Below are 144,179 nucleotides of genomic sequence, written 5' to 3'. Positions count from 1 at the left end.
CTCATACCTGTATAACCTGGTGTTCCAAGTAGACAGTTGCCTTGCCAAGAAAGAGAGAGAAATGGGATCTGGTAGCATGGATGCAAGAACAGGTAGGCCTTGTAATGGAATAGTTTAATCTGGCTGGTATGAGGTACTGAGAAAGAACCTATTTTTTCCTAGTGTGTTCATCCATTTTCACTATTCAGCACACTGACAAAGTGCAAGCTGAAGGCAAATAACTCTCAGCAGGACAATAAAATCAATTATAAGGAAAGCAATTTTGATTTAGCTTTTCTGCTTGGTCATTTAATGCATTTATACCAGACAGATGAGATCTATGACAGTTCTTTACTAAATAAAACCTTTACTAATAAAAGCAACATTAAAATCACTTGGATTTCACTGCTATGAGAGTTTTTAACGTGGTACTGAAAACTCTGCAACTTCTAATCTGTAAGAAAAAAAAAACCATTCCCTTCCTCTGCGACTGCTAGCACTAATCTGGATGTAAAAGGAAATCTAGGTGATAGGCACAGATCTCTCCTGAGGGAGTGGTTTAATAATTCCTGAAACCCAGTAGAATATACTCTTTCTCATATTTAAATTATATGTCTTTGAACCTATATTTTATTGTCTCTTAAAATATCTCAACATCTGTGCAGTGAAAATGTTCTCTTTGCCCTCATTAGAAACATAAATGAGGATGCACCTTCAGATTCATAATGAAGACAAAGTGTCCGTGTCTATACTAGTACACCAGACATGCCCAGAAGTATTCTGTGCCCAGGGGCGAGCTGTCAGGTACTGGCACACATCTAGGCCAGCAAGCCTTTTTTCACCGCTGTGCTGCACACCAAGATGATTTGGGGGCTGATCCCTGAAATAGGCACGGTACCACATTGTTTGGCAGACTACGAACTGGCATGGGCCAAAAGCAGCCCAGGGACCATTCTGACAGTATAGATCATTTATAGTGCCCAGGAAGGCCCTCAGGCACTGTTTAATTTACCACTGTATCCATAGCCAGCTTGGCCCAGACATAAAGATGGACGTAGGAATTTTGTTCACATCCAAAGCAACACTTGGCAGAAAAGTTTCAGACAGCTTTGAGGCAAAATCAAAAGTTTCATATCAGAAAATCCATACCATAGCCTTTGACATGCAAAAGTAACAAGTCATTTTGGACAGGTGGTTCTGAGATTCACTGTTCTTTGCCAGATTTTTTAGTCCTTGGTCACCAACATTGCCATTGTCATGAAAAGTTCCCAGCTCCTGCCAAGGTTTTGCAAAGCTGGGCTCTTTGGCCAGACATTGAAATTAGTCTTTTAACAGCACGCCCATTTAAAAATCTAAGAAACTGAGTCTATTAAATATAACAGAAATGTCGGGCTGAGAAGTCAAGTCAAGAAGTCAGCTTCATCTATCACCTTACTTCTAAGGAAGGGTAAATATTTCTATACAAATTCTGACACATACTTGATATACTTTTAAAACTTCTAAGGAAATTATTTCTGCCACCTGTCTCAAAAGTGTCAGTAGGTAAGTAGCATTACCAGAAAGTTTTTCTCTAATAGCTAATCCAAGTATTTTGGCATTTAAAGAATAAAAAAATTACTTGTTCTGCCCCAAATGAAGTGTAAGCAACCATTCACATGCTGGAAAAATATGGATTATATGTCCATTCAATCTTCATTTCCTGAAAACTGATTTGTTAAGCCTCTTATCTACCTTGTCGAATGACTGCTCGTTCACTTGCTTTCTCTCGCTCTCTCTTGGTCTTTCCAATTTGTCCCTCATGCATCCCAATAGTAAAAAAAACTGAGCCTTCATCAGTGTTGAAAAATGCAATGTAACTGCTTACATACAACATTCTTACTAACGTACTTCTAAATGTCACAGGCAATGCTGCAAAGAGGCTGTACCATTGACTCACACTCAGTTTAGCCTTCTCCGTATTCCCCAGATCCTTCTCTGGAGTGTTATCACCCACCTAATAACTATTCATTGTATATTTATGCACCTGTTTCTTTTCCTTCCTAAATTTATTTTGCTTGTGTTTGTTTTTATTGAACTTCCCTGTGCTATTTTGCTCCCTTTCTCCAATTTGTCAAGATCATTCTGAATCCTAATCCTAAAATCTTTCACCCCCTGCCCCCACTGTGGCATCACACTCAAATGTTTTAGTGTTCTGTTTAAATAAGCCCTGAGAATACTGTGTGGAGCAGAACTCATATATGGCTCTTTAGACAGTAATGAAATGTCCTGAATCAAACATTTGCAATGAAAGATATTGGATGGGCCATCAGATTGATGACATTTCCTAATGCTGTCCCACTGCAAGACTTTTTATCTTAATTTAATTTCTAAAACTTGTCGCCAACTACTGTTTTTCTTCATTCATTATGAATTCTTCCTGCAGTGATTTCTCATGAACAAATTTTTCCCCCTCCCTAAAACCGTAAGAATTAAATGCAGTGACGTAATGTAGACTAGAGATGTAACGTAGATGAGAGCTTCTGATAACACAGCAGGAAACAAGGAATGCCCCCAATGGGTAAGTCAAGAACATAATTTATTTCATCCCCTATCTTGTGCAGATGTTCTTGCAAAATTCTTCTTAACATCTTAGCTCCCTATTCATTTGCCCTTTCTTTGGGAAAGGCCTAATGAGAAATCTCATCACAGAGACAAAAAAAGTAACAGCCCGAGGAGATGAATTACCTTTTCACTCATAGCTGACTTGATACAGTGTTTGCAACTCTGCTGTTTCAAGCTGGAAGTTGAATTAACTGACTTCCAAAAATCCTGATCAGCAAACATTTCCATGATTCTGTGAAGTGAGTACTTGCTACCAGTGGAAAGAGTTTTTCAAAATTTTTCATGTCAACTTTTTTTTTTTAAATTAAGGTCTTTCAAATCAGAAAATTTCCCTGAAGATTAAACTGGTTTACTCCAATGCTAGGTATTTGTAAACTTTTCAGTAATGTTTGTTTTTACTTAAGAATTACATAAAATTGTTGCTTATCAACCCCCCCCCATGTATCATACTAAATACTGAAGGGTTTTAGTGAAAAAGGGGGGGTTACCAAAAAAAAAAGTTTTTTATTACAAACCTTTTTTTTACTTTTTAACTAAAAAGGGGGTTTTAGTAAAAATGCTGATCACCAAAACTGTATCAGAAACAATTAAAAAGCAGCATGAAAAAACCTCAAGCAATGTAAAATGTGTATTTACCGAACTTTGAAAAAGTAAAAAAATCCTCAGCATTCTTGATTTTTTATTTTACAATATCATTTTCTCATTTTTCATTGGTGATCTTATATTTTGTGAAATCTCATTAATTTAAGGCACTTGTATCCATAAGCATTAAAGATTCCTCCTTAGCCTGCATGATCCCGAGCTCTGGTGCATCTCCTCCTCAAGATCCAGGGGGCAGTTTAACAAAGGCTATTCCTAGGTTTTGCCCAGGCTTTGTGCTTAGCCTAAATACAGTCTATCACTTCTATCTCCCTGACACGTCATGAAGTGAAACAAGCCAGCTTCTCCTAGCAGAGTTTCTCTATAAGATTCTTTTTATCTTACTCTGCACAGACTGTTCGAAGCCCTGCCTCTGTCCTGCATGTGTTTTCCAGATTATTTTTTTACTCTTTTGTTGCACAGCTATGTGAATCAGCTCAGATTAAGTTAAAAAAATAATGCCACATACAGGGTTTATGTTGTGGCAAGGAGCAGGGAAACTTTTTTAGGCAGTTGGGGAGAGCAGGGAAGTTTAGACATTTGCCATTCATTAAAACTGCTCTTCCTAGTGCTGCCGAGACTATAGCTCATGCTCTGTGTGTTTTTCTAAAAGAAATGCAAGCACCTTTATGCTTAGCTGCAAATTGCTAGCGATTTACTTTGCTAGCTCAGTGACAAACTATATCCTATTCAAGATATAGAACTGAGAAGTGTCCTGTAGCTTTATGTTACTTCTTTGTGAATTTTCAGAAATATTGTTACTACCCTAGTTTTGTTTTTTACAACCAAAAGTACCTTTGTATTTAAGAATGGAAAGCTTCAGAGGTAATAGAACATCTTACTTCTAACCCACAATAGTAAAGTACAGGCACAGAGGAGAGGGGCAAAATGTCATTTTCCATGGTGAAAACGAAAATGTTAACTTCTTTGGTGTTCCAAACAAAAACTCGTGGGAAGTAGAAATGCACTTGGAACAAATGTTGGCAAAATGTATGCTTATGGGTTAAAGATGCAAACGTTTTAATGGAGTGCAAGAAAACTTGCAGGTCAAAAAGCAAAGGATTCCCTTCCCCCCTGCTCTGCTCGAATATTTCTTCCAGGGATTTGAGAACTGCAGGATGACGTGGAAGGGGGTAATAAAACACAGCCTGGCCTCGCTCACAGCAGCTCTAGACACTTAAAATTAAAAGTCCCAGGGAGTGAGTGAGTCATCTTGCCTCCCAGCTTCTCCCCTCTCAGAAGGGGCAGGCAAAAGAGGCTGAAGATTTCCCTTGCAAATGTCTCGATCTTGCAAGCTTTAGTCAAATCATAACAGCAATTTTTTTTATGCTACTGAGGAACTGCAACAAAACAAACAAAACTCAGATCCTGCTAGCAATTCTCAGTCTCAGTGTATCAGGCTGTGCCACTGCCAAACTTTTCTGTGGAAAGAAAAAAAAAAAAAAAAGAAAAAAAAAATCTTTGCTTTTATTCCAGACTCCTCACTTTTACCCTTTTTTTTTGTGCTGTGTGGCTCTTAGTTTGGAATTGTTGACCCTCTTCTTGTCCTGACCATCACAAGGGACATACAGCATGCATAACGTATAATTGGGAAGCGGTTCAGGAAGCTGCCACGTCTGTAGGGCTGCAGCACACAAAAGGAGGCGGAGGTAACAGGAATACCTTCTACTTGACAAACTTGGAAATTCTGGTGCCACATCAGCAGGAGCATATCCCAGAACAGCGCTCTTCAGTCACTGCAGAAGTGAAATGCACCACAAAAGTAATTCAAGGCACAAAGCTCTTCCCAAATGCCTGCTAATTTCTGCCCTTCTGCCCCTCACATCTCAGTCAGACTTGATTGATAGGTGATACTACACGCTTCAATCCTCACTGTTTAAAAAAAAGTACCTAATTCCATTTAGGAAACTAGGAACTTACTACCTCTGTATCCAAAAGTCTCGCAATCCACTTCTCTGTGAATTAGGGAAGAACTGAGGCACAGCGAGACTGAGGGTATATCACCACCATGTAGTACAATTCCACGTACAAATACCTGAGCTAACTCGGGAGTCAAAGCCTGACACAGCCACCCAATGTTGTTCCTACCCTAATGTGGAGCCTCAGGTTTCCACGACTTCTGGTACTAGAATTAATTCAGGCATGTCTGGATGATGTTGCAACTCCCATGTAGACATAAATGTCATTCTTACCTAGCTTTGGTATCACTATGCTCACATTCTGAACACCCACCATATACAAAAATTTCAAGCTTTTTTTACCTAGAGATTTGGAGGGGGACTTTGAGCCACATGTATGAGATACCTTACCTGGGTTCAGGTACACTGGGTAGGAGTGTGTCTAAACCCCTTCATTTATAAACACTTATACATATTTGCAATTCTATGAACTATGAAGAGCTGTTCCAGGAACAATTCATCACTGCATTAGCAAGGCCAAACAGTGACTACCTGTATGGATGCTCTCCCTGTAGGTATAATAGCACAAACACCAGGACCCAATTTGTTTGCTCAGTCCCTAAAAGTAGCAACATATTAATTAGAGAAAACCTTTTCTTCATGAGCCTTTTTACACCCGTTTAACTGTATACCTGGAGTTAAATTGGTGCAGTGCTCTAATTTAACTGTACTGTAATAAACACCTGTGGTTTAGATTATTTTATACATACTTAAAGCCATACAATATTTTCTTCTAATACACCCTGTGTTTGGCACACAGTTTGGCCAAACACTAACCATTAGGACTGATATTAAGGCAGCCGTGTGCCTGCCTCAGAAGCCTTTCTGGAAGAGTTTAGTTAACATTGTTCAATTGTTCCTTAGAGCCCAGCATGCCAGTTCTGAGCATTTTGCTGCAGGTGCTCTCAGAAAATAAAAGAGTGGGTGTTCACTCAGCCATGGCTCTATCTGAGACACGATGGGTCTGAGGACAGAAGAGCCTGCTGAAGTGCCTGCTGTAAAAACCATCCTTTGAATTATCAGAGCTGGCATCACATGCTGATTATTAAGAATTATTAAGATCCATACTTGCTTTGAGATGTCAAAACATGCAGAAAAGAACAAGGACATACAGAGACTTGAAAGTGATCATAAAAAGCTTATGTTGGGAGTAATACGGAGAAACAAAGACCAGAATTCAGAGAAAAATAAAAGGAATAAGTGACTTTTTCCCAAAAGTCATGTTTTATGTAGACAGGAGCAAGTTGATATGGGTGCTTAAAGGTGAACATTAAGGTATCCAAGTACTATTTTTCAAATATTTTGGAAAAGCTCAAAGAGATCATAAAGACAACCACAGAGATGAGTGTTGGATCATCTAGAAAATATATGCAATTATGGACCTTCCTCAGCTGGTGACTGACGTTCAGTCATCTCTTTTGCCTGTCCTTAATGCCCTATTGAATCACCTGAACATAAGCTCCTGGTGTAGGCAACAGAGACAGTATCCCATTTTCCAGAATGGAGAGAACTGAATAATTTACACATTATTTACTATATAAATTCTGTGATTGTGTGAAATCTGAAGTGAAATGTGTGCACAAGTCCCTCTCATGTCTAATCACTCTGTACAGACATCCCTGGGTATGTGCTGAACACTGATATGAACTTAACACCTGTACCTCTAATGTCTATTTTAGTGTAAAAATCAAAAAGTGGCATGAAGTGGCTGAAGTGTCATGGCAGGATAGCAGCTGGCTGCCATCCAACTCTGTTACATTAATACCCCTCCTCTGAAAGAGAGCTGCAAGACTTACTTAGATGCCAGGCTGGAGGAAGTATTTATTTTTCTGAAACAACATCTGGCTCTTTAATGAACTCCACAGGTAGCTATGTTGGTGGTTTCTGGTCTCTTATGTGGTTAGAGGTCTGTGTGGATAGCTTAAAAAGCCCATCATGTCAATGACTGGTTCATTCAGCCTGAACTATTTTTGTTGGACTTAGTGATACTGTGGGATCTGTATAACCTCACTAAAGCCTCTCCTGAAGTAGGTGCTTAAAAACATCTACAGTTCAGACCGGAAAAAGGGATGGTATGTTTGTGTGCATAAAGTTTAGCACAGGCAAGCTACCATCTAATCAGTCTTTCTGAAACAGTTTATCCAAATTATAATATTTTTGTCCTTAATAAGGAAATAAAACATATATACACTTAAATTAAAAGACTATTTTAAGGCTACAAAGTCAAGCACCCAAATACAAAAAATCAGGAGAATTAAAACTGTCTGTGGGGAAAATGTTCAGAGTCAAACAAACTGGTAAAAATTATACCGTATTCTTTTCTTATCAGAAATGCTTTCGGATACTTAACACAACTCTCAGCCAGATTGTTTTAGACTGGCTGTAATTTTCTGTAGAATACTGAAATATTGATTCACTAACGCAATATTGCCTCAGACCATTTTTAGTGCTCCCCTTATTATAGCCCATTGTTAGCAATGCATTTGTTCACACTTCCCGATTTTCCCCACTGGAGATTTAAAAATGTTTGGATACTTCTTACTGCTTTCCAGCTTTTTACCTACGCAGTGAGGAAGATAAAGAGCATTAATAACTACACTGAGATAGCAGAGATCAAAGAACCAGGTTTTTGCTCCATCTCTGGTTCAATTTGGGCCAGTCAAATTGGTCAAAAAGTTCAGAGAGGCAGCTACTGGGAGATTTCATGCCAATAGAGAACCCCTGTGAGGTGTAAGTTATGGAGCTGGTTTAAACCTATGCCAGATCCTGGCCTCCTACGAAGAGCCTTAACTTGCAGTTTAGTTGCTTTAAAAAAAAAAAGAGAGAGAGAGACAGAAATGAGAAGAAAAACCAAACAGCTTCATGAGCAGCAGAAGAAATGAAGCCTGGTTTCCTCTGCCTCTGCTAAATTACCTGGTGTCTAATAACATGACTGTGCTCTCAAGTGTCGCTTTCCCAGAGCAGGGTGTAGAAGCTCTAACTCAGGTCTCTCTCTTCCACTCAGCATCCCGTTTCCATGAAATTTGTAATAGCATAATACCTCCAAGGCCTCTAACCCTCTCTCACGTGTAGTTAAAAACAATCAGAAAGTTAAAATATCATTAGGATGGGAACAGAAAGGCACTACAATTGTTTAAGCCTTGTTAGTTTAAGAAATTGGATCAAAGAATTAAAGTGTCAAAGAGGCACCCTGCACCACATCTACCTTCTAGGTACTCTGACATGTTAGTGTAGGGAGAAATTTTTACATAAGCAGAAAAGCCTTTTTCTCTCCCTTCTGCTGATGCTCAGGGAAGTTACTCTCCAGCCCCACACAGCGTTAATAGACGGGTGTCCAACTGGAAGAGGCTATACTCAGCTATATTCAGAGTAAACAACTGGCTTCAGGATTTCAACCCAGAAACTTTAGAATGGGCATGTAATGGAGTCCATGGAGTCCTCAGACTCCACAACTGAATGGAGATCAAAATGCCACGTTACCTCTGAAGTGATCTCTCAAAGACAAGGTTAAAATGTATCATGAGTTTCACGGAAATTGTTCATACCCTGAAGAGACTTGTGAGGAACAGTGGAGCGAACTCTGATACCTTCAGTCTTGAATGACAGCACTGAGTAATTCTCTGTAAGATATTTAAATTCCTTTAGTCATAGCTTGCCACCAAATCTAGGGTTTGACTTTTAGCTGTAGTGCTTAACTTTATTTCACTTGAGGAACCTGCTGTTATTAGCAGGGAGCAAACCCAAGTGATGTATTTATTTAAGTTGGTCCTGCAAAGGCATACTGTTTATTAACTACCATGGAAGATATTCATCCACCCATACTTAATATGTAGTGTGTATCCAACAGACAAGGACACACTTTGATGCCTTTCCCTGTCTGTTGTTTCTTTCTGCTTCCATACAAAATAATTCCTCATTTCCAGTTTCAACAGAACTTTTACTCAACCAATATACTGACTCATGTGCATATTTTGGACTTTATTGCACAGTTTACATGTAGATTACCAGCCTGAAATACTACATCAACTAGATTTAGAGCTATATGTTCCATTAAGCATAAGAATTACTAATGTATTAGAATAGCTTCTGACGTTCTGAAGAACGTATCTTGCAGCATGACACACAATAGAAATGTGGTGATGATCTGTGCCTGTAATGAATACAAATGTAATGGAAATTAGTATGAGGCAGGTTTAACTTATGATAAGGGGTACATTCATGTACACTTCTGATCTGTTATATGAAATCCTGAAAGTTCCTTGGGTGTAGGGATGTTGTTTTGGAGTGTTTCTGTCTCTTTGGGCCCAAATTATCATCCTTTTTCACTAGGGCAGTGCTGTACCCAGACTTTTGAATACTCAGTGCCAAATCAGATAGACTAGATCAGATAGACTAGGCTCAAGCCATGTCCCAGCACCAGCTGAAGGCAATGACTGCCCATCTCTGCAGTCCTCTGGAGCTGGGATTCCTTCTGCTGGGGAGTGACATATGGAAGAAGTATGTGCAGTCTTTGAGTCTGAAAATGATGGAGAAAAGCCCCAGACCTGGAATGGGTTGGGCTGGTGGAGCTGACGAGGATCGTTAGCCTCCAGATGCAGAGTGCGAGATGTTACATCAGGATGTTTCTGCACAGCTGTGAATCCTCCCTGTCCTTTTCTTCCCCAGTCCAATGGGGCTGCAAGCCCATCCGCACTTGCATATAGCAAGTGGCTTTCTAATGTTGCAGTAGGGAAAGAAAATGAAGGGTGGACATCTGGTTTCTGAATCATGGCTCTGATTAACAACAACTGTCCAGATTGAACGACCTTCTAAGAATAAACCATGAACATAGAAACCAACTCTTCTGGAAGGTGAGTTTTCTTCTGAGAGGAAAAAAAACAGAGGAAAGCTTTAAGTCTCCCACCTCACGAGAACGTGCTTCGCATACTGACGTGTTGGATGAAGGATACCAATTCCTTGTGTGCACTATATTCTGGCAGTTTTGTGAACCTATCTCTTCATTCACTCACATCTTTGGTTTTAGTATCTTGAAATAAAATGTTTTGTTCTCTAATGAAAGAAGTACTTTTTTGCAACTTAAATGTTTCAATTCTTTTCATGAATTCATGAGGAAATGCAAACACATTGTACATAAGGTGTTGATAGAAATTATGTTTTAATTATTTACTTGAAAAATGTAAAAAGCAATTGTTTACCTTTCCATTCATTCTAATTAATATGTACCAGGTGCTGTACAGGCCTCCTAAGTAGCCTTCATCATCTGGATTTTCCTTACACTTTAATTTCTGATTGTGTGACTTTAATACAATTCCTTAGCCTAATTTTTGCAGTGTGTTTTATGTATTATTAAATGCTGTAACTAAAGCTTCTACACTATACACACAGGATTTTCATGCCTTTGTTTCTATTGTAGACCAGACAGTGTCCAAACAAAATTATTTTACTGGCTTTCTGACAAAGTAGTCATCTGTCTTTAAAAAAAGAAGACATTTTCAGCTCAACAGTAAAGATGAATTCACACACTAAAATTTCTCTGTCTTTTCACCCATTTATTTCACCTGCTCCCAAGTACCAAAAACTTCTTCAAGATATTATTTCTATAACAATCAAAGAATGTCAGGAAATCAGGTTTCACATTAGGCAAATATCCAATTTTTAGCTTAAGTTTGAAACTAAACTAACTGCTTAACAATACAGCAGGTTTCCTAATTACTTTACAGCTGGTCATATAAAGCACAGTTGCAGTCTACAAACACAACAGAAATATTTTATTCAACCACATTGTAAATTTTTATCACAGGTTCTTGTGACAGGAGTTCTAGATAGGACTGTATTTAATAAATTATGACAGTACTGTAGATATTTCACAATTACGTGCCTAAATCACTAGGTACTTTGGCTAATTGGGGGACACATGGGATGAAATGCAGAGAGGAGGAATGCAGCTATGGTTCCTACTTGATACAGTGAATATCACCTGGCCTAACAGGGGTTTGGCAGCAGCCATGATCCTACAGCATGCCTCCAGCAGCAGGTAGTTTGATTCCAGCCTTATCCTTTGAAGACCCATTTTTGCTATAAGGAGCCTATGACCATTCCAATGAAACCAATGGACTTGAAAATCCAAACCCTTAGAGCTACCAATCAGATAGTTCATCAGTTCCAAGAGGTCAGCTACTGAATACCATACTTAATTTGGAGGAGAAAATGCTGGATCTCTGTCCTGATAAAGGTTTAGAATCTTTTTGGAGATTCGAGGATATACAAAGCGGGATGCATCCTACCCTAAATGACTATAGGTTGGGTTTAGTAATGTGTGATACAGTTCTGATACGATTCACACTGCTTTTTGGATAAAGGCTTGTATAGTGGGTTTATCACCTGGTGATTTCAGTAAATGAATTCTAAAACAAAAGCCCACAGAGTCTCCTGTGAGATCCATAGGGTTTAATTTCTCTGCCATATGTCAGACCTATGCTGCATTCTGCCTGCAGGAGAAGGGGAAGGCGTTTTCCAGACAAAGGGCTGGAGTCAGGTGTAAAAGCCTTCTAGACCTGAAATACCATTTCAATAAACATCCACCTTTTGGAATTGTGCAGCTGAGAAAAACCTTGGACAGCTTCAGCTTCCATGCTTGCCATCTGAGCTAAACACAGCTGTCTGTCAAGGAATCCAGTATATTGCAACCTCTTCCTGCAAAGAAAGACACATAGGCAGATTTCAGGAAAAATTCACAGTGGGCCAGCCCCTGAAAGCTCTTACTCTGTCCGAATAAAAGCCATCAATATATGCCTGCTTTTTTAAGTGTAAAATCTGCTTCAGTCCCTATTAATTCAGACCTGTCTGGCCCAGCTCCTGGCCATAGGGTCAAGAGCCCCGTTGTCCTCTCAGCACCTTCTCCTCTGGGCACAGTCCCAGTCGGCCGAGGGGAGAGGTCCCTGCACTCTGTTTGCACTGCTGGTGCCAGGGTCATTACTGGAGCAGGAGCTGCAGGGCTGGGGCTCACTGATTTTCACGTTTGCCAAAAAAGCAAGCCCTAGACTGGAGACAAAATATGCTCAGAGCCCTTGGAGGGTGGCAGAGTGGTCGCACTTGCTCTGCTTTCCTGCAGACACAGTTTATCTAAGGAGGCCTGAACTTGGCTACCGCTGATACCATAGTTCACCCTTAAGTTGCCAGGCTAAAATGTTTTCCTACAGTTCCTACCTCGGTCTTTTCCCTCTAGTGCAAACTAGTAATAACAACAATAAAAGCAGCTTAAATATTTTTCTTTCTCTCCCTCTAAGGTAGAGAAGATAAAAGCAGCATGAGGACTTGCAAAAGAAAATGAAATCTTTTTCTTTAAAAAAAACCCCCACTTTGAGAAAGCAAGCTAAACTAGAGGCAGACTGCAACAGGGTCATTCTTTCCATAGGGTTTTGTTTATACATTGAAGCCTATCTCTCAGGCTGTGGCATTCAGTTGGCTACAATTTCTAGGTTAATGAGAAAGGCCTTGCACAAATTCCAGTTCTAACATGTGACTGCTGCTTTTATGGCTACGAAATGGAGGTGAAGGGGGTCCCACGTTTATATTTACTTTTCTCAGCTGGAGGCTGTACAATGCCATTAATTCATAAGGTGAAGCTGCTTGTGACTGGGGAGCCAAGTGTACTGTGAAGCATCATGAATTTTTATTTCTGTGTGGGTGGAGATTTGCCTGGAGTGAGCCCTCACCAATGTAGAGGATTCTTCATTCCAGAGTCTTTAGTTTTGCTCTGAAGGTGGAGTGCCTTGGAGGCTGTGAAGGGCTCAGTTGATATAGCTGTACGTAGCTGCCAGCATTGAATTAGACTACCTGAGGGCTTGTCACTTCAATTCTAGTGGCACAGGCTTAATGACTTTTCATGCCCGCTTCCTCTTGTCATCTAGACATGCTGATGTCTTCAGTGATCAGCTGCAGGTTGGTAAGGAAAATTAACGCAACCAAACACCATTTTCTTTAACTTATTTTTCATGTCAGTTTTAGCACAAATGATGACCAGCCAGAATGCCTGCTGAGAAAACAGATCAGTAACCATTTTCACTGTCAAAAAAAATTACTTCTTGCATTTCTGATTTTTTCCAATGATTTTAAAACAGTCTAGTAATTAGCAGGATAATAAATAGGTGTAATGACATTCTTCTAAAGTACTTGGCTTCTTTAGGACTTTCTGTACTTCTCACTGAAGTAGGACACTGAAGTTAACTGCACAAAACACAGGGTTATGTGTAATGGGATGACACAGGCTCCATAACGAGCAGAAGTACAGTGTAATTTAACTAATGAGAATACAGTTGCACAGTGCTGAATTTCACCAGAACACAAAGGATGGTTTCTTTCCAATGCAGAGTACCACAGGAGTCTCTAGCGTGTGTGTGTTCATTTCTAGATCCCACCTGAGATGGGGTACCTCAGCAAATGAATTTTTCTTTCCCTAAATAAGTTATGACCAATTTTTCCACTTACAGAAACCTCCTCTCTCCCGTAGCCAACTAAAGTAAAATATTTTGAGATATCACAGTAGGATAACTGTCCTGGGCTCAAGCCTGGAACCTCCCACAAACCTGCCACTCTGGCTTGTTTTACTTTTTTTCTTCCACATTCAAATATAAATTAGAAATGTTTTAAAGCTTGTCTAATAACAGTTTCCAGAAAGGTAGGAGTGGATGACTGCAACACAGCAGGCAGAGCCAGGTGCTGGTAACTGGGTCCATCAAGAGTCGGAGACTCAGCATGCATGGAATCAGGTCCAGGGTCCTTCTGGGGAGTCCAGTCATAAGCAGTAGGACACAGGCCAGAGACCCGGAGACAAGGCTATGTTGTGGGTCCAAAGTCCATGCGAGACGCAAGTTACCTACTGCATAGGGCCCAAGTCCATCCAGGAGGCAGGGCCAGAAACCGGGCTGGAGACAGGACACCTACAACATAACTCAAGGAGGGACTGATGGTCCCGGGCTGAGCTGAAATGGGGCTCCTGGACCCATGGGTCAGGTTGGAGGCTCCAGGGTGATGTTGGTCACCAGTATGGCCTATTAGTGGCCTCAAAGTCCTGACAAATACCTTCTTTATGGGTGGTATCTTCTGAATTGGGGAGAATAGCACAGAGAATGCTACTATTCAATACTTTTTCCATTTAAAAGTCATATTCTAGACATCTCCAGGTGCATAACAGTATAGAGTGCTTCTCCTCGCTTTATCTGCAAAGGTCCATTGCCTGATATAATTTTCATCATTTTGATGAATTACACATTCCTGCTACTGAGGTGCAGTAGGGCATTTTTTGAGGGGAAGATACCCAAGAATCTTACTAGCTATTGCTTTGAATGGTCCAACAAGAATTGGGAATACAGAAATATCTCAGCCTTCCCACAACACACTCTCTACATGTCACCTCTGCAGAATGGTACATTCTTCAGGTGATTTTTCTGAAACTAGGAGGCATTCCCTTTTTCTTTTGCAATAAACATGGAGAGATGAATGCTCTTTTCTGATGCAAAACCAGTCTGCAAACTGCCAGTGACACTGTTACACTCCCACAAGCACAGGGAGCCAACGCAACTTCTTCACATTCCTATGATCCACAGAGAGATGGGACATACGTGGCAAGATGGCCTTGTGCTGGTGCCCTGCCCAGGAAGCGAATTTCAACTTAAAAGATCAGTCGGTAACTTCAGAGGCTGGAAATCTTGGTCACAAGCTTAGTCCATTTGACATCCCCTGCAGAACTGTTCTGTCATAGTGAGGAGAAATGGAATAACGAACAAGCTGACAGATATGCTTCTCAAGATTTTAGTATTAAAGCTGCAGAAGCCACTGTGGACTGTGAGGACTTACTCAGCAGGAAATGCAGCCATGGAAATTCTTGCATTGGGAAAACTGGACTCTCTTTCTCCACCTTCATTTCAGACTGCACAAACATCACAGGAAAAAAAAATGAGGACCTCTGAATCTTCCTAAACATTATTCTCACTCCTGCAGTTCAAGGGGTAAATGCAACTGCACCCTTTCTTATTAAAGAAAGGTTCGTTCTTTTGAAAAAACACAGGAAATCTGATAGTACTTTAATAAACAAGCTAAACACCTAATCAGGTCACAGAGTTAAGGCAAGACAATGTACAATGAACTAGCCTTGATTTGTAAGTGAACAAGAATGAACCATCGATAAAAAAGAATTAAATCACATCCAAAGGCAGCCATTATTTTAGCTTTGGAGTAGCCTATTTTTTGCACAACCAATGCATCCCCAGCAATCTGTTTATTCCTATTGTGTTTTTTGTTTGATGTTAAGACAAAGTTCCTGGGGTAGGAGGCTGGGAAAGAAAATACAGTCTCTTGCTACAAACTGTTAACAGACTCTTGCTTTGCTTTGCTCACTTTAAGTATTTTGCTTAGTTTGGCCCATAACTCTGTTTTTTCTGGAAACCTCTCGTTTTTCTTTTGGTCTGCCTTCCAAAACCACAGTACACTGAAAAAGAATTTTTACTATGGCGCGTCTCTGCTTCAAGGAATGCTCACTTTATACATTCCTGTATATCTGCACCCTACATTTTCAGCACCGTATTTATACAAATTAAAAATATTTATCCCACTGTGTTTTTATTTTTTGAGAAGCAAAGGACAGGAGTTTCAGCTAGTTAACAGGGGACGATCCAGCTGGCATCTCTAATGGAAATGATTACCGCAGAAACATTTGCAATCACTTAAGCGTGGGCTCCCATGATGCTTAGCAGAAAAGGCTGAAAACAATTCAAAATAAATGTAGTGCGATCTAAACAGGGAAGGCAGAAATGAAAGATAATTAGCAACAAACAAAGGAGAAGCCTTTCTCGCCATTCAGGGTCCATTAGCTACAAGATTTTAAAGTTATTTCAGCAACCCTGTTACAAATACATGGAAAATTAACACGTATGGAGCCTATATATATATTCTGCAGCTCAGCTACAGTCATCCACATCTGTTTCTGGTTTAAGTTATACCTCGCTCTGGCAGGGATTCAAAGAGCAGCAGTGGAAGTGAGTCTGGGTCTGGGACTTGACTGGGGTAAATGGATGCAGCTCCACTGAGAGAACTGCAGCTAAATCAGCTAATAATGTGGTGCTACATTTCTAGAGACATGTATTTCTAGAGTTTTCCTCCCTTGCTCTCCCTCTGTGTCCAATCAACTCTTCTGCACAGGAAACGTAGAGTCCATACCTTAGCCATAGGCTTTAGTCTTGTAACTGTATGTGACCTTTGTAATGTCAAAAAAGAGAGATTAAACATTATTATATTTGGAGAACAGCTCAAGTTGCTACCAGATTGCTTTAATTTTTTGCATTTAAGAAGATTATTCATAAATTTATAAGTAGATAAGCTGAGGACAACATGTGATATGTATGTGTGTGTATGCGTGTGTGTTTACACATACATATATGTGCATGGTATATATGTGAGAAAAGCATTTCATATAAAAATAACTCAATTAGCAGCAAATTCCCTAGTAAACAATTTACTGTACCAGTACACTTTCCCAGTTAAGTAGGTAACTTCTCATGCTACATCATGAATAAACTGAAAGTGGAGAACAATCATCTCTTAGGTTGCTTCAGCATTTTATCTCATAAGACCAAAGTGGTTTTGTAGCTTTTTTACCCCCATTCCTTGGGTTTTAGTGATGCATTGCCTCCATTTCACATAATTTTATTTAGAGTTAAACTATACATTTTTTTAATTTTAAAACATTTTTGCGGGACCTAGGACTTTCTGTGAGAAGGATTTTTCAAACAGTAAAAATTTATGGAAAGAAGGCCAACACAAGTATTCTTTTATAGCCTAAATATATAGCCTAACTTTTGCATATTTCCATGTTTTATATAGCTTGAAATATGCAAAACAGCTGCCTTCTGGTATCTGCTTCAGCAATTGCTCATGTATTTTGCATGCAAGAATGATGAAATGATAGTAAAGATGACTAAAATGCTGTCATATATGGAGCAGTTTTGGCCTAGAAATCCCAGTTTCACACTGGATCCTAATGAAAGCAGAATAGGATATGCTTACTTCTAGAAAAGAGGCAAGATTTGGGTCATATTCCTATGTTTCCTACTAGTTGTCTGTAGTAACATGTAGACTAGTAGATGTAATGAGCAACGTCTATTGTCTGGGCCTGTGGGCAAGAGGCACAGCAATGCTCATACCCATATGGCTAAGCTCTCCACACCTGAACTGAAACTAAGTCCTTCCTTTATTATTTGGGACAGACAGCATGGGGTGAAGTGAAAGCCCACTGCAACTCAGCCCAGCGGCACCTGGCTCTTATATAGAAGAGCTGTAGCTTCTCCCAGCAATACAAATGAAATAAGTGTAGGTCACAGGAGCTCAGGTATTTGGGGCTGTACACCTAGTCAAGAAGTCCGTAGCAATTCCAGAATATGACCCACATCTCACTGGCTCCCTATAGGACAATCCTTCCTCTTCTTATATTTGTTACCTAAATGACTAATCAAAGCAGATTGGGGACTATTTAGAAAAATATAACAGAATTGTTTCTGCTGGAATTCTGCCAGCTTTTGCAGCTGACTTCTTAGACAAATGTGTGAAAGGAGCATTTCCTTAACCCAAAGAGGGTGGGATTTATCTGAGCAAATGAAGACCTAATTTAGCTGAGCTTACCATTCCCACAGTGACCGCCCTATGACATTCCCTTTACAGTCAAGAACAAAAAGGCGTACTTTCATACTTTTCATCTCATCCAAAAGTAAGAGTCTAAAGTAGGTAGGATGAGTTTGTTACAACCTTAGATCACCAGTTTTCTCTATCTAAAGGGAGCTTGTAGGACTACTTCTAATGTAGATATCTATACTGCAGATTTTTAAAGCCGGGCAGTGTGAATCTCAGACTTGGTGCTTGCCTTATATCCTCAGCAGGATGGATACCTGCAACTATACAAAGTATAGTCCTATCTAGTAGAGTATGTGATGCAATTCACATAGATACCTAATTGCATAAGGAGTTCAGGGAAGTTTTGAAACAAGAGTTGAGCTATACTGTAAATGCAGAGTTCTATTTAATCAGCATAGTCTGAAGGCTTTCTATATCTATTTGCCAGCATCCCTGCTTAATCTGGCATCATATATATCTCACAGTACAACCACTGAAGAATAACAGGCCAAAGAGGAGGACAGATGTACTACTGATAAAACGATCAATCAGGATTCATACCTGAAATACAATCAGTAATTCGCTGTTCCAGCACTGGTTATTTTGCTATTTGGCAGTCATGTCATTTTGCAGCAAATAATGGATGAGCCAGCTGCATCAAATGAGTTCAGGGACAGCCTAGTCCCTGAACAGTAGGAGCCCAGGCACAGAAGGGTGTTTTGGCTTACTTCTGTGCTTCCATTTTTACCTTCACCATCAACTAAGCTGAAGGTGCAAACAGTGAAAATCAGACCTATCGCAATCTCCTTAGGGAACACTTAGACAAGATTCATTTTAAGTGAAGTCCAACACAGCATAATGTATTTCATTGGCTAATTTGGGATCTTCTCTTTGGTTTTTGTTTCTTTGTTTGCAGCTGGCTTTCTATGTGTCTAGGAAGAAGTCAAAAGAAGACTGAAAACTAGTGAATACTGAGCAAGAGAAATTTTTAGATTACCTAGAAAGAATGGGGGAGAGATACTATGTTTGGAGAGAATGGAAAGGAAAAGTTGTCAATAACATAATTTTTTTTTAAATATAAGACCTTAATATAGGTTAGCTTTGGTTAATTTTAATATAACGGAAGTAGCAAAGGGATAGGAAGGTGATAGTAGTAGATTTTGGATATGTAAAATAAAATGGGGAAAGTTTGTAAGTAAATAGTGAATCTAGTAAGAAATCCCAGAATATGATTTAATAATTTGTTAGTCCGATTTTTGTAAATGCAAATTAGGCAATGTGAAAAGGATTAATATTTACATGGTGAACTGATGAAGCTGAGAGCTTACAGCTTGAAAGGGGCAGTTTTGCAGTCCAAAGTTTGTCTGACTACTTTGTGAGGCAATTCAGCTTACTAAACTGCCAGAAAACAAGTACGAAAATAAAAATCAGTGGTTTTCAGCTGCTTTAGTGAACAGAGCTGGTTCACCAAAGAGTTAGATGAGAGCTCAACCTGGCAAAAGAGGGACTGAGAAGCCAGGACCGCATGGGAATGGAACCACCTTTTTCGGGAGCTGTTGGGATGTCAGACCACCTCAGTCCATCTGATGCAACTGTACCTAAGTAGGAACAGCACTGGGTCCTTCAAATAACTTGTCTTTAAAATCCACTAAACTTATCATACTTCACACTGTAAATACACTGATACAGATACCACATGAAAAGGAGCAGGATCACATAAAGAGAATAATATATAGGTACTACAGAAACAGTAAGGCACTCCTTTTGTAGCCCAAGGTTGTAATTTATTTGAACTGTTTCACCCATCCTCATAACAGAGAAAGTCTGTAAAGACTAGCTCACTAAAAGCAGTAAAGCTCATATCACTTACATAGGTAGCTTTTATGGGCACCTACAGGTGAAAATAGTAACATGTTGTGTCAATTATTCCTGGCATCATCTGTAAATCAAACTAGACATTTTGGAAAAATCACAAAAAATCCTTTTTCTTTTTTAAAAATTAAGTGAATAAACTTTAGATCGTAGTTTGTTTCATAACTTAAGATTTTAAATTTGGTTATCTGTAAAGACTTTCTCTAGTGTATTTTTGCCTTTTCTCAGAATCGTATTGTTGTGCGGAAGCAGCTAAGTACAAAGCAAACACAGGCGCATGAGTCATTAATGAACTAAATTTTAAATATTCACTAGAATGAGAAGAATAATAGATTGTTTTTCACTTCAGTCCTGCCAGTCAAAAGGATTTGCAGAGAAAAATTTTTTGTTCCTCCCTTTTGAAAAAAAATCTTAGGAAGAGATGATTGCTCTACATGTCACCGTTATATGAACAATGAGCTCCTGCACATTTATGATACAGCTAGTTCAGTATGCATTCATTTAAAGGTTTTTACCTAACTATAGTATACACAGAAACAATACATTTTTCACAGGTGTATTGTTTGTGTTTAGTTCATCTTTCATATACACAGATTAAAACATGGCCTTGCTTGTATGCGTGTATGACACATGATAAAACATAGGCTGGCCCTTGTCAGGCATCAGCACTGTCCCAGGAATAAGCAGGAATGGCTAGGGTCAATCTGCACATCCATCAGCAACTCCCATGTCAGAAAAGGACAAGTCAACTACTCTATCCCAAGAAGACAGGCATAGCAGGTTAAGTCCAGGATGTGATTTCAGTCCATGAATCCTACCACCACATGGGAGAGAAAAAAAAAAAAAAACAGGCAAGCTTTTCTCCAGCTTTTTCCCTATTAGCCAGAGCAGGAAACCCCCATGCATAGTGTTGTAAACAGTGAACCCTCCCGAGAACCCAGCTCTCCCCAGGCCCTGAGGGAATTTCACTTCCCAGGTCAAACACACCCACAGAGCTGGCTATGTGCCGTCTAGGTATTGCATACACAGCATCATAGCACTTACAGCCCATTATGGGGATAGGCAGAGACTCCTTCGTGCTTAATTTAATGCAACAGCCTTCTGCCTGCTCAATGGGAACTGTGTGGCTACTGCAAATATTTCATGTTCAGACTACAGGGCGGGAGGGCAGAAGGAGGCTTTTCTCCTTTTTGTCTGAGACTTCATCATTTTAAGCATAGATTCTGAGAGCTGAACTGCCCGTGGAGCCCAAGAGAAGAAACGTAATGATGAAGGAATCCTATTGCAGCAACAGCAGCACTGCCACATGGCTAACTAGCTGGAACAAATCACGCTATCGCTCTCCAGCCCTCTCCCTAAGACACAAGCAAACGTGGCTCAGCAGTAAGTTCTTCAAACTCCGGTTCTCAGATGGAGGAATTCCAAGGAAACTTTGCCACAGTCCTTTCAGGATTGGTAGGCTTTCTTATGAAAGTATTTCCTCGTCTTCTTTTCTCCCCCATCTTTATACTTCCAAGACCCTTTTCTGAGGGACTGCCTGCCAAAGCACTCCAAGATCATGCTGATAGGAATCAGAACAATCTTTTCAAGGCTTATTTTTCTCTTTTGCATCTGTACCACCAGGTCCATGGGCCACAGATAGGTGTTTCTGACCATGCTCCTCTTTAGAAATTGAAGCACTCTTAGTTTTTCAGCCTGTTTGGTGGTAGTTACAATCTGTTTTTACCCTAGACTAATAAGGAGTGAAAAGGAAACAGCATTATCTGATATGCAATGCAATTAAAAGAGGAGGCCTATTCAAGCAGTTTTCCCAAGCAATTTCCAACAATTTGCATCTCAGCAATAAACCCTCAGCTGGATTAAAAGCCAGTCTTCATGAATAAAGCTATGTCCAGCTTTTTCAAAGTGCTGACCCCAATTTTCTGCAGAATTAAGCACTTCCGATATTTTACTGTATAAAATATATGGGGGTTTTTTTCACATGCACAAGATGATTGAGGTGGTCAAAAATGGGGTATATACTTTTTTTAAGAAGAGTTTGTTATGAACCAAGGTCATTTGGGCTATAGCCGACTGGCACACAGAGGTTAGATCTTTCCAAGAAAAGCAAGGCAAGGAAGTTAAAAGGGTTAAAGTCTTGAAACACAATCTCTCTAGGAGTGACCCTACCCCAAGCTATAGGAACCAAAGTAATATGAACTGCCAGTGCGTTTCAGTCAGACTGATTGCTGTCAGTAAACATACACCAAGGCACTTTACAATTTCATAACTTACTCCTAATTTTAAAAACATTTTGTATTTTGCTTTAGTTGCAGGTCCTGGAGTCAGGTGATTAAATGTCCAAGAAGTGCAGTGCACACGATGCAATTACTCTGAATAAATTGTCACTGAAGGCTAAAATGAGAGTTGTTTCGCTGGACATTGTGTTTAAATAAGAGAGGACTGCTAGATGCCACAGCCAGATAGAGGCTACAGTTGAACCAGTCCTTCCCAGCTGCCTTTCATACATATCTCCGAGTAACAGATATATTTAGTTCTTTAATGTGTCTGGTTAAAAAACTATGAGTCATGTGGATTTTGCTGAAAGATAAATGGTTATTATGCTGACCAAAGGGTGTGCCCTTCTCTGAGCTTTCAACTTTGGGGTCCGTGTTTATATGCTGTGAGCTAACTGCCTGTGAAATGCTGCACAATGCTGATGAGAATTAGAGGAGCAGGAAAACGGAAAGGTTTTATTGTCAAAAGTGGGTTCTAACAAAGCAGGTAACTTATCTCTGTGTTATTTTAAGCTCCCTACTTTTCAGATAAGCCCAAGCATACTGCTGACCATTTCTGCTCAGACTTCCTCTGAAGCTAACACCCGTTCTCTTCTGAAGGGCTGCATGAAAGAAAAGAGTGGTTTAAACACAATTATTTGCAGTCAGTGATGACTGTCTCTTACTTTTTCAGAACACCAAGAGGTTCACAGCAACTTCTCTCCCCCTCCTCTCTTACTACACTTCAGAATAAGGAGAATACTCAGCATGAAATTTCTCTGCCTGAATACTGGTATCAAGGAGTTGCAAGCAGTTTTAGTAAGAGGAAGGAGGGGGAAATGGCTGCAGCTACAAAGAGCATTTGGAGGGCTGGAGAGATACTGTACTTCCCAACAGCTGCACTGCATCAAGGCAAACCACAAAATAGTTTTGCAGCAGCTCCCTAGAGCACAGTGGAAACAAAAGCCAGACAAGGCTGTTTTGGGTGGTTGGTTGGTCTTTTTTTTTTTAATGGTGGAGGATAGGAGGGAGAAGGGGACAGAAAGCCAAAAAAAAAACCCTAACCCTGTGCCAATATACCACTGTATATACATCGCTGTAAATACATAGGTAGCTGGCAGTACCACACATCATCAGATGTTACCCATTTGCTGTGATTTACATGCTGAGTTTTTAAGGTAGAATTCATGGAGTAGTCAATTACAGTATTAATCTACTAATATAGTCAGCAGCAAATGTAAAGGAATATCTAAAGATACAGATAATTTTGATTCTCAAACTAGCGGCACACTGAAGAAATTTCATTTAATTTACTAGTTACACCAGACTAAAACTAGTATAAATGAGGGAAGCTTTTCTGTTCCCTTTCAGAAGACTGATGTCAGTTATTCTGATTGTGTCTTTATTCTCCTTCTCTGACTCTCCATGAAAATATAGACCTTGTCATTGTAGTAAGAAAAAGATACACTAATTGTCTGTGGCACTGCCTGTAGCTATTCACATACTTACATACATCTAATGAGAGGGTTAAGAAAAATAACTCCTCCCCAGGACCTGAAAAACTTCAGCTGAAATCGTAAGAATGTCTGAGCAGAAGTCCCGTCTCCCTCCCTGCCCCCGTTCTTCAGACTGCACTTTAGTTAAATAAACTATTTGGGTTGGAAAACATTCCTTAGGTCTATTCTGACTCATGATTTCTCTGCTGCTTTCGAATCTTTAAAACACCAGGCAACATGTCAAAAGTTTCATTCTACCTAATCTGCTGGGGAAAAAAAGGCAGCTCCTCAGTTCCTTGAGCACAGGGAGCTCAGTCCAAACACAGTCACCACTTTGGGTGATGGCTGTTGCATGACACATGAGGAGGGAACATGGGCTCTTTCCTCGATTTCCTAATTACACTCTCAGAGGGACATGGGCTGATGCAGTACTGGCTATGAAGAACTCCTACTTTTGCATTCCAGCTTTTTTTTCCCCTTCTTTTTTTACAACAGATTTTGGGACCAATCCATCAAAAAGTAGCCTTCAACCAGTTCAGAAAAAAGGCTGACCACTCCATATAAACACCAACAGAAAACTTATGGTGTTACAGGGAGAGTTTTCCTGGTACTGATACCCCAGGAAAACCATAATTTCATTACAGTTAACGTGTGCTTACTTATGGAACAGTTCCAGGAAGTACAGATTTAGGTCCTCCCTCTCATAAAGAGCACAGTGAACTTCCACAGTTACACAGTGTTAGGCGGAAACAGGTGTAGACTCATATGCACAGTCAAATTAGTGGTTTAAGATATGTTTACATATCAACTGTTTGTGTTATCGCCTATGTGCACACACTCAGTTCATGTAAACTGCAAGCTAATACAATTTACCTTATCCCTTAAGGGAATAGAGATAAAGTAATCTCATTTTCTCACATTTGTCACAGATTTCTTCGTCATGCTCAGAGACACTGATCACAGCTCAGCTGGTGCCAGATCATTCGTTAAACCACCTGTATGCAGTGGTTCATGTCTTTGTGCTTACATTGTATACAAAGACTTGTAAGACTGTGTTTCTTTTGCCAGTTAGTGTGACTACAGAGTATTTTATTCCAAGGAATGGTGTATGCTTCATCTGCCATCAAAGGGCACACAGTATGGTAAAGAAACTCTTCTAATACCTCATAGCAGTGAAACACAAGAGCTTATAGAAAAGAAAGGGAAGAATCTTCTGTACAGGCTGGAGCAAGTCAACCCACTTCACATCCAGGACCTGTCATTAGCTGTTCAGACCCAGCTGCGTTAAGTAGCTCACAGAGAACAACCCCGAAATTAAGTGGAAAGTGATGCCCATGTCACTACAACGTTTGCACCCACTCCCTGCAAAGCCAGCTCTTCTGCTAGTACAGCTCCTCTCATGCCCCACCACAGTCTTTCCCACGCAGCACACTGTTCCTACTTCTCTCACAGCTGGCACACAGCTGCAGCTCCCAGCCCATGAGGAGAGAGGCAGATGTTCGGTGCCAGATGAACAGCAGCCATTTCACAAAGCTCCTCACCTTCCCTCTGTCTCTTTTCCATGCTACCTGAGCGCTACCTGAGTGAGCCTAGCTGCTTTCCCCACCACACAGCACCCAGCTTATTATATGCTCACGTGCAGTGCAGAAAGCGTACAAGAACCCAGGTCAGCTCATTATGGGACAAGTCCTGGAACATTTATTTATTATGGGGCAAGTCCAGGAACTATGGACACTTCTAAAGTGCTGCTTTCTTTGAAAGGTGGTAATGTGTAATGTGTAGGACTGAACCTTAAGAACAGATTATATCACATATACATACATACAGGTATACTTGGAAGACAGAAAGGTTCCCTTAAGCCATCTCCTGACCTTGGCCACAACCCCTCTAGGTCCCTCTCTGCATCTTTTTCCTGCGCTTTGTCTTCTATCCCTGCATTGAAATGCAAGATGTGTTTGCATTCTGCCTACCCAAGAGACTTCTGCAAATCTCTCATCAGCATGATCATATAGCAAAATAGTTGTTAGCTGGCTCTCTGTAAACACACATATTGTTCAAATTAGGGCTTGAAGACAAGGGCTTCCTGTTTGCTCTGGTTCTTTTACAGCCTTACTTGACAGGTGAAGTCTCTGCAAGTGATGATATAATCCATTTCTGGCAAACTCATTAAGAAATATATGTAAGAAAGAAAAAGAATAACTAGAGCACAGCCACCTTGCTGTGGTTCAAACCTAGTGTCTCAGGCCCTCAGAACCATAATCAGCCACAAATTTCCCTCCAAAATTTCTTTAGAACTGACTGACATAGAGCTGGTCCTCAAGACAGCATCTTCCAAGTAGCATTTTAATGGCCAGACAGCCTCTGCAGACGCCTTCCCAGTGTGAAGAAGACTGAAAAGCTGAATTATATCCACTGCTGAATTCAGGTAGTGAGAATGCCATTTCCCAACCTTACTTATCATTACGCTAACTCAGTAATAAGTAAGGCCTGACATTCTGCTTGGTGGAAGTATAAATATTCAAGGATCACACACAACAGTGGTAAGCGGTCTAACAGAAGTGTACAGGGGATGCTCTTGAAATATTAATTACTTGGAGAGATGTAATGCCCAGGTGTAGCTAGAGCTGAGTGAATAGATGCAACGCTAAAGGTTCAGACTGGCATTAGAGCACAGCCACAGAGCCTGCTTGTGCCAAAACATTAACATTTCTGTGTCAGTTGAAATTAAGGCAGGGATGACTAAAAGAAGAATATTTAGCACCATTGTTGAACTTCATATCTTCAAAGACCTGTGCCAGCATGAAACTATTAGCATGCATCACACATCTGTAAGTCATGTAAATGAAGGCTCTTACATGCATTATGCAGGGGGAGAAACAAGGACCCAGGAGGTAAATTGTCAGATGTTAACTAGTAAATCAGTGGCTTCAGGTGATGATAAATATTTGACTGCTGGTCTTATGGCAAATACCATCATGCTGCCTTTTTATATAACTTGTATGCAAATGTTCCATTTGTTGCAGGAAATTAAGAAATTATCTGGAGGCTTAATGGTCCCTTGAAATTATGAGATCCTAAGCTCTGTTAAATTGGCAAATGAGGCGTCTAACCTGTTTGAGACTGTTGACTATATTAATGACCTGAAAACTGAATATTGGTGTATTCAACATGTTTATCATGTAACTCATTAGTTAAATTTCTGAATGAAATTTGATTTAACTGGTAAGCCGGAGCATGAGAGGTAAAACAGCAAAATAAGTTAAAAAATGAGAGAAGAAAACTATGAAACTTATACCGCAGGGACTGAATGTAAAGGTATTCTTCACTTTTCTCAGTCTAATTTTGGCAAGGATATGGAGAATGAAAGCCAAAGTGCTGTCATTTTTAGTAGTCTGATTCTTGCACCGGTGAAATTCTCCGGTGTGCTGCGATAGATTCCCCCAGGTGTAAATGCAATCATTATTTAGTTCTGGATCTCTAATAAATGAGCCCCTCCTACTGCTCTGACCTTAGTTTAGGAGCAATTGTTACTTTGGTGGAATAAGAACTGAGAACCTGAAATCCATGTAAAAATTGGTACAGTTTTACTTTTAATGAACAACTTTGCAACTGTCAAATGCAGTTCTGTATACAAACAAATAGCCTAGAGATATTTTTTTTTTACTTAGAGAAAACAGAACTGAGAAAATAATATTGGTAGAAAGAGGATTGTACGTGTAGGCAAAGAAGCTAATTGTGGGGAAACAATGAAGATATTAGGGGTAAGGATTATTAAGTAAAAGTAATTTTCAGTCATCAGTCTAGAGAAGGAAATTAGACTAGGATGTAGTTGGAGATGATTGTTTATTCTCACATATTCCTGGTTTTACCACGGATACTTGCTACCTCCTTTTAGCGTCCTGATCATTTTCATAGGCAGGCTAATGCCTGTCTGGCATCTTCACTGCCAGTCCTGGAAGAAAGGGTTTCCCACCTCACCATCTTTGAGTTATCCCCATCAGTCAGTCCAGGAACAAAGGCCGGCAATTACAAGACAGAATTGCACCCACTGAATATAGGATATCCCTTGAAAGGTGCTCTACTTTTTGGCAACCTTTCAATGATAAGTTTGCTTTGAGGTTTTTGATACAGAACTCTTCAGAACCTGGAATCTTTAAGGTTGAAGTATATTTTTTCCCCTATTCTTGAGATACTATTCTTGATAAAAACCTTAGTTGGAAGAGAGAGAGCAAATTTAAATTTTCAGGACTGAAATATAAGTGTGTAGTAATGAATTTACAACAGGTTTTCTTCTTTACCAAATGAAACCCTAAAATCTTAATACTTCCCAGGCATTACCCCTGTATTTTGGGTTAGAATGAGAAAATCTAGCTGCTCAAATTATGTCAGCTCTTCTGTGCTAGTTGTTGACCAAGGTTTCCTTGTAAAAGCCTGAAGCATTGCCCTCAAACCCCTCCGATTCTTTTTTCTGCTCACTTCCCTGGTTGTTGTGGAGGAAGTCAATCCAATGCACCAAGGCTGCAGAGACAGAGGCTCAGAAGGGAAAGACGACTCAAACTTCATCTTTTGTAGCCCTGATTCCCATAAATGCACCAGCAGATCAGATACCTGATATGTGATGGATTTGTTACCTATGTATTACATAAAGTCTTTCTATAATTCAGCATATCTCCTATAGTAGATGAGAAATATTGTTGTTCTAGATATGATCAGCAAACACTAATCAAAAAACACCTCATAGGATAAAATAATCACATTTCTTTTAACTAAATAAATTGGAGGTTTTTTCTAATTGTGAGTTGTCTTCCATTTCTGTTGAACTCTTTCCTTCCGTATTTCCTCAAATGGAGATGAAAGGAAACTCTACACTATTCTTTAGGTTATCCGATTTTTTTAAGTCAATTTTGTGAATCATGAGAATTTCTCATGAGCCAGGTTAACCCATGAGCAAATTAACCCTTGCTCATCAGGTAGAGTGGTTCAGTTTCCGCACAGTTTTCCTGTTGATTTAAAATAGAAGCAGCCCACTGCTTCCCTATTGCTGTTTAAGGAAATCCTAAGGTACTATGAGTTGTATGACAAAACTCACTGTTCAAACACAGTCTTTGCAGTTAATACTGCATAAACATCAAGAATGTCATTCCTCTTATCACAAACTCATGTTTATGCATGTAAAAGGGACAGCAAGCTTGTGTGTTCCCCTTCAGTAGAGCTCTTCCCTGCAATAGGGGCAGCAGTTCCAGCAGCTTGGAAAGAGCTGAGAAATACGAGAGTCTGGAAACAAAGCAATAAAAGTTCAGCTGGGTAACTCCAGTCAGAAATGATCTGGAATGTGGCAACACTGAGTTGCAGGGTAAGTTATGGATTTGGAAGCAGCTAAGGAAAATTAAATTAACCCAAAGCAAACTAAAAAGAGAACTCCTGCACAAGCTAAGATACACATTCTCTGCTGCAGTTTGCTTTTCCCTCTGTTACCACTCAGACTCCTCAGATGATCAAGTATCTGTACAGTGAAGTTGGTACTTGCATGTGGTGAAAAAGCAAATCTTGTCCTGAGCTGATGATGCAGAATATATGATGCAGCTTGAATTTTGAACCATGCACCTACCTAAGCTAAAAGCACTAAATTCTTAGAGTATTAGAGTTTAGAATATTTGAATATTAGAACTTGTAAGACTGAGTACACTGATGCATCTGTATATGCGCAAAGATTGCAAAGGTCTTGGGAGCTTGGATGCAGCTGATGTCTGCCAATGCAGAACTAGAGTTCAAGCACCAATGAAAGCAAAGTGTCTCAACATTTAAAATCAAGAGATAAAAGCATGAGTATTTACTACAGAAAATAATGAACTAAGGCCCATGTTACTCTTTCACTTTCTCTATTTGAATGCAAATAGCTTCAAGCAATAATTCCAAAGAATTTAAACTGAGGTGAAATTTATAAACCAGTTCTGGAGGACACACACACAGTTAGACTGTATCACCAGAAGTACACGACAGCTCTCAGAAAAGCTGAAAGCTGCCTACATTTGAATGTACTTCAGTTTCATGACAGGCATACGGAGGGAGGCACATTTCACTTGCAACAAAAATATTTACTTCATTTCATGAAAATAGTGTTATTTGATGGCTAAGAGAGAGTTTGGCTTCAGCTGGCTGCATAATCCACAGTCTAAATCTGCTAGGGATATAACAGAAGAATGGATATGGCTATGTGTTCTCTCACAAAGGGTGATCTTTTCATTTTCAGTTTAGCCAAGTGGAAGGCAGCTTGAATCAGGCTTGTAGCTAGCTTGCTTTGCTCTCATGCGTTTGAGGGGACCATAGTAGGCAGGATCCCCTCACTTCTTGTCTATAGCAATTTTATAACACAGAGGCACAATCCTCTGTGGTTTGAAACCTTTCACGGTAGCCTTCCAAAAGCCAAAGACCTGTTAAATTACTCAATTAGCCAGTCTGGTTTGTTTTGGAAGCACTTTAACCCTTTGTTGGCTTGCTCCTTTTCCATTCTATGAGACTTTTTTGGTACAAATAATGTAAGAAAACATTTTTGTTTTCAATTTGGATAATCTCTGAGGTGATTGCAGCCTATGGTCCCAGTCCTGTGGCTGCTGCAGGAGAGGCTGAGCAGCTGCAGAATCACACCTCCTGAGGCTTATCCAGGCTACTTAGGCTACGGCCCTGAATTGTCCTGAGAGGGCATTGCACCCTGGAGAATCCATGCAACTCATGCCCTTGAGCCTTGCACCATAGCATTCCCTTTTAATGTACACTACCTGTGGTCACCTCAGAGCAGGGCATCCTGGTCAGTCATGATACAGCCCCACTCTACATCACTACCTTTCCTATAGGGCAGCAGAGCATCAGTTCCACTGAGGACCGTGCAAAGTTCCCAACACTGTTCCTGAGACAAAACCTGTTGGCTTCCTGCAGTGAATCCACCGAGATACGCCAGCGTTTCAGGACTGGGGCCTGCATGCACACCAAAATTTCACCATGACATACTACTTCTTAATCATTCTTTCCATAATTTCTAAAATTTAAAAAAATGGAGTAAATATAGAAATATAGCATCATTTGTAAGACAGCAGACATTTGTACATGCACTTTGCACCTGGAGGTCTTCTGTCCAAATCTTATCCATACACCCTACTGAGCATCTTGTTCCATGTCACAAAATAGAAAGCAATTTACAAATGAAAATATTCTTCCCCATGTCTGTTTAGCAAAATCAGGTTAAGCTCAGACAATTTAACTATTCTCCTGTACCACCTGCTCAGTAATATGGATTCTGTAGACATGGTCCTACCATTCTCAGAGTCCCATGGGTATACCTGTCAAGTACATTAGTTTTCCATTTAATTTTTCAATGGCAGTTTAAGGCATAATCTAAACTACAGACTTTTCCCAAGAAAGATCCAGAAGAAAAAAGTAAACTTTTTTAATCTGCAAACTATATATGAAAAAAAATTTATTTTAAATACACAGGCTCACTACTGATACCAGTTATAGAAAATAAATTAATATGATTGACCTATCTGTTTAAAGAACCCAGCTTTCTTGCAATATTGTGGTTTTTTCTTTCACAAATACTTGGGAACCTAAGAGATGCCCTATCAGGTCAGATCAAAGTGCATATAATGATGTTCTTTGTCTCTGACAGTGACCAATAGCAGACATTTAGAAAAAAAAAAAAACCAAGAGGTGATATTTTATTAAAATATTCCCACTGCCTTTAGCTTCTTATGGTGCAGCAACTACAAGCCTCAACTCTCACCTGCCAATTTGCCCTTTGCAGAGTGTGCTGGTTTTGGTTGGGATAGAGTTAATTTTCTTCATAGTAGCTGGTATGGGGCTATGTTTTGGATTTGTGCTGAAAACAGTGTTGATAATACAGAGATGTTTTAGCTGTTGCTGAGCAGTGCTTACACAGAGCCAAGGCCTTTTCTGCTTCTCACCCCACCCCACCAGCGAGTGGGCTGGGGGTGCACAAGAAGTTGGGAGGGGACACAGCTGGGACAGCTGACCCCAACTGACCCAAGGCGTATTCCAGACCATACGACATCATGCTCAGCTTATAAAGCTGGGGGAAGAAGAAGGAAGGGGAGAACATTCAGAGTGATGGCCTTTCTCTTCCCAAGTAACCCTTATGCATGATGGAGCCCTGCTTTCCTGGAGATGGCTGAGCACCTGCCTGCCGACGGGAAGTAGTGAATGAATTCCTTGTTTTGCTTTGCTTGCATGCACGGCTTTTCCTTTACCTATTAAACTGTCTTTATCCCAACCCATGAGTTTTCTCACTTTTACCCTTTCAATTCTTTCTCCCAACCCACCTGGGGGGAGTAAGCGATCAGCTGTGTGGTGCTTAGTTGCTGGCTGGTGTTAAACCACGACACAGAGTTTCAAGGGGTCCACTGATTTATTGCTTAATACTTCAAATATCTTATTAAAATTTGATTATGTGAAAATATCATCCTGTGAAAAAAGTGGATTACACCATTACAACAAGGGTGCTTACCATCTCACAAGACTATGTAGGAATATACCAAGTCAAGCATTAGCAACCATTTTCAAAGAGTGGAAAACGTTGTAGGAGAGAGAATGGAGAGCTACCACTTTTTATCCGTTAGTGGTATTTACTAACAAGGAAAGTTAATATTAAGAAGGTATTTTGTGCTGAAGAGTGTCAACAACATTCAGCAAAACATATTCTTGGTCTGAAGACACAACAGACCTCAGTAAGGGGACACCTGCATTCTCCCTATTTGCCTGCCCATTGCATTCCCCCATAACTCCTAACCTTGTAGTCCACTTCATTGGAACTGATATAAGAACCCACAAAGATACTAAGATTCCGCAATTTTCATTAAACTGGCAGGCAGGTAGAGGGGAAAAGACCAAAATCAGCAACTCCAGGAAGGAAAGGCTGCATTGTGAGTCAGAGCCTGTCCAGTCTGGCTTACCAGCAGGCTAATCAGTACAAATACGCTGGCCTGCTTGGGGCTAGCCCCAGTGTGGGCTGCTTTTTGCCCAGCTGATAGGTGCACAGGAGGGAGCTGAGCCTAGTGAGAGGGAGCAGGTGTAGAAGATGTGACAGGGTGATCTGGGAGAAGGGAGGAGATGAGGTTTTTAGGATGTATGCCACGTCTAACTGTAAGGTCTGTTGGTTCCACCACTCATGGAATCACCTGGATTTTTTACAAAACTACATGCTATTGCAATGAACAATGACCTATTAAACTGTGTTAAATGCTTTTAACAAAGCACAATCAGCTTTAAAAATGCTTGTAGGGAGAAACAACACCATACTGCATGCCATTCATTGATTCTACCACTTAAAAATGGGAACACTGTGGTGTACAAGTAATTCTGGGACACAGCAAGATACTGCACTCAGCCAAGCCTTACATGAGTGATTGCATCTGCAGAGATTTCACATTTGCCTCTGTGTGACATGAGCATATGCCACGAGTCCTTGTACTCAGATGCTCTAAGATTTTTTCCTAGTCTGCAGCAGGAGATCTTGTTTGTCTTTCCAGTGAATGGAGAGTAGGAATTTGTGGGAAGGACATCCGAAAGTAATCAGCACACAGATGACTTCCTCTGCATCCTCCCTCCAGAATGAGGGGTTCTAACTACACATGAAGCAGAACAGACGTCTGTCCATAGCTGCCGTAGGAAATGAAAGCATTTCAGGCCTGTGCAGAAGGGTTTTTTTCTCTGTGGGATGACAAGGGGTGAAAAGTTTTAAAGTCATGGAAAAGCCTGGACTGACAGGCCGATGTTGTTTCTGAATCTTACTTATATCTGCATGCTGCCTCATTTTTCAAAGTAGGATTTAAATGCATTTGAAAACTACACCCACTGCCTGTGGGAATTTAACTGCTTCAGAAGCTAACTTCAGTGATGTGCACTGTCTGAAACAAGCCTTTACTCGCACTGCTGCTTATTTTCGACTGTCAGCATGCATACCAAGTGGTATCCATATAATGAAGGATCAGGTTGAAGGCACTTCCTTCACTGAGACAGATTTCTTTCCATTAAATCATCAGTTACGTACTCTTTGTTGTAGCTGGAAATTACCACTTGATATGGAAAACTACCATTTATTATTATGCACATTGAAACTCAGGACCTGAAGATAACAAAAAGACCAATTATTTTCCCACCTGCTATAAACAATTCTGGTTGTGGGTTCTTTCAGTGGTTTGGGTTTGGGGTTTTTTCATTCTAACTGTGCAGCAAACTTTTTCAGTAGTTAATTTCAAGGCAAGGTACCAATGATTTGGCAGTTCCTCTAATATTGATTGCTATAATAATTATATCGAGTAATAACTAGAGCTTTATATGATACCCTCCACAACTTTCTGTGTAAATACATTTTCACACAAACCAAATACAACCCGTGATCATGTTTGCTTATTTTCAGTTACGCCACTGATCTCTACTTCTTACATTTTCCAGTGCTTATTTCGTTCATGTACTTCTGAGTCCTTGACCTTATCACTCTCAAGCCTGTTGAGAATGTGAAGGAATGGATACAGATCTGCTACAAGTGATGTTCATTGCATTTTCATTTTTTCTTTTCTCATAAAGAGAATCCTGAAAGTCCCCAGGAGCTGAGGCTCTGTAGCTGTCATGTCACAGTGCTATGCCATAAAGATGCAATGGAACCTTTTTAATACTGTTACTTCATTTCCATATGCTGATTAACCGTGGTACAAGCTTGGTATTCCAGAACTCACTGCCACATCATAGACTTACCACACATCCATTAATATGTGTGTTCATATAGAGAAAGTATTCTCAGCAGCAGTACTTTAATTTGCTTTTACTAGAATTTACTGAGACTGATGATCATTTTAAAAGGACCACCTGCCTTAATTTTATCTTGCCTTCTGGTTTTGTTGAGAATCTTGTATGCCTTAAGTCAAAATTCTAAGGTTGGCAAATAGAACAGGCAAAAAAAACCTTAACTAGATGGTTAAAGCTGAAAAAAAAAATATTTTGTGATAGGGCTTAAATACTTGTGAGATATACAACTATAGTGAATACTGGCCTGGCTCTGCAATTACTGAAGTCAGCGTGAGTTCCCATTCTATTATCTGAGTGAGAACAGAATCAGAGCCAGTGTAGAGGGCTCTTTATAACTGCCATACAGGCTTATAGCTTTATTAAATGGAATGGAGGCAAAGTCCAAATGGTCTTAAAAAATTAGTTTTAAAATTAGCTTTCAGATGTAAAGTAAGCTAGCATATTAATAATTGCGCTATTTTATTGGATGACTCTCAGTGTCATAGAGCAACAGATTGAGTTGATAATGATCCGAAAAGTAGTCTATGTGTCCTGAATTCACTTAAGCTTGATAAATTGGTTTGGCTCCAGTAAAAACCGACAGAGCCTTCTATCAATACGTGGACTAAACCTTTGTTTTGGCCTCCTCAATTCCTAACTATGTAACCTCTGAGGAACAGAAAAGAAAAAAAAAAAAAGAGTAAAAATAGTATATACTTTAAATAAGTAAACACCACCCAGAAAGCTCACTGACTGCCACTGCAGAAGTTTACCACTTTTGAGAAGGATAACTAGACATCTCAGTTGCAGTGAAGCAGCCTTGAGCCTTCCTCTTTTTTGTCTTTACTGAAGTATAAGCAAGGAAAATTGTCCTTTAAATTTGTCTACTGATGCCTTCAACAGCACTCCCCCATGGGCTGATGAGCTGCTCTCTGCCTGTCAGTTGTTCCTTGTTGAGAATCCATGACCATTACTCCTGCTGAGAATAACGAATGATGATTTATTTCAAGTGTACACAGCCACTGGGGAACAGAAACTAAAGGAAGTAGCTGCCATAGAACCTGTTTGTTTCTCATTAAAAGTCGATTTGCTGGACTACTTCTCAAAAGCCACTTTAAATGATTCTGAAAGAACTGTCTTAAAATATCAAAGAAGTATTAGAAGTCAATGGCTATGAGCTGTTTGCACAAAGAACAATGTTCCTGCTTCTATACCATTTACTGTCACTGTACAGACTCCCTCTAAATGATGATCCATGGACCAGCGAAGTCATGACTCTCTTTATGTACCTGTGCCATGCTCTTAGATCTCTGTATACCTTTAGTCCTACATGGTGTTGTGGTTTAACCCCAGCCAGCAACTAAGCACCACACAGCCATTTGCTCCCCCCTCCCTCCTCCCCGTGGGATGGGGAGGAGAATCAGGAAAAAAAAAAGTAAAACTCATGGGTTGAGATAAGAACAGTTTAATAACTAAAATTTTTTTAAATATATAATAATAATAATAATAATAATAATAAAAATATAAAACCAATAATAATAATTGTAATGAAAAGGAATATAACAAAAAGAGAGAAATTAGACCCATGAAAAGACAAGTGATGCACAATGCAGTTGCTCACCAACCACTGACCGATGCCCAAGCAGCGATCTGCCCCTCCTGGCCAACTCCCCCCAGTTTATATACTGAGCATGACGTTCTGTGGTATGGAGTATCCCTTTGGCTAGTTTGGGTCAGCTGTCCTGGCCATGCTCCCTCCCAGCTTCTTGTACACCTGCTTGCTGGCACAGCATGGGAAACTGAAAAATCCTTGACTTAGGATAAGTGCTACTTAGCAACAAGTAAAACATCAGTGTGTTATCATCAACATTATTCTCACACTAAATCCAGAATGCACTGTACCAGTTACTAGGAAGAAAATTAACTCTATCCCAGCTGAAAGCAGGACATACGGGAACAGCGTCCTGACCACAGGAGTCTGGCATACCTGGCCCTTCAACACAGTGTGCAGAGAGGACTGGTAGAAGTTCCTTGCACTATCATCTCGTCTCTCCTCAGGATTTTCCCATAAGAGTATAGCACAACTTTTTTTGTTAGTTTTTTTAACTAAGCAGTCAGGAAGAAAACAGCAAACATGAAACAATGAATTGCGGTGAGAGGGATACACCATACTGTTTCTGTATTTTCTCCACTGACAAAGTACTAGTCTCCTTATTATTCAGAGCAAGATACTGACTACAACCATGCTAAGATGTGAAGTGCAGAATCATGAACAGTATTATTAAAGCTAGCTCTAATCAAGCTTATATGTCTACACAGCAGACACCAAGTAAAATCTATCCAGGGTTCAACTTAGTGCTGCATTAAATTGTATAGACCCTCATATATCTATGTATTCTACAAAAGAAAGACTAAAGCCAGATTGTGTCACTTAACCAGCCCCAGTACTCAAAGGAGTCCCACTGGGAAACTACCTCCCTTATGAAGCTTCGTTGCTCATACTTTACTGCTATATGGTTGGGCACGCATCCGTTATCTGAACAAATGTGCAAAGCTTTGTGTTGGAATAGATGTAAAGAAATCAATAGCTGTTTGCACCAACCACAAATACTGTGGCTCTCCCATTCATATTAGCCTGAGGAGAAGTAGGATCTGAGAGCACACCAAACCCAGTTATCCACCGTGGGGTATGAGGTTTGGGGTATGAGCCCATAAAGATGCAGATCTTTCTCCAAATTCTGGCATTGCTCTGTGTTTTCTTGTAATGTGGTACTGGCCAGGCAGTATTAAATTGTTTGGCTGGATAGTGGCTCAACGGTTGGCCAATAAGTTTTGAAGGAGTAGGCTGGGCAAATGCTTCCCAGTGTATGTATTAAAAACAGTTATGGTTTTCAGAATTTAAGGTCTGCATTCTAATGAATTGTTCAAAATAATGAGAAATAAATTTGCTTTGACATCACCCGGAAACTCATCTCTTTCAAAGCTTGCCCTAACAGCAAATTTTCCAGAGGTTATTTTTTATTATCATCAGTTTCAGTTTAAATTGTGCCATAGGCGTTACTGGCTTCAGTGTGAAATAGTTCCTTTAAATAGATATGATCCAAAGGGAAAATGAGTTCTTAGATGTTTTCTTGTTAAAGCTGGCTGATCAAATCACTTCTGGTATGCTAATGGTTCCAAAAGCTGTCATGTTACTTCTGTTAATTTAGGAGTCCCTGTACTAGTAAAGATATTTGCATAATAGCAACCATTTGCAATAATTGTATTTTAAGGAAGAAATATTTTCTGAGTTGGTACTATAGAACCAAATTCACTGAGCACTCCCTTTTTTGGAAATACTTTCATTTTTTCCCCAAGTTTCTAAGATTACTTTTGCATGCTTAGATAGAGTAAATGAGCAATGTAGCCTACCCTCACAACAGAAGCTGTGACAGTATCTGCCTTTGTCACTTACCCTAAAACGATTGGTGTTGCTTGAATTAGTGCTGATGCTAGAGGGAAAAGAGATTCCTCTTTTTCCTCCCCTGTCTTTCCTCAAAATACAAAGACTACGGCTGAGTGTTAGTGAAGAAAATGACCAAGGGCACCATAGGCTCCAAAGGTCAGGTAGACATCTGAGACTGTTAGGGCAAAGCTGCCGGTCTTAGAGAACTTCAGTTACCGGTTTTTCAGCATGGTGCTTTGTTGAAAAGAGACCTGTAGACATGGGGAAAGAGCCATACCAATGAATTATTATTCTGTATCTCTTTCTCTTTTTTCCTGCCCATACACACCAATCATGAAATGGCTGGAGCATGCCAAGAATGTATCTCTTTTGAAGCCTAGGAGCTCTAGTTTCCTATAATCTCAACAGCTTTTGTGTGTTGCTGAACGTCTGGCTGTGTGTCCCTCAGCCATTTGCCTTATGGTAGATGTCGTAGTTGAAAATCCATGTCTTTGGGGGGGGGTGTCCCATCTTTGGGGGGGGCTTGTCTTTCCTGTGTGAAACTTCATGGGTAGGGCGGAGGGGAATAGTGGTTTAGTTTGGTTTGGTCAGGATCCATGTGTCCACATTCTTGCACCATCAGAGTATTCCATCAGTAGAAAAGGGCCATCATTTATTGAAAATGTGCATAAAAGCAGGCAAGCAACGGTTGTCTGACATGATGTATATGCAATTAGAACAGATTTTGTCTCAAAAGAGTCTAATTACTATTATAATCGGTCAATAAATGTTCTGCTGATGCAGCAGAGTCAAAATTCATTTGACAAAATGAAGAACAACTCTGTCTATAGAGTCAAATGATTGATTTCAAGGGACAAGTTTAAAAAAAAACCAAAACACTATTCACTGAAAGTGGAGGTGTCATACTCGGACTTGAGCCTCAGTGCTTTGGGTCTAATTTCAATTATTATTTCAACTTGTTTGAAGCTCACTGAGGTATTTTAGGTTTATGCTGGTATAAACTTTGAAGTAGTTAACTTTGCTGCCCAGATTAATTTTAAATCCTACTTGATTTAAATTGATACCATTCACATGAAAGATAATCTGAAAGGATACTTATGTACTGTTTATGTCATATACTTCTATTACAACGTTTCAATCTGTCATCATCTGTTGGGCTCCTATTTTGTGGTCAGACATACATTGTTGGACCACCTTTTCCTAACACTGGGGGTTTTTTATCCAAAACGGCAGGTTTAATTCCACGTGCAGTTTAATTCTGTGCGCTGTCACGCTCCTTATCCCTTTCGTCGGCACTCTTGATAGCGAGGGAACGTCCCGTACGCGGAGGCGGCTTCAGGCAGGCTGTTCAGCCCGGGTACGGCTGGCTCTCCCTGACACGCGTGGAAGCGTGGCACAGACCTGCTGCTTCGGCGGTGCCCGGCGCTGGCAGCGCCCCTGGGACACAACCTCTGTGGGGTCCCCCCTCAGACGGACACCCGCGTCCCACCTTTCCCCTGCTTTCTGACCGCGTCCCCCCGGAGGCAGCTTATAAATAAGGGCTGGGTACACCCCCCGCATCTCCCCAAAGATAGGCTGCGGGAGAGACGACCCCCTTCGCTCAGGGGCGGGCAGGAGGCGGTGCGGCCCCGCCGCGGGGGCGGCCGGCCCCGCCGGCCCCGCTGCCGGGAGCCCTCCCGCTCCCCCCCCCCCGCCGCGGCTCCCCCGCCAGCGCGGAGGCTCGTCGCGGCTCGCTGGTGTGTCGGAGCAGGATCCGCCTGCTTGGCGACCCACAGCCAGGGGCTGGGGGAGGGAAGGGGAGCGAGCACCGCGTCCCGCGCCGCCCTCCTCGCCCCTTCCGCCCCGGAGAGGGGGGCCCGCTCTGCGGCGGGGCTGCCATTTGCCTTCGCCGTTACCTCTGCCCGGGACTCCCTTCAGCGAGCAGAGGGGGCCCGGGAGGGGGCCGGCTGCCTGCCTCGGAGGAGCCCCTGGGCGGGGAGGCGGGCTGGCCGCTGCCGCCGCTTGGCCCGGCCGGCGGCACCACGTCAGCTCCCCTCAGCCGCCGCGGGCCAGAGCCCGGCGGGGCCGAGATGGGCGACCCCAAGTGACTGCAGCCCCCCGACGCCAGTGCCTGGGGCAGAGGCGCCTGGGGAGGGAGGATGGGGCCCCGCTGCCCGCCGCGAGGGGCGGCCTGTCCCTGCTAGCCCTCAGAAGCACGGCGCGGGCAGCTCCTCTCACCCTCCCACGGCCTCCCTGAGCGCCGTGGGGCGGTCGCCCCCCACCCCCACCCCCCCCCGAGAAGGGAGAAGCCGGCTGCCGGACAGACGTGGCAAGCAACCCCGCCAGCCTTCCCCTCAGCTGGGTGCGCGGGTGGCCGGCGGGAAGGGGGGCCGGCGGGAGCGCCCATCCTCCCTCCTTCCTGCGCCGGAGAGCCGCCGTGGGGCTCAGTTTAACGGGCCGGGGGACGGCCGCCTGCCGGGACGCCCCAGGCTCCCCCCCTCACACACGCACGCTGCTCGAGCGGCCGCGAAGCCAGGAGAAGAAACTGGTGTTTCCCTGCCCGCGCCCGGGCCGGAGAGACCCCCCCTTGGGGAGAGCAAACCGCCGAGACGCCAAGGCGCTCTGCCGCGGTCGGCTGCGAGCGGGCTGATGTGGCTGTCGCCGCCCCCTCCTCGCCGCGGGGAGCCCAGCACCCACGCCGGCCGCCCTCGGGGAAACGCGAGGGGCGAGGGACCGGGGTGACAGGCTGCCCGCACCCCGTGCTGGAGGGGCCGAGCGCCTCGGAACCTCTGGTGAGGGGAAGCATCGCCTTTCGCCCGCGGTTGCGGCGGGGCGGCGGGGCAAGCTCGAGGACAGGATCCAGCCTCTTGCCGGCTCCCCTGGCCGCTTCCCCGCCGCGATCGGAGCGGGGCAGGAGGCTCCGCAGGCCCTGGACAGCTCCTGCTTTGAAAGCCCTCGGAGGGTCCTCCCGGCCGCTGCCAGCCGGCCGCCCGGCGGGGCTCCCGGCCGCGCAGCCCAGAAAAGCAGGGCGAGGGGCGGGGGACGTCTGAAAAAAAAAAAAAAAATGAGACGACGAGTCAGATTTTCCTTCCGAAAGCCTCAAAGTGTCCACGTCCTCAAAGCATGGAACCAATTTAACGTCGCCGCCTCCCTCGCTCCCCCCTCCGCCCCCTCCCCTGCCGACCCCGCGCCCCCTCCGCCCCGCGGCCGTCGCTGCCAAGGCTGCCGCGGCGGGCCGGAGACACGGGGCACGTGACAGCCTGGGAGCCGCGCGGGCCCCGCGGCCGGCGCGCGCCCATTGGCTGCGCCGGCGCCGGTGACTCGCGGTCCCGGGACCCTCCTGCGGTATAAATAGGGCGGACCGGGGCTTGATTAATTTAGCATCCCGGGCAGCAGGTTTCTGCTAAGGTTGGAGTTACTCCTCAAGACTGTATGCCTGCGTCCCATAGGTAATAGCTAACCACCGACCAGGGACTCTGCACCACAAGGAGTCTGCATGTCTTGCAACTAGACATGCTCAGCTTTGTGGATACACGGATTTTGTTGCTGCTTGCAGTAACTTCATACCTAGCAACAGGCCAACGTAAGTGCTTTTAGCTTGTTTGTGGCATGGGTGGTGTCATCAGGGGGTGGCTGTCCTACTCTCCGCGCTCTAGCCAGACGTCTTCCCCACGGATGGTAGTCTGCGGGGAGCTGCAGCTTCCCAAGCTATAGAGACCATCTCACAAAACTGCCACCTCCGTCCCAGATCAGAATCTAGCTTCTTTTTTTTTCCTCAGAAATAGAAAAGGATGGCAAAAGGCCAACGAGATATCCCCCCCCTCCCCCCAAAAAAAAAAAAGAAAAAAGGACGGGCTGGCATCCAGAGGAGCACGCAAAGCCCTAATTCAAGCGCAGATGCTTAAAGGCTAGGAGGAGAGTGTTTACGGCGAGCAGAAGAATCGGGGCTGCAGCCAGACTGCACTTCTGTGAGACTTCAGGCGCGCTTTGCGAAGCGGGGGACCGGGAGGAGTGGGAGAGGAGAGCCCCGGCTCACCCCTTCCCTCCGAGCGGAGGGCACGCGGGCCGCGGGCACCTCGGTGCCGGGCTCGCCGCCGTCCCGCCGCGCACGGCGGCGCCCCCTGGAGGCGGAGCGGGGCCGCTGCGGCGCGCCGTGCTGCTGGGCGCCCTCCGGGCCAGCCCGCAGGGGGAAAGCTGTTGGCGGCTCCCCGGGTGGCCCCCCGCACGCTGAGCCCGCCCGCCCGGGGGTCTCCGGAGAGGGAAAGACCGTACGAGGCAGGAGGAGGGAGGCAGGGAAGGAAATGCTTAGCTCTAGGGGCGAAAAGGGAAATGGGGCTCCCCGAGGGTGTAGCGCGGCTCCCCGACGCTCGCTGGGAAAAGGATTTCGTCTCGCCTCTCGCTGACGGAGAAGCGCAGCTCCCCCACACACACGGCGGCGGGAGAGAAACGCGCCCCACGCACTTGGCTGGGGGAGAAGCGGAGCCTTCCCCCTGCCTCCCTGCTGGGCGGCATCCTGTGAAGTCCCCCCTTAGCCCCTCGGCGCCGTTCCTCTGCGGGACTGGCTTTGACCCAGGGTCTGGCCGCGTTCCTGGGCGGAGGGAGCAGCGCTGCGCTGCGCTGCCCCCTCTTGGCGCTGGGAGCCCCCGGGACGGTGCCCCCCGCGCCCCGGCCGCCGCCTGCTGAGCCCCGCCTCGCCGCTGCCAGCAGCGAGGCGTGGCGGGGCGGCGGGGAAGCCGTGGCGGTGGGAGGCGTGGTGGCCGTGGCCCTGAGGAGGCGCGAGGGCCCGCGGCGGGGCCGTTCTGGGGGGGCGGCCGGGCTGCGGCCTGTCCCACGCAGCGTGGCCGCCCCCCCGGGGACGTTTCCCGCCCGCGGGTGACGGGCAGCGGTAGCAGCGGCTGAGGAGACGGAGCGGTTCATGTGGGGACCCCGCCGTACCGACCGCCCCCCGCTTTTCCCTAAATACGATAGTGTAGTCGCCAGTGTCACCATCACCCGGGGGCAATAGTGTTTTTAATTTTATGTTGAGTTAGTATAGGCAATCCGTGTTCTGCCGTGGTATTTCAGCTCTTTATAGCGTTCAGCACTGCAGTATTGTTACCTTTTTGCTGGACTGTATGAATCATCCGAATTTAGCATGATCATATGTTGCCAAAGTGACATTTTGTGGAAAAACACACAACAACCTGTTAGTAATAGCATCAAATTACTGGCATTCAGGTGTGATGTGAGATGTTTTTTACCATGGTAAGTTTCAGCCAAAATAGAGTTTTAATTGCTTGAAATTCAGAAAACGAGTTTTTGAAAATCGGTATCTCCAACTAATTAACAAGAGCGTACTTAGTAGTAAATAACATACAGAGAGGAAGTTGCTTGCTATTTGGTGTTTAATAGCTTCAAACTTCTCTTTAACATACTATATGACGTTTGACAGGAAATTGTGGAAATAGGTATGCTTGGGTAGAACCATTCCCCATAAAAAGTGAGATGGGGCCATTTATATTAAAATTTAAGATTACTCCTACAATTTAATATCTTCACATGTGTCAGCCTGTTTGGATTTATTCATCTGTTACATACACACATATGTGAAAATATATATGTCCATTTTTTTTCCATGGAGATATGTTTAAGCATATTTAGAGCAGGCTTATAGAAGATATCTGCCTTTTTACTGTATCAACCATATTACTTGTTTTAATTTCATTAGCAAGTCTGTTTTGAATTTGAAATACATAGCAATCTCACCTGTAAGTCTTTGCATTTAAGATAATCACCTTAAAAGTAAGAAATTATGTTAAGAAAATGTTTCTAGCATTAAGAAAATTAACCAAATTACATTTTGATTTAAAAGCATTGAAATGTAAAACTTGTAAAATAACTGAATCCACACTCTAATTGTCTCCTTTTTTTCTTTCCCTTCTTTTTCCAGATGTGAGTGAGGTCAGTATAATTATTTCGTATCTAATATGTAACACTCAACTTCAATTAACAGGCTAGACTTCTTTTTTGTGGCAGTATTATTTACTAATGTTAATTCCCAAGATGGTCATGGAAAGATACCGATTAAATCCTGAAGGGACTGCCTGAAAAGGTACCCACCCCAATTTCTCAAGTGGGACGTCCTTTTTTAAGAGACTGCCTTCAGAGGTGTAAAGACCATGAGGAGAAAGTAACGGAGCAGTGGTGTTTGGACATCATACCTGGCAGTTTGGATTGGAGATTACTCTACTTTAAAGCCAGTCTTACAGTCTAAATTTCATTGCACAGAAGGATTATGGAAGAAATCAGGTGTGACTTTTTATGCCAGTTTTGTAGGCTGTAATAGGTATAAAATTGTCAGTCTTCAACAGAATGTTCTAATGTAGTTACATGTATCTGTGATATATAATAAACTTCTAGCCTTCATAGTAATTTAAAACAATAGGGCATATTTAAATATACTGTACTGAGAAAAATGATAGTTATGTAAGAAGTTGAGTCTAAGTTTGTACATTATTTTAGTTTAAAATATTGGGAGAAAGTGTGTCTTTTTTTTTAATTCTCTTCTTTATTTTTTCCAGACACCTGCAGGGCGGAAGGTAAGCATTTTTATTTTTCTTGTGTGGAAATGGAGATGATATCAGATATTCTTAGGCAGATTAATATTTTGTTGAATATTGGATGAAGGGAAAAACAACCACATTCATTATTTCCAGTGTTCCCTGAGAACAGCAGTAGTACTGAGATGAGTAGGAAGTAAAAAGGAGGAACCAATGGCTGCAACATCTTAACAGCAGGGTAAATTCAAATATTGGATATAAGCTGCTTTACCCAAGAGCAGAACTAAGCCTACCAAGAACTAAACTGAGTTCCTTTGGAAAGATTTACATGAATTGAAGAGTACAGCAATATCCATACAGGTCTAAAAGGCTAAGTAGTTTCTACTTTATTTCTAAAAGTCACTGCTGTTAAATTAGAGCCAGTTATCCAGTAGAGACTAAAACCAACTTTGCAAGTACTTCTGTGGACTGTGCAGTGATAATTTTAACTGACGTAGTAATGACAGTGACTAATCAGTTTCCAGTAAGTTACTGTGGAAAAAGAATATGCTGTCTATGGAAAGTAGCTATCGGACTTGTATGTGCAGTCTGCTTTCCCTTTTTCATGTACGGTAATTATTTTTAACGTATCTGTTTCCCTGTATCGTCCTGGAAAATTTCCACGGTAACTCATTAAGTTTTATTTTCTTCCAGCAGGGCCCTAGAGGAGACAAAGGGCCACAGGGAGAAAGGGTAAGGAATTAGATTGACGTTCATTTGTTTGTGATCTTTGAACAGCAGTTGTTGGAAGACAAGTAGGAAAAAACTAAGTTTAGGCATTGATGTGAGATTAAATTAATGTACCTGTAGAAGCTTGCATGTACAATTTCATTAAAAAGAAACCAAGTTACCTGTGTACCAAATTCTGCCCCAGCAATACCTCACCAACCTAATTATGGTCATTGTGCCTGAGCAGATGCGGTTGAGTTCAGACAGCAATCTAGCAATCCAAGTGATGGTTTGAAAAACTTTTTTCCAACTGCCCATAGTGGAAATAGTGCATGAAAATGCAGAAGGGAAAGTTGACACATAAAGATGTAGTCTTTGAACAATATGGCATGCGGATAAGCTTTCTATATCAAACCTGAATAGACAAAGCTAGCTTTGAGGATCGTTCATTATCTGTGCCTCCAAAGATGGCTTGAAAAAGCTCTCTTCTTGACAGCTAGGCATTTGTCATCTACCTTCTATCAGTCAAAGCAGATATTGTACTGTTAAAGGCTACTGTAAAAGTAACCATAAATAAGGACAGTTGAATAACTTAATTGTAATGTTAATTCATATTGCTGATATCTGCTTTTCGGATTTGCTTCTGCATCATTGCTGCTTTTTGTAAAGTGGTATTCTGAAATTCACATCCTTATCTGGGCAGTGTGTAGTTACCATGTATCTTTTTTGTATCTTCTGAAAATGGAAATGCCATACTACTGATAGGTAGCTCTTGAGGATTTCTTAGATCGTAATATGCTGAAAAACATAATGGGAACTATTAGGAAGAGTATATCTATATGGTCCACTGGATATTTGCTTTAGTCTACCACTAACTGAATTTGTTTAATGAAGTGAGATATATTCTTTGTCCTGAAGGCAGCAAACCTAATCCTGCTCCTTTAGAAATCAGTAAGACTTTTATTATGGATTTCATCTAGCACTGAACTAGGTCCAAAATACAGACCAAATGAAATACCTCACCTCAATTGCCATGATGGCAAAACTTGACCAGTTTTGTGCATTGAGGATGAAAGAATATAAGGGCAAATGTTGCTGGACTGAACACGTGTAATTTCAAATTACAAAAATAATTGTAAAAAGTTCTGACAGTGGTAGCAGAGTGACAGTATCAAAAGAGCACTGCTTTATTGTCACTGAATTTGCAATTATACCAGCAAATAGTCTAGACTGATTAAAAACTGGCCTTTGACTTACTCTGGATCTGTGTTAGTTTGTACCAGTAGGGCTGACCTCTGCCAATCCTCAGTTGGTCAAATTTTAGGCTCTCACTAACAGAATGTGACAGGCTGCGTGGGTTCACATGGGTCACTTGGGTTTCACGGGTCCAAAATTTGGTCGCTTAAACTGAAACTTCCCAATTTGGAGATTACACTTTGGTAGCATGGCCCCATAAATCTTCTTAAATATGAAACTACAGTAAATATCTGGTATGAGGTGTGGCAAGACAATGTAAATTCAGGCTATACTTATTTTCTAAAGTTAGCCATTTATTGAAACTGCATATATAGAACTGCTGTAGTGTGTGCTGTAGGTCCCTGGTTGTTAATGAATTTATCACTTCAGAGATTTCTTTAGCTACTTCTAATGTTCACTTTATAATCTTCTTTTTGACTCTAGGGTCCACCAGGTCCACCAGGCAGAGATGGTGAAGATGGTCTACCAGGCCCTCCAGGCCCCCCTGGTCCTCCAGGTCTTGGCGGAGTAAGGCATCCAAACTTTCTATTACTGAAACTGATAATCTCTGCTTTGTGACTAAGACTAAATGCATATCTGCTGGAAAACACTGATGTTGCATTTGAGAGTAGAGGAAACATTCTCTTGTGATCTGCAAGAAACCGATGGTCCCAGTTCTGATGAAACTCTCCTTGGGATGTATATTTTCCGTGGCAAATTTGGATTCTGTATTCAACAGGGACTTATGCACAGGAGCAAATCAACCCTGTTAATTAGCATTAAATTTATACAGCCATGATGCATATGGATTAGGAATCAACTAAATGAAACCTGTGCTGCTAAGCAGATGGGGAAAAGAAACAGCACTTTGTGGTTGGGTTCAAGAGACAGCAACTGTATTGGAATAAGCCGAAGAAGCCTACCCTTAAGCTGAAACTCTATACTTAAAAGTCCTTTAGAATTTTAGAATATCTTCCTTTAGAATTTTTCATTTCTATCTATATTCATGCTGCAGAATGTAAGTGGACTGTGTCACATACACACTTTCTGCAGAAGTGTCCATCATGTATTCTCTACAGAATACTGGCTTTAACTCTTTGCTTGACATTAGCTTGCACAGGGAGCATGAAGACATAGTGTCACATTGGTCAAGTTTAGTAAATCATCCTGTATGGAAGAATACTCTTTTGCCTTCAATTTGAATAGCAATAATTTGTTTTCCTATTAGCAACCCCCAAACTGCTTTCATTAATTTCTATTGTTTTTATATGCTAATAAAACAAAACAAGCAAGAAAAGGATTTTCAATTGTGTTGTATAGAACTTTTTTCCGTTTTAGTGAAGAGGGAAAACATACTCCACAAAACTAGATGTATATTTGCCTACAAAACAAAAAGATCAAAAATCCAGTGCAGTGTTTCTGAGGCTGCATGGTCCTCAGATCTTTCTGAAGCTGAAGGACCCACCTCATCCGATAGTCAGTCAGGGCTGGTACATGGAATTTTATTTAAGCAGTGCAGTGAAAAATATGCATAACTTCCCTCATTGGAAATTAGGCAGAATGATTTGAGGGTTTCAAGAAAGTTTTCAATTTTAAATGAGCGCTGAGTTTACATTCTTAATTTTCAGTTCACACTATTGCAATGCCTCTCTATTGCTACTGCATAGATATTTGAGGCCATTGTGTGAAAGGGCCTTCCTAGTAAAATAAAGTCTTTCTGGAAACAAGTGAATAGAAATGTATTTATAATAGGGCCATGTTTACTGAGCTTACATATGCTGCTTTAACATACCATATAGCAATTATAGCAAGTCAGATGACAGTCAGATGTAGGATGATAATTATCAATACTTTTTAAAGTAAAATTTTTAGTATTTTAATTTCAAACTTTTTATCACCTACAGAACTTCGCTGCTCAATATGATCCATCTAAAGCCGCTGATTTTGGCCCAGGACCTATGGTAGGTATATGATTTAGTACTTGATAACTTGCATAAATAACATGTTTAGTATTTTCCTTTGAGTCTAATCGAGCTGTATTATATGCAAAGCATAGTGTTAAAATTAGTGTTTTGATCATCTATTGAGTCAGACTGTCAACTGATCCTTTGATGTAGGACAATGTGAAGTGTTTGAAATATAGTCCTAGGACTTGAAATATGGTCTTCGGACTGTATATTTAACTTGAATATAGCACTACTGGGTCTTGTGCTTCAATTGTGTCTGACCACACTTTTATGAAACAGTGAATCTCATAATCTGATGTCAGATAACGCATGTACTTTGATACAATATTACTTTACCCATATTGAGACAGAAGATTGTGTTTTAGGAATAAGATTGATTGTAAAGCTGCTCTCTAAAGCAGACATAGGTCTAGAAAGTAACTCAGTATCTCAGCTCTGGTTGGTGACCATTTTTCTCCCATGGGTGTACAACCCTTTTGATATCCTTGGATTGCACAGGTTTGGTAGGAAATTGGCCACCACATTTGGTTCTCAATAATTGAATGTTAGTACTTGCTATTACAAGGGTATTCTGAGGAGGAATCTTTATCGGTTACTGTATACTATTCCAAATGGACATTTAAGGAGTCTATTGCCTTTCCACATAAATTTCTAACCCTTCCTGGTGTTAGCAGATATTTTCAGTGCACATAGATAACAGAATATGGGTTAAATTCACCACACACGCTGACATCACAGACGATGCATCTGATGGGTGAGCAGCAGGATGAAGGCTGCCCAGGATTATTCTGGGTCAAGTGCTTGTTTCCATTCCTGAAAATAGTGTAATATTAAATGAATTTTTGAAAATATTTTTGCATCCATTTAGATACCTAATATAGGAAAATAGGCATATCTCTAATCAAGTTCTGCCCTCAGTGTCTGACAATAAATCAGAAAATGTAGATGAGGATTTATTTGGGGTGTCACAATTGCTAAGTTCCAATTTTTGAGTCAGTTAGGGTTCATCTGACAGCAACAGCAGTAGAATCTACCTACTGTGAGGAAATTTTAAGTTTCATAAAGAAAATGTGAGTGATTGGGAAGACAGAAAAGGAGGGAAATACAATTATGGGATATAATTTGTGAAGAGATTCACAGGGCTTATGCAGCACATATGATTCAGACCGTCCAGAAGCCAGTATTTTTCCTAGAATTACTGCATATTTTTATAGCCACAAGATTGGTTTAGCTTCCATAAGTAAATGCCTGTATATAATATGCATTTATTCCCCTTAATAAAAAGTATTCGGTCTTACAGGAAAGCTACATAAGCCATTGCAAAGCTGGCACATGATTTTAATCTTGTAAATAGAAAATCTAAAAGAGTTCCCAAGAAAGTTTTAAAACCAATTAAAAATATAATGATTTCTATTGAAACATCTTATAAAACATTCATTTTGATAATAGAAAACTAAATTAAATTTCAGTTCAAAGTTGCTTGCTTACTAAAGTTTCAGACAACTGTTAAAGTTCAGTAATCTATGGAAATTTCCTTTTTAAAAGTGATTTTTGACCCCTTTTTTTTTCAAGATGTATGTAAATTCTAAATTCAGTCAAGAATATGTTAGTGACTTATTTTGGAGGTGAAATGAAGAGAATTTGATCAAAAACAGAAAACAATGAAATATTTAAATAGAAGCTGATCGTTATTTGAAATAGATACATACACAATATGTATAAGAGTTGTTTGATTTCTTTCCGAAATTGTGTGTGAATGTCCCAGTTCATGGTAGTACTGCCACTTACATACCTTTATTTTCCCTTTTACCTCTCTACCGTTTTAATGATCTTATTCTCCAACATCTGTTCTTGAAAATCATGATAAAATTGACAGGCCCAAAAATACAGCCTTTCTTAATGTGTTGTTATGACCCTCATCTTTAAGCTCTGGAAGGTCATGCACAGGAAGGGAGAGAGTACGTAGAAGAATGAACCAGTGCACTTGTTGACAAACCAGAATAGATTAACAAGTCTAATCTCAAAGTTCCCAGCCATAATGGTACATTCCTAATCATTGTACTGGATTCTGTGCTGGTTCATTGCCATTAGAAGATCTGTTTGCACTTGGACTGCCTGTCCAAATTCATGCAGATCTCTTAACTTCCTCTAACTTGATTTGGACATTGCACACTGAAAACTGCAATGCTTACCAATATTTTAGGAACACCAGGAATTGGTGTTATAGATGAGTTTATATAATGGTGATTTTTTTAAAAGATTTTGTAATTTTTCTCCCATAGGGTTTAATGGGACCTAGAGGCCCACCTGGAGCATCTGGACCCCCTGTAAGTACAGTCTTGTCTCTCCTACTGACTAATTAACATTGACATACCTGTAAAATCACAAAACAGCTTGGTCAAACACTAACAAAATCTCCCTCCTCTTCTAGGGTCCTCCTGGTTTTCAAGGCGTTCCTGGTGAGCCGGGTGAACCTGGTCAAACAGTAAGTACAGTTTCACATACAGACACTGTTAGCATTAGAAATAGGACACCAAAGCAGGCTTGTAATGCTTAGGCCCATTTCTCCTATCCATATGCACGTCCTTGAATGTTTGAATTGAATATTCCTGCTTGATCCTGTTACAGAAACAGAGATGAACACTCAGATTCAGACTCCTTCAGATTGGAATCATAAAGTGCAAAGTCAATTAGGATCCAGCTATGCCCCAACTCAAGTCAGAAACCAGTGAAAAGACTTATCTGAAGAATGATGCTTTAAGCAATCCTCAATCTATTTTTAACAGGGTCCCCAGGGTCCTCGTGGTCCCCCTGGTCCTCCAGGAAAGGCTGGTGAAGACGTAAGTGGTTATTAAATGTTTCTCATCTCTTTTGGGGCAGTGATTCAACTCTAACATTAGGTTATTGTTAAGCTAAGCATTCTATTGGCCATAATTTTTACATTGTTCTATAATACTGGGTAGAATAAATAAACCCCTGAAATAATTTTTTACAGTACAAGAGATGCTGTATGTTCGAAATGTACAGAAAAATGGATAACTTCAAAACCTCTCAAAATACATTATTTAGCTTCATGAATACAGGGAGAAGGAAACTTGAAAGCTAACAAGCTCTCTATATTTATTGAAAAAGAGAAACTTTGCCAATGTCTTTTCTTTTTTTAATGGTTTATGTTGTTGTTTTATAAAATGAGCTTTCCTTCTTAGTGCATTATTACTGCATTTTTTAGGGTCACCCTGGCAAACCTGGAAGACCTGGTGAGAGAGGTGTTGCTGGCCCTCAGGTATGTAGTGATCTACTGCATACAATACAAAACAGTTTTCTTATCAATGAAACCTAACAATATTTCTGAATTGCACCACATTAACAACATACTAATATTCCCTATATGGATTAATCCAATTTTGGTTCTTACCTTCAGGGGTATCATATAGTTATGTTTTTGTTTTGTGTTCCACCTCTCACCCCCCCAATAAAATTAGTGTAATTAGAACAGAAGTGATATAGTGACAAGTTACACAGGAGCAGGTGAGCAGGCACCTTGGCATAGAAAGCTAAAACAGCTGTGCTATCACATGTTAATGCATGAAATTTCTAAGATTCAGAACTGGAAAATCAGGTTGATTACTGTTAGTCTTGGAACAAGTCTGGTCCTGGGAGGTTAGGAAATGGACTGTGTTCCTCACTTGAATGATCACAGCCCAAATCTAGTCATTAATTTTATTGAAAGACTTTTTCTTTCTTTTTAACTGCAGTATATAATGGGAGAGACAATCATTCATGCACTGTGTGTTTTTAGGGTGCTCGTGGTTTCCCTGGAACCCCTGGTCTCCCTGGCTTTAAGGGAATTAGGGTGAGTATATACATACTTTTTCCCTGAATAGTTAAGACTGACAACTCTTCAGCATACTGAAAACCCCTGAGTTAGGAGCGCATGAACCTCTTTGAAGGTTTTAATATCTCCTGATGTGAAAGACAGATTTTTTTAAAAAATAGTAAGATTATATTAGGAAAACATTTTGTATGGAAAGAAGGATTTACCTTACAAGACTAAGAGTTTGCGTATAGCCATTTGTGGGAAAATATATATTAATATTTATTTTTCTACTCAATATAGGGACACAGTGGTCCGGATGGTCAAAAGGGACAACCCGGTACTCCTGGCAACAAGGTAAAGATGAAATCTGAAAATGTAGGATGCATTTGTAGCTCTTTCTAGTGAAAGACATATGAAGTCCCCTCCAGTCAGTCTTCCACGTTGTCATTAAACATTGACCAGCTGCAATAACCTAGAAGTCAGTGGATCCATGTAGGACAAATACATGCATCTCAACATGAGAAATCATTCCTGGAGCCTTATTCTTGAGCCCTCAGTCAAGTTAGTACTTTCAATGAGTAAGAGCTGCAGAATTGGGCTCCTGATGACTGACTATCCAGCAGCACTTACGACTGATTTTGCTGTCTTTGCTTTTCTATGGATTGTATTTTGCATTTTTGTGGGGTTTTTTAGAGCACACTAAAATGAAAACATCTAATTCTTCTACAAAATTCTGCTGTGAGACACATGCTCTAGTGTAAGGATTTCTGCTAAAAGTTTGGATAGATGCAGTGCTCTTCTGAGTTAAGGCTATTTGATCTTCACAGTCTTTTTCCTTTTTACCATCTTCAGATTAGTGCACATTTGAACACTATTGTTAAAAAAAAATGTTTTTAAATATGGTCTAGAAACATCTCTAGCAAACTCTTCCTCTCTTAGTTTCTTCTTCTCCCATTCCACCCCAGTGCCTAATAGCAGTGTTCTTAAAAAAACATGACTGCAGTATTGGGTTGTAGGAAATCTTAATGCTGCTGCTCCTATTCACAGGAGATTTGTATTCAAGAACTTTTAAATATAACAATGAAAAGCTCAAATACTAATTCTCCCTCTTGCTTGTTTCTAAGAGCTTAGCACTACTTGCTTATAGAGTTATTAATTGTAACATAGCATTCTCCAATATCACTGCAAGTTGTTAACCTTCAGAAAAAGTTTGGTAAAGAGGTAGCAAACACTGTCCAGTCACTGGGGATTAAAAGCAGGTAAAGCAATTAAGTAAAGGAAAGAGTAGTTATTAGCAAGAGTGCTAATCTGACTGGAAAACACAAGCATAATAAACCAAGGTCACTCATGATATAACTCTGCTGAAAGCAGTGATGGAGGCAAAAACCTGTGCTGTCTGCAGCATTTAAGACTAGGTGCATTCAGATATATTCAGGATACAAGTGGTGTAGGACAAATCTTGTTACTATAGACCAGCCTAGACCAACCGCAGGCTTGCTGAGAGTCGTGTTTTAATGGCTCTTACTCATATCTTGGTATTTTTGGTCTTAAGTTAAAAATACCTGAGGCAGACCCTTATTTCCAGCCATTTGACAGGAACTTTGTCAATTTAAGGCAAAAGAAAGCATCACTCTGCTTCTGCTCTAGCTAAAAAAAAGTTGCTGATTGATCTGAATTGGTAGTTGACTATCCAGGCCCTATCTCTTAGGTGTGTACTACAGAGTAAATATCAGAATAAAGAAAGGGGGTAAAGAAAGCTGACATGGGTAAGAGATGCAACTTGTTCTGGCCCTCTTCTTCTAAGAGGATTCCAACTGGCCATGTTCCAGTATATGCAGGGACAGTCACAGTCTCTGCACCCTCAGGATTTGATGTGCTGTTATTGTGTACTGTGGTACAAGTGCTACAGAAGACAAAGACAGTAGGATCCAGCAGTTGAATATCTCTCTAGATGGTGTTGTGCTATCTGTCCAAAGTATCCTTTAAGTAACTCAAGCCTGCAAACTTTTTTTCATAGGGAGAACCTGGTGCCCCTGGTGAAAATGGTACCCCAGGACAACCTGTAAGTATTTACTGCTGCTGTGGACAATGATAATCTGATAGATATGGTTCAGCCAGCATTTTGGTCAATTTTTGTCATCAGTGACACTCCAGGTAGCTGGATACTCTAATGTAATAGTATGTGAATATTTAGAACAGAATTGCCTGGCTGCAACACACTTTGTATAGAGACTTAGAAGAAGAAATCTTTGTCAGTGAATAGATGTAAATGAGTTAATTTAATTTTTCCTTCAGGGTGCTCGTGGTCTCCCTGGTGAGAGAGGAAGAATAGGTGCCCCCGGACCAGCTGTAAGTGGCTTCCCATCTGTCTGTTTGTCATCATGACCAGCCACTTACTGTGGCTTTCTCTGATCTTCGAATCTCTTTTCAAAATATTTATCATGTTCTCTCCTCACAGGGTGCTCGTGGAAGTGATGGCAGCACTGGCCCCACCGGACCTGCTGTAAGTTTCAGTCTTGATCTTTGACAATCTGGTTCCATTAGGCCTTGTGTCCCTCCTTCTGTTTATAGAGGATTTCATGGGCTTCTGAGAAGTCTATTGTGTGGATGTTTTTAACACAGTTGTTTGTTGTTTATCAGCCCATCACAAAAAGAATCAGTAAAACATAAACCCTTTGCAGACAATATCCTGAGAGCCTCAGGATTTATATTAAGCACATCTGTATCAAAGGAACCAAATATTCTCTCATTTGCACTGGTGAGTTCATAGGGAAACACCCAATGAACAGAACTCTCATTTCCAACAGTCTAACAGAACAGTTCTCATCCCAAAACTAAAGAGACTTTGTACCTTTTAACAGATATGTATCATGCATGTGTTGCAGATGTATATAATTACATATACCCTAAAACTATTACATGCACTCCAGGACACAGCTTTGTATCTGCAACATTGTCCTGTCTGACTAACAGGAGCTAACCTTTTTCATTCGCCACTGATACCTGAGTTATGTGAGCTAGTGTGAAAGGCCAGTAAGATCCAACTGTCCTGATCTGACTGGTAAACAATAACTATTCTAATAAGTGCTAATCCAATGCAGATTTGTTCATTTAAAAGGAGTTAATGTTGCCATGGCATACCACTGACTTCAATAAACCTCATTTATTTCAGTGAAATAAATGTGTGTACAGGGGTATAGTTTTGAAGCTGTAAAAAAATTCAGGAATAGCACAGAATAGTTTTTCCTTCCTGCCTTTAGCTTTGCAAAAGTTGATTTTAATACTCCTTGTCACTTGAAACATGTCATGCTTTAACAGAGTAGAATGTTAACGTAGGTGTGAATTTTGCTTTAGTTCTCCCATATGGGGTATTTAAAAAATATATGTGATTGGGCATTTAAATTGCAGGCAAATAGAGACCTTATAGCTAAGATCTGATGTTATACTTTGTAGTAGAACCAAAACATTTTACCTGTCTTGAAGGCAACTGAGTTACTATAGGAGAAATATACTGGAACTGCTGATTGCAGAGGTGTTACTCTGAATGGGCAGCAGCAGAGAGTTGCATTGGGTCCCAGTGTCTATGCCAGGCTAAAGTTATTTTACACATACTTAGGTTGTGATGCTGTAAACATTCTGCATAGCACTTACTAACACCCTTTTTTTTTTTTTTAAACTAAAACAGAAATAATTTTTTATTCTGCTTGCCACTGGGAATTTAAAACATAAAAAGAGTCACTGCAATGGAAATTCTGGAAGTTTTTTTCATGTGTATCTTAAAGGGCATTTGGGGTTTTTTCTTTGCTTATGCAAAACCGGTGAGAATTCCAGGTACCCAGTTTATAACAAAAACAGTAGGTTATACAATGTTGGAAGCCAATTCCTCTTTGTTATACGCTGATCCATTTTATTCCCTTGGATTTGTGAGGCAGTTTTAAAGTAAGTGTTTATAACTGAAAGATGTTAGCTCACAAAAAAGTAGATATCAGTCCCCAATAGCTATGAGTGAGTTGAATATTTCATTAATAAATGAAGAAAAACTATCCCTTTGTATTTGTATGCATTAAAGAATAACAAAGGCTATGAATCCATCAGTGTGTCATATCTTGTGGTGTCTGGGTACCGTACGTTAGGAAGCTTGTCCCATTCTAATTACAAATCTCACGGCAATATCTAGACATAGTAGAATCAGTAAAAGGCTCTCTTCAAGCTGACATGCCATTGCCTTTGACATAAAAAAACCAAAACAGTTTAATGAAAGGGCACTGGGGCTGCACGTCTTCACTGCCTCAAAATGTATACTCTGGGTATGAATCAAGATTTCTAATCAATTTGCATGTTAGAATCAGCTCCTGGCCTCCGCTTCTGTCAAGCCTGATCCAATTTCTAGTACAGTTTTACGGACCTCAATATAAGTTGTGCCAAACACTGGCTTGTAAAGTGGTGCAGAGATCTTAACCCTCTTCCCATGCATGGAGAAGAACAAATGCTGTCATCAACACAGGGCTCTTGTGTGTGACCCGTAGTTCAGAAGGACTACTGGTGTGAAAGCGTACACAGTTACCCCTGCACAGTAAATGTGTTAGAACCAGCCACCTAAGACTTGCATTTGCAGGATGCAGTGCTCCCCTTCATTCATTGTGGGACTGTGCAGCAAGAAATCTTGCCTTGCAGATGCCTGCCTCTGCCCATCCTGTTTATTCTTTCTCAGGTGTTTGGCCTCAAGGCAAGGTTTTACCAATTGTTGCTTAATTCACACTTCTTTAGCTGCACTGCAAATGTTTTTCGTCATTGACCTCGCTCTTAACTGTTTGTAGTGAACCAAATCTGTCAGTTTGGAGTTACAAAAGGCAACCGATATTCTGAGATGGTAATGTGCTGAAGTGTCTAAGTAAATGTGCATTTTTTTTAATCTGTTTACTTCAGCAAGCAACATGTTTCTGACATCACTGAACACCTTTACACAGCTGCTTCTCTTTCATTTCCTAGGGCCCTATTGGTGCTGCTGGTCCTCCAGGCTTCCCAGGTGCTCCTGGTGCTAAGGTATGAACATCTGCTTCTACTGGTACATTTGATAGTGAAAATGAAATATAGTAACTAGTATTGCTAGGCAGCAAAAAAACACCCTCTCTGAAATGGGAGTGCTTTCTTATCGGTTACAGATCAGTATGAGGATGAATCCCTACAGTATTTGGAGAACATCATATGTGAATGCTATTTTAAAATACAGCAGTTATTTCACAGCTGAAGATTGATGCTAGGCAGGTTCAGGAAGACACATAACCTCTTTGGGTTTTTTTACTGCTTTCTAAGTGGTGCAGTTGTATACACCTTCAAAGGGTGACATGGATCATAACAAATAACAAATAAGAAAAGTAGCAGTTTACATCACTTTACAGAAGTAGTGGAGGACCAAGAAGCTGCAGTTGAGTATCAAGCTCCTTCCAACCTAAGTTCTTGAAATTACAATGGAAAAATTGCACTTAAACTGGTTTTAAACTTAAATTGGTTTAGGGCAGTACCATTTTGCTCTTGCAGACTATAACTTAGATGACTCAGTTTATTGCTTAGATCTTAGCATTTTTACCTGGGTAAGAGGCTCATTATTTTGAATTTTACTTTGTCCAAGGAAGGACAGAGGATTTGGGGCAACAGTGTGCCATATACTGCATTTGCAAATTTCACTGACCATTTGCCAAGAAGCTCAAAGCTGCATACGCTTATATGTAGTGTGATACAGTTTTTCACCCGTAACACAAGTACACAAACTCCATGTCACAACAGACAAAACTCTCATCTTGATCCACCTTTAGAAGAAAACAGGGTATTGTTTGCTAGACCTCTTAATATTAACTGCAGGAAAGATGAGGAAAAGTTGAGATCCCATTCTGGTTATTCCTGTCAAAAGGCAAGACTTTTGGAAAGCATGAAGTCTTCTCTGATGCAGATGTGAGTGTGGTTACAGCATGTAATTTCAAGAGAAGACTGCCTACATGTCCAGGGTGAACTCTGACTACTTTGAGAATTGCTGAAGAGAAGTTGCCATTGTATGCAGCTTTTTGTAGTAGACTTAGTGAATACAAGCTTCTGAGAGTAAAACTAAGAACATTTTTTTCTGTCATTTACTCTACTGTGAACGCTATCCTACAGCGCTCTGATGAGGCCTCAGTGCAAATGGCATCTTGAGGTGCAAGATAATGGTCAGTTAGTTCTCATATGCTGCAAGGCATCTCAGGCCAATGCTGGAGGCACGTGGCTGTAGATAATACTGGAATCCGAATTCTGATTTTCTAGATCAACCTTCTGTGTAATTCTTGGCAAAAGCGTAGCTTCTCAGATAATGCTGAGCATCTGTTGTTCCCGTGTTAGCCATCAGCTTTGATGGAGCCTAGCTAGACATCCCAGTTTCAGTGCCTTTAAAATCCAATAAAAGCTCTCAGCTCCTTGATTTCCTGGCCTCTGAAGTGGGAGTATATATACATGATTGTTGTCTTAATGTCAGGCTAATATAGGATTGCTCCTCTATGGTCCTAACACTGATAGAGGGCTCTGTCCTTCTCTCAAACAGGGTGAAATCGGACCTGCTGGTAATGTTGGTCCTACTGGTCCTGCTGGTCCGAGAGGAGAGATTGGGCTTCCTGGTTCTAGTGGTCCTGTTGGCCCTCCAGTGAGTAACTTGCCAGACTTTATCTGTTGTCAGATGGGTGCACCTGAGACTCTGAATTAACCAGTATTGTTACCTTTCTTAATAGGGCAACCCTGGTGCTAATGGTCTTCCAGGGGCTAAGGGTGCAGCTGTAAGTACAGCCATACTCACACTTGTTTGCTCTAAAAAAACACAATTCAATTAATGCAGCAGATAATGGGCTTATAATATGTTTCCCCCCCTCCGTTGGACAGGGTCTTCCTGGTGTTGCTGGTGCTCCTGGTCTGCCTGGTCCCCGTGGTATTCCTGGTCCTCCTGGCCCTGCTGGTCCTAGTGGTGCTAGAGGACTTGTTGTAAGTGACCTTGTATATCGTATGTCTTCATTTAAAAATTGGACAGTGTCCACAGTTGTAAAAGATTTCCTCTGGATATATTTTTGTATTTAACGCAGACATTTTTTCTTATTCCACTATAATTAAACATTGTAGTTCATTTCTGTGTCTCACTGCTTGCTTCAGATGCTGAGACTGAAGAGGTTCATTTTGCACTCCCTTTGAGTGCAAGGACTGTTAAGCTGTGTTCATAGTATCAAGAGAGATGTGACAGCAATCTAACAATCAGGCCCTCAACAGGTATCCTCAGTAGAGGAACCAGCCCTGAATGTGTTATAGTTCAATTACTGTCATTTCTAAGCATCTTTAACGTTTGTTTTCATGCCTGTTAAGCCAAAAAATGCAGTTATGTTCATTGACCATGTATCACAATAGAGGCAGGCATGGCACTGGATGATTAAAGAGTTTTTTGATTCATGAAAAAGCTGTCCAGGTAGAAGAGAGATTTTGGGGATGATGCTTAATTCTGTGATCTCTGTTTTGGACTCTAGGGTGAACCAGGCCCTGCTGGTGCCAAGGGAGAAAGTGGTAACAAGGGTGAGCCTGTAAGTATGGCAACATGTGAAGGTTTTTTCAATGAAAAAGCCTGATAGTTACTTGCAACACAGCATCTGATTTCTTCTTTCTCTCTGTTTGCCTGAAATAGGGTGCTGCTGGACCCGCTGGCCCTCCTGGTCCTAGTGGTGAGGAAGGCAAGAGAGGCGGCAATGGTGAACCTGGCTCTGCTGGTCCCCCGGGCCCTGCTGGTCTAAGAGTAGGTTTTCTTTTTGTGTTCCAGAAGTAGAAGCAAAAATGAAAGAGGAAATAAAGCTAGAGTCACAAAGGCAAATTAAGTAATTATGAGTAATTAAATTTACATTAATGCTGCTAAGAAAAGATCATTTGCAATTCTGAGCCTTTTGCTTAGTTGGGACCAAACCCTTTTTTGCTTTGTGTTAATGCTGTTTACTATCTTACCACTGAAGTAATTAGAGGTTGCTTTGATTTATCCATTGTGTAATATTTAGTGAATTATCTTTGATTATTCTTAAAGCTTTGTGATGGAATTTAACTGCTTAAAACAGATAATTGGCTCACGCATAATGTGATGCAGAAGGTTTCGATTCAGTGTCTTCAAGGGTGCCTAGTACCCTTTTCATGGGGTGAGGAAACACTCCATGAACTTCAGGAGGCATGTGGCTTCATGCAGGAAAAGAATTCACAGGAAAATAATAGGAAAAATGGCAGTGTTTCCATCAGATTTTTTTGGTAGAGATAAAGATTCAGTATTGCATCTTGGGTACGGTGTACAGTCATAGAGAAGCCAGTAACTCTCTACAGAGAAGTGAAGGTGAAACTGTGTGGGCCAGGCTGTGGGATCCTAGCTGCTGGCTGGAGCCACTATTAGATTACAATGAACACTGAAAATGCTCTGATACAAGCAGATTAGGACTTAAAGAAATCTAAAGGAAGTGAGAGAGATTTCTTTCACAATATACATTTTCACTGAGGTGTGTGTGCTTAGAGCTGCACTTACCTCAAATTCAGCAGACCTGCTTGGAAGGCTGAAATTTAGTAAGCACTCTGCACCTTACAGGAACAGATTTATTTCTTTCCCTTTCTTGATTTGTTTTGGGTTCACTTGTAGGGTGTGCCTGGATCTCGTGGTCTCCCTGGAGCTGATGGAAGAGCTGGTGTCATGGTAGGACTTTTGTCTGGGTCACTATTTCTAAACTATCTTCTTTTATATACGGATGTGTGATGCTTTTTGCTACCTCTGCCTGATTTTATTTATTTATTTTGGTAGGGACCTGCCGGTAATCGTGGTCCTAGTGGTCCCGTTGGTGCTAAGGGTCCTAGTGGTGATGGTGGCCGTCCTGGTGAGCCTGGTCTTATGGGTCCGAGAGTAAGTTTGAACTCTGTGGAATAAGTTTGAACTATGCAAAAAGAAAATGACTTACAATTTAGGAACAAAATCATTCAGAAATCCAACGGCAAAAATTCAGCCTGTGCTAACCACAATTAGGGAACTTCTACCACTCTATTGAAAAAACATCCATGAGGAAATGATTAAGCATCAGAATGTTTACTGAAATTAGTTTCTTTTGTATGTGGTAGCATTTGATTGCCTTGTCATGGAGCAGTGCCCCCTTGTACTGGATACTGCATTGACTTCTGAGAGGGGGTTCCACTTGTGATTATTTACAGAATGTGATCATTAAGATTACAGCTGAAGTGTGTGTGACCTCTTTAAGTAACTAAAAGAAAAACAAACCCTACTAAAATGATATGAGATGGCTGATCGCAATTATTTCAATTTTATTTTGCAAATGATTTCACTGAAAACAGCCATCCACTTCTAGTGGATGTTGCAGCCAGATTATGTCCATGTCATTGTCTTTTATCCTCTTTAATCTACTCTTTCCCTTACTACCCCACCCCATGGAGTGAGTTTTCAGTGCACATGTGAACTGTTAGGCATCTGCAAACATTTAAGCACATTCTCTGCTAAAGTAGAGTCTAAATGAGTTTATCTGAGTGAAACAGGTTCTTACCTATACTGATTTTCAACTGGCATGGGAGCACACACCACCAAATTAAACTTCAGTGTGTTTTAGATGTAAACTTGATAGGACATATAGTCCTGTTTCCACAGTGTATATTAATAACTTGGCATCTGTGTGTGTATGCACACATGTAGGAAAAAATTTTGGTTAACTTTCGGGTGAGTTGGTTTCCCTCTAAAAATATGAAACCTTTCCTTTCTCAGGGTCTCCCAGGTCAGCCTGGAAGCCCAGGGCCTGCTGGCAAGGAAGGTCCTGTTGTAAGTACCTTGCTTTTCATTCTGTTTCCCCATTGCATGTGAAACGTAAACTGAGATTTTAAAAAGCAGAGATCTCAGCACTGAGCTCTAACACAACTCTTTGTAAAGCCAGCAAGATTTTACTACCTTATTACTCAGAAAATCAAAGAAATTTTCCATTCATTTCTGTGGCTCTCAGAAAAGGCCTGTGTCCTGGAAGGGGAAGAAGAAATACACAGTTCTACAAAAAGGAGAAAAATGGAGGAATGCATGAGCATGCAACGTATAAACAGTGTTTAAAAGTTAAATGGCATTAGTTTCCTGTCAGTACACATTTCTCCTAAAACTGAACTCTAATTAAATTACCCCAGCCATTTAATAGTATGATTTCTTTTTCTAGGGTTTCCCTGGAGCAGATGGTAGGGTTGGGCCAATCGGTCCAGCTGGTAATAGAGGTGAGCCTGGCAACATTGGATTCCCTGGACCAAAAGGTCCCACTGTAAGTACAGTACAGAAATTTTCTATTACTATGAAGGTATTTCCAGATTAATCTGTAGGTCCCCAGCTCTAGCAATCAAACACATCTCCCTGTGTCCTCCTGTACTGCTTATTGGATGGCATCCACTTACATTCAAGAGTTCTGTTTGAAATTATTTTCCAGTTATCTGGAGTATGATTAAACAAATGAAAAACAGTTTAATTAGTTTAGGAATATTTGGACATTGAAGTGATTAGAATAATATATGTCTATACTATAATTTCTGCATGTCCATTTTATCATTTCTAAAAGTTCTGTAAAGGTTGGCCACCAAGCCTAAATTTCAGTTCCAGAGTATTGTTATTTATGGAGCACAATCCAAAGCTCACTCAATTTAGAAGAAAAGCTACCAGTGATTTCAGTGGGGCTCTTGACATGTCACACAGAGGCCACAGATAACAATAATCATCTCTTGGATTTGTGGTGTTGCTATACATACACACACATGCAGACATTTATATATAGTGTATTGCATAGGATACTATGCAGAGTGTCATGAATTATGATCTCAAAAAAAAAAAAGGAATGGAGTTTTGAAAAGACAAGACATTTATTTTTGAGCTGTTTTTTCTAAGTGGTTCAACGAGGCACATGGAGCTTGTGGGTGTTTTAATTAGGGTTAAAGAAATATTACAATAAATCTTCTGTCAAGGAGAATATGTATCTGTTCAGTAGTTTAAACTGAATCTAATATGAAGTCTTGGTTAACTTTTGTATCTTTTTCTTTCAACTTCAGGGTGAACCTGGCAAACCTGGTGAAAAAGGCAATGTTGGTCTTGCTGGCCCACGGGTATGTGGATATGTTTTCTTTATCAACTTCCAGAGAGAAAAAAGTAGATTTTCAAAACCTCTGTAATAAGATAGCATTGTCCTGTGCAAAAATGAATAGATGATGAAATAGAAAAGCACTTGGGGATGCATTCATCTAGCCTCATGTCAGTGGGGACTATTACTTAAGGGATAAATGAAAACTACCCTTCTTGTGTATTAATTGGGTAATTAATTATGGTGTATTAGCTTCCTATGAAGAGGAAAAAATAGCAGTCCCCATGCAAATTTTTGAGGACAGTGTATTGTTTCTAATTTATCCTGTATATTTCCAACTTCTTACTGATAGTTGAAACTTACTAGTCCTTCCATTTAAACGGCCAAATAATTGGTCTGTTGTGGGAAAAATGCTGTCAGCAAGGTTCCTATAATCTGTAATTCCAGAGGAAGTTTCCTTAATGATTAATGTGCTGCAATAACTAAAACAATCCCCAGAGTTTAAAATTGTAAGCATCTTTAGTACCCTTTGACAGTGAAGCTCTTACAAGTAAATGGTTAAGTTCAAAATACGCAGAGATCTTTGGTTTTGGCACAGAATCACTTTAGAGAGATATTATTCGTAACAAATCAAAACTTTGATAACAGCTTTCTACTTGAACACATTTAGGGTGCTCCTGGTCCAGAGGGAAACAACGGTGCTCAAGGTCCTCCTGGAGTCACTGTAAGTAACGGCCTCCACACAGATCCAGTTTGTGATTTACTTTTCGTTAATGGGACTTCCCATTTTATAATCCATTTTCCTGTATTTCTCGTTCCAAGTTAATCACTTGTTTTTCATTCCATCCAGGGTAACCAAGGTGGAAAGGGTGAACAAGGTCCCGCTGGCCCTCCTGGCTTCCAGGTAACTATGTGCTCTGCTCAATCTTATCTATGCTTTACAAAGCATGAAGTGCTTCTGCCTTAACTTTATTTGTACTCTTGTTTCTTTACACTTAGGGTCTGCCAGGTCCCTCGGGTCCAGCTGGTGAAGCTGGTAAACCAGGCGAAAGGGTGAGTGACAGATATACAGTACTCTGCAAGTAGGGGCAGGCATTGCATAAGCATTATGTTTACAATTGCACATGTGGTGAAGCAAGAGCCTGTTGGATCCATTTGCCAAAACAAAGCAATCTCTGTTATATGCAAAGTTTAATAGTCCCTTTTGTTAAAGTTAGCCACAAATGAAGAAGGTCCGTTGGAATTTGCAACATACTTCTTTTTTCAAAGTTTTGGTATGAAACTGAGCAAAGACAATCCTTTGCTTTTTGGGCCTTAAACAGCAGTAAAATATGCCCCCTTTCCCAAAAGACAAGACAGTACATGAAAAATACTTCAAATTTATTTTGAAATCTTCAAGGTTCAGTCTAACCTGCATTACTCCAGTTGTATGCTTTTGCATCTCATTTGATTTCAGTGAATTTGCAATGGTATACAACAGAGGTAGCTCAGTGGTAATTCAGGCTCTAGGTTCTGCTCAGTTAAAGTATGTGATGTAATCTGCAAATTGTGCATTCTATGTGTCATAACCACCTTTAATGTTTACAGTTACATCTCTCTGTGTCCCTGTAAAAGGGTTTACATTGCATGTACCTGAAAAATGAGCTTGGAATTTAACAGCTAACTCTTTCTTCAGATGAGAAATTACTGTCTCGTGTGCTTTGACATATTGTGCAGCTATATGAAAAGGGTTTATTTCTGTGTATCTAAAAGACTGGGTTTAGTCTGAAGATTTTCAATAAGCTGCTGCAATTTGAGAAGCATTTCTATTTACTTCTAAGAAACAAAGTATAATTTAAGCTAATAAGTTTGCTTTAGAAATAAGCTTTACCGATACATCTACTCTCTTCTAGGGTATTCATGGTGAATTTGGTGTCCCTGGTCCTGCTGGCCCAAGAGTGAGTAACTCATTTGAAATCTAGTACTCACTGTCTTAATAACATGTTCAGTAAAAATAGTTGCTATATACATTTCCAAGTTTCTCAAGACAAACAGCTCTTCTCAGTTACAGAATATAGTGTATTGCAGCAGACTCTCAGGAATGAGGGAGAATGTTCTCTGCTGTTTGCATGTGTCGGGGTGTATGATTATATAATCCAATAGTTGCCAGTGTTAGTGAACTTCTAGATAAGCAATATGAGTATTACCCAAGTAATGATATCCTGTATTGATGAACCTCACAATGAGAGTGTGAATGACAAAAGACTGATCCTACAGTGTTACACTGAGGCCTGGTGCATATGAGAATTTTCACCTCCAGTGCCTATGCACAGACCTTCTTAGCCTGACCATTTCAGTCATACTATCCCTTGCTGACCATCTCCTACCTCCCATGTAATGTCTTTGTGAACAAATGGTGGGCTGAATCCAGAGCCTGGAGTAGTCATTAGAAGATATTGCCTTCCACTTCCCTTTATTCCTGCACCATGAATAAACATCTGTAAAGAGCTTTGTGTGGAGGCCTTCCTGCATGGCAGGAAGGTCCCATTTATGCAGAGCAATGAGTAGTTTCTAAAATGTTTGATTAATTATTTGCTTTCCAAATCCACTAAAGAGGTTGATATTTAAATTACTTCTGTTGCTTCCTCTTTTCTTCTGACTTCCAGACTAAATGTATTCATGACAAATATTCCCATTCACTCTTATCAGTCACATCAATCAGTTTAAACAGCACTTTCCTCTCTATATTTAGTGCCCTGAGGCTGTATTAGTAACCATGTCCTCTTTAAACTTGCATTTTGCTGTTCTATCCAAGCCAAGTTCCCTTTATCATTCTAGCAGTTACCTGTCTCTGCTCTAGCTTCCCTTAAGCATCTCATACCCAGCCAGAGTGTATTTCATTCACTACTCCAAATTAGGTCTTACTGATACTTTGTACAACAAAATTAACACATCCTAAAAATACCTCACTGCTTGTGCCAGACCACATTTGCCTTTTTCAAGTCCGCATCATATTGTTGGCTATTGGCTATCGCCTTTCCCTTTCTGTCATTTTCACCAGATGAAACCTCCATTTACAGCACAAATCCTCATTTCTGGTGACTAAATAAATGGCCTGGTACTTTGCATTCTTGAAATTTGTCCCAGTTCTACCGTGACAGCCATCCAACAGGTTATTCACTTCTTCCGGTGTAATATGTCAACCCTTCTTCCTGTTGACAAAAGCTTCCACCCTTGTGATATCTGCATATTTCATAAATATCTTTCTTCCTTTTCTGCCTCTCTGTCATTAACAAAATGTATGTAAAAATAATTAAAAGATATATTGGGGATCATCACTACAATATAAGTTAGCCTTCTGCATCGTTGGTGCTTTTTAACAGTGCGCTATCTCTCCTTGAGTTAGCTCTTTGACCACATTATAGCTCTCGTACAAACTCCCAGGTTCTCCAGCATAACTAAAAATCTCTATTATTTCTTATCAGATTATTCACTGATGTCCATCTTGATCATACTGGGATAATCTGAGATGTCTTTAGTAAAACTGATATTTCTATCTTTGATAGATCTATTGTGCATTTAAGCCCAGTTTCTGGCTACTTCCATGTCTCCAGCTGACCTCTGTTTCAGAATTTATCCTTATACTTGTTATAATGTACAGGTCACATTAGTAGGCTTTAGCTGTCACCTTTATTCTCCAATATTCACCAGGCATTTGCCACTGTAAAAATAGTTTACCAATTACTATGGCTCTAATTTCACTAGAATCCATTATCTGCCCTCAAACTGGTATCAGAAGCTCCATTTGACAGTAGCATGCAAGACACTGTTACCAGAATGAGCACAGTAGCCAAAATCCATGTTCAAGAAGTACTTGTACTTTGTCAGCTGATATCATGATGCAAGACTTTAGTACTTCACTTTGCTACATTTGTGCCAAAAGCTAGAGCCAATTCTTATGACCAGTTTAGTTAATATCTGCACAATTCTAATACAGTTCTTAATGGTTTGTCCAGATAAAAATGCATCACATTGTCATTGCTACTAGTCAGTGCTTTTAAACCTCTAAGCTACAGAACAATTCAAGAAAAAACTCAAATCAAGCTGTCTCCTGCAGGGTGAACGTGGTCCTCCTGGTGAAAGCGGTGCTGTTGGTCCTGCCGGTGCCATTGGAAGCCGTGGTCCATCTGGCCCACCAGGCCCTGATGGTAACAAGGTGTGCTTTCCCCAGCTGCCATTGCCTTTCTGTTGAATTCCTGATGAAGGCAATCCAAAACCTTTTTTCCTAAGAGCATAAGTAATTACTGGTAACAGGTAGTTACCTATACACCATAGCCCCGGGGTCACTTCTTCAAGTGGTAAAGCTCCATCCCAGCTAGTCCACATTAATATTAAAGGGTTTTATGTTTAGCACTATAGATGATGAGAGGTGAACTCCAGTTTGGACTCAGTTTAAATACAGCTTGTCAGCTGGGTATATTATTACTCTTTTTTGAGATAGGGTCTGAGATTTTGGCCAAAATTCATGCTGACAGCTATTTATACCCACCTCTACTTATACACAGGAAGTTCTTCTGTCTAGTAAGCAATATTTTCCCCAAAACATTAGCACAATAATGAGCAGTCGTCTACCAAAATAACACTGGCTTGATGCTAACTGAATATGGGTTTTAGTTTTCAGGATTTTAATGGGTAGTCTTTCTACAGAAATTTAGTTTGGAATATGGGACACCCTAAAACCTCAGGAGCCCACAGAATCAGAGAGACTGTTCATGTCTGGCATCTTCAGTAGCTGAAAAAGTAAAATAAGTACAACAGCTTAAGACAAAATGCTACTATTCACACTGTTTATAAGCAAACAGAATGATGGGCAAAGTAGTAATGACAGAATTTTGTACCAAATTATGTGAATGATTTGACCCTGTCTTACATGATATACTGTTTCTGCCAGGGTGAGCCTGGCAATGTTGGTGCTGCTGGTGGTCCTGGTCCTGCTGGCCCTGGTGGAATCCCAGGAGAGAGAGGTGTTGCTGGTGTTCCAGGAGGCAAGGGTGAAAAGGTAAGGTGGACAACCTGCTTTGTTATTGCATGCACAGGTTTGGGAGATGCTTGAATTTCATTAACTTAAAAAAATAACTGCAGGTTACCGCAACGTGACTTTTATTTACTGTGAAACTATATTACTTAGTGGTCAATAAGTAGAGGTTTTGTTGGTCTAACAGACTGACAGTCTTTTCTAAGGTGGTATTTTGATCTATGCTCAGCATTTGCAGTTGGTTTAAGTGGCAGTTAGTCCTTCACAGGATTGGTTAACAATGAGGTTATCTTTACCGAAGAAATACTAAGGCTGTCTTTGAGTACAGGCTTTATAGTAGGAATGGGCCTACTGATCACAAAGGACTGAGTCTCTGATCAAATCCTTGACTGCTCTAGGTGCCGTGACTATAAGTAAATCAGTTACAAAAATCTTGTGATTATATCAGTTTTCTATAAAATCAGAAAACATTTTAGCCAAGGTAAGCCTTTACATAAAGCTGTGTAGTCCGGTAGCAAGCCCTGTTGCTACCTCTACTTTATCCGAATAATTATGTATAAAATTGGGTTTTATCTTGTTATGTACATCTCATTCCATATTCTCTTCATTATTTAAACTCTAAACTGAGATTTCTAGAACTGCTTTATTTGTTTTGACTAAAAAAATCCATAGTCATTTAGCATAAATGGAGTTGTTAGGAAATTAAGATGAAAATTGCTTGCAACTTTTTATAAAACACTATGTTCTCACATGCAGATTAATGCAGAAGAGTAGGATGTATTTTAAAAAAAGAGAGAGAACAGTACTGGTCTGATTTCTTGACACTAGTGGTGGCCTGGATATAATTTTTTGTGATATGAAACATATGTGTTTTATATGACCACTCATATGACATCATTGTTTTTAACAGTTGTTTTCCTGCTTCAAATAGAAAGTATAACATGAATACCCAAAAGAATTTTTACGTATGGTTATTTCTTGACCAAATGAAAAGGGATTTTGAGGGGGGATTTACATTCATCATTTGGAATATACATCAACTTGGTTTTGAATTTTTAATTCCATTCAGAATTCTTGCCACCTGGGGGAAACTAAGTAGGTTTCCCATGAAAGAGGCAGGCTCATAATTCTGAAAAGCATGTCAGTCCCCTTTGTCTGCAAATTCTCGCTTTGCAAGTCAGTACATACTCAGCAATAAGAATGAAATAATAATCAAAGTCCGTTCCCCAAAAGACTAGCATGATTAGCATCTCATATGATATGCAAGTAATACATGGATACTCAGCAAACAGTTCAAGACTTCTTTCATACAAACTATTGTGTTTGTTACCAATATAATGGGGTTTTTTCCCTCTGTGTATTCTAGGGTGCCCCAGGTCTGAGAGGTGATGTTGGTGCAACAGGAAGAGATGGTGCTCGCGTAAGTATCTTTTGGTTCTACTTGAGTTTACCTTGCTGCACCTCAGAACTTAAGTGACTAAAAAGGATGTTCAGGACTTACATTTCCCACTATATTGCATTTCCACTTATATCTGATCACTTTTGATACAAATCAATATGATTTTGTTGCACCTTGTCCAGGGATGTTTCAATTTGGGGGGAGAGAGAGAAAAGCGACCACTTCTCATGCACACAAGCAGAGAAATTACATCAGCAGAGAACCTTGTATTTCGTAGACCATTGTTCAGTGTGACATTATCCTCTTTAACTTCATGGGCTCAGTCCAGACAGCTAATTCTAAAGGCAGCCTGCAAAGCCACACAAAATTCTCATTAATTTGAGATTTTGACTGCCTGTCCTAGAATTCATACTTTGGAAGGAAAATAACAGAATAGATTTTGGTTTATAAAATCATGTGTCCTTTATATCGAAAACAGCTGGAAGAAAGTCACACACCTGTCTCCAGGAGGAAAGAGAAAAAATATTAAAAGTAGTCACTACTGCTTACATTTTGTTAGAAATGGTGTCCTGTCTCTTGACCTATAGGGTCTCCCTGGTGCTATTGGTGCTCCTGGCCCTGCTGGTGGTGCTGGTGATCGGGTAAGTCTTCTCTTTGAATAAAAAAGTGTCTTGTTTGTTTATACATTTTCCCCACATATGAATATTTAAGATGAGGAGTTCCATAAAAAACAATTCCATCTTTCTAGTGTGCATGAGTTCTGCAAGTTTCTTAGATTTGGGAGGCAAGGGTTATTGGGACTGTAGAACTATTCAGTGAAGTTTGCCATAGCACCCCAAACCTTTTCCTAAAAGGGCAGGGAAGGGATGCACGTCTACATGGCAGTGGGTTATATGGGGAGAAGATTCTGATCTAAGCTTTGTCTGAATTCTTCCCAGTTAAGGTTAATCTCCACAGTCCTCCTCACACTGTGAGAAGAGGTTTTGATATGGTGATGAACAACCACACATTAGCTCAGAATTTTTTTACCCTGTCTGAGTATCGTTAGAAATTATTAATACAGGGCGGAGCAAAACAGAAGCATTTTCAGTAACACCCTCTTCATTGGAGACACAGGGACACTTGCTATATGCATCTGTACCAAAAGATCACCCTTGTTCTTACTGCAGTGCGGCCTTCCCCCACAGTGTCATAATGTTTTCTGCCATCTGTTTTAGGGTGAAGGAGGTCCTGCTGGTCCTGCTGGTCCTGCTGGTGCCCGTGGTATCCCTGTAAGTAACAATTCCTACAACTGTTCTTGTGTCAAAGACATGATGTTCAGAAAAATGCCCTTTTAAAGCCTGTTCCAACCAGTCCTGTCTTCTTTGCCCTCTCTTTAGGGTGAACGCGGTGAGCCTGGTCCCGTAGGTCCTAGTGGATTTGCTGGACCTCCTGTGAGTATTGTTTGCCGTTTCCTCTTATTGATGCCATGCCATTCCTCTATTTCCTTTTCATGCTTTTCCAACTCCTTGTTCTGTGTGTTTTTTCTGCCCATAGGGTGCAGCTGGTCAGCCTGGTGCTAAAGGCGAGCGTGGGCCTAAAGGACCTAAGGGTGAAACCGGACCAACAGGTGCTATTGGCCCAATTGGTGCTTCTGGACCACCAGTAAGTGAACTGTGTCTTTGTAAAATGCATAGTTCTTAACTGTGCTATGCAAGCAATACGCTAGCCTGAAGGCCTTGAATTTTGAAAAGGTAATTAAAAAAAAGAAACAAAACTTCAAACTAGGCTGTGAAGAAAGTCACCATACTGATTTTCACACATTATATAAGCTTCATCAGTCTATTTACATGGGCTCAGATCATGAGTCTGGAACTGAAATGAAGAGAAAAAAATAATTAATTTTCAACTTGCCCTGAAGATCAGCAAAATCAGTCTATCTTGGACCATTCAGGGGGTGATTGGGGGTAAGTTCTGAGCTGATGATGTTGATATCTTCCTCTCAAAGACAGGATGTGCTGTTGCAGTCTGATTTTCAGACCCAGTCATTCAGAAGCATATGTGCAAATTTGTCTGTGCACCCACTTGCATGCAGGCTTGTCATGTGCTAACACCTTTATAGGCCAAAGGTGTATACTGCTTCACATGCATGCAGCCCATTATCGGGGAACTGGTTGAAATGATGCAGAAAGTCAGGCCCTGGTATTTTAAATACTGTAAAGTGCTACAGGATAACATGTCTTGGGGTTTTTACCGTGTGATTCTAATAGAGCAATACCAGGCCCTTGCACTACGTGGCTGTTTTAGTCATGCAGTGCAGAGGACTTGCTGTTCTTTGCCTTACTATGTCTTTCACATTTTGACTTCCAGATTTGCTTAGAGGGACATAACATTTGCAAGGCAAATTCATTTGAATCATAAATGGCATATGCAACTCTTCTCAGTCCTTACGATACTGATTTAAAATGTCTGTGAGAATTTACTACCCTAGTATCAGGACAGGAATTGTGGTTTTGGGCCCAGTCCTCCTCCTGTTAAAGTAAAAAGCAAAATAGCCCTTAAGTTTCATGAGAGTGGGACTAAGCCATTGTTCTAAATAGGGAACATTAACAGTATTTGCTTGATTCATCTGTTTTTTTCAATCCTTCATACATAGGGTCCCGCTGGTGCTGCTGGTCCTGCTGGCCCTCGTGGTGATGCTGGTCCTCCTGTAAGTCTTCAGGCTTTTGGCACTGATGTTGTTGCTTTTCATGAAGTCATTGTTTCCTTTAAACCAAATCTTCCTTTTCACTTTTATTTTTAGGGCATGACTGGTTTCCCTGGTGCTGCTGGAAGAGTTGGTCCTCCTGGCCCTGCTGTAAGTAACTAATGAAGAAGTTCTAATGGGTCTTAAGTCAGAAGTTGCATTGGTTAGGGATGATCCTCATTTTCGTTACATGGACACAAATTCTAACTGCACTGGAATCACCTCAGATCCTTCTAGGACTGGATGAGATAAGAAAAAGTCTCTTAACTGTTTAAATTCCCAGACTGGGAGTTACGCATTTAATTTGTGGGGTTTTTTACAATCCATCAAGCATCCCTCTGCATTTTGAGGTGGGTGCCTAACCATTTGTAAAAATCTGTGTTTATTTTGCTTTTGAGTAACTGCATAGCCATTGATTTTGAGTGGAACAAGAAGGTCATGTCCTATTTGAAAAAGAATGTTAAAGTTATCTTGTGTCCACGCTTTCTAAAGTATCTGCAGTTCCAGCCCCTGTCTCAAGCAGGGCAACCTCTTGTTGTGTTTAAGAATGTGAATCCCTGCTGCTTTATTTTTCAGCCAAAAATTCTCATTTCAAATTGACATTTGTAGTTTTTCTTTTCAAAGGTGTTTCCAACCTTTACCAAAAGGCACTTCTTTCCTTAGATACCCTACATTTAAATATATTGTAAATCCCACTATCCAAAGCAAATAATCCTGTTGAATTGGAAGAGGTTTTTCTCATAGATTTTATAGTTGCAATTAATGTCTCCAGAGCCAAATCGATACTTTCCCACCAAATTTGCTGCTTTCACCTGCACTGTGTAAAAAAATAAATCTCTCAGTTCAATAATTCTACTGATTCCAGCTTTCTGCTGCTAACAAAAGCAATAGAAGTTGCTGCTTCAGAACAGCTGACAACCTGTTTATTGCAAAGCTGTTTTTGTACATGGACATAAAATGAAATTTATCTCTGTTCTCCCCAGTTAATGGGTCTATATTGTAATGATATCATATTCATACTCAATCCTAGGGCATCACTGGTCCCCCTGGTCCTCCTGGCCCAGCTGGCAAAGATGGTCCTAGAGGTCTACGTGGTGATGTTGGTCCAGTTGGCCGTACTGGTGAACAAGGTATTGCTGGCCCACCTGGTTTTGCTGGTGAGAAAGGTCCATCTGGAGAGGCTGGTGCTGCTGTAAGTTGCTGAGTATCACATCTCATTAAAAATGTTTTTCCATGTAAACGTTATGGCTTCTAAGATACTTTTGGTATTTGTGAAGGGCTCTTCTCTTTTATCCACAAATTTAGCAAAGCTTTTAAGTAGAAGTTCCACTGAGACTCAATAAATTGTTTATAGACGTGTTTGACAAACATGCCATAAAAAGTGAACCTGATCTCTGGGTCAGGTTTTTCTCTCTTTTCTTGCGGTGAGTTGCATCTTTCTCTGCAAGTAGCCAAAATGCAACGAGGCTAACTACAGAAGAAATTGCTACTTAGTCTGAGAAGGGGAAGCAGAATCTCCTGCTCTAAAATTGAGCATCATGGATGGAAAAAGGAGAAACATGTGAACATCCATTTAGAACAATCTCGATTCATTTCTGCATCAGAAACTAATTTGTGGGGATCACAAGGTTAAAGTTGTCTGGCCCCAGGTTGGCTTAGAATTATGCAAATAAATAAATTAATTTTGAGTCTCTTTAAGCTTGAACATCCAGAATTACTGGCTTTTTAAAAGTCAGGTGCATTTCTGTCTTATAGAAGTATGCACTTGTGTGAATTACCACTCTATTGTTTCTCAATAAAAAAATATAGAAATTTCTTCTGTGATCTGCAGAAGTTGCAGCTAAGAATGAAATCTTCAGTGTCATTGTCAGACGTGTTAAAATTTTGTAGGTGACAACTGAAAATTTGCCCTTTAATGTCCAGTATAAAGCAATACATTTTCTAATTTTTATGTTCTAATTTAATTTCAATTATGAAAAACAATTGAACTAGTAAGCCTGACTGTAAGTTAGGATAATAATTTAGGGTAATATGTCAGGTTGATTACTTATGCCAAGTTTAGTGCCACATATACTCAAATTTCAAGGAAATGGAAAAGTCACTTAACTAGACAAACTTTACCTTTCAAATGGTCAGTAGAGAGCTCTAAGGGTTGTCTGGAGATGCCAGATACCACCTAGATGTCTTCTAAGCCTGTCTCACGATCAGTCTCAGATGATCAATCTCTTCTCTATGGAATCCCCTCACGTAGTCATCTTCTCTTATTGAATACTCCAATTTTCATGTGTCACCCACTGTTATTGAACGTGAAAGGAAAAAACATGTGTATAGGGTTGTTCAGAAACAGCATTTTCACTGGAAAACAGTTGTGAGGGGAGTATAACTGGCATTACGTTCTTACAGACCTTTAGCTTTGGTGTTTAAAGTCTTACGGCTTGGTTGCAACTACTTCCATGCAGGAACTAGCTAACACTGACACACATTGAGATCCTTAGAAAGCAGACGGTACTGTTACAGAACAAAACAAATGAGAAATGTGAAGGGCTGTAAAAAATTGATTTTTCTCAATTAATATAAAAAAACATTCTCTTCATGTCATAGGGTCCTCCTGGTAGCCCAGGTCCTCAGGGTATTCTTGGTGCTCCTGGTATCCTTGGTCTGCCTGGCTCTCGGGGAGAACGTGGTCTTCCAGGCATCTCTGGAGCAACAGTGAGTATATGACTAGTTAACTGCTTTAAACAGATATGTGTAAAGAAAAAAGTTGAGGTCTCTTATGGGAAACCAGGGAAAAGGAGATGTAGATTCTGCTGTTTCCATTGCTACTGCAAACAGAGGATATGGACCTAACAGAGCAGTGGAAGAAATTATTGCTTGTTGCAGACAAACGAGACTTGTGTCTGCAGGTGAGCATGTTTTTGAATGGCATCAGAGATGTCTGATAGAAGAGGTAGAAAATTTAGAATGAAGATAATATTTGGTATAGTTAGATATGTTTCTTGTGTCCTGGTTCTCTCACTTCCAGAATCAATTGCAGAGAAATATTTCTCTTAGATATAGGCCAAAAGTTCTGGAAGACTGTTTTACGTTGTATTATAATGTCACATTTTGTTACCACTGTTCCTGTATTAGGGTGAACCTGGTCCCCTGGGTGTTTCTGGTCCTCCTGGTGCCCGTGGTCCCTCTGGTCCTGTGGGTTCTCCTGGTCCAAATGGTGCTCCTGGTGAAGCTGGTCGTGATGTAAGCTATGTCTTATTTCCTCTTCAGCACTGCTTTTCTTTTATCCTGAGCCAAAGACAAATACACAGGAAAAAAAAGGATGCAACTGGAGGCTGTTTTGCTAGCAAACTTGTACCTTCCCATGTCTTCAGGGAAAATTATAGCAAGATTCTAATAGACATGGATTCCCCTCCCCGTCCCCAACTAGGTGACAAATTCAAGGCACAAGTTGTGTCTGAAATGCATCCTAGAGTCACTGTCAGAATCTTTTGACGTTTTACTTAATTGTCAAGAAAGATGGAGTGGGGAAAAGATTACTTCGTTGTTGGAGCTGGGAAAAGTAGTACATCCCAGAGGATAAGGTTTTGTCTATAGAGAATATATCAGGAAAGCTTGTTATATTAGATGCAATACACATATCTTTCAGGGAAGTATAAAAATTGCAGTCACTTTTACTTGAGCGATCTAGTGATTTGTGGTATTAAAGACAATTTTTTTTAACTTAAGGCCCACTCAGAAGGCATATGAAGCACATTACACAAAATGTTGGAATTCAGTTATTGGACTTGTACAACACTCAGTACTGTTTTGGAGTCCTAACAAAACAGATGATACACTTTTAACATTGTGGCTGAGCTACATAATGTTTCCCAATGTGCATTCCCTCACCCCAATGTAAAGTATGTTTGTAGGCTGAAAACATGACAGAACAAACTCTGGCCTGTGTGGCAGGTACTGCTGAACTGCAGAGATCGATGCAGGTTAAGACGCAATGGAGGACCTGAGCCCTGTGCGGAAGGGGGAATGTGGGAATGCTGGAGTGGAACAAATTGCTTCCTCTAATGCCCTGCCCCATGGGTGATTACTTGGAGGATGGGGCCCTGCTCATAAAGCAGCAAATAAACTTCTCCATCCAATTTAACCATCCAAGTTAGTAGTTCACCTTGAAGAAGGGTATCGACACAGTGTGTATCCATGACTTACACTTTAAGAACAGTTAAAGTAAAATGTTAACACATTGTCTTGTCTCCTGTTAGGATAACTATGTAAAGCTTTCTCTGAGCCTTATCAGGGAAGCTTATTTGATAACCTGAAGCATTGTTAATACAGGACTCCTGCAAGTCCTAAGACTTACAGGATTTCAAAGAGATCAGAGAATAGTAATTAAAAAGAAATACACTTTCTGTTCCATGGGAATTTTCTGAAGGAAAATGTTTGCTAGTATACACAGTGAAACAGTTGAAGTGAAATTAACATTTGCAAAGGAAGACATTTAAGCTTGTGAAGTACTAAAACAAAGTAATTTAGCTGTGACTACTGTTTAAGTCCTTTTCTCACTACTGGCATTTTTCATCTAAAAAGTAGGGCTCAGTTTTACAAGAGTGCAAGCTAGATGAAGACCACTATGGTCTTGACCTTTTCATCTGGAGAAATACAGCAAAACCCAGTAATCTCCTTCTATACTGAACTTGTAAAACCTAAATATTTGAAGACCATCTTATTTTTCTGAGAACTTTAATATATTTAAGGAATTTGAGCATGGCATCGTTAAGGAAGAGTTTGTTATCTTCAAGATTTATGCTATCCCATCTTAATGACTTCTTACTCTCATTGGGAGCGATTAGACTGACACACAGTTCCATGTGAGATGAAGGTTGATGGAATTTAATAATTTTTCATGGTATTTTAACAGGGCAATCCTGGAAACGATGGTCCTCCAGGCCGTGATGGTGCTCCTGGTTTCAAGGTAACTTGTTTTTTTCTTTTATTTCATAATCATGGAAGAAATATTCCAATATGTGTAAGTCAGTAGTAACACACTGTCTGTCCTTTTGCATTCCTTTTTTCCCAGGGTGAGCGTGGTGCTCCTGGTAGCCCTGGTCCCAGTGGTGCTCTGGGTGCTCCTGGTCCTCATGGCCAAGTTGGTCCTTCTGGAAAGCCTGGAAACCGTGGTGATCCTGTAAGTTGATGAGACCTTAATTTTTTTGATTGACACAGGAGTAACATTTGTCCATCATACACATGTACATTGTGCATCAAACCTCTACAGTATGTACCTAATTACTTTGCTTTCTGCAGAGATGTGTTGAGCGTGGAACCTTTATTAGGTATAATATACAGCAGTGACATGCATTTTCTGTTCCTGTTTCAGGGTCCTGTTGGTGCTGTCGGTCCTGCTGGTGCTTTTGGTCCAAGAGGTCTTGCTGTAAGTCTGATTTCTAAATACGCTACCACATTGATGCAAGAAGAGAAAACACGCTTTATTAATAAAAACTCGTGACTGTGCTCAAGTAGTGCTTAAGGAGCTGTAAATATTTATAGACCTAGAATCTTGATCAGCATTCTCTCTTATGGGACCAATCCTGAAGCTTTTGGGACTGACACTCTTCCTGGGTGTGTGAACAGAATGTACATATATATATCAGGGGCAACCTATGGCATAATGTAGAATGCTCATGCTTAATTCTTGCTTTGACAGTAGTATATACTTGAAGCCTTCTATTTTATTTCTCTGACACCTATATCACTTCCTAGGGACCACAAGGTCCACGTGGTGAGAAAGGTGAACCTGGTGATAAGGGGCCCAGAGGTCTGCCTGGCTTGAAGGGACACAATGGATTGCAGGGTCTTCCTGGTCTTGCTGTAAGTAAATGATTTTCACGATTTTGAATATAAAGAGCAAAAAAAGGAAATAAGGTCACCCAAGTGTGGGATTACATATGCACAACCCAGCAGGTTGATACCACTTGCTCCACTCTGCATCATCTTTCAAAGGCCATAAGATTCTCTTTAACACTTAACGCTCTTCACATAAAATGGCAAATTTTGATATTGCCATTGATAGTTGGCTTTAGAACTGTGATTACCATTAGCTGCCCTGAAAGTCAACTGCATTTGGCTAGCACAGAATTCAAAAAGCTCTGCCTTTTTTTTAATATTACTTCTTACTTTGGCCAGAAATTGTAAAGCCTTTGTATCACAGAGGAGCAGAAGTAATTTGTAGATTTTCTTCCCTTTAAATTCTGATGTGCCCTTTAGGAATTCAGACTTTTATTTTAAAGCCTTCTCTGAAAACCTGAAGAAACAATATTGAGATGTTAATAGGTTATCCCCTTAAATACCTCTTTGCACTCTTTCTCCTCCCTGCCCAAAACAGGCATTTTAAACCCCAACTCCACTAATAAATGCCATCAGCCCTAGATTCCCATTCTCTGAGCCCAAATGCACGTGCTAACTATAGCTCCCTCTTGAATCATGCGAATACAAATGTGTGCCACTGCAATTTTTTTAATGACTATGCATGTATCTTTCCCAATAGGGCCAACATGGTGATCAAGGTCCTCCTGGTAACAATGGCCCTGCTGGCCCAAGGGTATGTGAATTTAAGAGCATATTCAAATAACTCCCATTCCTTTTGTGCAATATATATGTACACTCTACTTGTAGTGTTTTCTACTGTCATTAAACTGTTTGAGTTTCCTTTTAGGGTCCACCTGGTCCTTCTGGTCCTCCTGGTAAAGATGGTCGCAATGGTCTCCCTGGACCTATTGGCCCTGCTGGTGTGCGTGGCTCTCATGGTAGCCAAGGCCCTGCTGTGAGTATAACTTACTTTTTGTTGACTTAACACATTTATGTCACAGGTACAAGAAAATCACTTCAAAAGCCTAGCAGTTTAGGAAAAGATGTGGTTTTATTTATTAAAAAAAAGACTTCCAAATGTCTATTGTTATTTAACATTAAACATTTCCCTAACAGGCCTAAACCTGAAGTTCTTGTTCATTCCTTATGGCCAGACAGCAAATACACAAAGAAGATGTAGTCCTACAGTGTGCATCCTCTACTGCTTGAGCCCACAGTATTCACCACAGGGCAAGTCCATATGTGCTGCCTCAGATTAGAGCTAAGGGTGCTAGGAGTTAAGTAGGACTATGCATGTGTGGAAACACTTAATTGAGAGAACCATATGTCTAATAGAATGCTTCTTGTTTTTTGCTTTTGAAAAACTTTAGGGTCCTCCTGGTCCTCCTGGTCCCCCAGGTCCCCCTGGTCCCAACGGTGGTGGATACGAAGTTGGCTATGATGCAGAATACTACCGGGCTGATCAGCCTTCTCTCAGACCCAAAGACTATGAAGTTGATGCCACTCTGAAAACATTGAACAACCAAATTGAGACCCTGCTGACCCCAGAAGGCTCCAGAAAGAACCCAGCTCGCACCTGCCGTGACCTAAGACTTAGCCACCCAGAATGGAGCAGTGGTATGTTACTGCCAGATATTTGCCCTTTCTGGCTCAGGCAGTACTTCCAGCTTATTAGCTTTCTTTGATGAATTGTATCCTTGGCCACCCAGTGAAAATACTAAATGACCAATGAAGAAGTTCTCTCTGCCTCCACTGAAAATAGATACAAGGAAATTCTGAAAAGCTCTTTATAGCTATTATTGCGTGATTATTGCAATAATCTTTCAAAATAATACAAAATTATTTAACCCTAGCTTTCAAATACAGCTTCTTATACATTAACAATCTAAAATATGTATTTATCCCAGTTATCACCTTAATATTGTACCTAGTTGTGATATTTTTGACCTCTCTCTGAGTTCCTGTATCAAACAAGTGAATATAGGCTGCAAATGTTAGGCTGAGTGAACTATTGTTCGCATTTCTTTCCTTAATGGCAGGCTTCTACTGGATTGATCCTAACCAAGGCTGCTCTGCAGATGCCATTAGAGCATACTGTGACTTTGCCACTGGTGAGACTTGCATCCATGCCAACCCTGACAATATTCCCGCTAAGAACTGGTATGTCAACAAGAATCCAAAGGACAAGAAGCACGTATGGTTTGGTGAAACTATCAATGGTGGCAGCCAGGTAAGTGATGTATGGGAGGATGATTGTTTCCTACAGTGCTGTCTGAAGAATTCCCAATCCACTGACTCTGAGCAAGCAAACAGATAAATTAAACTCTCTTAGAGGAGAAATATGAAAAAGGGAACTACCTTTTATCTTGAAGGGAACAGAGCTCCAGTTCTGGTTTGAATCACAATTTGCTAAAAGGATTTCTCAGTATTGTTCTAATTTTTCTTGGTGTCTGCAAATGATCAATTTGGCATGACTGATGGCTACAGCTAAGGGAAGCCTGGACTGCAATATGGTACATTAGTATAAAGACAGTTCAGAAACTGTCTGAAAAAGTAAGAAAAACATCTTTGCTTATTCTTTTAATTGAGATTTTTTACATATGACGCTGTTCCTGGAAAGATATTTATATTACACATCACAGATGCTGAGCGTATGCCACCATAACATTCAGAATTGCTAGTGTAAGTGAAAAAAAGAAATATGTCTACTTGCTCATTAGACACCAGCCAATTGCAAATAGATCACTTTTGTACAGCTAAGGAGATCTAATTACATAATTCTTTAAATGAAGTTGAGTTGATCTTATGATGAAATTGCAGTGTCCAAGATCTTTAATATAAGAATATAAGACTGATCACACTGGGTCGGAACAGTCTAGGGTCCTGTTTCTTAAGAGTGGCTAAAAGTAGATGCTGTAAAAAAATACAAGAATGAAGTAAACATTTGTAATACCCACAGACACTATTCTATTAGATTAAAAAAAAAAAAAAATCCGGGTTTTCTTGAAATAGGCATTGTTTGTGTATCTATGGAAACAATAGATTTCTCTTCCTTGAACTTGTCTGATCTTGTCTTTGAATCCACATAAACTGTTAACGCCCTATCTTGGAACAGAGTTATACAGTTTAACTACATCCACTCATGTCTGGTTTTCAACCTACCTCCTACTAGTTTTATTTGATGCTCTTTAGCTCTGGAGTTGCAATAGACAAGTGATTGCAGACTTATGTAATTTTTTTTTTTAATGTTCCTAGAGCAAATAGTAATGCACATACTTGCATTACAAACATCCACCTTTCCCCAGCAATACAATTGACTGGCTTCCTTTCTGTTTTTCAGTTTGAATACAATGATGAAGGAGTGACCTCAAAGGATATGGCCACCCAACTGGCCTTCATGCGTCTGCTGGCCAACCATGCCTCCCAGAACATCACCTACCACTGCAAGAACAGCATTGCCTACATGGATGAGGAAACTGGCAACCTTAAAAAGGCTGTTATACTGCAGGGATCCAATGATGTTGAACTACGAGCTGAAGGCAACAGCAGATTCACTTTCAGTGTTCTTGAGGATGGCTGCTCTGTAAGTAACGCAGAAACCATTGGCACCATGATTGCCCACGTTTAAGCACATGATTAGGGACAGAGTTGTGCTTTGATTCAGAATTAGATTATCAGTCAGACCAGCAAAATTTTACCCAGTGAAGATAAATAGCCTACAAAACCAACTCTGCCAGATCTTTAACAAGTGGGAAGGACTGGGGTACAAACAGATCCTACCTTGTACTGTGCAGTGTGGCAAAAAAGAAAAATCTTTTCAGAGGGACCAGACTCAAATTCTGTGTAAGCTGAAGATTGATAAGGAAATAGTGTATAAGCTGTAGGAGGGGCAGGATCTTTAAGTCCTGAAAAACTCAGGCAGGGTTCTCTGAGGATTTAACATCAGTGTGAACGTAGTTTATGTAAAGCATCACACATATGACTTCAGAATATTAAAGTAAGTATTTTCTCTGTATCAGAGAACTAAATAGTTGATATGGGTATCTGATTTGCAAACAATGGCAGCAAAATTAATATGAAATTCTTTAAGAAATTATCCATTCAGGTGAAACAATTTTCAATACTATGAACAATGCAATAACAATGGTAATGAATCTTCTCTTGCAGAGAAAGAACAATCAATGGGGCAAAACGATCATTGAATACAGAACAAATAAGCCATCTCGCTTGCCCATCCTTGACATTGCACCTCTGGATATTGGTGGCGCTGACCAAGAATTCGGTTTGGACATTGGCCCAGTCTGTTTCAAATGAATGAACTAAAATTAACTTAAAAGCCTCTCCCAAATTATTCTCTTGTCATTTCTTTTTATAATGAAAGCTGACTCCTTCCATTTCTTCTGTTCATCTACTTGCTTAAACTCTGGGCGAAAGAGAAGGAGAAGAATTGATTGGAGCATTGTGCAATGAAATTTTAATACAGCCCCAAAAGGACTTGGAAGTCTTTCAAGATTTAACACCTTGCTTTGGGAAATGTCAACCTTTGTAAAGAAAAAAAACCAAAATAAAAAATCATGAAAGTTTGCACCACTTGTGGCCTTTGAATATCTTCCACGGAGGAAGTTTAAAACCACGACTTCCAAAGGTTTAAACTACCTCATATACTAATCAAGTGTGATCCACATCTTTTGTAGGTACTTCTCCATATGATCTGAGGTACTTTCAGTTCCACTCAAAATACAGTGGTGCTAATTGCATTATTACAGAGTATCTTTCCAATACTTGAACTTTGATGGTGCTAGTAGCATTTGAAGTATCACTTCTCTGTTTCTTTGAAGTCTGTCTCAAAACTTAGAATGTCCTGTCTCACCCGCAGCTTAAGCATGTGGATCATTTTTCCTCATCTTTGTCCTCTTCCTCCAAAATCAGGTGCTCCTGCTTTCAAATCTCATTTCCAACTTCTACAATGGGTAAAAAAAAAAAAATCATCATTTCTCAAAAAAAGAAAGAAAATGTATTTTGTATATGTGAGATGTTTAAATAAATTGTGAAAAAATGAAATAAAGCATGTCCAGTGTTCCAAAAGAAACTATTTAATGAGTTAAGTTACTTGCTTAGGTGCATTGGCAGATACTCATACCCAGAATTTACAATACATTTGCATTACTGCAACTATCTTAACCCATTGCTCTAAAACATTTACTTAGACTTAAGCATACTTAAGTTAGCATACTTAAGGCTGCTAACAACTGTCTTAAGGGTGTGATTGTCTACTTGACTGTTCATTTCAACACCACCTTTTGAAAAGTCCACAAGAAACTCAGTAACTGTGCCTCATAGTATGAGAAGTTCAGAAGCAGAAATAATTCCTTCATTTTTTTTCCAAATGCTAAGCAGGATTAAAGTCCAAAAGAAGGATCATCTTCTCACTTAAAGGTAGAAGGAAAATGAAGCTTCTGTCTTACACCTGAAGACAGAAAGCTCCTTGGTGTTGAGAGCGCTGTGCTGGCTGATGCTGTGCTGTAATCAGTAGAACTATGCCTGTCTGCTTTTGAAATAATGTGCAGAAGTCCATGCAAGGAATCTCTAAATTTTGTCGTCAGGGAGATCAGGGTTTGTTAGGCCTTACAGTTCATTCAGTTCTGTATGACACACAGAACTATCTGCTGTTGCTAACCTTAATAATTTACTATCATCACAAAAAACACCACAAGAAGCAAAGACTTCTGTTCTTATCTGAGGCCTTTTAAGAGACTGCTATTGTACAGCACTTTTCTGAAAACCCTAAATGAACTGCAATTCCAACAGCTGTGGTTTTGGAACTGGGAAGGCACTTGGGAGAACACACAAAGGACCATGAAGACAACAGCAAAAGCAGGTAAGGGGAGAGGTGAGACAGGCTTAGTCAGCAGGAACCCCCAACAGGGAAGCATGAAGAAAATGTCCAGAAGAAGGTCCCTGTAACCTGAAGAACGCACGACTCCAAAGGTTAGCGGCTGAGAGTCTGAAGGCAGCTCCAAATGGTGCAAGGAGGAATAAGCACTAAAAACTGTTTCTAAAGAAAGTTTTTCATTCTTGCTTGCAATGAATTAAGAAAAAAGGGGAAGATATCAAAACATGTCCTGAAGTGCAGCTGCTATGTGCCCACAGCTGTGTGCTGAATTAGTAAAAAGGGAATTGCCATGATAAAATACAGCCCATTTTTTCTTCAGGTAAATACATGCATTTATTCATTGGACAATGATGATTCTTAAAGTGTTAATAGTTCAGTCATTTTCTTAGTATTTCAAAATATAATTTTTTTTGTTGTTGTAAAAAGAAAATAATGAAATGCTTTAAAATGGTAAGAGTTTCTTTTCTCATGTAGATTATCTACAAGCTAAGAAGTTCCTACAAGGACTGAAAAGATAAAATTGCATCCCTCAGTCTATGTAATCTGCTAGGATGTATGCAAAGGTTATTGCTAGGACTGGGAGGTCGACTATTGCTGCCTGGGAAGGAAAGAAAGAAAGAATAAAGTAACACTTGAGGTTTAGAAAGGAAACTACAAAAGGCAAGTGCTGTCACTTTTGTCATCTTCCGATTTCTCCTTTGCTCTCTGTGACATCCAAATTCTTCTGTGTTTTCATACCTTTGCCACAAAAGTGGACTCATTTGGAAATTAAACCAGAAAAACTACATAGCACCTACCTCACAACTTCTAGCCTCATTAGCACCGAGACAATGCTCAGTTCGGCCTGCAGGTTTTGAGCTCGTCAGAACTTACTGCACAAACAAGTATTTTGCTTATGCTTTGTACAATATTGAAGAAACTCTCTTTCCTCTCAAGGATCATAGCTGAAAATAAGTGAGATGAATGGCAGACAAAGCAGGCAGCCTTCACATTGTCTAATTTCAGGAATATAAAATGTTGAGTAAACTTCTGGTACAGTGAACTTAATCATCTTTGGGAGTGGTCTGCCTCTCTGTAAGGATTATCTCTGGAGAATTTAATTATGAGCAGGTATTCATCAGCAGTATTGCAACTAGACCATTAGCATAAATTAGCTAAAACAATAGGGTTAAAACAGATTAAAGTTTGCATTCAGAAGACAAAAGAAACATGGAAGGAAAGGAAAACAGCTGGAGTAACTAAGTGAAAGATAAGTTTGCAGCAAGCCCTGCATAGGAACAGAATTGCTGGAGAAGCTGCGTAAGGCTGGGTAGAGAGATTAAGGAGCCACTGACACGCACAGTGCTCAGTTGTGATACAGGTGTGAAAATGAAAGTACTGCAGCATTCAGAGCATTTTCCTCCCTGGAATATGTGGGACTGATCACCCACTTGTGTGATCAATAAATGTGTCTTGTCTGTCAGCTCCTCTTATGCTGTCTCCCCGGCAGGTGAACAGAGATTAAAAGGCTCCTGTCAGTAGGTGCTTCAAATTGCATCTAAACTGAAGGCTGAAGTCTCAGTGCCGATATTCCTTACTGTATCCATAAATCTTACTAAAAAGGCCTCAGAAGTGCTTAAAGTGCCTCTGCGTGTATGAACTGGGCTTGCTACGTAGTCCTCTTGACACCTGAATTTTACTAGTTGGGCTAGGCAACAGCTCTTGGGGCTGGTTCGCACTTTTGTAAGTGTGTATTTCCATAGGCACAACTCCCTCTCAGTCAGCCTGTGATCCCAGTATGCAGAGGAATCATTTGAATAAATGGGAATCAAACAAAACAGCAGTTGCCAAGGGGTGATGAATTCAGTCTCCTCTTTCCTTGCTCCTCCTGAGCATAACTTGCTCTCCTGGGACCAGTGTCAAGCTGATATATACTGTTTCCCATTTCAGCAGGCTCTGCTGGCAGCACGTTGGGCTTTCTGTAGCATGTGCTTTCGCATGAACATGGCGTAAGTAGGTAAAAAGCAGAGGTGATGAGAACACCGTAAATTTGACCAATGCAGAGCAAAAAGAAACTCAAAACCCAGAAAGCGGTTATAGAAGGGATGGTTGTAACTGTGCAGGCTGCTTCACTGGGAAGAGAATCATGAGCCACTGACAATTACCTTATGAATCGTGTTTATCAGTTTAAAATATGAATACTGTGCTAAAGGCTGTGAATAGACAAATTTCCTTTAATACAAGTAAGTGACAAAACAACATTAACAGATCTACGCTTCCACCACACAGGTTTAAGTTGCAGCTTTTAACGTGTCTTTTGATTAGTTTTGCTGTAGTGCTTAGTGGTTTCAGACAGGATCTCCAAGAAGCTGCTTTCCTACCACCCACTTGACGTAGTGTTTGACAGTAATAGAATCACGTATACCAACTTCAAACAATGAGATAATAGCAAGTTCAAATAAAGCAATTCTTAGACATACTACCAGAAGTAATCTCTAATTCATCTAGCTTTACTCACGCTTCCTTCCAAGCTCATTAAAAACCCACTAATTTTCTGTAGTGCTCCCCCATAAAGCTCAGATGCAAAATGAATGCAACCTGTGGTGCATAAACAAAGATCTTCAGCAGAAATGAGTGTATGTCTATATTCTTAGGCTGGAATAAATTTGTCCTTTCCTGGAAAATAGGTGGTTGAATACAGGAATTACATGAGCAAAATTTCCTAAATATGATTCCATGCCTAAGTATACTCTCCAACTGCTCATGAAACGATGGTTCTCATTAAGCCAAATATAAGTATCAAAACAAACAAATACAACATTTGAATGCCATTTTGAACACGAGCATGTGAAATATATATAATTCATTCCAATAATTATTGTCAACACCATCTTAAAAACACATATTTATTTTATTTTCTCTTACTGCTTTCAAGCTACTGAAATTGGTTCTTTGCGTGAAATGAAACAAGTTTTCCCAAACGCCAATTCTTAAGACCCTTGGTAAAACAGCAAGAGCAGTTCTCCACCATTTCCACAAGCGTAGTGCACCACCTATTGACATAGACACTAATTACCAGCCCCTGAGTATTTTTCTAGGTTTTTTCCCTGAATTCACTGTCATGGTTGCTATCCAAATCTTCTGAGCTGCCTGTGGCCAAGAATATCCCGAGGGCTATTTCTGATAAATACCAGCATCACAACTCATCCTCAGAATATATTAGCTTATCAGAAGAATACCCATCCATCCAGGAAAGCTCCTGGCCCCAACCTGCAGTCTCACCCGTGGTAGAAAAGACTCAAGACAATAATAATTTAGTCTCTTAGTTGTCAGGTTCGATGAATCCGAAACAGCAGATTAAAATTCATCTGATTAATAGCTGCTCCCCAATGAAGCAAATGCTTGTTAATATGCTGCCCGTAACTCACCTATCAGTCTCCTGCAACCACCTCTGTGCAAAGATACTGCTGTTAAACAGAATTCTGTCATTTTAGGTATGCAGTACATTTGGTAGTGGTCTGGAACAGGTCAGAGCAAAAAGAATTTAATTTACAGAGAAGCTGCAGAGCTGGGTTCCTTCTGTTCATCCAGAGGCACAATACTGCTATGAGGTTTATAAGGACACGGGTGGCAGAAAGGAAGGAAACTGAAGATGGCATCTCACAGGCATCTCTTTCTTCCTCTGTCTTCCTGACAAATCGCTAGATGCTTATTCAGCTCCCATGGCCAGACCCTTAGCCTTTGAGCATACCCTGTGTTTTCAGACAAGAAAATTGATTGGAGAAGTAAAGCATTTATACCACCTCTCTTTGTAAGCTATCATTTTATACTGGAATCACTCTGGAATATTTGATTTTATCTTAATCCAGGGCGAGATTTCAGCTTTGTCCTCCTGTTGTCTGCCTGCACTTCTGGAAAGGTTAGAAGTTATTTTTGCAAGGCAAAGAGAGCTTTGTCCTGAGGTGTAAGTGGAAGCCATTAACAACTGCACCCATACTTGTCTCAATTATTCACAACCACTAAATTAGCCTCCAGACCTCACAGTGGGACTTGGGCATTGACAATTATGCTTTACACAAATATATATATATACAGGGTTAACATGAGGTTCATAATGGGGGAAAATGGCAGCAAACCATTTTGAGGTGAGAAGGGGGTTGGATCCCCTCTCATCACTGATGGAGGGCACAAATTTCTTCCACAAATTGCCACAGTAGATGTCAACCGACAGGGTTATGTCAGAAATGCCACTATTCCAAGACTCTTACCATAACAACACACCGGCTGTAGCATTTATTGTGTGTTTGATATGAACAACCTCTGCATCAAGTTCCTGAAGCACTAACTCCACAGTAGGAATGAAGAACATCTTTCCTTCATGTTACAGTCAGAGTAGGGGAGAATTGGGCCCTGACTTACTGTTCGCAAAGGCAGGCAATGGCACAGACCTCATATTTCTATCATTGTGCATCTTTTTTTCAAACAGAAAGTAGTTCTCACCTCAGAAATCAAGAAAAGGATCTTTGATCCTGTGGCTTGAGGTTTAACTATTTTGATAAAATTCAAACTATCCAGGAGAGCAGCGTTTCCTCAGTCTGCTTATACTCCTTCTGAAAAAAAATCTAGATTACCTAAAAACTGATGGGAACAGTAGGATGTCTGAGTAACTAAATAATGTGGTAGTAATAACTAGATGTTATAATTATTATAAATATTAATTATATTAATCAATTAACCATTTAACTACATTTGATTAGGACATTGATTAATACTGGTATTATACTATTAAATAGCAATAATTAAATAATTACATAATGTGTTCATTAGAAATTTCCCATTAAAAAACAAAATTTGCTTTTGGTTTCCTGTTCAACTGGTTCTACCATGTTCATGACTGTTGGAGGAATATCTTTCCCTTTATTCTTTCCACACCTTCCTCCATCCTTAAACGCCAGTATGGCAAACTATCTCACCCTGCCAGCTCTAGTTCTACACTTAGATTTTTTTTTTCAAGTGGATCCTTCTGTTACCCCACTGCCATACCCAAATGCTTTTTGTACTCTTGTGGGAAGCAGTAAATATGGCCAGGGTCTCTGGCCTGGGAAAAATCATGCAATAGCCTAATTGCTGAAATGACCTTCTCTACTTAGTGGTCTGAAGGACAGGGTTTTGCCTTCATGAAATCCTCCCCCCATAATGATTATAGGTTTTTCTGGGCAATTTTGCCTGAAGGGATTTACTACTACCTTTTTCTTAAGGTATTTAGCATCTCGAGGTGTTAGTCTCTGCTCCTGATTCCCAGTAAATTCTCTACACAGTGCCTAGAATATGTGTCAAGAAGAGTCACCCACACAGAGCCTTCCTTAATTTAGGCAAAATGCTTTTCATGTATACAATTTTTTCTGGTTGCTAGTCTTTTTTGCCTTCTCCTTAATTTTAATCTTTCAGCATTTAACAGGGAGTAAGACTTACTTACTCTAATTCCTCAGTTCAAAATAACATCCATGGCTATTATTGCTGTACCTATCTCTACACCATGTTTGGTTTACCAGCCATCTAAAATTTCAATTCCTATAGAAGCTGCACATACCCAAAATGATTGGTTCCCCAGACTCTGCAAGGAGATCCAAAGGACCTCTGCTTATTCTTCTGAAGATGAGCAAAGAGTGCAAACTACATCCATGCAGTGCACCTGCCTCACAGTACACGAAGAGTAGAATTAAAGCATGTATCATCGTCATCTCTCTCAGCTACTTTCATTTGCAAATAGATAAAAGAGGTCCTTTGAACTTTTTCAGTTCCATATTTGGGTCTGGGGTACAGACTTCAAATACTTTATTTCATATCATTCCTGTAACTTTTGAAACTATTGTTTTAGTTAGTAGTCTCCAATTTGTTGAATATCTTAAGAGTTAAGGTTAAGAATTCCTTCCCTGTGAAAGACAAGCTGGTGACTTGTCCCTACAAATGACAATGTCCTTGGCTGGCTCCAGGTGAGAGGAACTAACATCTCAGCACCCTCCTCCTGAGCTGGGATGCCCTCAGCAACTTTGGGAGTATGAGCTCTTTGTCTCGCGTGGAGATTCAGGAATGACATTCCTACCCCCCCCACCCCCACCCCCCGCAGGTTGACCATTAAATATGCATTTCAACAAGCATGTCCGATAGTGAACAATACTGTTTCTAAGACCTTGCTCATGTTTAAGCCAGTGTTTCTCTGGCCCCGTATACAATGGTATTACCATCTCCATAGGCTTTACTGTTTTCTCTGTTATTAGGATCTCACAGATCACTTCTTTGCAATGAGACTTGGCTATCCATTCCAGGTGTGACCACTCTGTTAACAAAATTACAGGCCAAGGACTGACCTTTGGATTAATTGAGTTTCTCTCTCACCCTCTTTCCAGGTCCGTATCAATGTTCTTACCTTCTCCTTATCCTCTGCTCCAGAAGTTTAGTCTATAAACCTGTTCTCTGTGTTAATTCTACATAAATACAGTAGAAATTTCATATGCAACAACTCAGTAGCTGTTTTCCGTGGGCTTTGTCTAAACAACTCCCTTACCTCTTTGCCACAAACATGATAGTGCACTGTTCAATCACAACATGAAGAATAGTTGCGTTGATTCCTATCAACCCCTTCATCTGTTTCTTAGCATGGTTACAAAGTTTAATAGATATTTCAGGTAAATTCATAGCCTTTTACTATCTGAAGATCTGGAATTTATGATAGCATGAGCTTCTAAAAAATAACAATTTTAAACTGATCATCTGATATGATCTGGATCTGGTGTGTTGAAAAACAACCGGGATTTATTTTCCATTTTCAAGTTGCTTTGCACTCTTCTGCCACCTTGAGGGCATCGAGCCATCTTCTGAAAATCCAAAGGTACTTAAGACCAGTGCCTTACCTGTGGAGTGGAAGCACTCTGTCAAAGCCAACAGACAAGACCAAAGATCTCTTCTGGTTTTATTAGCTGCTCTTTTGCACCTAGATCAAGGCCAGCATTTTTTCTTGGCTATTGGCTCACCTCTTTACCAGCTAATTGCCTGCTTCCTGCTCCCAAGTCAATCGTACACTAGTTTTTGCCTTCAACTTTGAAACCAGCATTTTGATTGCCTCTTTCCTAGTATTTAGATCCTTATGCTCCAGCACTATAGAAAGGAAGACACCTCAAAAAGATTAAATTCTTGCACGTACCATGAAAACAGGCAGATGGGCAGTGGAGAGAGAACCCTATCAGTTCTCCCTGTGAGAGAACGGCTGCCTCATAAAATGATAATAAGAGAGAGATACTGAAGGATATTGGCTTCAGTGGTTTCACTGCATATGGATTTGTTCTGGGTTTAGGCTTTAGAGAAAGTCATATTCTGTTAGTTAAGCCTCTCAGTATAAGTGTTTTTAAAGCATAACCAAAAAATCACACCAAAGAATCAGATCCATATGCCTGTCATTAGAGCAATTATTAAAGTGTGCCACGCACAGGAGATAAAGCTAGAAGCAAACAACAGCGGTCCTGCAGATTCCAACTCACCAGGCTTTTACACAAAATTTCTGGAAATGGCACAACTACTCACCTATCTGTTAATTCCTAAACGACAAATCTTTGCTAATCTGAGGTGCACGGTAGCCCATGCTGATATTTTGTGTATATATATGTTTACATTTCAACATCATAAAATTACATAGGCCCATTAGAGCTGACAGCAACACAACACAGCACCATATAGACAAACAGCTATGACAGAACAACATTAACCCTAAGGAACACTCTGTAATATTCTGCTTAAATTAAACTATTTCTATGCAATTTTCATCTTTAAATAATGCCCCATGAAAATACTTTAGTCTATTAATCTATTGCTGATTGATACCGCAGCAAACTAGTGTTTTAATGAGCCTTGAGACTAACAGAGAATTTGATTTCCAAAGTTTAATAGAATGGTTTGGGTTGGAAGGGATCTTAAAGGTCATCTAATTCCAACCCCTCTGCCATGGGCAGAGGAAAGGGGCAATCCCGTCCCCGGGTGGGCTCGAACCACCAACCTTTCGGTTAACAGCCGAACGCGCTAACCAGTTGCGCCACAGAGACTCCCCAGTTATAGTGATCTTCGCAATAAAAAATAATTTTCCTTCCTAAAATAAAATTACCTTCCTAAAAACATTTATTCCAAGTAGCAGAAGTACACTGCACTAAATCCTACTATATTCTAGAATCTTTCAAGCTGAAAAAAATTTACAAGACAATGTTTCATTGTAGTTGATTATTTCATATAGGATCTAAGTAATTCAGTGTTTAAATGCAAAAACTACTCAACAGCACCCTGCAAATTCCAGTAAGAAATTGCAATGGAAAATAAATAAGATGATTGTTCTTATTGGAGAAATTATATTGGGTGGCAGGTTCTCCCTATTAGTAGTGAGAAAAGAACCCGCCTCCAAAGTCATGATCTCTCACTATCAGAATCAACAGATAGGGATAATTTCCTCCCTGACCTCAGTCAAGCATGCCCAGTTCCACCAAATTTCATACTTATTTAAAGAAACTTTGGAAATTAGCATAAATCGAAAGATCCAGAGTTACGTCAAGGTCAGCGAGAAATGACCTTCCTGAGCTATCTTTATAAAAACTGCCTTCTTCCATTTCTAATACAGCTTGGCTTTCGCTCCTAAAAAAATATTACAGAATCAAGTGTATAACTATCAGTTGCTTGGAAAAATCAGAGCTGACAAGACATTTAATAATTTCAAAAAAGCGTATTTTTGCACTGGCATCCGTAACAGTCAATTATAATTTTTCATTCACAAATAAATCTTCTCATGCTTTGACTTTTCCATTTTAGCTTTTGTCCCATAAACTAGTCACACCTTCCCATTGTTATATTTGCTTTTAAGTTATAAATTCCATAGTTTGTTCATAGCTGGTTCCACAGTGAAATACGTGCCACTTTCACAATCACCCAGTTTCATTGCCTGAAATGTTGCTGGTTATGCAACAGCAGCTGAGAACATGAAGGGAATGCTGCTGAATGAGGACAGCTTAAAAGTTGCTCTGTGGAGCTGAGGTATTCTTGGTGGCCAGACGAAGGAATTGCTGTGCATCCTCCCTCCAACAGCATTTAATAACCTAGTCAAGTATTTGCCAGTCGACATAGGTATATTTAATGTTTTACTTTCTATTTTGGAGAGGTTCTGAAACACTAAACTGCACAAAATAGTGGCAATCATACATGAGTGAAAACATGTTGGTTAGCTTTGGTGTCTGAAAGCCAGCGGAACATTCTTCCAGTTTCTCATAGGCAGTAGGAGATGTCACTTCATTCATCAGTAATACTTCCATTATCCTTATTTTTTATTTAGCCAAATGTCCTTTGTGACATTGAAGTTTGCCTCTGTCCAGTCTCAAGGACCACAGGATTTAGTTTCCCATCCCAGTGTTTTCCTATCAACTAGGATATTTTCCTATCCCAGTGTTCCAGGCATTATTGCAGGCAATAATAGCTGCTTCACTTCTCACCTTCTTTTGTAACAGAAAAGCTTTGCCTTCTGGTTCCAATTTTTTACCCACCTTCAACTCTCAAAATGTCACTCCTTCCTTATACTCCTTTTATGCTTGTGAACATTGTTTTGCAAGGAAATCCAACTTTCCTCATTATCTGAGCCTCCTCATTATGCTCTTTTGATAATTTTCTAGGTTTTGCCTGCTTTCCTTTACTCTTTTCCTTGCTGTGTTTTGCTCTGTATTGATTGCTGACCCCATTACAGACTCCAGGCTTTGAAAACTGAACAGTATCAATAAGCACAAGTCATAAACAAAGCTGTAAGAGTAGGTGCTGTGCAAGCACAGAGCAAAAAAGTTTCCTCCTAGAGAAGAAACAAGAGTGAAGCCTACTCAAACAGTGCTAGCAGACAAGCAGCCATGTGAAAAGACTGTTAAAGAGCTTTTAATAGAACTTCTAATATCTTATAAATTATATTTAAGAAGTTACATCTTTAGGCCTAAGCTATTTCAAAATGATATCACGGGAAAGAGAAACAAAGCAGTGGGGAATTTGAGCACAAAAAAACCCCAGATTTGTTTCAGTAGCACAAAGTATAAAAATTAGGCTAACGACTAGATCTAGTTGGCCTAGAGACAGGATGAAAAGTCAGTTATATTTTCCTGTTAGATCTGTAGTAATGCAGCTTTATATTAGTGATTAGCTATTAACCCCTAGAAGGGATGTGCACTCAGGCATTGCTGCTCTGGGATGAATGTGTCACAACCCATGCTGGACAGACCAGGGAGAGGTTGTGGTGAGTTCGGAATTCCCTCGGGCTAAATTAAGGTGAAGCGACACCAAATGATCAGTTAAACATTTTATTTATGGCAGAAGCAACCTTGGAAGGTGTAATAGTAGGCGGTGTGGTTTCTACTGAAGCGTCTACAAAGGTAAGGAGGAGAAAGAGAAGAAAAAGAGAGGAAAACAAGAAAAGGGGCGGGGGGGGTGGAGAGTGATCACCACCCTTGGATCCCGCGATGAAGTTAACGGTGGTCAGTGACGCTGACGGTTGTGGTAATCCTCTGGTGATGGGCACATGTGGGGCTCCTCGCGTCTGCGTCTTTTACAGCCCCGTTCCCACCTTTTCTCATGTCAATCATGCCCCTCTTGGTTTTCTGCGCACGGCCCCTGAGGACTTACGTAACTCTCGACGTTCTGCGTGGGTGCCATCATGGGGGGTGGTCATGACCCCCTTCTCCAAATAAACTCTGGGTGACCCCTGGCCAGATATGGTGAGTTGTTCTGCCCAGTTCATCAGGACGCAGGACTGTGCATCCCCTGACACACCTCCGGCGACCCGTGTCACATGTGGCGTTGCTATGCAGAACTTATCTCGCTGAAGTGCCTTGCAAGCAAGTTCCATTCCTTCCCTCAAACGCAAAAGCCAGGCTGCAGCCTCTGTCCGTCACGATGGGTGTTTGAGGCATTAACTCTGTCCAGTGTCTCACAGAATCCCATGCTCATTCAGATGTTTGCACTTCAAGATGCACTGAATTTTTAATCTCCTACAGCTCATCATCTGAATCTTGGGCAAGACTTATCCTTAACAGCTGGACCACCTACTAGTATTTTTTAAATATTTCTTTAGCTATTGTTCTTTAACATTTTAAAATGTAGAAATAATCAGTACTAAGTTGTTTTCCCTTCCATTACATTTATAAACATATTCTGCTTATGTATTTCTTTCATGCAATCTTTTATTACATTATTTTGATTCATTTGCTGTATTCCCTACTTAGTATCTTCTGCAAAGTTCTTCCTGGAACTTCCTTGCCTCTCAGCTTCACGGCAGGGTAATAAATAAGTGAAAACCAACTCTCACTCACACAGGTACCTGGCCTTTTTATCAGAGTACATCTACCTAACATTTGTGACAAAGTTGACCGTTGAAGCAGGATATGTTTTAGCCGCACACTAAGCATAAGCTGCCTGAGACTTCGATATAGGACTTTTTGAACTCAAGGCTAAGTATTTTTTAATGGACCAGTATCAGACAGACTACTAATGTACTGCACAGAATGTTAATGATGATAACTGTCAATGATTTTTTACTAGATATCACACTGATAAAAGTGGAAATTATGTTCTCTCTCTCTCTCTGTTTTAAAGAGAACATAGTAATTACAGGATGGCATCTCTATTGCTGGCAGCCAGAAGATAAGGCTTCTAAAGCTCCAGGAATGCGACACAGCTTGGGCAGTGGCTGTGTAGGATTCCAAAGTCCAAAGACTTTATTAATTATAAAGAATTCTGAATTTTAAAGAGACACATCTGGGAGCATAAGGGGGAAACAGGAAGAGAAACAATGTGAAAATGAAGTGTTGATGAAAAAAGAATAACTCCGTTTGACAAGGAACTAACAGTGACCGCCATTTCTCTCAACCAGGATTCAAGAAAAGAGAGAGAGGAAATAGAAAAAAATAGTACCTGCATAGCAAGAAACTCATCTAAATTGAAAATTCTTAACCCATTACATTGATGAATACAAAGCTTTGAGGATAAGAATCTAAGCAGCTGAAAGAAAAATAGGTTTGCATTAATGAGCTGTGCAGAGTCCCAGTTGGGACTCAAGACTGCATAGCTGCACAGTGATGACCAGGCCCCATGATGCAGAAAGGTGCAGCCTCTTGACTGTCCTTAATAGAAGGGAATGGATGACTTAAACATTTGCAATCTGCCTATTTCCCTTCCCTGTCTCCATCCCTCCAATCCACCTCTATTTCAGATCCAGAGAAACCTGAAATGAAAACACAATTAAGCCTCATGTTATAGAGCTGCAGATTTATTCATCTCTTCGTGATAAAGCTAAATATAGCCTTGTACATGTGATTTCAAAACTACTTCACTTAATATCAGCTTGACTTTAGTACAGCCTATTGAGGAACCATTTTTATAACTGTTACAAAATCAGAAATCTGTAAAAGCAGTAGTAGAATTTCCAAGATCTTACAGGTTTGGTGGCATATTTGTTTTGGTATTTGGCTGAGACAGTACTCAGGGTACACTGCTTGACTGAACAAGTCCACTTAGAAAAAAACTTCTTACTCTCTGTACTCCCTCTTCATTAACGTAATCAAATATTTGCAATAAATGGCTACCACGCATGCACACGATGCATAGAAACTTGATGCTTACGGAAAGATTGATCACCATTATGAGGCTGAAAACTCAGCAGTTAAAATGTCTGATGCCATCTTTTGGCAAGTACACAAAAGCTGCTGAAGCAAAAGCTGCACTACGGAAAATATTACTCTGCCCAGGAATTTGTTGGAGATAGATAGCTTTATTTCTGGAATTACAATATGACCAGAGCAATGTGACAATGCTGGACAACTTAAATTAAGATGTGATATGGTTTGGGGTATGGCAGATCCTACTGATTAATTATTCAACACTTAACCTGTAAGATAATGTAGGGAATAGTCCAGCTAGTATATAACAAGCAGTATGTTCCTTATGAACATATGAACATTTTCCTTACGGAATTTACAGATTAGAGGCAAGTCATAATTTTTCTTCCAGCTCTGGTGCCTATATTCCTTGCTATATATACTTGTGAAAAATTAGTTCCACTCCTATAAGCATATAAAAACTCTAAAGGGAGAATATCACATGAGAATGCCATAGTATTCCTCTGACTGAGAATGTTTAAATATCAGCTCTCTGTAAGAGCTGACTTTATACTATAGTAGTCACTTCGTCTGTTCTTACATGCTTAACAGTCCTTAGGATTGCCTTGTGCCTTTGGCTGAGGACAGCAGATCTAACTCCAGAAACTACACATGGCTGTAATGTTGAAAACAGGAAAAATCAAGAGAAGGAGATCTACTGTGAACTAAGCTTATCAGCAAACTCATGCGTGCATGCCAGGTTTGACCCATGTATCATGAAATGGAGTGGTTTGGACCACTTAAAGAATCACCTCCAACGGTATTAGCAAAAATGATTTAATAGGAATTTATATAAAAGCGCAACTTCACAGAATTCGATGGCAAGGTTCGCTCTATTACTTAATAAATACATGGATGAAACGTGCACAGGAAAATTAATGTAGAATCCAACTAGAATTATGTATACAGAAACCATCGATGCAAAAGTTTAAGACAGAAACATACAAAGGAAAATTGGATTAGAATTGATTTTTCATGATTGGTACAGAGATGGAATTTGTAAAAAGGTAGGGGAGACCCTCCTGTTGAATCACGAGGTTCGGAGAAGACCCCCTTGCTTTCTAAACTCCTGTCAGAGTCTAGGTGCGGCTGGATCGACTCCTAGTCTCAGACTTGGGCAACAGTTTTTATCTAAAGGGATTATGAGTATAATAGCAGCCTGAGATTCATTCACAGTTGAATAAAGTTCACAACAGTAATTTATGTATAGATTTGAAAAGCAGTATTTGTAATATACTTGCTATAGAATATTCAGGTTAGTACACACATATGCACAAAGACACTAAGAGATATACATACAAGCAAGTCAAAGAGGTATACCTGTTAAAAATTCCCCTCGAGTTCAGTGAAACTATTCATGTCAAATGCTTCAGCATTTTTCTCAACGGGCAAAGGGTTGAGCCTCAAGGAGCAAAGAGTATCAGCCCAGGTCCCGTCAGCGTCTGGTGACAGACCTCCAATCTTTGCAAATCGAAGAGTTTGCAATCTCCGAGAGCAAAAGTCAGGAAGCAGCAAAGGAAGAATTCTTTCACCTAAATTATACCTGTGTAAATGACATCTGCCCAATTTAAACTTACTGTCTAAATTCAACAGAGAGTTGCCACTCCTGATGGTAAGTCATCCAGCTTCTTCTAATTTATGAGCAAATTACGAGCACCTTACTTGTACCAGTTCTAGAGAGGGAGGTCGGTGATTAGTTTAAACTAGATTGGTTCACTGTAAGTAGGTGGAGTTAGGTGAGATGAACCCCATCTTTCCTGGTTGCTTTATTGTATTGACACATAGGGCAAATAATTCAGCCAAAATCCACAGTACACGTTTTTAGCTTCTGTCATTAGTGACCATACATAACACCACAGTCTCTTATGAAAATAATGAATTCAGTTAAGCCAAGGCTACATCTGTAGAAAACAGAAATGTGAAATCCCTCCTGAGGCTTTTTACTCTCAATATTCATAGACATTATCCCATGCACACAGTAGTGTCACATCTCCTCTGCCTCTCAAAGGAACCACTTCTCTGCTCCCTGGGTCTTCTCTCTGTGGCTGCTCTAGGTGTTCCCCTCCCACTGACGGCCTTTGGTGCTTCCAGCAGAGCAAGCAGAAAGCCAACGCGAAGCTTTAGCATTTGCAAATCAAAAGCTGAGGTCTGACTGGTCAGAAGAGCCAGCAGACTTCTGGTTTACTTCCAGCACACTAAGTTTACCAGCAGACAGGAAAATAAAGTAGGTATACAATTTACAAAGCTGCTTCTAGCTAATAATAGTTCATGTCTGGAGTTGGTTTCATAGGCTACTTAGCAATCCTTACTCAGCCTTTTATATCAGGCCTTTTATATATAATGGTTTTGGTGTGAATTACTTAGGTATATGTAATGATACCAAATTCAATTAGCTAGTGAAAAAAAGGAGGTACTTGTAAGAAGCAAGGCCGCACGCATGCAAACCACTTCCTAACTCATGGCACTTCAGCTAAAAGCTTCTGACCGAAATGAGGGAGATGTCTCTTGTTGAAGACCTAAGCAATGTCTCCAAAGGACCAATGAAGCAAAAGCAGATGCCTTGCTCACATTCATGTAAATATTTCATGTACGCAGGTGTATTGCCTTAATTAAGATATTCAACCTGCAACAGTATCAGTATGCATTTGTACAGTCCTAAAATAATGGAGATGTAATCCACACATGGAGTTTTCAGGCATCACCGAAGGCCAGTGTTAGTGCTTCAGGGCAAATGAGGATGGCGCGGGGACTTCCAGCAGCAGATCTGAAAGAGCCCTCCAAAGGCTGTGGGACAGTTACTATTTCTGAATGTTGTAATTTTCTGAGATATCTAGAAACAAAAGTATGGTTATTTTGATAACTTTTTAATTTCTGCTGTGGTTTCGTAGGAAGAAGCTGATTTAATTGAAGATCCCTGAAATTCTCCAGAGAGACTATCTTGCAGTAGAGAACTGTATTGTTTTTTAATTTTGAGAGAAAAAGTTACATTTCCCTGCTCAAGCATTGCAGCCATCCTAACTGAGAAGCTGAGTCAACACTCCGGGAGCTCCAGCTGAACTCCGTGCTTCCTGCATCTATGCTGCTTATGGTAACAGCGTTATTTAGAGTAAGTTTTGAGGAGCTACACTCACAGTCACAAATGCACCTTGCAGACTTGCAACATAGTCAGCAAACTTAACACAGTTATATTGCAGAATGAGACAGGCTGAAGTATGTTTCGGTTGGATGAAAAGTCTTACTTGTTCATGAATAAATGTCACAAAAACAAATTAAGAAGAGTCTATGTGGTCCTCAATGACTGCAGGAAAGACACATTTTGTAAGACTGTTAAGAATCATTAATGAGCAACAATCCAAAAGGCTACAAAAAATATTCTAGTGAATACTTCCAGTTAGAGAAGCTGTTAAAAAATGTTTCTTCTTAAAGTGTAAAATGCAGCTGTCACTTGAACATATGTGAAATGAGGACAAAGAAAGCTAAGCACTAGCAGGAATATTTTAACAAATAATAAAGTTTGTTCACAGTGAGAATGCTTTGAAAATTCTTGGCTTTTTGAATGATGCATGACCAAAAAATAATACATGAATGGGATTTTTTTATTTATTGAATAGAAGAATCCATACTATGAGCAGGTTTGGGGGGGGGGGTGTTTGTCAGGGGGAGGGGGTTGTTTGTTTGTTTTGTTGGGTTTTTTCAGGGAAAAAATAACGCAGTAACTACTGTACACTTGGGAGTTTACCTGGTACCTTTTTTTCCTCTTTCCCTGAGAGAATGAACCTGAACACTTTAATATAGTAAAGTGTTTTTATTATTTAAAAACATTGCTGGGAAAGTGAATGAATTAACAGAATATAGATATTATGTTGGCAGATAGTGAAGACTTTGATTGGGTGGAAGTGGGATATACCTTGAATATATAGTAACAGTGCACATCAGAATACTTGGAACTCAAATTTTGATGTACATTACATTATGTTTGCATAATGCATTAAGTTCTTCTGTTTTTCAGATAATATTTGAAAATAAAACTTTGCTTACAGTGTGTAGACTTCCTGGTTTTGTTTCAAATGTTTCACTTTTTTTTTTTTCCCCAATCTTTTTTTTCACGTACTATTAAATGAATAATGAAATTCAATGCTTTCCAGAACTTCCAGAATAGTGGTTTTTTGATGAGAGGGAAATGGAAGGATGGTGAAATGAAAACCAGACTTTTTTTGTGTTCCATATCCAGATAACTGATGATTACTATTTACCTGCTCAGTTAAAAAAAAATATTTTCCATTCATTTTTTTTGGCCAGTCCTCATGAAAAGAGCTCTGCTAGATCTGAGGGAGAATATCTGTCAAGCATCGTAAGTACTTCATCACGAAGCCGAGGCCTGACGACTGCTCACCGTTTAGTTCCCATATTTATGCGAATGCATACTGAACACTTTCCCTGAGTTTTATGTTTGTTTATATATGGTTGCTTTATTTTGTGGAAACGTGTTCCCTGTGACCGCCTGCGCTGCTCCGGGCCTGGCTGGTTAGGCAGGCAGCTTCTCACCAGCACCTCCGGTGAGGGCCAGGCCTCGGAGGGCAGATTTGCCACCCTGCACCTTCCCCCAGGTGCGAGTGAAGTAGCTGCCTGTGGAGAACAGGACTTCCCTTTGCTGAGATTTCAGCATTTCGCTCGCAACACGCACCTTCTCCCCCCCCCCCCAACCCCCCCGTAAACCCAGGTAAATCTGTGAACAGATTCCTTGTACAGTGTTATCCACCTTGAGAGGGAGTGAACGTCTCCCAGCCTGGGCTGACGACTTCCATGTCAGTTGACGAGCGACAAGTGTTTAAAAATCGCAATGCTTGGGAAAAAGCCAGCACTGCCCGGTGCCAGCAGTCCCGCACCGCGTCAGGCACAGTACCTCGCCCAGGTACACCTTCATGGAGCACAGTCCCAACGACCCCACGGCGAGGAGCGAGGCGCCGGGGGCCAGCAAGGTCCCCGCCTCGCAGCCGCCCCGCGCCTCCGCCCCCTCAGCCGCGGGCCTCGGACCAAGCCCGGGGGGATCCACCGCAGCCCCACGCCCGCCGCGGGGGCCCGCTGCGCCGAGCCGGCCGCCGCGGGGCGGGGAGCCGAGCGCTGGGGCCGCCCGCTGGCGGCCGAGGGGAAGCGGCGACGCCGGGAGGGCGGCGGCGGCGGCTCCGCCCCGGCCGCAGGGTGTCGAGCCCCTCTCCGCCGCGCCGGTGGGGACGGCGGCAGCCGGCGGCGGCGGCGGGGTCTGCCTTCGCCGCCAGCGGGGACCCAGTGCTGCCCCGCTGCGCCCGCCCGCTCCATCGCACGCTGTTGTCATGGAGGAGCCAAGATGGCGGCCCTGGCCTACACGGGGGGCAAGCGGGAGATCAACTACTACTTCAGCGTGAGGAGCGCCAAGGCGCTGGCGCTGGGCGCCGTCCTGCTCCTCACCGCCTGCCACGCCGCCTCCCGCCGCTACCGAGGTGAGGGGGCGGCCGCGGGCGCTCCGCGGGGGGCCGCGGCTGGCGGGCAGCGGGAGGCGGAGTCCCGGCGGAGTCCCGGCGGAGCCCGGGGACGGCGGCCGTGCAGGGAGGGCGGCGGTTCCGCCGCCCGGGGCAGCCGCGGCGGGGCCGAGGGCCGGCGGGGGCGACGCGCGTACCCCTGCCCCGGCGAGCAGGGGCGGCGAGGGCAGCGCGGCGTGGCAGCTCGCTGGCCGCTGCGGGAGGCGAGCCTGGGGACAGCGGCGGCGGGGACCCGGCGGCGGGGCCCGGCCTCGGGGTCGCCGCAAGCTTCCCGCCGGCCGGGCGAGTCCCCGCGGCTCGGGCGTGCGTGACTCGCGGGGTCTGTGGCGGTGCGATGTTTTTGCTGTGAGCAGAGCCCAGCTCTCGGGGCCTTGCCTGCGGCGTGTGTAGCAGCTGAACGGCTGCAGGTGAGGTCGCAGGAGTGGAGGGTGACTTCTCCCCTGTGACTTGTTCCCGTGCAGGATAATTAAGGACCTTTACCTGGCAATTAGTGATTAAAATCTTAATTGGTACAAGACTTGGTGTATGTTCTTTCACTGTTTGCACCGTTGCCTCAAACATAACAAAACCCAGTCTCTTTGGTGGGCGAAGCGAGAGGAAGAGTTGTTTGGTTTCACGTGTTGTTAGCGGCTGTGGACAAGCCAGTAACCCCGATCTGGACGAGCGTAGCTGGTGAACGTGACGGGGCTGCACACGGGTGCGCGCCGGTTACCGGGGTGCTGGGAGCTTTGCTGATCCCTCTTCTTTCGGGTTGTTTTGGCCCTGAAGCTGTGAATCATGGCATGATCCGTAAGTGCTAATGGAACTGCTAAAGGGAAGTATTTTCTTGTTTCCAATTCATGCTAAAAAATGTAGTATGCTTTTGTGGGTAAACCAGAAAGATGATCCAAAGAGAGATTGCTGCGGCTCTGTTTATCGCAGGACGCCTAGTGTTGCTGTATTCCAACACTTGCTGCCAGCATCTGCAGAAGACAAGGCTGAGGCAGTTTATTGTGGAAATGGGAAAGGGGGTAGGGATCTTTATGGATACAGTTCCCTAGATTCACCCTCTGGCTGGCATGTCAGTAAGTCTGATAAACTGACTAGTACTAAGCTGCAAGACATGGAGGCATTTACTGAATTCTGGAGGAGCTCAAGCATGAAGTAGTTGAACTTGCCTGTTGTGCTGTGCTCCTTAAGGCACAAATCAGCTGCAAAACTAGATGGAAGGAGGGTGGCAAATGTGATGCTTTTTTAAAGAGGGATTGCAGGACTGGCCTAAGAAAATAGGGACTGCCATATCAAGCAGATTACAAGAAAACTGGAATATGCATATATACGATATATTATGGGAGAGTTAATGAGAGGGGTGAGTCACAAATTGCAAAACGGTGAGACTCTGCAGGCCTTTATGTAAGTTGATACGGTCTGTATGGGTTTTTCACAAAGCTTTCAACAAGTTCCTTCGCCTAAGGCTTTTAGTTTCTTGAAGCTGTTATAGGGTAAGAGAGAGGCTTTCCCATAACTTTAAAAGATAGGATGTAGAGTGAGAGTGAATACAGAGTTACAAGTTTGGGCTCCTTTGAACAAATAACATTTGAAAGACAAATGGTTTAGAAAAGGAGGGTGGAGGATTTATAGCAGACAAAAGTTTACAGGATAGATAAAAGCAGAGAGGTGCTTGAGGGATCGTTCTGCAACCCTTCAGTGATCTCAAACATCTGAATTTCAGCAGATATCAGAGCTAAATGGCACTTTGCTTATTGTCAGTGGTGTTGGTCACCCCCACTTAGTAGTGGTATAACAGAGCTTGGAAAACGTGTACAAAAGAGCAATGCAAATGGCAGAACAGTAAACCAGCTCCTGTACAAAAAGTAATGAAGTAAATTACAATTCTGTAGCCTGGACAGAAAATTATTAGCTTGGTAATGGTCTCAAATATTATGAATTATTGGGGGAAGGTAAAATCATTGTGATTGTGTCATAACACAGAAAGTATCAACTGAAAAAATGAAATTAGCAGGCAATACATTTAAAATGATCAGAAGAAAGCACTTTTTTTCCATACAAGACATTTTGAAACACGTTGCCAATATTTTATACCAAAAATGCCCCAAAAAGGGTTATTCTGATTTGCAGAGGGTGGATGAGGTGGGGCTGCAAACATGCTGCACTTCTGGCTCAAAGTTGCCAGGCTGTGAAAGCTGGGCCCTGCCAAGGAAGGGATTGCTCTGTGTTTGTCGTGCTTTTATACTTTGTCTATGAGCATCTGTCGTTAGCTGCTGTCAGGAAGAGGAGAGCAGGCAAGACCAACTTTTTCAGGTGAACATATGTTCTGTCACAGTGGGGCAAACAAGAAATTTAACAATGAATTAACCACCCATGTGGGTACTGTCTCTCTTTCATAGATGTCCAGGAATATGGAGGAAATGAAAGAGAGCTGCATATGAACAAAAAGTGGTGAAATCTGTTTTGTGGGAAGGGTGAGGTTCCCCCCCCCCCCCAAAAAAAAAATTTTGGTCTTTAATATCTGAAGAAACTGATGACCTAAAGTTTGCATAAGTTGAAACAGCAATTGCCTGAATAACAGAGAAAATGAGATAGAAATTAGACATGTCATTCATGGAGTTAGACATGCCTGATGATACATACAAGATCCTGGTGTCCTGTAGGGCATATAAAAGGTGGCAAAGACCACAGTTGTCTTTGAAGAAAAATTATGTGGTAAGTCAAAATACTTTGTTATTTCATGTCCTCTATTATCCACAAAATCAGACTTTTACCACAGAAGCACATTGACAGCGTTGAGACCTCTAGCCTGTCCTACTGCAGTTTTTCCCTTGGACAGTTGAGCCAGAAGGAAAAAGCCACAAAAAATCTATATAACTGGACAGAGAACGGTACATGTAAAGAAGGTTTGTCAGTGAATCCTTCTTTCTGTGGGACAAGCATGGGTACACAAAGAGTGCTTGAGAGATAGTTATTTTTAAAACTTTTTTTTTTTTTTTTTTTTTGAGGAAGGCATTCTAAAAGTAATAAAGGCACATAAAGGCTGCTTCTTTCATACCGTTTCCTTTTTCTCACTACCCCTGGTTAGGAGTGAAAGTATTAATATATAGATATTCTATGTTTTCAGTGTGTCTGTACTTTTAAGATTCCAACTGAGTGGCAATTGGATGCTTTAACTTTTTGGTAGTTAGCCTAGTTTCTCTCGCTTGATTTAGAACCCCATGTTGTGCAGATTGCCATCTATTTTTCTTCTCCCGTTGCAATATTGAAAAGTTCACAAGGCATGAATTAAAGTTAAGAATATACATATGTTTTATACATAAGTGCTTGTTTTTATCTTGGCTTCCTTTGGGAGCTTTTGGATGATTGAGACTTTAGTTAGAACTCCTTTGTTTTGCCTGATTGTCTTTACATGTAAAGGTTTCAGCTAATTTTGGCCTTAGTCATGCAAATACATATTATAGATAGGAGCAGCCCAGTGCACTTCCCAGTAAAACTTGCCTGTGTTGCTGAAATCCGGAATAAAACTCCTTAACAACAATGAGAAGTTAAGAAGCAGGCACTCCTTCATTGCAGCGCTGGGCACACGGGGGATCGCTCCACCTATCGTGTGCACCTGTCTTGTCTAACAATACAGTTAAATACACACCTGTTATACATATTTACTAGATTTCCAAGCAAAATGTTAATTCCTTTTCAATGATTGGTCTTTTAATCATACCACCTTATTAATATTCTTATGTTAAAACAATCATTGGTCAATTTCACTTAACTCTACTGATTGGAATCCTCGATACTCAAATTGAGGTGGGAAGGGTAAGGGGGTTTCCAAGCAGCAAACTGGTGTCCATGACGGTTTCCTTAGTTTTTGAAACAAAACATAGAAAGACCAGTATCTTCCTGGTGAGGTTTCTATGGTTTGCTTATTTCAAACTTAACAATACTAAGGTTCCTATGGTCACACATAACACAGTTCCTAAAGTTTCTATGACTACATTTCAAACTTAACACTGCTATACATTATGCTTCACAATTTTCTACTTCTTAATCAAACCAAACTCTTATATATAATTGGATTTTAATTTCTTTATCAAAATATTTTCAACACCTGTATAAAAGTTACTTGTATGAAAAAATGCTGGACTGGGGTTGTGGAAAGTCAAATTCAATATCAGGGAGACTATCCTATTTAGGGGTCACCTACATTTTTTGCAAAACTTGAAGTGAATTAAGAGAAGTTAAGGACTGTCTTTAACTTGCATACAGCTTCTGTGAAGAGCTAAGTGGACTAAATGTTTATATACTATCTAGTGAAGTTAGTGCTGTGCATTTGTTAGTTATTATCATATTTCAAAAGTACAGTCCTAAACCTTGTTGGAAATAAGTTTTTACTTAAAATTTTGCGTTCTTAAACTCAGTCAGCACTGATAGATACTGCTTAAAACTACATTTTTATTTTGAATAACAGAGAACAACTGAATTTCCATTTCTTCGAAATAGTGTGCTCTTTAGACAAAGCATTGTGAAATATAGTCTGTTTTGGCTCTGAATGAAGACTTTGAGATTTCACAATTTCAATGGAAAAACCATGATTTTAAGGAATGATGAATTAGAATAATAAGCATAATAAAATTCAGAGAAATTATACTCTTTGTATAACTACACTGTAGTGTATCTAAGTGCAACATTTGATAAAAATAAAAGGTAGTATGTTGGAAGGATAATTTACACAAAGCACAAAGGAAGAGCTTAAAAAGAATGGTCTGTTTGTGTACAGAATGGCACTTAGATTTCTTTTTCACAGGTTTGGGGTTGGTTTTTTTTGTTGTTTATTTTTTTTTCTTTTAAGGTCTCATTAATGGTTAAGAAGAAGGTGTGGTATATTAAAATGCGAGTGGTTCTTTGGCTGCTGTATATTTCATCTCATAAGGAAGACTTTGGCATTTCTGGAGGCACTGTCTTGTTTGTAACCTCCAGTTTACTCTCTTGGCTGCTGTTTCAGTTTTGTTTTATTCTCCTCCCTCATCTTCCACCCAAAACTTCTACTATTATGTTTAAAGAAACACATCAGACATAAGTAGTGCTCCTAACAAGTTTCAGGAGCTTTCTAATATTGCTTGGGGAAATAGTAAGATACTCAGTATCTGGAGGTGGGAAAGAAGGCATAACTCCTTGGCCTAAAATGTCTATGTTTAAAACGTATATAATGTGTGATGTTTGGAATGTTATTTCAGTAAACATACTGTAGGATGGAGGATTGTTTTATTTGTGAGTAATTGATGGGAGTGCCATGGAGTGCAGAGCTACCAAGCTTAAGATATGGAACATGCTCTCCTGTGAAGAATTAGGAAACTGAGATTCTTCAGTCTTGAAAATTTGATTAAGGAAGAATTGGTAGTGGTCTACAAATCATGATAGACAGAAGTTCAAACTGTCTTTTCCTATGTGTCATGATTTAACCCCAGCCAGTAACTAGGCACCAGGCAGCCGCTCGCTCATTCCCCCCACACCCAGTGAGATGGGGAAGAGAATCAGAAAAAAAAGTAAAATTTGTGGGTTGAGTTAAGAATAGTTTAATAGAACAGAAAGGAAGAAAAAAATAATGATAATAATAATAAAATGACAGTAATAATAATAAAAGAATTGGAATATACAAAACAAGTGATGCACAATGCAGTTGTTCACCCCTCGCTGACTGATGCCCAGTTAGTTCCTAAGCAGCAATCTGCACCCAGGCCAACTGCCCCGAGTTTATATACTGGACATGACATCACATGGTATGGAATATCCCTTTGGCCAGTTTGAGTCAGCTGTCCTGGCCGTGTCCCCTCCCAACTTCTTGTGCCCCTCCAGCCTTCTTTCTGGCTGGGCATGAGAAGCTGAAAAATCCTTGGCTTAGTCTAAACACTACTTAGCAGCAACTGAAAACATCAGTGTGTTATCAACATTCTTCTCATACTGAACCCAAAACATAGCACTACACCAGCTACTAGGAAGAAAGTTAACTCTATCCCAGCTGAAACCAGGACACTATGGAAGAACTAAGTGCCAAGTAAATCTAGTAGAAACCATATTTAAAAGAAAGGCAGGTGATTCTTTGATCAGCAGCAGTGGATGTGGAACACTCTTGTAGAAGCATGCTGTGGATGCTAAAAATTTGAAGAGAAGACTGCATGACTTTGTCAGAAAGAAATCTGTGGAAGGTTCTACAGAATATGCAGAAACCACGTCCAGCTCAGGAGGTCCCTGGACTAAACATAGTTGGAAAAATATTAGACAAGAACATAATGTTTACTTGCCCTCTTTTTCATCGCAGAGCATCTGCTTATGGCCCCTGTTGAAGGCAGAATACCAGACTAGACTGACCATTGGTCTGACTGTGAATAACTGTCCTTATTTTCTTATGCATCTTCCTCAGGAAGTTAGTGGATTTCAGAAGGATTCTAATTAGTAGTGGGTTTTCTTTTACATAGTTCACTCTTACATCGCTCTGATATAGATCCTGATTTTCATCATCTGCATAGTGGAGGGTTTTGTAGCAGTAGCTGTAATAACTGGTAAGTCACCTATTCTTACAATCTGATCACAAGCAACATGAGTTTGATTATGTTTTTCATTATTTCTGACAGTTTCTTTTTATGCAACTTACTCAAAATGATAGTTCACATAAGTGTGTATGTTTCAGAATCAAGGAAATTATTTTGCTTGAAAGCCAAAGTATAAAACCAGGGTTTTATTTGAAATTATTAAGAAAAACTGAAACTATGGTCATTTTGAATTTATGATTTCTACTAGAAAGATAACCTGTCTAGCAAATCTGAGCTATGCCAACATATTTAAAAAGTAGGTAAAGATTCAGCTTTCCATGTCATCTGCTGTGTTCTGAGCTACTTCTGCAGAAGTTTTGGCAGCAGGATCGTCAGCTGTCTTATAAATAGCAATGGTTGAAAGAGGACCAGAAAGGCACTGATAATCTGCTTCTGCAAGATCTTTAATCTGTTCAGAAATGGCGCCGTACTGAATAATGAAACAGGCACAGACTGGAAAAAAAAAAAAGATGATGTTGCTGACCTGGAGTGACCTGCACTGGTTGAAAAATAGGAGAGTTACAGAGATTACTTTTCTGGAAACCTTTTGAGTTCAGCCTACATCTCTATGGTCTTAGCATACTTTCATGAAAGCTCCTTTAAATGTTCAGAAGCATGTGGCCCTCTGTGTCTGGCCATTTGCCACATCCCATTGCTGCTGTGCAGTAATTAATCAGTTTGACATGGACAGTGCATGTGCATAGCGATTAGGAAGGAAGTGTCAATTTGATTTGTGGTATCTCAAGGATTTGCTTGAGAGGTTACTGGTCAATTTGAAGGAATTCCTGAACGACCCTGGGGTGACAAATAGACTCTTATTGATGATGAAAATAGGAGCTTATCACCATATGTGTATATTTTATTTAAATTTTAAACACATTTTTCTTCCATATGTCAAGATCTGCCTGACCAAGAGCTCCCAAAACTGAGAGATAATGAGTAAAGAATGACAGTTTTAATAAAGCCAGTTTATCTTGTGTGTTAGGGGTATGTCATGTGGGTTGCTCATGGAGAGCCAACCCAAACCCAGAGCTATGACTCTGAGATGTTTATTCAGACCTTTTTCAAGACTGTTGTAATTCTTCATGTTATTCCAGCTATTTTAGTAGTCACAATGCAATAGCAGTGGTAAGTAATTGAAATTCCAGGAGAGAAAATAAGTTTGGTTGTTAGAGTTCATTTTGAAATGAGGGAATGAGGAGCCATAGGTTATGGTAAATACTACTACTTGACTGCGTTACTGTGAGTTTGCTTGGATAAATGAGCCAAGGAGTAACAATTACAATACAGTATGTTCTGCAAAGTACATTGCCTTTTTCTGATTTTCATGAAAACAGCTAGGAAGAGTTTCAGGGAGGAAGGTAGGGATAGAAGATGTCTTCAGCTGCCACCTCTTCCTTCCTCCAAGCTAATTTTATATTGCTTTTCAAGAAGCAGCATACATGAGCTGCATTGTCTGTACTTGTGTATCTGAAATGTTCTTCATGCATCCTAAGTAGGTATGAGAGCTAGAGTTTTGAAGTAAGAGAGAACTAAGAGGTTTGGGTGTCAGCTGTACTTCAAACATGTTTTGTTTAATGCTTTTTGTAGCGTTTTCCCAGTTTCATAGATGGGAACCTTACCTTTTGTTTTTCTGGGTGGATTGTGAAGGAACAGGCAGCTGAGTATCAGTTCACAAACTAGAGTAGCAACATCATTGCCAAGGTTAATGGAAGAGTTATCTGGAAACATCTGTGATCATGCAGGATTATAGAGATCCTAGTTCCATATTTGTTGGAAATACAGATATGTTTCCATCATCCAACTAATTATTAATGTTTTCTGAAGTTTATTACCCATAGGTCTAAAATGTTTATAGAAAAATTGTTTCAATATAGATATTATTGCCATTCTTCCCACTATTGGGAAATCATGGAAATAAGTAGTTTTCCCAATTATCCTATGTCCATCTCAAAAAAAAAAAAAAAAAAAAAAAAAGGGCCAAAAAAAGAGTTGATTCAGTGCATATGAGAATTAGTTAGTTTTCACTGTGATCTTAGGACCGTAACTTAGAATATGTTTTCTTATCAGAATGTTACACAGAAAGTCTTTCTTTATCTGGTATACCTTTTTTTTAATTATTTTTTTTTATTGATTGGACTGTGGTCTTATGGAATCCTTTGTTTAAGCACAAGGGAAGAGATACAATGGCTCTGTCTCTTTTTCCTAAAAGCTTTACTGTAGTACTGATCTTTGAGGACTGTGAGCTTGGGTCTCAGTAGACATCAGTGGTACCTTGTAAATTCCCATTCCTACAGACTCAGACTTCACACAACTTGCATCTCTTTCTGTTCACCTCGTCTAATTTACAGTTCTAGATAAAGCTTCAGATTTTCTTGTAATAATTGAAGTAGGAAGTCTGTCCCATTATAACGTGTGGCTCCCAACAGCCCTGAAAAGAAGTAGTACACAGAAAATGCCCTATTCTTTAGAATTAGTGCAAGTTTTGGTGGAGTAAAAGAGCAGTTGTCTGTTCAGTTTAATGAATTCAAGGTTTCACAGAAAGTGTTAATTACGGGATGTGGTACATTGTTTCTCCACAAGCTAGCACAGGTACCTGCCATTTCATTCACCACTGTTTCCCTGTTTGTCAGTGCTCTGAAATGCCAAGTATGACAAAAATGTTGGAGTGCAACTTCTCTTGCAGTGAATTGTGTTCAGTTGTGTTCAGTTATAAGGCAGCAGAATCTGACATGGAGTTTGCTGGAAGATAACAGTCACTGATTTCATAACTGGGGTATTTTATTTATATGAACTTAAGTGACCTGAAACATCACCACCAATTCTCATCTAAATGTTCTTTGTTTTGCATATTAACCCAGCCTGTAATTTCACCGATTCTAAGGCATCTGCTGTGTCTTAAGCAAGGAGATGTAATAGACTTTCTTGCAAATCTCATGTTGAGATTCATGTTCCATACAAGATGCTGTGTATGGTGATTCTGTGTAGAAGATTGTTATATTGAACTGTTCTTTAATTTCATGTAAGTGTATTCTGGATAGCAGATAGCACAGTGGATTGGCATCTTTTGGTGGAAGTGCCATTCTAGGTCACAAAATCTTTCTGACGCCAGAAATGGGATAACAAAAATTTTGTGGATAGAGGAGTGATTTACAGAGAGGTGTGGTATAGTAAGTGAGAAGGCAATTTGCAGAAATTTGTGCAAGGTGTTTTTGCAATAAGTTAGATTGGTTTACTACTATTGATTGTTTCGATTCCTGTGTTTCAAATATTGTCAATTTTTTTTAATAGCAATGGGGCTAGGTTTTAACTTTCATGTGTCTGAATTCTAATCTTAATATAACATTTTAAAGGTGGCGATACATGTGAGTATCTTCTGTCCAGTGGGAGATTTCTTGGAGAAAAAGTATGGCAACCCCACAGTTGTATGATGCATAAGTATAAAAATAGGTAAGGAAACACATGTCTTCTGCTCATCTGCCTAAAAAGGAGAGTCATTGTTTGACTGCAGCTGTAGTAATTGCAATGTCACCTATTTTTCACTTTATAGCTGATTCTTTAGGCTTTCAAAAATATGCAGCATTTATCAGAAGGAAGTCTTTTCCTTGTGCATTATCTGTGTGTCTACAGTGTTTACCATAGGTGTATTTGTGTATAAAAATACAAATAAATGTTGGTGATAGTAGTACTGATACGTGTTATGGAGAGCCACAAGATACTGCAAGAGACTGTGTAGCTTCATATGTCACTCAGATTGCTGAAAGGGAAAATACTGACCTTATGTGTAGAATTGCAAGTAAAAAAATCCCACATAAAATTACCAATCACTTTTTTTTTCACCTACTAGTAAGAGAACTTTATATTTTAGAATTATGTTGTATATTACCATTTTGAAACTACTATGTTTGTAGCACCACAGAATAGGAAAGCCTGCTTGGTGATTTGCCTAATTGTATTAGCATTTCTATGCAACTTACACTAAACTTTTTATTAATTCAGCATGTTCAAAAAAAGATTTACCATTCTTTAGAGCTGGATATAATGCTTAGAATTATCTATATTGCTCTGTAGATTTGCTAAAGACTTTTTCCTGAAACACAAATTTCCTGTAACATGAATGTTGCTGTTTTGTTTTACAGTGAAGCAAAAAATTGCCTCATAGACAAACATATTGTGTTTATAGGAGATTCTAGAATTCGACAGCTGTTCTATTCATTTATAAAACTCATAAATCCTCAAGTCAAAGAAGAAGGAAATAAGGTGAGTTAGTTTGTTTTGATGATGTTTTTGTTTCTTTCTTCCTAATTTACCTCATAACTCTTCTCTAAACCTCAAAAAAGTAAGAAATTATGCCATTTGCTGGCCTAGCCATCAGGAAGAAGAACCACAGAAAGGTCTTTTGGAGAAGAACAAGATTAGACCAAGATAATTATTTGGGTACAGATGAGATGATTGGGAATCTGAGAAGTGAACTAGGAAGCTCAAGAGAAAGCTTGTGGCAGTCTGGGAATAAAATAATGAAGCTGACTTGTCCCATAGCAACTTACACTTCATATTTGGTTTCTTGATGAGAAAATGATTGCTCCTTTGTGTGTTTTTAAATAGTAGTAATCCATGGGTTATAATTTGTCACTTTAAATGTCAGTTAAATTGCTGATCTAATCTGTTCATAAAAATCCTTGGGGCAATGACAGATTTCCAGGTCTAACTCGAAGCTGAAACTAAAAATAGCTTCTGGTCTTACCTTCCTTTTGATTGCTGCAGAAGAGCTGTCTGAGTTTTGTAAGGTGAAGAATGTAAACTGCAGCTTGCTCAGTAGAAGCAGTAAGAAAGGATTTAGCTGTATCATTTGTTGAACAGAATATTCATTTCTTTTGCTATATCATGCTTCTTAGGCATATCCGTTCGTGGATGTATGTACATATGTGAGGGAGAAGACACATTTCATTTTCAATTGTACATCAGATTTGTCAATTATTTAGTAATTCTGTCATTTAGAAGTCCAAGCTGGCAGCTTGTCCAGCAGACAGCATGCAGTCACTTTCACTTGTCAAAACAAGATGTTTGATTGATCGAATAACTGTGATTTTCCTAGTCTGTTGGTTAGGTCACAGTTGCTGCCCAAAAGTAGTGGTGAGATGATAGAGTACTATAATTGATTTTGAGTTGAGAGGTGTCTTTTGTCAAGTATGTATGAAATCAAGATCTCCGTTTGTGGAAGAGAAATACACTTGTTCTTTTGGACCAGGATTGAAAATAATACTGTATTTAGTAATATTTTAAAGGAGGATTGTGTATGCAGTATCTGACTGCTTCCTTTCTGATTTCTTACAGTCTCACTCAGCAAATTTAATAATGCATTCCAGACTTGCCTGAGATTATTTTCTTTTATTCTTTAATTAAAACTGTCGGTTGTTTTGTGCAAAGAAGATGGGCAGATGAAAAGGAAGGCTAGGGCAACGGAAGTGTAAGAAAAGAAAGATAAAAAAAGTCTAAGTTTTTCTCATTTTGGAAGGCTAAATTTAGGAAAATATTTTATACCTTTGTAACAGTGAACAGAAAGCATTTCAGACTTCTTTTCTTCCAGGAAAAATAACCCTTTCTGCAAGTAGCTTGTTTTTCAAGAAAGTAACATAAGCATTTTGCATGAGTATACTGACAAGTTTATACAAGAAAAATCCTTTCTACTAAAGATAAACCTTTGGGTGAGGGCAAATTAACATATGAATGTAAATATTTTTGTTTCATTCTGAAAGTTTGTGTTTTGTTTTATTGTTTTGGTTTTTTTGACAGCATGGAAATATCCCCTTTGAAGATAAATCTGCTTCAATTAAAGTGGTAAGGTTTTATCTAGCATTAAATTGCAAGTCATAATCATATTATTATTTCATACAATGTAATCCAAATTGCAGTCAAAGCTCGATTTTTCAAATTTCCACAATTGCTGTAAAAGTAGAAAAAAGCTTTAGACCATTAACATTCTTTACAAATTTTCCACAAAATATATCAGAGTGTATCTTAAAATACTATGTTTTGAATAAGATTCTTCGAGAGACTTTGGCTTTGAGTACTTGTATTCTGTGTTAGCTTTGGGCATAAGCTCTGGAAGTGTGTATAATTTTTCTTTTTGTCAGATCTTATAACTTGACCTTCCCAAGAATAGCTTTTGCCAGGAAGTTTACTCTTCCACTGCTGTAAGAATATGTATCTGGGGCTAACTTACTTGGAGTGGTAATTGTCATAATTGCTACTGAGCTCTCTATGCTATCCCAACAAGTATTCTTTGCACTGTTTTCGCATGGAGGAATAACCACATTGTTGATTATAATGTGGATACTTAAAAAAAGAAAACAAAGTACTTGAGGGTAGGTTTTATGAAGGACTCTGTTCTCCTCTGCCCTGGCAATGGAAATGGTGTCCTCAATAGCTTTCTTTGCTTCCCATGACAGCTGTCAGCAGCGCTGGGATTCTGCTAGTCATGTATTTGTTTATGCCCTGGAGACAACTCATTCTCTGTTCATGAGAACCAAAGCAGCAGTGTGTTTGCTGAGTTGCCTGCAAGCGAGTTTTCAGTACCTGTTTGTGTACCTGGTTAAGATTTAGGCTACAGAATAACATTTTAGGGTGTGAGCCCATGGCAATTTAAGCCTATGCTGTCATGCTCTGTTGCCCTTCACAGTATGTTCCTGTGTTTGCGCTGTAACTAAGCTGGTACAGCTGTGGAATGGGCTGTTTTAGGAGTTGATTCAGCCAAAAAATTACCTTGTAGGATTCCTTTTTGGTCACGTCTGGTGTGGCTCATCATATGGTTATCTGAGTGCTGGAAAAGGGGGGGTAGAACACCAGGCAGGACAAAGGGGCCGATGCAATGTGATTTATGATGGCGTAGCCTGACACAGAACTGCATCTTCAAGACTCCTTGAGCCTTGGTAGGTGTCTAACCACCAAGATTTGAGAGGGCAGGTTTGGGCTTTTGGGAGATGCCTAGGTAGTTACGAATATATTCCTAGTCTGCTGCTTCCTTGTTTTGATGCTGTATTGCTGTTGATATTATTGGCATGGTAGCTGAATTTTCACATTCAGAATGTCTGTGACCCAGTAATCTAAATGTGGAAATACTTGACCAACAAAAGAGAAAGTCACTGGGAACAAATGGAGAGTTTAATTTTGCCCTTTCTAGTTATCATACTGATCCTTCTGTCCTTCAGCCACTGCAGAGGGCTATGTGATCACTCACACCTGCCAAACAGTTAATTGACAGTACTCAAGTGAACTACCAAAATCTTTAGGTCTGTGCCAGTGGAGGATAGAGATTTCCTCTCTGCTGGTAGTGTTTCTGCATTCCGCATTATAAAGTTTCCTCGCAATACTTTCTGCATATGTAATCCCCACCATTTCACTTTAATATGTATTTGTAGTCTACTCAATAGTTCTGCACCTGAGGAGTAACTAGATGCTAGGAAGTCATGGCTTTACCTGAGAGACATAATAGCACTAGGCAAAGTCTAGACTGTCCTTCTAGATGAAGGTTGGGCACTACTCCTGACATCTAAAAAAATGTCAGTAGGTAATGCATTTAATGGCCATTGCACTATTAGATTTAAACAGCTGATAACTTATGAAGTTGTAAAGTAAATTGTTAGGTTTTCTTTTTGTTTGAAAATTATGATCAATTATATTAAGTTCTGGAACAAAGAAAACCTTTTGGTAAAAACTGTGGGAAATAGAGCAAAAAAGTAAGTTCTAATAAATAAGTTATAGATGTGAGCTTGGTTTTATCCCTGGTCACGTTGGAAACCCAAGGACATCCCATTTGGCAGAAACTAAAAAATTACCTTCTTCGTGAAATCCCAACTCCTGAACTACAAATGAAAACTTCTTCTTTTTTCATGGGGGCAAAGTTTTGTGTTGGTTTTTTTTTTTTTCCTCTGTTTTTTTTCTTTCCTCTTCTTTCTGTTTTCCATGCTAGAGTGAGATGTCAGGCTTTTCATGCTAACTATAAAGGAAATCTCACTTTGAGCCCAGTGTTTTTCCTTCACAGTTGAATTTATGGCAATTAGTTTGGTTTTCTGAATTTTTGTTATTGGTCTACTGCTCATCATTAAGCTTACAGAGTAAATCTGCATTTATTTTACAGGATTTCCTGTGGTATCCAGAAGTTAATGGCTCTATGAGGCAACGTATCAAATCTTGGACTGAGGTTTGTCTTAAAAAACTGTTTATTTTAGGAAAATAGAGCATCTGACTGAGGACTACTACCTTTCTTTTTTTCATACACACAACTGTAATTACTAGGAGTCCAGCAACTGCAGCATATCGCATACATTCAGTTAGTTATGTACCAGAGACCTGAAATTTGACATCAGAATAGTGAAAGGGGGATGTTTACTGGTATATATGTTTCTGGGCATCTCCTGGTCTCCCCAGGATGGCTTCCCTTGGGCCAAAAAAACCCCAAACCAAACCAGAAAAACCCTATTTCCTAGGAGCAGGTTGATTCATCCTATTAAGAGCTGAAAGGATTTTACTCTGATTTGGTGTTTTGCTTCCTCTGTGTCTGCGATGGCTCCACCTTCATGTGACCAAACATTTTTGATCCTTATGGGTCCCTTCCAACTTGAGATATGCTATGATTCTATATTTAACGTTAATTTGAGTGTTCCAAACTGAAGGACAAAGGCAATTTGGAAAGTCAAGAATGCCTTGATTTTTTTTGTTTTTCAATATTTCCCTGAAGTTACATAGTAATTTTACGTTACAGTTATGATACAGTTTGTCATGTTATTCAGCATAAAATTATGTGTGTAATTCTGATAAGGAGTAATATGTTTACAGATTGGCAACTAAATTTTTCATGCTTCTTCCTTTGTTGACCTTTAAATAGCCTGGAGTTATTTAGTAATGTCCCCCGGTGATTCTTCTGCTACCCTATTGGTCATTCTTGCACAACACCTTCCATAAAGATAGGGAAAGTTATCATTTGTTTTTCTGTGATTACTACAAAAAAATGAGAGCTGCTAAACACTTGCTGTGCCAAGGCAAAACTTGTACTGAGGTGGTCAGCACTGTTTGTTTCCTTGTACTCTTCTGTTTGAGTACATATTCTGTTCCTTGTCCTAGACATAACTTTCAGACCTCTGGGGCAACAACTTTCTGTTCTGTCATGTCAGTACAACAGCTCAAAGACATGTTTGACAATGCTGAGAGACACTAAGGGAAAAAGTACTTCAGTAGTGTGATCTACAGTTTACTTGACCTTAGGAGAAGATGTTTAGATGGCTTGTAAAGAGAACTTATGCTGCTAAATTGATAATGTTTGTATACTTTGCACTTTTGCAGATTCTGTTATGTGAAAATTCTGGTATATCACAAGTTGATGTTCTCTGTAATATATCTGCAATCTATTCTTTTGTAACCATTGGACGAGTCACAGTTAATTAAGATACGAGTCTTAATTAACCTGCTCAGTATAATAACAATTTGTGAATATGTTAAAACTAATTTCTCTTTCCTTTGTTTCTTAGGGTTCTGTGGCAAAACCTCATATAATTGTAGCAGGAGCTGCCACGGTAAGTTATACATCTATGGGGCATTTTAGTAAAGAAAGAAGTTCTAGTAGCATGATTTTTATGCTTTCAAGTTGGTTACATGACAAAGTTGTTAAACCCAATTTATAATAAAAAAATGTACTCTCAGTGAATTTGTTATTAAAACAAGTAGTTCTAAAATATCAGGTATATTTTATTATAGCTGTGCAATGTACAGTACTTGCTTTTTGGCAGCAGTACTTGTTGATAAGCGTTGATTAGTTTGAACCTAGCTAATAAAGTAGCTTTGTTAAAAGCAGATTATTCATTTAAAAAGTTAAGTAAAAGTACTTGCATACTAACTAAGATGCATTTTTAATAAACTCTTTTCAGTCACAAAATACTGCTTTTGAGCATGGCGCAATCTGGAATGCTCTTTTTGTGCGCACATATTGCTTTTAGACTTATATGGGCAAACCCCTGAATTTTACATGAACGATTCAACAACCAAAGAGATTGTGCTTCCTGCATCTTGTTCCACTGGAAGTTTCCACCACTGCTATGGGCAGCAGCGTCACAGAAAACAGGGCTGACAAGGACCTGAAGAGGTCTCCTAACCCATCAGTTTGCCACAAAGCAGGATCAGTTATACCTGTGTTGCACTTGACAAGAGTCAACCAATTCTTTAAAACTTCCAGGGGTGGAATACAACAGCCCCCACCTAAGTAGTCTATTCCAGTAGTTGGCTGGTACTGGGAGTCAAGAGTCGAACAGCTGCTTATGTCATTAATTCCACATTTAATGTCCTTTACTTCCAAATAATTTGGAACTGGAATTTGAAAGGAATTAACTGTTACAATTTCATACCAACTCAAATGTAGAGAGGGAAAAATGTGTTCCTTTTTAAACAAAATCCTTTGAAAGCAGTTTGGTTTAGAGACAGTCCAGGCATTCTACCAATCTGGAAGCTCCTGGGCATGTCAATCTAGGGTGAATTCCACCAATTTTAGGGGAAGGTCATATATGTATGCAGACCTCTACACATTTCCTGAGGGATCAGAAATCCTCTGTTTCCTTACAGGTGAACCCCCTAAGTTCTCTTCCTCTGTAGGATCCACATAAATATTTGAGCTTTAGGAATCTTAGTAAGCCTAGAATATCTCTGCTCAGTCTGAGAATCTAGCATGTCTTACTAGCATGAGTCATTGTATTTCACACAGAAAATGCCATTATATACGGATAGTGTTTTGGCATGCAGAAGGTCAGGTTGCAAAACTACAGAACTCTTAGCTAAATAGGTTTTTTTACTGATATATATACATTAGCCATAGCTTGTCCTTTATGGACAGCAGGAGATACGAACCAACAATATGCATGTGATGCTCAGCTCTTTATAACACCGATACATTTACACAAAACATTAATAGCGATACCTAGAGTTGGCCAAAGATGAACATCCCCTATTTTAAGGGACTTGCAGAAGAATAAAGTGCTTCAAAAATCTGGCGCATCAGCGACATTACCGTGGATAGCACTAGTGTGGTAGCCTGCTACTAGATTAAAATGGTGTGTGCCCTTGGACTTGTCAGCATTTTGAAACTTGCCTGTATCTTTAACTTAGCTCTTGATTTGGTCATGCTGCTTTGGTCTGGACATGTCTGTCTTAAGATGTCAACTGCGTAACAGTTTATAAATAGGTGTAAAGTCTCATAAGCTGGAGAAGCTCCAGCTAGTACAAAACTCAGTTGCTTGTTTATTTGGGGAAGAGGAGATGCTCTGAGAATGTCACTACAGTGCTCTTCTCCTTGGTTCCTGACTTCCTGTTGAATAGAATATGCTTCTTAAAATGTCTGTCTAAATACTGTAGGTATTTCACGAGTAAAGATTTAGCTACTGGGAGAAACTGCTTTTTTTCCACAGTGTGAGTTCTCAGAGCAGCTGCATGTTACTTGGTTTCATGAACTATTCATTTATCTTCAGTAATATTCTCAGGAAGTGGATTAACCAGTGTACTTGGCTTACATCAAAATTTTTATGTCGACATTTAGAAATAACTGGAGATTTCACTATATTCAGGATAATTTTTTTTTATATAGATTTTTACTAAATCAGTATAGATACAGTAATACTTTAAAAAAAATGCTAAATCTATTTTTCCTACAGTGTGGGAAATTCTCTTCAGAAGTTAGGAGAAATTCTTGGGTGGCTATAGAATAGAATCATAGAATAGTTTGGGTTGGAAGGGACCTTTAAAGGTCATCTAGTCCAAGCCCCCTGCCATGGGCAGGCACATCTTCAACTAGATGAGGTTACTCAGAGCCCCGTCCAACCTAACCTTGAATGTTACCAGGGATGGGGCATCTACCACCTCTCTGGGCAACCTGTTCCAGTGTTTCACCACCCTCATAAAAAATTTCTTCCTTATATCTAGCCTAAATCTACCTTTTTTTAGTTTAAAACCATTACCCCTTGTGCTATCACAACAGGCCCTGCTATAGCATTCTCCCAATCATTACATGTAGAAAATTAAATCAGAAATTAAGATGGCTCTATTTCTTTTCTTTTTTTTTCTTTTTTTCTTTGTGGATGTCTGCAAAACAGATGGAAATATTGGATCTCAATACCACCGTCAAGTTTTGCTTGCACACATCTCTTGCTGTGGTCAGTTTTCCTAGAGTAAAGTGGACTGTATTGGCCATGATTTTTATATAATGTGACTGGCTTTGCTACTTCATCATTGTTCAAAGTCAAGGGGCTTTTAATTAAAACACTTTGCATCATTTAATTTATGAAAAATCAAATATACGTCAAGTTGAATATTATATACTCCACATTTAAATGGTCTGTTTGAATGTAATTATCTGTCTAGACAGCTGATTGGTCCAAAAGAAAATTTTTAGCACTTTAAAAGCAAAGACTAAAGAAATAATCTAGCTTTATAGAGACAACAAAAAATAGCTACAAACAGAGCAATGGAATCAGTTAATTAAGTGTCCTCAGACATACAGGTTCTGAATCTCTTTCTTTATTTCTCCAGTGGTCTATCAAGATTCACAATGGCAGCAATGAAGCCCTCACACAATATAAAATCAATATCACTTCAATTGCGCCTCTTTTGGAAAAGTTAGCAAAAAGTAGTGATGTTTACTGGGTCTTACAAGGTAAAGTAACGAACAGTAGGTAAGAATTTGTACTGTCACTGTCTGTTGAATCTTTATCTTGTGGGATGTGGAAAACTTAGTACATACTGCTTACTTGCGGAGTAAGAAGGGTGCTGGTTCAATTCCAATCTGGCCTTTCTTGCAACCTGTCGTGGTTTAACCCCAGCCAGCAACTAAACACCATGCAGCCACTCGCTCACTCCCCCCCCCCCCCAGTGGGACGGGGGAGAAAATCGGGAAAAGAAGCAAAACCCGTGGGTTGAGATAAGAACGGTTTAATAGAACAGAAAAGAAGAAACTAATAATGATAATGATAACACTAATAAAATGACAACAGTAATAATGAAAGGATTGGAATGTACAAATGATGCGCAGTGCAATTGCTCACCACCTGCCGACCGACACCCAGCCAGTCCCCGAGCGGCGATTCCCTGTCCCCACTTCCCCGTTCCTATACTAGATGGGACGTCACATGGTATGGAATACACCGTTGGCCAGTTTGGGTCAGCTGCCCTGGCTGTGTCCTGTGCCAACTTCTTGTGCCCCTCCAGCTTTCTCGCTGGCTGGGCATGAGAAGCTGAAAAATCCTTGACATTAGTCTAAACACTACTGAGCAACAACTGAAAACATCAGTGTTATCAACATTCTTTGCATACTGAACTCAAAACATAGCACGGTACCAGCTACTAGGAAGACAGTTAACTCTATCCCAGCTGAAACTAGGACAGTATCCACCCCTTATTCTATACCATTGACGTCATGCACAGTTCCCATACCTTTAGTTACATCCTGATCAATCATCATCACCTTTCCATCCCTTTAAGACATATGAACAATGAGATAGATAGATATATATATATGTATACACACACAGAGATATCATTCCTTTAGTTCATGGGTCACGTTCATAAAATGTTCATTGAGTTCATTTAGTTTCCAACTCTGGGCTCCATCTGTCACACCAGTCTTTCTGGGCAGGAGGGATGGTGCAAAGTCCTCTCAGTCGGTAGAGCAGAATTGGGCTTCAGTGCGGTGTGACAAGCAGGTGACATTTGGTGCAGCAGGAGGATGGTGTGCACCGTTGGATTGTTGCATGCTGGAGTCAGTTCTGGTTCCATCACTACTGCGCTTTGCTCAGTTTTATCACAGTTCTTTTCTTGCTTGATCTAAGTGATTCTTACTATAGTACTATGGATATAGCATATAACAATTATAGTAAGGATAACATACAGTAGCAGGGTTATATAGCAACTAATATACAGTTTAATTCTGGCTATTCTCACCTAAAATTAAATCCCCTTGAGGCACACATCGGACTTCCCCATCTTTTCGCATCACCCACCAAGTGCACCCAGGCCCTTGAGCAAAAGCAATCCCACGAATGGGTTTACCTTTGCCTGAGGCAGGAGTAACCCAGACTGTCTTCCCTAACATATTTGTTATATGCACTACAGGGACTTTATCCCCTTCTACAGTATGTAAAAATTCTGACTGGGCAGGGCCACCCCGATTGGCAGATCCTCTGGTGTTGACTAACCAGGTGGCTTTTGCTAAATGTGTATCCCAATGTTTGAAAGTTCCACCCCCCATTGCTCTCAATGTAGTCTTTAACAGTCCATTGTATCGCTCAATTTTCCCAGAGGCTGGTGCATGATAGGGGATATGATACACCCACTCAATGCCATGCTCTTTGGCCCAGGTGTCTATGAGCTTGTTTCGGAAATGAGTCCTGTTGTCTGCCTCAATTCGTTCTGGGGTGCCATGTCGCCACAAGACTTGCTTTTCTAGGCCCAGGATAGTGTTCCGGGCAGTGGCATGGGGTACAGAATATGTTTCCAACCATCCAGTGGTTGCTTCCACCATCGTGAGCACATAGCGCTTGCCTTGGCGAGTTTGTGGGAGTGTGATATAGTCAATCTGCCAGGCTTCCCCATATTTATATTTCAGCCATCGCCCTCCATACCACAGGGGCTTTAACCGCTTGGCTTGCTTAATTGCAGCACATGTTTCACATTCATGGATAACCTGTGCAATAGTGTCCATGGTCAAGTCCACACCTCGATCACGAGCCCATCTATATGTTGCATCTCTTCCCTGATGGCCTGAAACATCATCGGCCCACCGAGCCATAAATAGTTCACCCTTATGTTGCCAGTCCAGGTCCACCTGAGCCACTTCAATCTTGGCAGCCTGATCCACCTGTTGGTTGTTTTGATGTTCTTCAGTGGCCCGACTCTTGGGTATGTGAGCATCTACATGACGTACTTTTACAACCAGATTCTCTAGCCGGGATGCAATATCTTGCCACAGTGCAGCAGCCCAAATGGGTTTACCTCTGCGCTGCCAGTTGCTCTGCTTCCATTGCTGTAGCCACCCCCATAGGGCATTTGCCACCATCCATGAGTCAGTATAGAGATAGAGTGCTGGCCACTTTTCTCTTTCAGCAATATCTAATGCTAGCTGGATGGCTTTCACCTCTGCAAACTGACTCGATTCACCTTCTCCTTCAGCAGTTTCTGCAACTTGTCGTGTAGGACTCCATACAGCAGCTTTCCACCTCCGATGCTTTCCCACGATGCGACAGGACCCATCAGTGAACAGGGCATATTGCCTCTCATTTTCTGGCAGTTTATTATACAGCGGGGCCTCTTCAGCACGTGCCACCTCCTCCTCTGGCGACATTCCAAAACCTTTGCCTTCTGGCCAGTCCGTGATCACTTCCACAATTCCTGGGCAACTGGGGTTTCCTATGCGAGCCCGTTGTGTGATCAGTGCAATCCACTTACTCCACGTGGCATCAGTCGCGTGATGTGTAGAGGAGACCCTCCCTTTGAACATCCAGCCCATCACTGGCAGTCGGGGTGCTAAGAGGAGCTGTGTTTCAGTACCAACCACTTCTGAGGCAGCTTGAACTCCTTCATATGCTGCCAATATTTCTTTTTCAGTTGGAGTATAGCGAGCTTCGGATCCTCGATATCCTCGACTCCAAAACCCCAGGGGTCGGCCTCGGGTCTCCCCAGGTGCTTTCTGCCAGAGGCTCCAGGTAGGGCCATTCTCCCCAGCTGCAGTATAGAGCACATTTTTAACATCTTGTCCTGCCCGGACTGGTCCAAGGGCTACTGCGTGAACAATCTCCCGTTTAATTTGTTCAAAGGCTTGTTGTTGCTCAGGGCCCCATTTAAAATCATTCTTCTTTCGGGTCACTTGATAGAGAGGGCTTACAATCAGACTGTAATTTGGAATATGCATTCTCCAAAACCCCACGACACCTAAGAAGGCCTGTGTTTCCTTTTTATTAGTTGGTGGAGACATAGCTGCTATTTTGTTAATCACGTCCATTGGGATCTGACGACGTCCATCTTGCCATTTTATTCCTAAAAACTTGATCTCCCGTGCAGGTCCCTTGACCTTACTTTCTTTTATGGCAAAACCGGCTTTCAGAAGGATTTGGATTATTTTCTTCCCTTTCTCAAAGACTTCTTCTGCCGTGTTGCCCCATACGATGATGTCATCAATGTATTGCAGGTGTTCTGGAGCTTCACCTTTTTCCAGTGCAGCCTGGATCAGTCCATGGCAAATAGTGGGGCTGTGTTTCCACCCCTGGGGCAATCGATTCCAAGTGTACTGGACACCCCTCCAAGTAAAGGCAAATTGTGGACGACACTCTGCTGCCAGAGGGATTGAGAAAAACGCATTAGCAATGTCAATTGTAGCATACCACTTGGCTGCCTTTGACTCTAGTTTGTATTGAAGTTCTAGCATGTCTGGAACGGCAGCACTCAGCGGTGGCGTAACTTCATTCAGGCCACGATAGTCAACTGTTAGTCTCCACTCCCCATTAGACTTTCGCACGGGCCATATGGGACTATTAAAGGGTGAGCGAGTTTTGCTGATCACTCCTTGGCTCTCCAGTTGGCGAATCAACTTGTGGATGGGAATCAGAGAGTCTCGGTTGGTGCGATATTGGCGCCGGTGCACCATCGTGGTAGCAATTGGTACTTGTTGTTCTTCAACCCTCAGCAACCCCACAATCGAAGGGTCTTGAGAGAGACCAGGCAGGGTAGACAGCTGTTCCGTGCCCTCCATCTCCAAGGCAGCTATACCAAAAGCCCATCGATACCCCTTTGGGTCCTTAAAATACCCTCTCCTGAGATAGTCTATGCCAAGGATGCACAGAGCCTCTGGACCAGTCACAAAGGGGTGTTTCTGCCATTCATTCCCAGTTAGGCTTACTTCAGCTTCCTATACAGTTAACTCTTGGGATCCCCCTGTCACACCAGAAATACAAATGGGTTCTGCCCCTTTATAACTTGATGGCATTAGAGTACACTGTGCGCCGGTGTCTACTAGAGCCTTATACTCCTGTGGGTCTAACGTGCCAGGCCATCGAATCCACAGTCCAATAGACCTGGTTATCCCTTTCCTCCACCTGGCTGGAGGCAGGGCCCCTCTAATTCTGGTCAGAGTATCCAGTATTCACTTCTCGTAAAATTGGCTCAGAATTCCCTTCAAGAGGATCAGAAATAAGATCAGCCCTTCTACTCTGTTTGGAAACCGGAGCGGCATTTTTCCTGGTAGAATCCCCTTTTGTGGTGTTTTTTCCTCGCAGCTCACGTACCTGTGCATTTAGGACCAAGGTAGGTTTTCCATCCCATTTCCTCATGTCCTCTCCATGATCACATAAGTAAAACCACAGGGCACCTCGCAGTGTGTACCTTCTATATTCTCTCTCTTGGGCAGAGGAGTGCTCACTCCTAATAGCTGAGACATTGGTGCTTACAGGTGGGCAATAGGACATCTCCTCTTTGAATTGCTGGAAATCCTCGGACAGCTTCTCCACAGCCGAAATGCAGGCTTGTAGGGAGGAGGAGAGATTTTCTTCGTATTGACGGAGTTGGCGAGCCACTTCATCCACTGTCGGTGCCTCTTCGTCTTTCCAGGTCATTATTGCCAGTGAGTTGGCATAGGACGATGGTGCGCTCCGTACAAACTTCCGCCACATGGGTCGTGTGCATTGGACTTCGTCTGGATCTTTGGGTAATTGTGGGTTGTCCGGATCATGATGAATTGTCTCTAGCACAGCTAATTCCCTCAGATATTGGATACCTTTTTCCATGGTTGTCCACTTGCTTGATTGACATATAACATCTTCCTTAAAGGGGTACCTTTCCTTCACACTTGACAGGAGTCGCCTCCAGAGGCTGATAGCTTGTGTCCCTCTTCCAATTGCCTTGTCAATGCCACCTTCCCTGGCAAGCGATCCCAGCTGCTTGGCTTCCCTACCTTCTAATTCCAAGCTATTAGCCCCATTGTCCCAGCATCAGAGGAGCCAGGTGATAATATGCTCACCTATACGGCAGCCAAAATCTTTTCGCATATCCCGCAGCTCACTCAAGGATAGGGACCGAGTTATTACCTCTGGTTCTGTCTCTTCCTCCTGTTCCCGTGATGACCCTGGTTCGCCTTCATCCTTCGCTAAGCGAACTGATTTTTTTGTGTATTTCTTTTTATGTACGGGGGCAACTGATACTGGTGCAGGTTGGTCCGCTGGTTCAGTTGCAGTACCGCTCGCCGGGTCTTGGATAACCGCAGTGTCTGTTGCCAGGGTTTGGGTAGCTGCTGTGCTCATTGCTGGGGCTGGAGGGACCTCAGTGCCCGTTGCCGAGGTTTGGGTAGCTGCCATGCTCATTGCCGAGGCTGGAGGGGCTGCAGTGCCTGTCGCTGAGGTTTGGGTAGCCACAGTGCTCGTCGCCGGGGCTGGAGGGGCCGCAGTGCCCATTGCCGAGGTTTGTGTGACCGCAGTGCTCATCGTTTTGTTGTTAGGTCCAGAGACCTTCTCTTCCCCTTGAGGGTACTGAGTGGTGTTGAACAGGGCTCGATAGGCATGGGCCAGGCCCCAGCACGTTGCAGTAATTTGTATCTCTCTGGAGCTGCCGGGGTGACAGCATACCTTTTCCAAATATTTTACTAGTTCTTCTGGATTCTGCACTTGTTCGGGGTGAATTTCCAAAACATTGGAGGTGCCCACTTTTCTAGGTACTTGCCCATACTACCCCACACACCCTGCCACTCATAATTATCCAGCCTTGGGGCAGATCTCTGGGTGATTTTCTTAAATAGTTGTTTAACCTTAAACGAGAGCTGAACCACATTGAGAAACATGCTAATTCCTAGCAGTAGGGCTAGGACCGTGCTGGTCCCAACATCCCAAGAGTATTCAAATTTTTCAAAATTCTCAAACACCATTGTAACTGGACTGAAGGAGAAAGGAGAGGGGAAGAAAGGTATCCCACCCATAGACTGGTTTTCCAAGGAGGAAAGGTAAATGATGTAATTATTAATAGTTTCCCACAGATGGCTTCCACAGTATAAAGGTGGCAATGCTGGGTGCAAGTACCGGATTAATCCCACAGCTGACGACTTTATCGTACCATAAAACAGTGTTATACAATACATCAAAGCGAAAACCTTAATCCACCTCCCACGGATGATAAGCAGCAGAAGAGGGACTACATACAGCAAGCGAGGTGATACATAACAGAACTTTAAAAACCAGAGCAACAACTCTAAGAACACATAAATCAACATAATGACCAGCGACTATTAGACCGATATAATGAATGCTTATAACAAATTTGTTTTAACAAGCTCTGGTCAGGTTTGTCGTTATCTCAACCCTTCGTGCCCCACGTTGGGCGCCAAAAAGGACTGTCGTGGTTTAACCCCAGCCAGCAACTAAACACCACGCAGCCGCTCACTCACTCCCCCCCACCCAGTAGGACAGGGGAGAAAATCAGGAAAAGAAGCAAAACCCGTGGGTTGAGATAAGAACGGTTTAATAGAACAGAAAAGAAGAAACTAATAATGATAATGATAACACTAATAAAATGACAACAGTAATAATGAAAGGATTGGAATGTACAAATGATGCGCAGTGCAATTGCTCACCACCTGCCGATCGACACCCAGCCAGTCCCCGAGCGGCGATTCCCCGCCCCCACTTCCCCGTTCCTATACTAGATGGGACGTCCCATGGTATGGAATACACCGTTGGCCAGTTTGGGTCAGCTGCCCTGGCTGTGTCCTGTGCCAACTTCTTGTGCCCCTCCAGCTTTCTCGCTGGCTGGGCATGAGAAGCTGAAAAATCCTTGACATTAGTCTAAACACTACTGAGCAACAACTGAAAACATCAGTGTTATCAACATTCTTTGCATACTGAACTCAAAACATAGCACGGTACCAGCTACTAGGAAGACAGTTAACTCTATCCCAGCTGAAACTAGGACACAACCTTAACTAGCTGGTATCTAACTAGCTGTTACTAGTGATGGAGATTTTAAAGCTCTCTCAGGAAAATCTTTTGCCTTCTGAACTCTTAATTCTTTGTTAGCTTACTCTCAGACTCAATAAGCCAGGTCTATTTTCCCTGTGCTGTACTCCATATATACCTCCTGGGAGTCAAGAACACAAGTGCATAAAACAGCTGTATTCCTGTGTTTGTTCTATTAATTTTTCAGATTACATAAATAATAGGAGAGGTGCAACGAGTGCATCCTCTCTGTGTGGTTGGAATGAATAGACATATTCTAGAGAATATAGAGAATTTATGTCTCTAGAATGAAACTTGCTTCTGTACACTGAGCACAGATGAGTTAAGATTAGGAGCCAGAAACCATGGTTCACAATGAGTCTGTGAGATTTTTATTATGGCACCAAGCTTACATTCTTTTCCTTTTTTTCAATAAAACTGAAGTATGTCCCTGACACTGAACAATGAGCTCATAGGTAGAATGTGCTACTGATTTATCTGCCATAGAAAATAGCATTTTAGATTATCATCACCTCAGTTAGAAACGTAGGCAGATTTTGAGGTCTGATAGGAATACACCCAGCTGTACACTTACAGTCACATCCAAGTTGCTATCAAAGATGGTTCTAGAGGTTAACCTGAATCAACAGATTAATCTTCTCGCATTTGTTTCAAAACCATGTTTATCTTTAATAGAAGAAATTAGGTGTCAGACATGTCCCACCATTCTGTTGATGAAGATCCTGTCCATTTAAGTCATCTCTGAGCTCTTTAATTGAACAAATAAGGGGATGAGCAGTCTGTATACATAGTTGTCTAGGCATTAATTGTCTAAAAGTGAGCATGAGGTAGCTAAAGTAAATCCACTTACAGCTTGTAGAATGTGTTTCACCAGTTATGAACATCAGCAGCTTTTCAGAGCACCTTATTGATCTCTAGTTGACCTTTTGATCTAGAACCCCATATAGCTTTGTGTTAAGCTCTGTATAATTTCTGAAGCCTGCAGGCAATGAAATGGTGTTCCATTCTTCTGAAAAACTGAGATTCTGCCATCAGTTAAACTGGAATCAACAGGAGCAAGTGTAATATGCTTATGGATTATGACTTAGAGAAATGAGAAGCTGGTTTCTTCTGCAGTAGCTAGAGGGTTTGAGATTTTTAATTTTTTTTCCATGTGTCTATTCTGCTGCCTAACTTCTGTCCTCTTGGCTTTGGAGTCTTTCCTTGGGGGATTCTATTAGTAAGAGAAAGCATAAGCAGCTCTGCACTCCAGCATTATATGCTTTTCATGGGTTTGGGGAAATTAAACAGGCATTTATGTCTGGCCAAAGCTTTCTAATCTATAGGTACATATGCATGACTAGGGAATGGCGATATGAACATTTCATCATAAACTCTAGTCACTGTAACAGTCACTCATTCCTCGCTGTACATTTTTTCTATACCATTAAACAGTTGTGACTACCTAAATGAAAGTAGCCTGTGCAACTTGGGCTAAGCAAATGCATTTGTCAAGTAGAAGATTAATGTGCTCATTCTTTGTTCTTTCAAATTCAGATCCTGTTTATGAAGATATGCTGAGTGAAAGTCGGAAAATGATCACTAATGAGAAAATAGATGCTTATAATGAAGCAGCTGTTCGTATTCTGAACAGTAGCTCCCGAAATTCTAAAGCTAAAGTTAAAGTCTTCAGTGTATCAAAATTGATAGCACAAGAAACTATCATGAAGTCTGCAGATGGCCTGCATCTCCCTGAATCAAGCAGAGATACAGTAAGTGTTTTTATCACTGGTCAACAGTAAAAAGTACTAATAGTAAACCAAGATTTTAAGTGAATGTTCTGAAATGGCAGACAATATGAATGTAACGAGGACCTGCACGTTCTTCAGGAAGTTTTGTTCAAAGGATCCCAATAGGTGGGAGGGCAATCAGTTATATAGGATGTTTAAAAAACGTAACAGCAAACACACTAGTGCGTAGCTATTTTGAAATAGCTGTTAATCCGCTAGATCTTTTAGATCCTGAGTGCAAACTTTGTGCCTTCATCTGCATGAATGACTTAGGGTGATAATGATTTGTAAAGCAGTGCTAAGAAATAAGTCTTAAATTTTCCCCTATGTGCCCGTATAATTTTGTTTAGTAAGGAGTATGAAAAGGATAAGAAAACACACAATAGCCACCTTCCTGGTTGCATGGAGTGCCACTGACTTTATTTCTTATTTTATCTTTAACCTAGCAATATATATATGCATGCAGTGAGCCCCTCTGAGCTTTGTCAGTCTGTCTGTCTTGTGAAAGAGCTCTCCTGCCGTGTCACTTTTAGTTCCACTCCTTTGCAGGTTTCAGTTGCTTTTAAGTACTGGATGAACTAAATACCATCTCACCACGGGTTTCAGTTGCATTGTCATGTTTTAGAGACCTTCATTACCGTGCCCCTTTAGGACCCAAGTCTGTGAGCTGTTTTTCATTTATAGTCCATTTAGCTCTTTATAGCTCCTTTTACAGCCAGTAGAGAGAACCCTTCTGTTGTAAGGATTAGGATTAGGTCTTTTTGCTTACCTCGAGAAGCTCAAGGGTTTCCTGTTTGGAAGAGATATTTCGACTGTACTGTTGAATGCTACTAGGTATATGGGGGTACTGTGAAATTTTATCCATGTAATGATAAGCGAGAATAGCATATGTTTTATGTCAATGCATGATCTAGAATAAAATTTCCTATGATTAAAATGTTAACTTTTTAATTAGAGATTGACAAAACTGCATATTTCTTTGACAGAATGCGATGATTCTTATGAATGTCTACTGCAATAAGATAATGAAGCCCATTGATGGCTCCTGCTGCCAGCCTCAGCCTCCTCTCACTCTGATACAGAAGTTAGCTTTCTGTTTCTTTACTTTGTCCATTATTGGATATTTGATTATCAATTTAATTCATCGGAATAATTATCGGAAGAACAAATCATGCACTGACTTGGAAAGTGGAGAGGAGAAGAAACCTGCCATCAGCACTCCTAATGTTTCTACTTTAGAGATGCTCTTACACTCCTTCTGCAAACTTGGTCTAATCATGACCTATTTTTATCTATGTGACAGAGCAAATCTTTTCATGAAGGAAAATAAATTTTATACACATTCATCTTTCTTCATACCAATCGTCTATATCTTGGTTTTGGGGGTATTTTATACCGAAAATACCAAAGAGGTAATGATCATGTTGACATCCGGCTTATAATGTTGTTTCCCAGTTTAAGTGTAAATAACTAATTGCTAAGTATTGAAAGTTAAATTTTCAAAGTCAGTATGACTCATCTGCAAAAAATGCACTCACAAGCAATATAATGTTTGCATGGAATTAGATGCAAAAGCTTTTTGAAAGCATATGGCTATGAGTGCTTTGAGCCATCGTCATAATCAAACTGGAAGTGAGCATAGCTTGGATACAAGAGAGTGTAGATGATGTTAAAATCTGGTAGACCTGTGTCCACTAGACAGAAGGCTTTTACAATTGAGACCTATTTACCCATAAAGTGGTTTATTGTTTTGAACTTTTTCTCCTCATTTTGTAGATGTTCGTTGTACTTTTTGGAATAGCAACACTCTTGTTTTGTTTTGCATTAGACTAAAGTGTTAAATAGAGAACAGACTGATGAATGGAAGGGCTGGATGCAACTTGTTATTTTGATTTATCATATCTCTGGAGCAAGCACTGTAAGTTATTTGAATTTCATAATTTTTTTAAGTGGGAATGCAATTTGGGTATGTTGCTTCAAAAGAAAGATAGTGCAAATGTGTATTAGAATTGAATAGAATGAATAACTAATGCTGTTGTTCCTGTAGTTTTAAAAGTGGTATTAGCTGAATTAGTTTTTCTCTGTTTAAGTGTGGATTTCGCTGATAAGAACATTTTATGCATTACTTAACCAGTGAAAAAATATACTTGTTTCCTCCACATAGAATATTACGTTAATTTATTTTTAATTGCTAGCAACACTTCTTTTTTATGTTCTGAACTTGAAACTGCTGAATGTAAACTTTCAAAGAGCCATTAAGTCTCCCTTAACTGGTAATGAAATATGGAAAGTGTAGAGTAATAAATAGAAGAAATTCATTTTAATATCGGAGAGGTTAGGGCATCAAAACAGCTTAGTAAGAAACAGGGAAATGTAGCATAATGTTTCTTTTCTTAGTTAAACGTGATTTACCGCAATGCAGAAAAAGCATAAGATAGGGGGAAAAAAAGGAAAGCCAGAAGCATTTACATGGCAATTTATAAAAGGTACTTTATTTTTCTCAACAGTTTTTGCCTGTGTACATGCACATTCGAGTTCTGGTTGCTGCGTATCTGTTCCAAACAGGTTATGGGCACTTCTCATATTTTTGGATAAAAGGGGACTTTGGTGTATACAGAGTGTGTCAGGTAAGAATACCTACTTACCATTTTTATAAAGAAATTTGTTCAGGTAACACAATATCCATAATATACCTGTACTCCCTAAATAATGTGATATCAGGTTACTTAACCAAGGTTTGCGCATCAAAAGTGGCTATTGTTTCTATGTAATCTGACCTGTTTAATTGGTAGTGTTTATCTAATACAAACATATGGCATATAAATGATACTTACAATGTAAAAAATGTAAGTATGTAGGCTTTAAAATATCAAGACAATTATTTTCCTATATATAGCAATGGAGTTTTCATTGCAATAGCAATTTACAGTATATAGCAATATATAAGTAGTGATCCAGGCAGGCTCCCCAAGACTGTATTGGAGCCTACATTTGTTAATAAAGAAAATAAGTTTTCACACCATAACAGTACTGGAGAACATACCTATTTTTGTGGTTTCACTCCCAGGTTTTGCAGTGTGTGCTGTAGCAGTTTAAAAAATTAAGAAAATATCTTTTATTGCTGTTAAGTGTTATATTGTCAGATAACTCAAGTCATCTTGCTTATTGAACATGCTTATAGTCTACAGCCTAACTGCAGCGCTGGTAATGACATTACCCTAGCTTTAACTGTGCTAGCCCAGGTAGCTATGGGAGTGAAAGCAGAGAGGCTTTAACAGCATCCAGCAACTGGAATACTCAGTCCCCAGCCTGCGAAATAGTCAGTTCTGGTTTACCCTATTTTCATTGCTATGTCTACCCAAGTAGACCAGTGTAGGACAGGTCCAGTACTACATAATCAGCCTGCAGTCTTATATTGCATTGTTGATGTTCCCCGCGATACTCATCCGTGTTTCAACTGAAATATAATCAGCATGTGAGATGTAAAATACATAGATGTTTTCATATAGTGCTAAAGAAACATGTCCCCTGTCTCTCTCAGCTTTGCCTCCCAGTTTATATATCCTCTGTCTTCTCTCCTCTGACACCCTCCAGGTTTTATTTCGTCTCAATTTCTTGGTTGTGGTACTGTGCATAGTGATGGACCGACCTTACCAGTTCTACTACTTTGTGCCATTAGTCACTGTCTGGTTTATGATCATTTATGCCACCTTAGCTATATGGCCCCAGATAGTCCAGAAGAAAGCAAATGGTAAGATTTTTTTTTTCTTTCTGCTATAAAACATTTGCATGTTACATACAGAAATGGTATTGTTAGTAGATGTCAGTCTCTTTGTAACATAGTCAAAATATGTTAAACGGTTGAATAATGTAACAGCTGATAACTAAACTCTGTCTCTGGTTACAGTCATATTAGAATACTTTTTAATAGGCTTTGACCATCAGAAATGTGTTTTATCAAGAGTTGTAATATTACTGAATGCAAACTAAAAATATAGGTTACACTATCTATGCTAGCTGAGATTGTTGCTGTGGTGTACCAATGAGTACGGCATGAACAGTGAGCTTTTAGACTTTCCCATTCTGCATTGCCAGTATGTCTTATCCATCTTGAGCACCAATTCTGCCATATCCTGCCAATTAAGAACATGGGATTTGTTATCTTAGTATCTTAGATTAAGTAAACTATTAGAAGTATGTCTTGTGATACGGGTATTTTAAATAAAAATTGAAGTGAAATCTCAGTTTATTTTATGCATTTTCAGTTCATTGAAAAGCTGTCATCATGTGGTAAATGCTTATTATTTAATTCACCTAAATTAGAACTAAAACATTAAGAGTCTTAGATCCTCCTTCCCTATTGATGGAGTAATTTCCAAATTTTATAGTCTGCAGATATGATAATGAAATATACCAAATGCATGCTAGGAATAGATGCTGCAAAAAATATAATTAGAGAGTAGTTTTACAAGATGCCTCGAAGCCAAACAGCTCCAATATTACTTTTTTTTTCTACAAAGGCACTTCTGTTCCAGATACAGAAAAATGACTATTGTGTACTTAGGAGCAATAGTGAGTGTACTGTGAAACTAGAAAATCTTTCAGTGACAACTTTCACTTGCTTATGTCCCAGTTTACAGCTGCCAATTTATATGGCGAGAGAGGGAGATGATTTTGGTTGCAATGTTGAGGCTTGGGTAGAGCTTAGTATCAGTCGACAGCTTTGAGGAACAGTTTCTCAAGCTTCTCTTAACAAGATACTTGTCCCTAATGACCTGCTGTTGAGCTTTAGAATACAACTGGTACCTCAAACTTTAATAATACATGCTGTACTTATTTCACATGACAAAAGCTGTTGGACATTTTGTTTTATTTATTTATTTACATTCAACTAGAATAAGGACTGCCCGTGCAGAGTGTTTGGGAAAGGAGAGGCTTTAAATTAGTGTTTCTGTTTGAACACCTAAATTCTCTTCTTTCTCTATGTATGTTGTCCCTGTTTTAGACATGAGGATTAATTTAGGATTAATAGGTTGTTAATTACTATGAATGTTTATTTTAATTGCTTAAAGTAAAATTTAATACATAAATGTAGATAGTGATAAAATATTGCTGGTAATACTTGAACATTTATTTATGAATGTGTCTATTACTAAGCATAACTACACTAAATAATTGGCAATTATTATTTAATGTGTCCTGGGTTTTGCTATTGAAAAATTGATGACTGTATACTGATTAATTTATTTCTTCCTCAGGGAACTGCTTATGGCACTTTGGTTTACTGCTGAAACTGATTGGCTTACTGACATGTATATATTTTCTGTCATATTCTCAGGTTTGTAAATTTTGACTATTTTTATCCTTAACAACCTAAGGGTATATTATCTTTCTCTACTTTTTAATGTGCTCATAACTTGTATATTTGCTCCTGTATCATAAATACAGAAGAGAAAAAATTGAACCTTTCAGTTTCTTTTCATATTTGAATTGGTGTGGATGCTGGAAAAAACGCAATTCTCTATCTTACTCGTTTGTATTGCTTGACATGTTTTCAGTATACTACAGTTGTAATAAATACAAAGGTCTATGCTTTGGTTTTGGGGTGGGGGTTTTTTGATGTGCTTAAAGTTACTGGGTTTTGCTAGCATATGGTGATACATCTGGTGATACGGTTATATGAAGATTTGTGTCTCTCGGAGACTTGGTGTTGTCTTTGATACCTTATCAAAAGACTGGTTCTCATGCTACATTAGTGACTTACTGCATGCTGTAAGTATAGCTGACAGAAGTAAGCGCAGAGTTTGTCACTCTAGGATTTTACGGGGGGGGGGGAGGTGTTTAACCCCTCATTGGCTTTAAGCCTGTTGAACTGTAGTCTTCTGTGGAGTATGGATTCGTTATCCCAACACACCAGTGGATCTCTCCCTTTAAGCCTGCAGTACAAAATAGAAGGCATGCCAATACCTTTATGGGAAGCAAAACTGAAACCCTCTCTCATCTGAAGAAGTATTTTTGGTTTGGGTTTTTTTTTTCTTTTGGGGGGGGGGCGAGTGCCTTCTAAGGAAGCCTGTTATTTTGATAATGCCACGTAGCTAGTGAAATAGGGATGCGATAATATTAAAAGACAGCATATTGATTTAAACTTAGTAAATATGGTTGACATCAGTGTTAATGCTTTTGCTATGTTTATTTTTTACAGGGTGCATTTGAGAAGATATTTTCTTTTTGGCCACTGTCCAAGTGTTTTGAGCTGAATGGGAATGTCTATGAATGGTGGTTTAGGTGGAAGTTGGATCGCTATGTATGTAACATTTGCATAAATTTATACAGGTCTTTTAAGTGTATTTTTTAATCTGGGGGAGGGTGGGTTGTTTTCCTTTCCTCCAGAGAAAGCAGAACCTTGTCCCAGTGGATTGTTTAATAGAAGGCTAAGCTGCATCCACCTTACTTCTGCAAATGTCTGTCAAAGCCTTGCTTAAAAGATGGCTGTTGATTTATTTGCTGCTGGATCCTGCTTAGTTTGCTTTTAAAAAATAAAGTCATAAAGTGACCTAGATTAGTCTTTTCTCAGAAATTTTACTGTGAAAACTTAATGCCTGTAGCACTTCAGGCTATTGAAATACAAGGCAAATTATTGTGGTGGCTTGCTTAATAATATTTTTTGAAAGTTGTATCAATTAAGGATGTATTTCTTTTAAGGTAACCTTTAAAGCACTTTTAAAATCAGTGTCTTGATGCTCAAACGAGACTATTCTTGCACATATTTTGAAATCGTTTTCCAGTGGGAAAGTGCTTTCTTTCCAGTTACTGACCCTACGACATAGGGGAATAGAACAGGCAGACACTGGTCTTTTTTTTGTTGTCTTGGTAAGATAAGTGGAGTTTCTAAGACGGGAGCATTCATCTGCTAACCTTAACGGGAGCACTTGCAGACTTCTCCCTCTGGAGGTCTTCAGTAACTGAAATTTGTGGAGCACAGAGTTGTCACATCCTGGGCTGCTCCCATCAGCAGCACACGCTCCGTTGTGACATTTCAGACTTGGAGATCTGTTGCTTGTGAATAGTGTGTGTTCTCTAATGCCGCTAAAGAGGAAGTCCCAGAATAAATACAGAAGACATGCACCACATGGGCCTGAAACAGCATCGTGTTGCTAGCTAATGAGAACTTGGCATAAGATCATAAAACACTCTGAAGAATTGTATCTGAGAGAGAGGGAAGCACTTGTAGTGCTTCTTGAATGTTTTCACCTGCCAAACTGGGAGAAGGCCAGAGACTCATGGTTTTTCCCCAGAGAAAGACCTTTTCAGTGCTGGCATAGATTGCAGAGGGGATAGTAGGTACTTGAAAGCTTCTTGAAATTTCATTGTGGTGTCTTTAATGCTCTGTGAAGCATTAGTAAGAGTACTTATTTGTAGTTTTTGAGTTGAGTTAAAAATGCAGCTTATGACAATCTAATGTAGAAAGCCTATTTTTGTTTACTTCAGTAAATCTGGGAAAGGACCTTTTGACACCTGAGCTTTGGTATTACAAATAGTTTATCCTGTAGCATTTCTGTTAAGAGTTTGTACCTGAAGTACTTGTAAAAGCCATGAAACACTCATTGCATTCTGTTTGTCTTTTACAGGTGGTTTTTTATGGGATGCTGTTTGCTTTTATTTATCTGGCATTGCAGAAACATCAGATGATATCAGAAGGAAAGGGAGATCCTCTTTTCTCCAACAGAGTTTCTAATGTTTTATTATTTATTTCAATTGTATCCTTTTTGGTACGTACCTAGTATACTAATATAATCAGGTTTGTAAATCTCTATAGAATAAGTTTTCTGAAGTTCTTGTTTAAGAAAATAAAAAAAAATTGATTTAAAAAATCAAATCTTGATCTGGTGGTATTTCAGCTGTGTTTTTGTGCACAGCCCTACCTATCTACTCACTAAAATATTTTTCCTCTCAGTCAACTCTATATGAAAACATCATCACTCTTTTAGTTCATTGCAAAGGTTAGAAGAAAATTGGATCATAGAAATTACATAGTAGATAATGCAGCTCTTCACTCTTCATTGCTTACCTATTTGTGATGAAAAAATTGTCAACAGTATGCCTGTATTTTAGGGTATGAACAAGTATGGTATTTGTCAGTTGCAAAGAATTTGAGAAACACAAAACTAAGCACAATGTGTTTTTTTCTATTACTGTCCCACATCTGAGTGAACCAACTACTGCTGAAGCTCTTCAAAATAGCTTACCTCTTGTTTCATTTTTAAATGTTACATATAATTGCTACACTGACTAATGTTTATATCTTTTAGACCTACTCTATTTGGGCTAGTAGCTGTAAAAACAAGACAGAGTGCAATGAACTACATCCTTCTGTTTCTGTGGTACAGGTAATTATAATTATAGTCCTTTTTCTTACAGTGATAGAATCTAGTCTGTTCTTGTTTGGGCTTTTTGAAAAATTATTTTAAAATATATTTTTGCTTGAGCATGACATGTCAGATATTGAGCTTCATTCTTGTGTCTGAAAGTGAAAAATGGTTTAACTACATTGCTCGCTGTTTTTCATTCCTTTAAGCACTGAAATAACATAGTGTGATTATGCTTTTGATTAACCTTGATGTCCTTAGGGTAGGTTTCATATGCGCTGTTTAAGTCCAAACTGAACTTTTGACTAATTGCATAGCAGTGCAAAAGAAGAAAGCTGTAGGGAAGCACGAGTGTTTGGGAGGTACTAGTGTAGGAAGCAACCTATGGGACCCTATAGTCACTTTTAGGCAGAGAAGAGGTGGGCCACAGGGGCATGCATGTGGTTTTCTTAAATTTAGATTTTCCTTTTACTGTGTCCCCTGCCCCACTATACCCCAGCTGTCTGATTCTGTTCCTTCTCTGTTTCTTTTTTTTTTAATAGTTTGTCCTGCTTTCTTGAGGGGCAGCATGTGTGACTTAAATTTTTAGTATTAATTTGTCCATCTTGACACCTTCTCTTTAAAAAATGAGGGTTAATTCAAATTTGTTGCCACCTTCATTTTAGGCTAGCATGGTATAACATGTGTTGTGACCATGCCTAGTAAGTGTATAGTAGTGTCTGTCAACATCAAGGCCATGATTCTACTGAAGATGTAAATGTGCTATGCTATAACAATGTGTGTAAGACATTTGCAATTTCAAGACCTACTTTGTTAAGTATAAACTACATGGATTTTTTGTTTGGTTTATATATTTATTAGTTTTTAAAGAAAATTTAATGCATGATGCCCTTCACTTTAGACAATGAAAATGTATAAACCTTTTGTGTGTGTACGTGTTATCTACATGTCATCCACAGTCACTATTTTTTACTTCTTTTTTAAAAAAGATTTTAGCTTTCATCCTCATCAGAAACATTCCTGGATATGTCCGATCTGTGTATAGCTCGTTCTTTGCCTGGTTTGGCAAAATTTCTCTAGAGGTAAGTAGAATGATCAGAAGTACAGTGAATTGAAACTTAGAAATGTAAGGTGGTTTTATTATCTAAATTGTAGTATAACACATAAATAGTGAAAACATTTATTGGCTTATTTAATACAATGCTGTTGTGTTTGACCTCTTTTAGCATTGTAGCTTCCGTCTACACTTAAAAATCATAGCTGAAATAGCAGTCTCACAGTAGCAAACTTATTTCTTACGCTGTTTTGTGTGGGAGTTTAGGGTTGTGAGAGAGGGGATTTAATGCTGGAGTAAGCTGTGGCGTGTATGCAGTTGGAAGATAAAAATTTAAGCCAGTTGAAGAATCAGCATGAATTATACTGACTAGTATAAGTACACTTATAAATGTGTTTGCCCTAGAAGGCTTTCCTGCATTAATAAACAAATGTAACTTTACAAACAAAACCCTTCTTAGTGCAAATGTTATCTTGTTCCATTGAGTGTAATTTTGAAACAGTAGGAATTATCTTGCTTTCCATTTTATTTGCTCTTTAGTAAAATTAAATGTTTAATTTCATTGTATTACTAAAATATATTTTAAAAAGGGAAAGGAACTTATATGAGAAACTCATTGTAATACAATGTATATGTAGTACATGATTTTGAATTTTTTTTAAAGGATCACATTTTCACTGTTCTGATTCCTAGTGAACTTTAAGGTGCTTTGCATTCATCAGCAGTTGAAACATTAGCTTTTATTTGCAAGCTTGTTAGTTCAGTCCCTAACCAGATGTACAGTAACTGAGTGGAGGCATATACCTCATCTGTTTTGACATAATGTAAACGACGCTCCCCTATGCTGTATTTGGTTAAGAGCTAAGCAAACCCATTGTATTGTAACAGACTAATAGTTTTGTCTTGTAGCAAAGACATGTGGAAAACAGCTCCTCAAAGTACATTATTTAATCATAAATGTCTGACTTAAGCAGAAGGACAGTGTGTCAGCTGATGCAATAGTAATAATTGTATGTTTTTATATAAGTAAAAATATGTATAGATAAGTATTATTAAAGACACTCTTTTTTTCTTTCAGCTTTTCATTTGCCAATACCATATTTGGCTGGCAGCAGACACAAAGGGGATCTTGGTGCTCATTCCTGGATATCCAATGTTTAATGTTCTTGTCAGCACTTTTATATTTGTGTGTGTGGCACATGAGATTTCTCAGATCACTAATGATCTAGCACAGATTGTGGTTCCTAAAGATAACTCAACTCTGCTGAAAAGGTTGCTATGCATAGCTGGATTTTTTTCTGGACTACTCCTTTTCTCAGCAATGCAAGATCAGTTAAGGCATTAACTTGCAAAGATTCTTGGAAACTTTCTTCAGGTTTACTTTGTGTCTGCCTGAACAAAAATTCTCAACTGGAAGTACAAGAAGACATTTAAATTATGTTTGTGGAAAATGTATATAGTGCAAATGTACACATTTTGTGTGGAAACAGCCTTCTCAAATAATCTGAGAAACAAGAATGCACTGTACAGAATTGCATGTGAAAATGAGTCTTTTCTACTGGATATATGTTTCTGTTTACATATCTGTTTAAACGTGACACGAAGAAGTGAAGTTAAATCATTTAGCAATATCATGCGCATATCACGGAATTAACTTTATCTTGGGTCAGTTGAATGAAGAGTGGATGTTACTAGAGTACCACCTATACACAACACATGCTGTAATCATTCTCATCAAGGAACAAAAAAGAGCAAACTTGTGATCCTTCGTTAATGCTCACCTTTAGCTGATGTGAAACATGAAGTTACTGGTAAACCAGGGCATTCTTATGAACAAAATGGTAATTTTTTGTTTAGAAAGGAGTATTTTGGGTGGAGATAGTATACATTATATGAAACCCTTTAACGTGGAAATAAAAAGTCATCACCAATTCAGTGATTTAAGAATATATACAAGTTTACATAATATTTTATGGGAATTTTTTTGAAATTTAAGATGTTTTCAGCAAATATGGTGAATTCTGAGGTGAAATTTTTTTATAAAGAAAATTTGATTTTTTCTCCCTAAAATTGTTTGCATTTTTTCATAAATTTTCTACTAATTTATTTAACTATGTGCAGTTCTCTGTACAATCCCAGTGAACAAACAGATGAATAATTTTCAGACACTCAGTTCAGGATGGAGAATTTTTGGAAGACCTCTAACCTTTTCCAGTCAGATGAAATCCCATCATATCCACTCTGTCAGATCTTAAGGAAACGGGAGAACAGGGGAATGGTGATCTTCGAACCTCTCTGAGTTTGTAGGGAACTTTGAACTAGGTCTCATTAGGGAACTGGTGCCATATTCTATCCTGTAATAATATTTTCATTTAAAAGGATGCATGTCAATCTGTTGATATCACGAGGAGGACGAAGTGAGTAGTCATCTTGTTGCATGCAGGTGGTTGAATCTCAGAATTGCAAATGGAATGAGATTGGAGCCATTTGGAGGAACCTTTTTTCCCATCCTTTTTAGCAGTTCCCATCTTTCTTATTAACTCTTTCCTTCAGCATAAAAAGTAAAATTGAAAGAAGTAGCCCTTCAGCGTGGCAGTGACAAGCTGTAATTTATGTTCCACTTACTCAGTGAAGTTACAGTCATTTCTTGCTGTTTGTGGTTTTAGTTCAAGTGATGGTTTGAGCTCTAGTTGCTTCTTCATTTTACTCTTCTACTGATTACTTATTAGCAGTCAAAAACATGAGCACAGTATTGTTTTCCAAGCATATGTGCAATTATGTATGATTATAAACAATATGAATCCTAATCTGTACTGTACTGTCATGTACATGTTTTTGATCTTATCCCAGTTAAAAAACTGAATTCAAATTTGCAGCCACCAGTGAGTGCAAAAAAAATAAGTGTGAAAAGAATGGCTTTTTTTTTTTTTTTTTTTTGCTGGAGAACAGTTTCTTTTAAAGAATGACCAGTCATTCATCATAAAAAAGAAAAATCATTCACTTCCCCCAAATTCAGCAGTTTTCTAAGTCTGCCAGCTATTTTGAAGCTATTGGAAAGATACTCAGCTATTTGTTCTTTGTGTGCATTACTTCCAATGTTTGGAAAGTTAACCTCCTTGATCAGTACATTTGAATGGCTGAAAGAAATGGTATAGGTAAACACTGTCATGGGGGATAGGATGCATAACCTTCATCTATGCCAGTATTAGGAGCAATGGTGAACTGTGAGTTTGAGGGATAATTTTTATTTTGTTCTTCACAACTTAAGTATTGTAGATATAATTTTATTTATCTGTTGTACAGACTTGGTTAAAAGATTTATTTTTAATGTTTGAAATAATGCACTTGTTTACTGTTACTGTATGTGGGATAAATATATTTTCTTTTCAGGTTATGTAAAAATATGAAGTAACTTAAACATTAAATAAAAGTGCTGTGGATGCTTATTTTTGTAATGGGAGCAGCATCAATTAAGTAAAAACTTTTTATTGCTTGACTCTAGCTGGGCTACAGTTCACTATTATGCCTACCTTAAATTACAGATTAGTATTGCAGTTTCTCCAAAGTGATATTCTGGATACTATTATTTCAAATGAAGGGCAGATATTCACTTGTACCAGAGATTATTTCAGATGCAATACAGGAAGAAAGATTCTTCTGCGGTAAATTGCATTGTGGTGCAAATACTCTCCATCCTTTCCAGTTACAACACCTCTTTAGGCATCTCCCCCAGTTAAACAGAAACCCTGCACAATCAGCTCCACTTCTGTTAAGACACTTACCCTCCAGTATCACTGTCCATAATGTTAACAACTGTAACACAAAGTTGTTCAGGCATCATTATGTAAAATAACCAGGCAGCAACATCACTACTTAATGTTTTCCTATTTATTACATTTTACATTTCATATATTTACAAAGACATCTGTAGTGCTTTGTATTTAATTTGGTTGCAACTGTCACTTAATCAATACAATATCCGTTCATACTGTCATTGTACATCATTAAAAGAGGCTGTGAACTTACTGTTTTGACTATCAGCACTTTTAACTATTACTAGTTCTTTAGCCCTAAGTGTCTTTAGCCAGCTTTATAAATCTATGCTTCCACAGTAATTATTTAGTAAGTAAAAATAAATAATTTGTTATTAAACTTACCTCAAATGAATGAAGCTTTCAATCATAAAATAGTTCAGGTGTGCTTAACACCCAAGTCACCTACATCATTAGATTCT

The 144,179-nt window shown here is 40.1% G+C and overlaps 2 protein-coding genes and 1 non-coding gene across 4 annotated transcripts; 2 read left to right on the top strand and 1 right to left on the bottom strand.

The window, feature by feature from the left end:
• The first annotated feature begins 41,048 nt into the window (after nt 1-41,048).
• COL1A2 (collagen type I alpha 2 chain) lies at nt 41,049-82,647 on the top strand. Its single transcript, XM_052802009.1, has 52 exons — nt 41,049-41,261; nt 43,608-43,618; nt 44,239-44,256; nt 44,914-44,949; nt 46,606-46,689; nt 48,066-48,122; nt 50,411-50,455; nt 50,560-50,613; nt 50,915-50,968; nt 51,358-51,411; nt 51,928-51,981; nt 52,246-52,299; nt 53,963-54,007; nt 54,241-54,294; nt 54,404-54,448; nt 56,935-56,988; nt 58,514-58,612; nt 58,698-58,742; nt 58,846-58,944; nt 59,475-59,528; nt 59,630-59,737; nt 60,611-60,664; nt 60,770-60,868; nt 61,733-61,786; nt 62,166-62,264; nt 63,040-63,093; nt 63,739-63,792; nt 63,919-63,972; nt 64,068-64,121; nt 64,961-65,005; nt 67,165-67,263; nt 67,999-68,106; nt 69,449-69,502; nt 70,069-70,122; nt 70,699-70,752; nt 70,861-70,914; nt 71,018-71,125; nt 72,117-72,170; nt 72,264-72,317; nt 73,237-73,398; nt 74,808-74,915; nt 75,336-75,443; nt 77,116-77,169; nt 77,275-77,382; nt 77,575-77,628; nt 77,958-78,065; nt 78,742-78,795; nt 78,910-79,017; nt 79,433-79,679; nt 80,102-80,292; nt 81,403-81,645; nt 82,230-82,647. Exons 1-52 carry the CDS (start codon nt 41,192-41,194, stop codon nt 82,374-82,376), a joined length of 4,092 nt encoding a protein of 1,363 aa, XP_052657969.1. The 5' UTR covers nt 41,049-41,191; the 3' UTR covers nt 82,377-82,647.
• A 9,306-nt stretch (nt 82,648-91,953) lies between these two features.
• TRNAN-GUU (transfer RNA asparagine (anticodon GUU)) lies at nt 91,954-92,027 on the bottom strand. Its single transcript has one exon. It is a non-coding gene; the product is annotated as a tRNA-Asn (tRNA).
• A 9,728-nt stretch (nt 92,028-101,755) lies between these two features.
• CASD1 (CAS1 domain containing 1) lies at nt 101,756-143,391 on the top strand. 2 transcript variants are annotated; one of them, XM_052801777.1, is made up of 18 exons: nt 101,756-102,124; nt 112,092-112,188; nt 112,878-112,998; nt 114,532-114,576; nt 116,876-116,938; nt 118,263-118,307; nt 121,303-121,426; nt 130,293-130,507; nt 131,512-131,937; nt 132,354-132,443; nt 133,033-133,152; nt 134,120-134,276; nt 135,784-135,863; nt 136,728-136,829; nt 138,154-138,294; nt 138,835-138,912; nt 139,881-139,973; nt 141,024-143,391. In XM_052801777.1, exons 1-18 carry the CDS (start codon nt 101,992-101,994, stop codon nt 141,288-141,290), a joined length of 2,397 nt encoding a protein of 798 aa, XP_052657737.1. In that variant the 5' UTR covers nt 101,756-101,991; the 3' UTR covers nt 141,291-143,391. The 2 variants fall into 2 exon arrangements, with proteins under 2 accessions (XP_052657737.1, XP_052657745.1); XM_052801785.1 differs by lacking the exons at nt 112,092-112,188; nt 112,878-112,998; nt 114,532-114,576 and having other exon boundaries at nt 102,015-102,124.
• Nucleotides 143,392-144,179: the final 788 nt, after the last annotated feature.

The sequence above is a fragment of the Harpia harpyja genome, chromosome 1 (assembly GCF_026419915.1).
Source record: "Harpia harpyja isolate bHarHar1 chromosome 1, bHarHar1 primary haplotype, whole genome shotgun sequence".
NCBI classification, from domain to species: Eukaryota; Metazoa; Chordata; class Aves; order Accipitriformes; family Accipitridae; genus Harpia; species Harpia harpyja.
This window is presented reverse-complemented; position numbering and strand designations above follow the sequence as displayed.

Excerpts from the sequence above, each read along its gene's own strand:
- CASD1 (XM_052801777.1), top strand. The coding sequence starts at position 101,992 with ATGGCGGCCCTGGCCTACACGGGGGGCAAGCGGGAGATCAACTACTAC. Across the intron at positions 112,999-114,531 it reads TCAAAGAAGAAGGAAATAAG|CATGGAAATATCCCCTTTGA; the intron begins GTGAGTTAGTTT and ends TTTTTTTGACAG. Across the intron at positions 121,427-130,292 it reads TGTTTACTGGGTCTTACAAG|ATCCTGTTTATGAAGATATG; the intron begins GTAAAGTAACGA and ends TTTCAAATTCAG.
- COL1A2 (XM_052802009.1), top strand. The coding sequence starts at position 41,192 with ATGCTCAGCTTTGTGGATACACGGATTTTGTTGCTGCTTGCAGTAACT. Across the intron at positions 58,743-58,845 it reads CAGGGGCTAAGGGTGCAGCT|GGTCTTCCTGGTGTTGCTGG; the intron begins GTAAGTACAGCC and ends TCCGTTGGACAG. Across the intron at positions 78,066-78,741 it reads AGGGTCTTCCTGGTCTTGCT|GGCCAACATGGTGATCAAGG; the intron begins GTAAGTAAATGA and ends CTTTCCCAATAG.